The 126,320-nt window shown below is 39.1% G+C and overlaps 2 protein-coding genes and 1 long non-coding RNA gene across 3 annotated transcripts; 2 read left to right on the top strand and 1 right to left on the bottom strand.

The window, feature by feature from the left end:
- Nucleotides 1-5,229: 5,229 nt before the first annotated feature.
- LOC137647160 (uncharacterized) lies at nucleotides 5,230-13,935 on the top strand. Its single transcript, XM_068380438.1, has 4 exons — nucleotides 5,230-5,573; nucleotides 10,697-10,813; nucleotides 11,675-11,749; nucleotides 12,969-13,935. Exons 1-4 carry the CDS (start codon nucleotides 5,508-5,510, stop codon nucleotides 13,491-13,493), a joined length of 783 nt encoding a protein of 260 aa, XP_068236539.1. The 5' UTR covers nucleotides 5,230-5,507; the 3' UTR covers nucleotides 13,494-13,935.
- Nucleotides 13,936-22,357: 8,422 nt separating this feature from the next.
- On the top strand, nucleotides 22,358-81,744 carry LOC137647158 (zinc finger protein 665-like). Its single transcript, XM_068380437.1, has 9 exons — nucleotides 22,358-22,507; nucleotides 34,830-35,042; nucleotides 35,647-35,768; nucleotides 53,775-53,910; nucleotides 66,680-66,846; nucleotides 68,674-68,791; nucleotides 69,723-69,814; nucleotides 72,839-73,009; nucleotides 80,502-81,744. Exons 2-9 carry the CDS (start codon nucleotides 34,843-34,845, stop codon nucleotides 81,722-81,724), a joined length of 2,229 nt encoding a protein of 742 aa, XP_068236538.1. The 5' UTR covers nucleotides 22,358-22,507; nucleotides 34,830-34,842; the 3' UTR covers nucleotides 81,725-81,744.
- On the bottom strand, nucleotides 78,961-91,476 carry LOC137647159 (uncharacterized). The gene is made up of 4 exons (XR_011045540.1): nucleotides 91,152-91,476; nucleotides 81,510-81,678; nucleotides 80,561-80,630; nucleotides 78,961-80,305 (listed from the first exon to the last, which is right to left on the bottom strand). It is a non-coding gene; the product is annotated as an uncharacterized lncRNA (long non-coding RNA).
- Between the last annotated feature and the right edge of the window lie 34,844 nt (nucleotides 91,477-126,320).

The following is a 126,320-nucleotide window of genomic DNA, read 5'->3' as shown; positions in this document are numbered from 1 at the left end:
CAATCTCTCTCTCTCTCTCTCTCTCTCTCTCTCTCTCTCTCTCTCTCTCTCTCTCTTACTGTATCAATCAATGCCGAAGAAAAATAGATTTGGTGAAATAGGAGAAGCATGTATCTATAGACATTTCCTTATGCAACTGTATCATTTTCATACTATCTGTATAATAACATTAAATAATAGGAAACAGAAATAAAAAAAAAACAGTTTAAAAGCAACTATGGAAATGTACAATTTGCTCTCTATCGGGCACTCGGGCACACCTTTCTGTCTTGTTTCTCTTCTTCTTTAGGTAAAGTTTTTATAGTTTATATATGAAATATATACTTTAATGTTACTGTTATTCTTATTTAATTGTTAATTACTTCTCTTATTTCCTTGTTTCCTTTCCACACAGGGTTATATTCCTTGTTGGAGCCCCTGGGTTTAATGATAATAATAATAATAATAATAATAATAATAATAATAATAATCATAATAATAATAGTAATAATAATGAGTTGGAAAGTATCAAAACTAACGTGGTCTACCATGGTTAAAAAAAGTAACGTTTTCTGTAAGTAATGAATTTTCTTTGCTTACAGCAAACGTTATTTATTATATGGGTAACTATAATAAAGTTTGTTTGTTATACCACATTGAGATCTCAATATTTAAATTCTTTGTATATTTACTTATGAAACTGTTATTTCCAAAATCTTTATATACCCTAAAATATATTACTCGAAAATAAAGAGTCAGTGTTATAATGCATGAAAGTGAAGTTTTTAAAAGTTATCTTTGTATTTAAAATTAAGGCAATTATAGAAAATTCGTAGTGCAAATAGCTATTCGATTGTGCTTAATGGGAAAGACGCCCTTCATATCTAGTCAAATACCGCTGTGATGTCACTGTGATGTCACTCCCACCAGATATCCAAGTAAAAGATATTCTAATTACAGAAAAGTACCCACTTAATAGAACGATGTGAATTGATAGTATTATGATAATAATGATAATTTATAATTATTATTATTATTATTATTATTATTATTACTTGCTAAGCTACAACCCTAGTTGGAAAAGCCGGATGCTATAAGCCCAACGACTCCAATAGGGAAAATAGCCCAGTGCGGAAAGAAAATAAGAAAAAAACTGCAAGAGAAGTTTAAAAATAATAGCATTAAAATAAATCTTTCAAAAATAAATTATAAAAACTTGAATATATCAAGAAGAGAAAAAGATAGAATATTGTGCCCGAGTGTACCATCAAGCAAGAGAACTCTACCCCAAGACAGTGGAAAACCATGGTACAGAGGATATGGCACAACCCAAGACTGGAAAACAATGATTTGATTTGGAAGTGTCCTTCTCCTAGAAGAGCTGCTTACAATAGCTAAAGAGTCTCTTCTACCCGTGCCAAGAAGATTGATAGAACGTTTTAAGAACAGTAACGATATAAAAAATAGATCTTCCATATATAATCTATAAAAAGAGACTTTTGTCAGCCTGTTCAACATAAAAAACATTTGCCAAAAGTTTGAACTTTCGAAGTTCCACCGATTCAACTACCCGATTAGGAAGATCATTCCACAACCTGGTCACAGTTGGAATAAAACTTCTCGATTACAATAGATTGAAAAGATGTTTGAACATAAAGATTCCATTTTTTTTTTTAAATTTATTCTTGTTTAGATAATGCTAGATATTAGCCTTACTCTAGCAAGGGATATTGCTCCTTAACTATTTATAAGAATTATTTTTTTATTACATGTTACAAGTAGAACTTTAAAAGTTCAAATTTGCAATAAATGTTTTTATGTTGAACAGGCTGACATAAGTCTCTTTGTATAGTTTATATATGGAGGATCTATTTTAATGTTGTTAATGTTCGTTAAATATTTTATTTTGATTGTTCTTTACTTCTCAAATAGTTTATTTATTTCCTTTTTTCGTTTCCTTACTGGGCTATTTTTCCTTGGAGTCCTTGGGCCTAGAGCATCTTGCTTTTCCAACTAGGGTTGTAGCTTAGCTAATAATAATAATAATAATAATAATAATAATAATAATAATAATGATACTAATAATAGTAACAAAAAGGATATTAATAATAATAACAATAATAATAATAATAATAATAATACTATTGATAATGAAAATGATAATAATAATGATAATGATAGTAATAATATTAATAATAATAATAATAATAATAATAATAATAAAAGTGATAATAATAATAATAATAATAATAGTAATAATAATAATAATGACAGTGATAATAATAACAATAATAATAATAATAATAATAATAATAATAATAATAATGATAATAAGTAATAATAATAATAATAATAATAATAATAATAATAATGCTATATAGAATCTATTATTATCAATCGATTAATTTCTAGACTTAATGAAATAATAGAATTCAACTTAGCAAAAGTATGACGAACGAATAAGCCATTTCTCTCACGTCCAAACTCCGGAAGGAAGGGCTACATCCGGTTGTGATATACCGTGATATAAATGTGTACCTTTGTGTATACTGGTGACAGAGGGGTGTATGTACACCCTTGAATGTGTACGTATGTTGCCCACATGCGCAATCTAATGTACTGAACGTTTGCATGCATATGAATGTATACAACAAAAACAATAATAACAACAACAACAATAACAACGACATCAAATGCAGCTGTTTGTAGTCAACTGCAAAACAAAGGCCTCACCTCAAACATGTCAATTTATGTCTGGTCTTTGGCCCGTTTTCATCACCACGCTAGTCAGTGAGGATTGGTGATGGTGGGGGATTTTTGTCTGATCACTCACAGCAAACCAACCTAGTGTGGGTGGCCCTGTCTAGTACAGCTTTGCTGATCGTGGTGATACACAAACCCTTTTACTAATTTAAGGTGTCCCCACTCAGAAAGATATATATATATATATATATATATATATATATATATATATATATATATATATATATATAACAAATGCAGTCGTTTCTAGTCCACTGCAGGACAAAGGCCTCAGACACGACTTTAGTCATGTCTGGGGTTTGGCCACAATAATAATAATAATATTGATGATAATAACTGTGAGGATTGATGATGGTGGAAGATTTTTGTGTGGTATCGCTCACAGCAAACCAACCTAGTATGGGTGGCCCTGTCTAGTACAGTTTTGCAGTTTAGTGTTAAGGTACCTCCAATCAGAGTGGATGATACTGTATACACACACACACACACATATATATATATATATATATATATATATATATATATATATATATATATATGTGTGTGTGTGTGTGTGTGTTTGTTTGTTTGTTTGTTTGTTTGTTTGTTTGTGTGTGCACCTGTAAATAGAGATATGGGCTTTTCCGCTAACAGTCAAATCTAGGGTCAAGTTTTAATTAACTCTGTAGATGACTGCCTCCCATACTTCCAGTTGTAGACCCTGGATCTTCCAGAACCTTGCTAGAATCCTTTCCATAAATAAGGACAATAAACAACAGTTATTTAATGTGATATGCAAAATACGATAAACCGATTTTGTAGGTCACGTAGAGAATAGGATTCCTCCTGCGTGGTAGGACCAGGAAAGGAGCCCTTAAAGTTTAGTAGGTAATGTGATCTTAGACTTGGCCTCTTTAAAGAAGGTTTGGCTCAAGATGAATAGAATAAAGACAGAGGCTCAATACTACACATTACTCTAGAAGTTTTATTCCAGCTTTGACCAAGTTGTGGAATGATCCTCCTAATCGAGTAGTTGAATCAGTAGAACTTCAAAAGTTCAAACTTGCAGCAAATGTTTTTTTTCATATTGAACAGGCTGAAATAAGTCCTTTTATAGTTTATATATGAAATATCTGTTTTAATGTTGTTAATGTTTTTAAAATATTTTATTTTAATTATTCATTTCTTCTTATATCGTTAATTCATTTCGTGTCCTTACTGGCTATTTTTCCCTGTTGAAGCCCTTGGGCTTATAACATCTTGCTTTTCCAACTAGGGTTGTAGCTTAGCTAGTAATTATAATGATAATGATAGTAATAACAGAATATGCAATGGAAGATGAAATATCATTGGAAGGAGAAAGGATTAATGAGGTGGAATAATTTAAATAGGAAATATGATCTCTAATACATGGTCTTTAAAATTGGAATTTATTGAAAGGTTGAAAAAAGCAAATCAGACAATGTCAAGGTTAAGTAAAATTTGGAGATAAAATTTCCTGAAATTACATATAAAAATCAGGCTATTTATCAGTTTAGTGAGATCGGTGTTACTGTATGGACATGAGTCGTGGTATGACAATGATACACTCGCCAATAGATTTTGTAGATTTGAGAACAAGGGCCTCAGAGGAATATTAGGAGTTAAATGGCAAGACAGGATTAGGAATGAAACTGTAAGAGAGATTACTCAAGTGTCATATGTGGATGAAATCATGGTGAGGGGTAGATGGAGATGGCTTGGTCATGCTCTTCGCCTTCCCCAAGAGAGATTAGTTCACCAAACATTTAATTGGGTCTAACAAGGCACTAGAAGTGTTGGAAGATCCAGCCCTACTTGGCTGAGGACTATGAAGATCGAAGTAGGATATAATGAATGGAGAAGTATTGATTTAAAAGCTCAAGATAGAGACGGCTGGCGAAATCTAACCGAGGCCCTTTGCGTCAATAGGCGTAGGAGGAGATGATGATGATGTAAGTGGAATAACTAGTAATTTATTTATTCTATTTGATATCGTTACCATATCAAGAATGTGGTGAGTTTTTTACAGCCTATGTAATCACGAGATACGTATGGAGATTAAGTTTATCTCATAGTTCAAGACTTAATAGGATTTCGTCTACGAATATATACTAATTTTTTGTTTTATATTATATTGCACCATATTGTAATATTATTACTTATTGTGCTTGCTATTAACTTAAATCTTTATTTGTATTGTACGTATCTGTTTAAAGACTCTCAATGAATGTTAACATATACCCTTTGATGCGTGAATGTAGATTTTACACATTAAGCCTATATGAAACTTTTTCCACTTTTTTTATTGACTTCAATTTATTTCCTCATTGATTATAAAAAGGCAAATTTTCTTGTTTCTTATTAAAGAAATATATCTATAATCTACATGCCCATAACATGAGCAAGAACAATGAAACCTAGTTGATAACGTATTCAGAGATAAGTACTGATAACAAGGAACTGTTCTGCCAGACGTAATCTCTTAAAGCTGTTCAGTTATCCGCTGAAGCCGTTGAGCGGAATATATTACGAAAAGGGAGAACGGTGTAAAAAGATTCACACCACATCCCATTGGTTAGTTACTTGTAATCCCCTATTGATAACCTGTGACCGGAGAGGAAATCCACGAAGAGGCGCATTGCCTCGTCGTTATGCGCAGAGCGTAGTGTGGTGGAATAGTGGTCCCGAACCCTCGGTGCAAACCTTGTCGCGGATCTGAGTTCGTGTTTCGGAGGTGCTTCGGAAACCGTCGTGTCAAAAGCACCATGATGACGTATAAGAAACCCGTTGGAGCTGCTGATTCTTTCCTGCGACCGTCCAGGACTTACCATGTAAGTCATGAGACCAGATTCCTTTTCTTGTCTTGGAGTCCTTTTCATGTTTCAATGTCTCCTTTGCGGTGTGTAAGTGCGAAGTAGCCTGGCTTGGTCAGGGCTAAAGTCCACTTAAAACAAAGGTATTGTAAGAGAGAGTCGAGACAAAAAGGTGTGTCACCAGCATGTAGGTCATGAGACGTTTCCCTTTCTTGTCTTGGAGTCGTTTTCGTGATCGTTTCAATGCCCCCTTTTGCGGTGTGTAAATGCGAAATAGCCTGTCTCGGTGAGGGCTGAGTCCACATAACATAAAGGTATTATAAGAGAGAGTCGAGACAAAAAGGTGTGAGTCTCGAACATGTAAGTCATGAGACGAGTTTTCTTTCTTCCTTTTCTTGTCTTGGAGTCATTTTCATGTTTCAATGTCCCCTTGCGGAGTGTAAGTGCGAAGTAGCCTGGCTTGGTCAGGGTTGAGTCCACATAAAACAAAAGTAATGAAAGAGAGAGTCGAGACAAAAAGGTGTGAGTCTCGACCATGTAAGTCATGGGACGACTTTCCTTTTCTTGTCTTCGAGTCGTTTTCATGTTCGTTTCAATGTCCCCTTTTGCGGTGTGTAAATGCGAAATAGCCTGTCTTGATGAGGGCTGAGTCCACATAAAACAATGGTATTATAAGAGAGAGTCGAGACGAAAAGGTGTGAATCTCGTGCATGTAAGTCATGGGACGAGTTTCCTTATCTTGTCTTCGATTCATTTTCATGTTCGTTTCAATGCCCCTTTTTGCGGTGTGTAAATGCGAAGTAGAATGGCGTGGTCAGAGCTGAGTCCATATAACACAAAGGTATTGTAAAAGAGAGTAGAGACGAAAAGGTGTGAGTCTCGAGCCAATAATGAGAGGAGTATTAACAGGATTATTATCTAGCTGGTTTCCCCTGTTGCTATTGATGAATTATTATTATTATTATTATTATTATTATTATTATTATTATTATTACTACTACTACTTCAAGCTAAGGTACAATCCTAGTTGGAAAAACAGGATACTATAAGCCCAAGGGCTCCAGAAGGAAAAAAATAGCCCAGTGAGGAAAGTAAATAAGGAAATAAATAAACTATATGAGAAGAAAATAATAATTTGAATAAGATATATTAAGAACAGTAACAACATTAAAAATGATCTTTCATACATAAACTATAAAAGAGACTTATGTCAGCCTGTTCAATATAAAAACATTTGCTGCGAGTTTGAACTTTTGAATTTCTACCGATTCAAGTACCCAATTAGGAAAATCATTCCACAACTTGGTCACAGCTGAAATAAAACTTCTAGAGTACTGTGTAGTATTGAGCCTCATGATGGAGAAGGCCTGACTATTAGAATTAACTGCAAGCTTAGTATTACGAATAGGATGGAACTGTCCTGGAAGATCTGAATGTAAAGGATGATCAGAATTATGAAAAATCTTATGCAACATGCATAACGAACTACTTATAATTAACGATGAACGTGAAATACGCTGTATGGTATTCTAAATACCTAAGAATGTATACGACAAACAGGTCTTTTAATGCCTGTAGGGCAAAGGGTTTCCATGTACAAAGGACCAGGAAAACAGCCCTTGAAGTAAATGTAAAGAAAGAACAAATTGCAGCAGATAAAACATACTTATGTTTACTTTAAGGGCTGTTTTCCTGGTTCTATCATACATGGAAACCCTGTGCCTTACAGGACCCAAAAGATATGTTTGTCGTATATATTTTAGGTATTAGAGAGCGTGCTAGAAATAGGAATGAATGGCGAAGGATTGTGACGCAGTTCTGGTAGGCCTTGCTGCTTCCTCCGATGCCTTGGATGACCGCGGAGGTATCAGCAGTAGGGGATTCAGCGTTATGAAGCTTCATCTGTGGTGGATAACGGGGGAGGGTGGCTGTGGCACCCTAGCAGTAACAGCCGAACTCGGTTGAGTACCTTGTCAGGCTGGGAGGAACGTAGACAGGAGAGGTCCCCTTTTTTATTTCATTTGTTTGATGTCGGCTACCCCCCAAAATTGGGGGAAGTGCCTTGGTATATTAGAGTATCACACATCGTATTCTGCGTTAATTGTCAAATCCACATTATCGAAGCACTTTGAAATCAAGAAAGTGTTCAGCTTCTTGAAGCTTCGATTGTTGTTCAAAGTTAAGTAAATGGACTTGCTTTTATTATTATTATTATTATTATTATTATTATTATTATTACAAGCTAACACGGCCCTAGTTAGAAGAGCAGGATGCTATAAGACCAAGGGCTCCAACAGTAAAAAATAGCCCAGTGAGGGAATGACGCAAGGATATATATTAACCACAAAAAAAGTAGTGAACAATCAAAATAAGATATTTTAAGAACAGTAACAACTTTAAATTGAATCTTTCATATATAAACTATAGACACTTGAAAAAAAAATATCTAAAGAAATATATAAATTATTAAAGAAATAATGAACAATCAAAATAAGATATTTCAAGAACAGTAACAACTTTAAATTAGTTCTTTCATATATAAACTATAAACGCAATATATATATATATATATATATATATATATATATATATATATATATATATATATACATATATATATATATATATATATATATATATATATATATATATATATATATATATGCGTAAAAATCACAGGAAAATGTGATGCTGAGGTGCAGAAGAACCACAGGGAAAATGAAAATACGAAATATAAGATTAAGTCCTGACTAGTTTCGTGATACTTCTTCAGAGGACTGATTTATTGAGAGAGGTTTCTTAACATTTTACAGGGAAAGTAAACGTACGAACATACATATAGAGGCTTATAGAACAATGGCACTCCCATACCAGCTACCTGGACAGTTATCAGGTGTTTACTGGGCGGAGATAATGCTTAATATTGCCTAGTTAATCTAACAATCCCAGTATATTTCCATGAGGAAATAAACACAGTCCACAAGACATTGAGTAGCAGTCTATATCATGGCGTCGTCAAATAATCTTTGTGAGTCATAAGCCAGATAAGCATACCATTACTCCGATGAGACGGTTGCATTTTACTTCTAATGTCAGAGATAAGAGAATTCCGATAAGCTCTTATCTGGAAATCATAAATGACTGTTTCAAATGATTTCCTTTCCGTAAAATTAGCCAGATAAGGAAATACTAAAGGGGAGGGTTGATATGGTTTCTCATAATTGGTAATGATATTGTTATTACTTGATAATCTACAACCTTAGTTGGAAAAGCAGGATGCTATAAGCCCAGGGGCCCCAACGGGGAAAATAGCCCAGTGAGGAAAGGAAACAAGGAAAAATTAAATATTTTAAAAACAGTAACAATGTTAAAATAAATATTTCCTATATAAACCATAACAACTTTAACAAAAAAGGAAGAGAAATTAGATAGAATAGTGTGCTCGAGTGTACCTCAAAGCTTATAACGTTCTGCATTTAAAACTAGGGTTGTAGCTTGACTAATAATAATAATAATAATAATAATAATAATAATAATAATTATAATAATAATAATAATAATTATAATAATAATAGTAATAATAATAATAAAGTGATGGTGAATGTTGAAATATACAGACATCACAAACAACAGTTATATTAAGTCAATTAATAGCTCATATCAAGATCAAACATTTGGAAATAGAAAAATACTTTACTAGCAATTCCATTTAATAGCAAAACTATTTTTTTCTTTTGAAAATCTAGGTATTTCTCTAAAATATATCCATTTATGCCACAATTATCAAACGTTACCTACATGATATTTTAGTCAATCAAAACGATTATTAGAGAAAACAGAATTTTAGACTGCTCTAATCATTTTTGTGGCCACTGAAGAATTCTTTATATAAATGTTTGTAAATACGAACTTGTATGTTAGTTTTTTAAATCTCCTACATTCTTATCAATTGTTAATGGTTAATCTCAGGGGTGTGGGAAAGTCGCCATGGGTATGGGAATGTCCCCTGGACGTGGAAATGTCTTTGTAGGTGTGGGAATGTCCTCATGATCGTGGGAATGTCCTCATAGTTGTGAGAATGTCCCCATGGACGTGGGAATGTCCTCGTAGGTGTGGGAATGTCTTCTTGGACGTAAGGGTGTTTCCATGGACGTAAGAATGTCCTCTTAGACGTGGGAATGTCCTTGTAGGTGTGGAAATGTCTTCTTGGACGTAAGGATGTCTCCATGGACGTAAGAATGTCCTCGTGGACGTGGGAATGTCCTCGTAGGTGTGGAAATGTCCTCATTGGTCCGGAGAAGTCTCCATGGGCGTGGCAAAGTTCCCATGAATGTGCAAAAGTCCCCATGGACGTGGGGAAGTCTACATGGACGTAGGCAAGTTCTCGTGGACGTAAGGAAGTCCCCCTGGGAGTGGAAATATCTTCGTGGGCGTGGGGAAGGTCTCTAGAAACATGATGAAGTCCTTGTAACGTGAGGAAGTTCCTAAGAAAGTAATGAAGTCCCTAGTAACGTGAGGAAGTTCCTAGAAACGTAATGCAGTCCCTAGTAACGTTAAGAATTCCCCAGTAACGTGAAGAAGTTTTTGAGAACTTTATGAAGTCCCTAGTAACGTTAAGAAGTCCCTGGTAACGTTAAGAATTCCCCAGTAACGTGAGGAAGTTTTTAAGAACTTTATGAAGTCCCTAGTAACGTTAACAAGTACCTATTAACGTGAGGAAGTTCTTAGAAAAGTAATGAAGTCCCTAGTAACGTGAGAAAGTTCCTAGAAACGTGATGAAGTCCCTAGTAACGTAAGAAAGTTCCTAGGAAGGTGATGAAGTCCTTAGTAACTTGGGGAAGTTTCTAGTAATGTGAGGAAGTTTCTAGTAACGTGAGGAAGTTTCTAGTAACGTGAGGAAGTTTTTAGTAACGTGAGGAAGTCCCCAGTAACATGAGGAAGTCCCTAGGAACGCGAGGAAGTCCCTAGTAAGGTGAGGAAGTCTAATAATGTAAGGAAGTTCCTATTGACGTGATGAAGTTCCTAGTAACTTGAGGAAGTCCCCTCGGCCGTGGGAATTTCCTCATGGGCATGGGAATATCCCCAGAGGTGTAGTGACCCCCAGGAGTTTAGAAAAGTCCTCAAATCATTTTGTGTTCCAGGACTTCGAACTGGAGAGCGGGATCAACAAAAAGGTCAACTGCCTCATCGCATTCGCGGCTGTTGCTTTGATCGTCGCATTGGCCGCCCTAAGTCTGGCCATAATGCTGCTACTCCAGGTAAGTGAAAACGTTTTGCACTGTCAGCAAGTATTTGAATTCAAGGTTAGGTAGAAACAGCATAGGTGTGCTTGTCATTTAGAGGGATGGTAATGTCAGTGTCGTCGTAAAGTAGCACTTAAATGTTTTAACAGGTATTTTTTTTTTGCCTTTGAGCGCGCGCGCACACACACACCCATATATATATATATATATATATATATATATATATATATATATATATATATATATATATATATATAATGTGTGTAAGTGTGTATGTATGTATGTATGTATGTACATGTACACACATATATATGTATATATATGTATATACATATAAGTGTGTATACGTATATGTATGCATGTTATTAGTTTTGCTATCATTGTTCAGTCAGTCTCAATCAAAAAAAAAAAACATTGAAACAACATTGTGTACGATGCATTTTAGAAGAGAGAATAAACATATGGCCCATAATATTACTAATACATGTTATTTCAGAGCAAATCCAAATCACTGCACACTTATTTTGTAGTTACTATATAATGGTCTGTCACTTCGTCAAAAATCAATTTTATGCTACCCAAACTTGTACATATACTGTATTTTGGTAAAGGGAAAAATCCAGCCCAGATTACATGGTAACAGTTTCTGAAAAGTTAAAAGTTAAGCACATTAACTTACAAAACGAATGGAAGTTGGTTGACTTAAACTTATTTATTTTTTATATATCCAAATATCCCAAAATCTTTATGTGATCTTGGTAATTATAGATATCTTCCATATCCGGAAATCTAATTCAATTTAAATTCCATTACAATGTTCCTGCTTATTCTAACTTTCTCACAAGGCTTTCATACATTCTGTATTCGTCACCACAGGCCTTCCAGACCGCGGAAGTAGAGACGAATAAACTCGCACTCCTGCAGCAGAGAATCAAACATCTAGAAGAGCAGGTGGGTTTAGATCGGTTTAGCTTCTTGGACCATGTTGTTCCTGGCTAAAGGCTTCAGATGGCCACATTTGTAGTGCTACTGGTATACTAAAGACATCTAGCTCTAGTACGCTGGAGATCTTTGGCTCTGGTACGTTAAAGATCTCTGGCTCTGCTACGCTAAAGATCTCTGGCTCTGGTACGCTGGAAATCTTTGGCTCTGGAAGCTAGGGCTCTGGTATGCAGGAAATCTTTGGCTCTGGTACGCTAAAGATCTCTGGGTCTGGTAAACTGGAGGTCTTTGGTTCTGGTAGGCTAAAGATCCCTGGCTTTGGTACACTGGAGATCTTTGGTTCTGGTACGCTAAAGATAGCGTAGCAAATTTGGCGTTGTTTCTTATATATCTGGCGTAGTTTTAATGTATGTTCACAGAAGATTCGGATGAAAAAAAAAAAATGAGATGTAGTAAGTGTTTTACATTATATAAAGAGAAAAAAATGGCTTTATACGATTTTTGACATTTTACGAAAACAGCGTGAGTAAAATAATTTAGTGAATGAGCTCATATCATCATACCTTTTCAACTGGTTAGTTGAATGATGAAAAAAAATATAAGTTTGTTAGGACTGAAAGCCTTTGAAAATATAGGAAACTTGCTGGTGTATTCATAAGATATTAATTTACCTTCATTTGTACATATTTATGGGAATACTTTGATTTTTACCTGTTTAATTTTTCCTGACATAATGATAAATTATTTTGAATATTGTTTATCTTAAATAAATAATTGATTAGCTGAGCTAAATTATGGTTTGAATCAAATTTCACCGATATTAGTCTTTTGTCAAACTGAAATTTTATTTAACATAACTTTCGTACCGATGCAGTACGAAGTAATTTAGTAAATTATTTTTTTTAACTTTTTCGTACGTTAATGCTCATCGTTATTAATCTGTTTTAGTAAATACATGGATAAGTTTACGATAAGATTTTAAAGTTCTGTCCTTGAACGCAACGCCAAAAGTTACATAACTACATAATTAAGTTCTCTGTAGGAGGCATGATTCATTTTGATAAGCTATCAGATATAAGTAAAAATTATTACAATAACAAAGCAAGTAAACAAACTTTGTACATGTTCATTTTATTCAGACAATGCAGTTAGAAATTAAAATATTTTTAATTGTAGTATCAATAGTGTTCAGGTCCTGAAACTATGATAATTCTTCCATCATTTACAGATAGAACAAAACGGTTCCAACGTAAAGATCCTTCTACCCACTAACCTCAATCCCCCGATAGTAATAGATGGAAAATCTGGAAGTAATGACACACCAGAACACAGAGCCACGAAAGATGCAGCCTCTTCTGAGACGCACATAGAGGGACCTGAAGATCCCGAACAGGAGTCGAATGATGGCAACCAAGGTCTCAAGGAAGAGTCGAATGAACGCACCCAAGGTCCTCCAATGAAATCCATAACACCAGAAGATGCTTCAGCGGATGACGAGAAGGATGGAACTGATGGCTGCATAAGTTTCCCTCCGCCCAGCTGCCCTGTTGGGTATACCTTGCGGAACACCGAGGGACCATGTCCTCGACTAGTCTGCCATCCGGGAGATGATGACGAGGACTATGATGGGTCTGGAGAGGAATGTCCAAATTACCCTCAGCCAGTTTGCCCAATGGGATATGTGGCAATGCCCAGTGATGACCCGTGCCCGAGGCCTGTATGTCGTAAGCCACTTCCAGAGGGACTGAAGTAGTAATGTAAGATGTTGTAGTAGAGAAAGTGTCGTGCATTAAAAAATATCTGTAGACTTTAACAGGATTATTGGGTATCGCTAGATGTGTACCAGCTCCTGTCACTAGTAAAATGCGTTAAAAGTAAATTACGTTACTCTCTCTCTCTCTCTCTCTCTCTCTCTCTCTCTCTCTCTCTCTCTCTCTCTCTCTCTCTCGTTTCGGTTGTAGACAGACCGTGTGTGTTTGTAAAATGCAAAACACAATACTCGGAAAGTAAATTTCCATTCTGTGTAGCATGCGTTACCTTATTTCAGTATTAGATATTTAATTCAAACAGATATAAGAAAAATATAATTAACGTAATCAATACTAAGATAATTCCTGAATCCCATAAGTCACTAGGTTAATATATAGTTATTAATTGCTTGTGTGATTGTTTTATACAAATATAATTACTCCTAAGGGACGAGTGTTTTTATTCCTTTTTTTCATTTAAATTGTAAATTTCTTTGTTAATTTTGATTTTTAGGTATGTATGAAGTCTTATAAGGTCATAGACAAGCAAAAAATATTTCTGTAAAAATACTTGAACTTACAATATATATATATATATATATATATATATATATATATATATATATATATATGTGTGTGTGTGTGTATGTATGTGTATATATATATATATATATATATATATATATATATATATATATATATATATATATATAATTTTCATTGAATCATGTACTATTTTCAAGGATAATGATAATAGATATTAGTTATCAATAACACGAATACAGAAATAAATAAGACCCACAATTATGAACTTTAAATGTAACAGAAAATATCTGAATTTACGATAATGCAGATGAAAACTCAAGATAATAATTATAATAAAAAATTTCATAATTCTAAGCATCCTTTACTGTATATTCAGATCTTCCCAGACAGTACCATCCTGTTCGTAATACTATGTATGCAGTTAATTCTAATAGCCATGCCTTCTCCATCATGAGACTCAATACTACACATTATTCTAGAAGTTTTATTCCAATTGTGACCAGATTGTGGAATGATCTTCCTAATCTAGTAGTTGAATCGGTAGAACTTCATAAGTTCAAACTTGCAGCAAATGTTTTTTCATGTTGAACAGGGTAACATAAGCCTCTTTTTTATAGTTTATATGTGAGAGAACTATTTTAATGTTGTTACTGTTGCCAAAATATTTTATTTTAATTGTTCATTACTTCTCATATAGTTTATTTAGTTCCTTATTTCCTTTCCTCCCTGGGCTATTTTTCTCTGTTGGAGCCCTTGGGCTTATAGCATCCTTTTTTCCAACTAGGGTTATAGCTTAGCTTTTAATAATAATAATAATAATAATAATAATAATAATAATAATAATAATAATAATAATAAAGTTCAAGAATAATGCAGAGAAAGACAGTGATTACTATTGTCTATTTAAACTTCTCCTAAAAGTTTAGAATACATTAATTTACAAATTTTCAACAAACAAAGGAAACAAGGCGCTTGTAATTAACAAATTGTTGTATAAATCATTTGCCAAAGTAAGTTTGCTTCAACTCCATATACATCAAAGTAATTTCCAAGATAAGTGTTCAAACCAACTGATCCTAAATATAGCTTGCTTTCAATGTATGAATTACCTTTCCAAGTTTTATAATTGGTGTAAGTATAATCATGTATACTGTGGATTTAACGACACATTTTCATGTGTATTACCTTGAAACAACTTTACTATTATTGGATAAATGTTTAGTTAACCCGTTTTTTCTTAAATATTTATGGATAATATGTTTACTTGTAAAGAATTATTCAAAGTTATTATCTCATTGGCTACATCCATTTTACGGTAATAATCATTAACGTACAACAAAAGTTAATAAAGGAAACAAAATTGTAAATATTCCATTAGTGCTATATCTGTTTCTACTGAAAACCAAAATTAAATATTAACTTGTATCTAGGTATAAATGCAAAAAAAAAAAAAAAAAAAAAAAAAAAAAAAAAAAAAAAAACACCTAAACTTGATTTTAGGAAATATTCGAACCACATTAGGTCTCATTACAAAGTTAGGAGATTATTGACACAGTCCACTTGATAATCATCGTGGCTGTAGACAACTGAAAAGGTCCAAACCACGGCAGGTTTCCTTGGTCAGATCTGGAACCGGATAAATTTGAAGCCCAACTGCCTCGACTCGCCAGTCTTTAAAAAAGCTAGGAGGTGAAGGCAAGGAAATTATAGGCTACACAAACAACGTATCAACAAAATTTCGAGAGAAACCCCATTTTAGAAGTATTTAACACCTATGGTAAGTAGCTCTTCTTGGAGAAGGATACTCCAAAATCAAACCATTATTCTCTAGTCTTGGGTAGAGCATAGCCTCTGTACAATGGTCTTCTACTGTCTTGGGTTAGAGATCTTTTGCTGGAGGGTACACTCGAGCACAAAATATTATCATGATTCTTTTCTTTTAACTTTGAAGTTTTTTATCCTCTAGCTATTTTCAAGTTTTTATAGTTTATATATGAAAGATTTATTTTAATGTTATTATTGCTCTTAAATTTCTCTTGTAGTTTTTCCTTATTTCCTTTCCTCACTGGGCTACTTTCTCTGTTGGAGCCCTTGTGCTTATAGCATCCCGCTTTTCCAACTAGGGGTAGTAGCTTAGCAAGTAATATAATATAATATAATATAAGGAAAATTTGGATTAATGAAATTAATCACGCAGTTGCCTGGTTTTCGTTGTTAAGTGAAGCAAAGACATAGCAATTATTCTTTCGTAGGTTAGTAATGTCCACAACTGCATCTAATTTGTAATCTCTCTCTCTCACAGAATAACCATTTTATAATGGAATAAAGGTTTTTTACTTTGACTTTGACTTGACTCTCTCTGCTTACCTGAACATCATATATTTGAAAGCAAGTGTTACATTGGTGAAAATGTTTTGATATAGTTTGGCATCACTCTAGAAGAGTGTTTGTTTTCATTTCCTTGTAGACTGATTTTGTTTACACGTCGTCAGCTCTCTCTCTCTCTCTCTCTCTCTCTCTCTCTCTCTCTCTCTCTCTCTCTCTCTCTCTCTCTCTCTCTCTCTCTCTCTCTCTCTCTCTCCTGGTTTATTCAAATAAATCTATCAGGACGTTGGTTGATTAGCCTGATAAGTTACCAGAATGAAGTAAGTGTAAGTAGGTCCACCCGCCTTGTAAGTAACTTCCTTTTTTCGATCCTCGTCCGCTGATCCTTGGCTTACCTCTGGGAGGCTACTCTTGCACAGCTCATTCACTTACGTGTCTTGCTATAGGCAAGGCGATCTAAAACGAACGAAGTAGGTCCTGGGCAAACTGAACACAGCTGAGGACTTCGCGCTGTATCACTTCACGTAAGTTGTATTTCTACAGTAAACTACCCGATGAATGGCAAAGGTAAAGGACAGTGACATTGCCCAATCAAGCAGGACAATGTCCTAGAGACTGACTTTATATACACATGATCAGCTCCCAAGCCCCTCTCCACCCAGGCTGATGACTCAGCAGACGGACCTTTAGGCTTCCCCAAAAGCCCCCATTCTTAGCTCACAAGGATGGTGAGGTTACAGTGACCAAAGGAACTAACAAGCTTGAGCGGGACTCTAACCCCAGTTATGCGTTTAACAGTCTGGGACATTACTACATCGACCGCCACAACCTTGAAAGGTGTCCCTTATTTGAATTTTAAAAATCTGGTCACCCTGTGTATGAGACATCCAAGACATTGTAGATATAATCAAATTATATCTGGGAGTTACAAACATACAGATACAAATGTATTAATTATAGGGTTGTCTTGGCCTGATTGGTAACGTCTCTGCCTGGGGTTTGCCAGTCTGGGATTCGAGTCCCGCTCAGAATTGTTAGTGCCATTAGTGTCTGCAACCTTACCATCCTTGTGAGCTAAGGTTAGGGGCTTTTGGGGAACCTATAGGTCTATCTGCTGAGTCATCAGCAGTCATTGCCTGGCCCTCCCTGGTCCTAGTTTGGGTGCTGATCATGCGTATATATGGTCAGTCTAGGGCATTGTCCTGCTTGCTAGGCCAATGTCACTGTCCCTTGTCTCTGTCATTCATGAGCGGCCTTTAAACCTTTAAATATGTAGGTATCTTGGCTTTATATGGGCTCTTTGTAAGTTCTCTAAATTCTGAATGTGTTTTTTTTTCGCTGATAAGACCACTTATTCGGTATTTAAGCCATTGTTTTAATAATTAAAGCAAAACAGAAATATTAAAAGAAAATTCAGGTCTATACATAGACTATACATTGCTATTTACCATGTATTCTTTTTGGACTAATCACTTGAGGTAGTTTTTTTATTTGTTGACATAAAATCAATCAATATGAACGGAAAATTCTCAACATTATCACAAAATAATCCATGATAAAGATAATGATAATGAAAAAAATGTATGAAAATCATACATGCGTTACGAACTCCTAAAAAAATAGGTTAATTACTAAAGGGAAAAGCCTATATGTATTTGATAAAGATTGAATGATATCTAAAAGATATAAGAAATAAGAATATATTCTTCTCATGCTACTTAAATATCGTTATAATGAATTAGAATAAAAAAAAAACTCTTAGCTAGAGCGCTTAAATTGAATAACGCTCGTGAATTTAACTCTTCCGTAAATAGCATATAATAAAAGTCAGAGGAACGGACTACTTAGCTAGAGCGTTTGAACAAAATGCCTCGCGAAAATTTAACTCGTTCGTCAACAGCACCCCATAACTCAGAGGAACCCTCTCACCTTATGCATTTTTAGCGGGAAATATCTGACGTCTCATTGGCCGATTCTTTCTCAGCCGTGATTGGTGGCTGGGTATGACGTCATGAAGTCGTATTTTTAATGAGTGGAAAACTTATACTTATTACAGTTAAAATTTGACTGAAAATTACAATTTATCTAGAAATTGAATGAAAATTATTATCAATTACATAATTAATAGATAATGGATCGTGTTGAAGTGTATAAATTGAATAAATATGTCACATTCGAAGGAATACTTGACTTTGATTTTGGCTACGATGTTAGAGGCGTGTTTGTGTTAAGCTCTTATAACTGAAGTGAACCGCCAATCACAGCTGAGGGAGATTTGGCCAATCAGAGAACAGTAATTTTCCGCGTCTTATGATATGACGTAAGAGCAAAGAGCAACCTGCCCGAATTTTAGCAATGGAGAGAACTGAATATTTTATTGTTCAAGGGAATTAAATATAAATTTTATTCAGAATATAAAGGGTCGGTCTCTTATAAGATGATTTAATAACATAGTCTCTGAGAGGAATAGATCTGATTACGAAAATCTTTAAAATACGTCATTGTGACGTCATTAAGAGTACGATGAGTTTTAGTAGCTTTTAAGTGAAGAAATTGCGCAACTTAAATTCGTATTTTGTTACATTTCTTGTATAATGTAATTGAACAAATGATTACCAAATCATATTTATGTTTATTAGGAATTAGGCAATTAAGCCAGCAGTATACATATTCCAGATGAAAACGAAATTTTATGGAAACAAACTCAAAGCAAAAATTTACTAATAAAATGGATCTTAAATATTATTGCTGTATTTATAAAAAAAAATCATTATAAATAAATTGTAAAAAGATCCAGTAACTGGGGCGTGTAGAACGAAATATCGCTGGTGAATTTAACTTTTTCGTCAACAGCAGCCCAGCCACCTCCTTCCCCCCTTGTGAACAAGACTAATAACCTGCCCTGTTATTGGTGTACTTTCCAGGGGGTCCGCCCCTGCAACGCATGCAATATGAACGCTGGTAAATTTGAGTCTAGAAAAATAATCTGGGAATATTGGGGTACTTTCCAGAGGGTCCGCCCCTGCAACGCATGCAATATGAACGCTGATAACCTGAGTCTAGAAAAATAATCTGGGAATATTGGGGTACTCTCACTTTGTTTCCTTAGCGGAAAATGTCTGGCGTCTCATTGGCTGATTCATCCTCTGCTGTGATTGGTTGTATGTGACGTCATATAATCTCATTTCATGAATGGATTTAACTGGTGAGAAGTAGAATACCTATACTTATTTTAGATAAATTACAGCTAAGAAATTACAGTTCATATAAAAACAAACTGGAAATATAATCAATTTGTTAATAAAATAGATAAAAGATATTTTTCGAATGAGTAAGTTAAATAAATATGTAATTTTCGAAGGATTAATGAACTGGGTTCTGGCTACGATGATGTTCCCGAGCTGTGTATATGTAATTTGTAACCAAAGGAAACAACCAATCACAGATGAGAAGATACAGCCAATCAGAGGACTGGAATATCCCGCCAAGAGCTAGTATCGGAGCCTTATGATATGACGTAAGAGAAACTTTCCCGAATTTTAGCAATGGAGACGGAGATGAATATTTTTGTTTTAAGGGAATTAAAGATATATTTTATTCAGAATATATAGGGGTCAGTCTCTTATAAGATGTTTTAATAATATATTTGATGAGAGGAATAGGTTCTGATTACTAAAATCTTTGAAATACGTCATTGTGACGTCATCAAGATTACGATGAGTTTTAGCTTTCAGTGAAGAAATTGCGCAACTTTAATTCGTATTTTGTTACATTTCTAGTATAATGTAATTGAACAAATGATTACCAAAACATATTCTTTATTAGAAAATATTGTTGTCATAAATTGAGCCAGCAGTATACACATTTTAGTGAATGACTTGAAAACGAAATTTCATGGAAATAAACTCAAAACAATCATTTATTTACTAATAAAATAGATCTTAAGTATCATTAATGATGTTATGTATAAAAGGAAAGAAAAAAGCCCCATTAACTAGAGCGTGTGAAAGATATCTCCGGTGAATTTGACTTTTTTGTCAACAGCAGCCCATAAGTTAGAGGAACCCTCTCACTTTATGTTTCCTTAGCGGGAAATGTCTGGCGTCTCATTGGCTGATTCATCCTCTGCTGTGATTGGTTGTTGTAGGTGACGTCATAGGAACTCGTATTTTATGAATGAATATAACTGGGTAGAGGTTAAATATCTATACTTATTGTAGATAAATTCAAGCTAAAAAAATTACAATTTATATAAAAACATACTTAAAATATAATAGATTTACTAATTAAATAGATAATGAATCTTTTTAAAATGCGTAAGTCAAATAAATACACCATTTTCAAAGGAATAATTAATTGAGTTCTGGCTACGATGTTAGGTGTGTATGTATGTAATTTGTAAACAAAGGAAACAACCAATCACAAATGAGAAGATACAGCCAATCAGAGGACTGGACTATCCCGACAAGAGAGAGTTCCGGGGACTTATGAGTTGCTGTTTGAAAAATCTGTCCGAATTTCCGTAAAACTGCCCCGAGACGCTGTAGCTTACGGGACGAAGCTGAAAAAATTTTTGCTTTTAATGGAATTATTGATATATTTTCATCAAAATATATAGAGGCAGTCCATTATAAGATGTTTTGATATATTTTATCGCAGGAATAAATTCTAAATACCAAATAATTATTCTTAATGAAAAAAAAAATTACGTCTCTGTGACGTCATAAGGAGTAGGGTGAACTTTAAAGTTTGTCTAAATTATTGAATAATTTATGCTTGCTGGTTTGAGAGAGGTATTGAGTAACTTGTGGCTAATATTTTATATTCAAATGAATTCTATTATTTTATCAAGCTTATATAGAGAAGAAACTAAATCCTTCGAAGGAATAAATTGACCGTTCTGGTTACGATGTTAGTGTGTGTGTGTGTGTGTGTGTGTGTGTGTGTGTGTGTGTGCGTTTGAGGCTATAGTAAACAAAGGCAACAACCAATCACAGCTGAGGAAGTTATAGTAAAAAAGAGGACTGGATTGTGTCATCATGAGAAAGTTTTGATAATTTATGCGTTGGGGTGGGTGGGTTTAAGGGAATTAGAGTTATGTTTTTCCCTTCAAAATATATAAACAGTCCCCTACAAGCCAGTTACATGGGGCTAATATTCGATATTCAAATAGATACGATATCGAGCTAAGATAATGAAAGAAATGCATGGCTGTAATTCGTATTTTGTCGATTTTCCTTGATTAGAGAGGTATTTTAACAACGTAGATACACAATTTACGTGATATTATGCACAGTGGTGCAGCCCAAAGTCGTCAGCTGAGTCCAGGTTATCCAGAACCTACTTCATTAACTCTTCATTGTAGATTTTGTTACAATCAGCTGTTCATTACATGTATCAAAGCATTATAATATTGCAATCGAGCATGTTTTGCAACTTTAAAGGATATAATTGAAGTGGCTTGCCATGATGTATTGAATAGATATCGGACAATAAAATACACTGAAAGCCTTTCCACAATCCTTGTTAAAATGATTTTCCTCGTTGATAGTATGTAATTTTTCTTTTCTCACGTTTTGCACTGGATTCAACTTCTCTAAAGAGATGGTGTTTGGTTTGAGCATATGTGATGAATTCAGAATAGGACATTTATTATATATATAATATATATATATATATATATATATATATATATATATATATATATATATATATATATATATATATATATATGGAAAATACTGGACAAAAGTGGATGGTTTACACAGGACAAATGTCATAAATATGGGACATTCCAGTCGCATACGTTCCCTGCTCATATACTGTACTAACTATGAATTACCGACCAGTGGATATAAATTGTTATTTTTATATTTATCAGCCACATTTTCTAACTGTTTCTATGAATTTCACGGCATCTACAGTACTATTTCCTCTCCGAGTGACTAAATATCTGTCTATTGATTCCAAATTATGTAGATAACTTTAACAGAAGAAGAATCTTTTGTTTACGTCGGCCGAAAGAAAATGGGTTCGTCCATTGTTGTGATGGACTCGTATAAAGAAGACTTGTTTTTCAGCTGGATTTCTCTGTGAAATATTTTGACAGGATTTATTCAACACTCAACTGGTATTTTGAGACGTAAATGTAAGTATAGCATCAGTATAATATTAAAAACTATGTATAATTGTGTCGAATCTAGAATAAATACCGAAGGTTTTCATACTATCATTGGTGAATATTTCAATATTTCTTCGTCTTTTTTTTCGGGTATATTGTGATTTATTTAGATAGCCACTTTATGTAGAATATATTAATATCCAAATTTCGAGTAGAGGGTAATGAACCCCTAGTTTTAACAATGGAATGGAAATAAAATTGGATTTATAATGGTGGAAAAAAATTAAGAATCCTTGTTGACATTAAGTGATTAGTGTTTTGTTACTTACCCTCCTTATTTTAATGTCTGAATCCAACCCTCTGATATATAAAGTTACTATATATTCACTTTCATGCCATCAAGAGTGCTTGATTATCTTCCCCACGTAATTCAATTGTGTTTTACTTTCATTCAGTCGTTGGTGCATAGGACATTAAACGTGTATGTAGACTGACAGACCAGCATAATTCCTTACTTCCAGCCCTATCACAACCATGTATAGAGTGAAAATTGGGAGCATTTCTAGATTGCTTGGGCAGACCGTGTGTAGAATTCCCAAAGTTATGACTGAAAAACACACTTTAAATGGGAAACAAGGTGTGTATGTATGATAGCGGCCACCTGTGTTTAATTACAGCTAACATAGAATACGATGGCAGGGTCGTAGGAGGCGTTAGCCCCCCCCCCCCCCCCCATTAGGTAAGTAGGTAAGGACATGGCTTGTAGGTTAGGTTAGGGGAGAAAGTTTAGTCTCTGGGAAATAAACACTAGAAGACCACCTAACCTAAGGTTCCTCACATAACCTAACCTAGGAGCCATATACTTATCTACCAGGGGCTGCTACCCCCTCGAGAGTGCCATAACCTTAGTTTACACTAAGACTTATCTCAATCCTTTATTCGTTTCCCAGTTGGCTTAATTCATGGCAAGGTAGCACCACATCATATTTCGTAAATTGTAAAACTAGTTTCATGTTATCATATTTCAGACGATGATAAATAAAAACTTAAATAACAACTTCCCCCATAAATAGAATCAATTTTAAAAGTTATAAGGAAGTTTAAGCTTGTCCCAAAAACCTACTTTTACCCAAATTAACCTAACGTTTTGTAAGTCGGCCGAGTTCAATCCCTTGACACGATTTTTTTCGATCCCGCAGTTCCTAGATTTCGTTTTAGCGGCAAACTTCTGAATTAATTGGTGGATGTGGGTGATTTGAAACGATCCAGTGGGATCCCCACTAGACTTGGACTATTGCCCGATAGCATTTTTTATGCAATTGATACCAAAAGATTCAAGCTGGGGGATGGGAGCATAAATTATGGTGCAAAGAAGGCAATATATACCTCTGAGAGCAACCTAGTTTGTCCTTTTTACCAGTGATTCATTTGATAACTTGAATCCTTCAGTTTATTTGATTGATAGAATAAAAAACTACAGTATTTAATAACGTTGAAATGCGGCATGCTCTTGATGGGAAATCATATCATAACTGTACTCGTAAACAATTTTACACAGCTGCTTCTCAATGTTCTGTGTTCGGTATTGATATCTAAAGTGTACAAAGGGTAGCTCAGAGGCCTTAATTTAGTTAATCAATTGTGTTTATCTGCTCGAAACCTGTCCAACCTAGGGTTGCCAGATTACAAGATTAGAAATCTGCGATATTTGTAAATTCTCACCTTATGCAGTATGTAAATTTATACCAACAAATACAGCCAGGTCATCGTGTTATAAAACATAAGAGATAATTATCACGTAAGTGAAAAACATAAAGCAAGAATTTTAATGTGGTATTTAGAAAACAAAAGGAGAATAATTTTGAAAATTCTTAATGCAAACAATAAAAAAAGGAATATTTTTGGAGATTATTAATCAATACAGACAACAAGGAAACTAAACCAACTTTCTTTTCATTTGGAGCATATGAGTACAGTATACAGTAGATGAAAATCAGAAATTGACATGAACGAAAATTGAATTTTAACTTTATTCTTAGATTATATTTCAATAATGATTTTGCATTTTTTCAATAGGTTCTTTTATAGCACCCGCTTATAAAACTCTTTTCATTGAAAATTAGGGCTCCAGATGCATTGTAAGATAGCTTCAACAGAAGCCGCACCCAATTTATTCCACTCATCAGTTCACCAGATATTCATGAGTGAAAATACATGCTCAACATTAGCATTATGAGCTGGAATGCTGAATAAGTACTGGTAAAAAATTAACTTATTTGAATATTGTTCATGCAATTCCATCATACAAAGTTTCAAGGAGAAAATATTTATTAAGAGTAAAAATATAATATGAAGGTGTAATAGAATGGTTGATACAAAATGGGACAAAATAATCAAATCTGGGACATGTCCCAGTTAAATGGGATGCTGGAAACCCTAGTCCAGCCCCGACAACAGCTGTCCTTATACCCTATGATTCCCCATTTATTCAACCATAGGCTCCCTCACCAAGACCTGGTCTGTTCAAAATCTCGCGCGTTATCGTAGATATGCCAGGTGTACACCAGCGCCTTCGCGGTACCACAGGTAGAACTATACCCACAAGCCTCAGATCTTTTCTGCCGTCATAGCCGGCTGTCATATTGGAAATTCGCTCTCGCTTTATTACTCTGTTTGGACGTTATTTGGTGATGTACAAAATTTTTTGAGTTTGGGCTATCTCCTAATTGTTTTCTGTTTCATTTATTCTTGAAAATTTTTGGTTTGGGGTTATAATTATTAATTTAACCTTTGTTTTTATGTTGTTGGTCTTTCTCTTAACTTTTCAATATGGCCGACTCCTCCCCTGTAATTCGTAAGTGTGTTAGTGAAGAGCATCGTACTCGACTCCCTAAAGGTTTTATAGACCCACACAATGTTTGCATTAAATGTAGGGGAAAACCATGTTCTTTTGGGGATCGGTGTACTGTAATGAATGTTTTTCATGAACAGAAAATGAATGAGTAACATATGAATGTTATGTTAAGAGATTAGAGAGGGACAGGGTTAGGCGTAGTTCATCACGCTCTGTTGATAGAACCTTGCCTAATGTTAGTGATCCAATTCCTTCTTCCATAGTGGTAGATCAGCAACTGAAGGAACCTTCTTTGAAGGACATGTTTACCGCTATTCAGGCTCTTGGTGAAAAAGTGGAGTCTTTAGCGGTGGATAGGAATCAGATTTTTTCCGAAATCAGGGTACGGAAAAATCGTGATTCTAGCGGAAATGTGGAAAATGTTTCGAATGTGTTCAGCGTTGTGGAGGGTGCGTCTGTATGATCTTGTCGTTCGCCCAGCCTACGACCTCTTTCGAGCTCCCGAACCCGTGGGAGAAGTAATGTCGGACGGCAAAAGGGAACGAGAAGCGTCATCAATTGTACAGACGTCCACTCGAACATTCCTGCTGCCGTAGCACAGGTCATTCACCCTCATCGTAGGAATGATGAGGTTGGTAGGTTATCACTGTCCTCCGATGAAGATTCGGATAGTGAATACTGGCGTCACGCGTCCAGACCGCTCAAAATATCGCACGCGGTTAGCCAGCGTCACGAATCGCTTCCACGACCAGGCTGTAGTACTTGGGATACGCCTGAGCGTTTCCATTCTCTCGACACTTGCACGCCTGCGAAACGCTCCGACCATGGCGTATGTGTCGATGACTTACAGTCCGATTCAGAGTTCTTGCCTGTTGCTGATGTTACTATTCATGCTCCGCCACTGCCTTCAGACTGGCTGTCGTCACCCGAAAAGCGTGGTGATAGTGATATTGATATCCCTTTAGAAAAGGAGTCGAATGTGTTAAAGTCTAACGATCCTAGGTGGTCTATGCTTTTGGACATGAAACAACAACTCTCGTCGTTCATGCAGTCTTTTTAACCTGCAGTTGGCAGTGCGGTTGGGCGTCAGACCAGTTGTCGCACAGGCGGCCTGTGGTCTCTAGTGCTGACGTGTTATCGCACAGGCGGTCTCCCATTCGCAGTGTTCAATAGCAGGTTAATTTAGATGAGTCACGTCAGAGAGTTGTTGCCAAGCAAAAATCTGCTTCCGAACGTGACGAGGAGCGCCGGCGTCGGCAAGTGGACGCAATGTGTCACTGTGACGATTCTCAGCAGTCGACTTTTGACGCTATGAAGCATCAGCGTCAACAGCAAGTGGACACTAGGCATCCACGGGACGGCCATCATCAGTCTATTCATGATGGCATAGAGCGTCGGCATTAACAGCAAGCGGACGCTAGGCGTCCACGCGGCGACATTCGGCAGTTGACTCCTGACACCAAGTGTCGTTCCATTCAACAGCAAGCGGACGCTAGGCGTCCACGTGATGACACACAGCAGTTAATCATTGACGTCGAGCGTCAACCCATCCATGGCGTCACACACCAGTCAACTTCAACCCCTCCGCTTCAGTTGGAAAAAATTATTGATCATGGCAAGCGGTCTCATTCAGACTTTGATCCTTCGGTTCAGGCTGCAGTAGTTGCTGCACTGCCAGAAGATGAACTTGAAGAGAATTCTGACGTGGACGAACCATTAGAAGCCGTTTCTGAGAATGAAGAAGATAAACATTATCAACATGCTGTTGATCTTAGGAAATTGATGTTAATTCTCACAGACCTTTTTCCTGAACATTTTACCCCTGTGGCCCCTCGTTCTCCTCCATCGGAATTTATCTTAGGGAAAGCATCTAAAGTGCCTGTTTATACTAAGATGGTACTTTCACGCTCTTCTAAACAAGCCTTGAAGTTAATGGGTTCTTGGATGGATTCAAAGAGATCTATTGGCAAAACGGCCTTTGCTTTTCCACCCGCAAGATTGGCCTCTAAATCCAGTGTTTGGTACGAGACTGGTGAAGTGCTGGGCTTGGGATTTCCTTCTTCTACCCAGGGAGATTTCTCGAGTTTGGTGGATTCTTCTCGTCGTCTGGCCTTAAGAAAAACAAAGGTATGGTGGTCATTGCCAGAGTTTGACCATTTACTTAAGGTTTTGTTCAGGGCCTTTGAGGTCCTAAATTATCTAGACTGGTCTTTGGGAGCCTTAAGCAAGAGGGTCTCCAAAATGAAAGGCACAGATACTAGTAGCCTTATTCATTTGATGTCCTGCATGGACAAAGGTGTAAGGGATGGCTCTAACGAGTTAGCTGCTCTGTTCACAGCTGGGATCATTAAGAAGAGGGCTACTATGTGTTCCTTTCTCTCGTCGGGAGTTTCGTCTTACCAGAAATCGGAGCTACTATTCGCTTCTTTATCAGCTACTCTATTTCCACAAGAGTTGGTAGGGGAAGTTACCACTGCTCTCACCCAGAGGGCCACTCATGACTTGGTGGCCAATACGGCCAGGAAAGTTTTACCTTCTGCCTTTTCATCTCGTAAACCTAAGGAAAGTTCTTCTGGGGTACGACCTTCTCAGTCCTTTCGTGGTAAACCTACCGAAAGGGGTTCTTTCAAACCAGACGGTAGGAAACCTAGGAGCAGAGGAACCAAGACCGGCCGAGGTAGAGTCTGACTGCCCGATCCTTCAGACAGCAGTAGGCCTGGGAGAGGAATGGAGCGGACCCCTGGTCCATCCAATTGTTAAAGGAGGGTTACAAGATCCCATTCCTATCAATTCGTCCATTAGTCACAGATCCGGTGGATCTTTCGTCCAAATACAGGGAGGGACCGAAGAAGCAAGCCATGCGACTTCAGATGTCTCATTACTAGAGAAACGAGCAATAGAGGAAGTGCAAGATTTAACATCTCCGGGGTTTTACAACTGACTTTTCTTAGTTCCCAAGAGTTCGGGGGAATGGAGACTGGTTCTGGACGTAAGTGTTCTAAATGGTTACGTCCAGAACATGATGTTTACGATGGAGACTCAGAAGACAGTTCTTGCGGCGGTAAGGAAGGGCGATTGGATGGTCTCATTAGACCTCCATATTCCAATGCATCCTAGCTGCAGACGTTATCCGAGATTCATGGACGGAAACAAGGTCTTTCAATTCAGAGCCCTATGTTTCGGTCTCAGCACGGCTCCTCTATTATTCACCAAGATCATGCTGAATGTAGCAAGCATGTTGCATTCGAGGAGAATCAGGGCCTCCATGTACCTAGACGAGTGGCTGATAAGAGCCTCCTAAGCCTGATAAGGCAACTTAACGGGCTTATGGATCCAGTCATCGCCCCCCGTGAAGGCAAAGACACGATTTTGGATGAAGTGTTTGACGTTCGGAAGGCCCCTAAGACCAGTGCGGCTCTGCCCTGGTCTCGGGGGCTAAAGAGTGCCAGGGATAGGGCCAACGCTGAGCTCGCACTTCTTGCCTCCTCCAGTCGTTCCACTGCCGGGAACAAGCTCATCCCTCCTCCTCGTCTTCGGCAGAGGAGGTATTTCGAGATCCTGGGTGAGCACAACCTCGCTCTTCCTCTCCATCACTCTGTGGAAGAGCTGGCGAAGGGAGTTCCCCTTGAGAAACTCTCTGCCCGGCAGGTGTCGTTCTCGGCGGCAGAGATCCTTAGCCACGAGAAGGTCGCTAAGTGTGCCATGCAGGCCACTTCGTGGCTGGACTTTTGGCTAGGATCTCTGGGCATCCTATTGCGATCGGAGGACTTGTCCAAGGAGACCAATAGGAAGGCCCTAGAGACCTTCTTGCTCTCGGGCACCCGCTCCATCGAGTTTTTGGCGCACCAGGTTACCACCCTGTGGGCCAACTCGGTGTTGAAGCATCGCGATGCTGTGTCCGAGAGATTCCATCCGAAGGTCCCCGCCGTAGATGTGTGTAGGCTCCGACATGCTTCCCTTCTGGGGGAGAGCCTGTTTGAGCCTCAAGACATGGAGCGAACGGCTGAGAGGTGGAGGAAATCCAGCACGGACTCCATCCTCCATAGGGCCCTTACAACTTGGCCCTATAAGCCTCCAGCCCCGCCACAACAGCAGCAACAGCCTCGCAAGGCTCCCAAACAGGCACCAGCAGCTAAGAAGGTGGTGTCTAAGCCCCAGCCCTTTCCAGCCAAGGTCAAGAGGGGCGGTAAGTCCTCCAGGGGAGGCAAGACTCCTAGGGGTGGCAGTCCCCCTGCATGTCCACCTGTGGGGGGATGCCTTCAGCGTTGCGTCCGCAGGTGGCAGCAACACGGGGCCGATGCTTGGACGGTCTCAGTGATCGGCCAAGGCTATCGCGTCCCGTTCACAACATCTCAGCCTCCCCTGACAGCGAATCCAGTGTCGTTGAGCTCCTATGCCACGGGATCGGCAAAGGGGCTGGCCCTTCAGGCCAAAGTCGAGACCATGCTCGAGAAGGGTTTTCTCCAGGAGGTCGTGGACGGCTCCTCAGGCTTCTTCAGTCGACTCTTTCTTGTAAAGAAGGCTACTGGAGGCTGGAGACCCGTCATCGATCTCTCAGCTCTGAACAGGTTTGTCAAACAAACCCGGTTCAGCATGGAGACAGCAGACACGGTCAGACTTGCGGTGAGACCACAAGACTTCATGTGCACACTGGATCTAAAGGACGCGTACTTCCAGATCCCAATCAATCCGTCTTCCAGGAAGTACCTGAGATTCTGCCTAGACAACAAGATCTACCAGTTCAAGATGCTGTGTTTCGGTCTCTCCACAGCTCCTCAGGTGTTCACCAGAGTGTTCACCATGATTTCATCTTGGGCGCACAGGAACGGCATTCGTCTCCTTCGTTACCTGGACGATTGGCTGATCCTAGCAGACTCTGAGTCGACCCTTCTTCGGCACCGAGACAGGCTTCTGGATCTTTGCCAGGATCTGGGGATCGTGGTAAACCTCGAGAAGGCCTCTCTGCAGCCGTCCCAACGACTGGTTTATCTAGGCATGCTAATAGACACCAATCTCCACAAAGCCTTTCCATCAGACGACCGGATAGCAAGGCTGAGGAGGGTGGCGGAACCCTTCCTCAGGCGAAAAGAACTCCCCGCCCAATCGTGGTTGCGTCTCTTAGGCCACCTATCCTCCCTGGCCCGTCTGGTTCCAAACAGCCGCCTCAGGATGAGATCCCTTCAATGGCGGCTCAAGTCCCGGTGGAATCAAGGATCCGATTCCCCGGACATTCTGATCCCAATGGGGTCTCTGGAACAGACGGACTTGTGGTGGTGGCTGGCCGACGAGAACCTGCGGAAGGGAGTAAGTCTTCTCGTCCTCCCCCCGGAATTGACTCTGTTTTCGGACGCGTCAAAAGAAGGGTGGGGGGCGCACGTTCTGAACCAGAGGGCCTCAGGCCTTTGGTCAGAATCAGAAAAGTGCCTACACATCAACCTGCTAGAATTGAAGGCCGTCTTTCTGGCTCTTTAGCAGTTCCAACGGTCCCTGGCGGGTCACTCCGTGGTGGTGATGAGCGACAACACCACGGTAGTGGCTTATATCAACAAGCAGGGAGGCACTTTTTCCCAACAGCTATCCCATCTTGCAGTAGAGACTCTGAGGTGGACCGAAACACACTCAATAACACTATCAGCTCGCTTCATTCCTGGCAAGAGGAATGTGCTCGCCGACAGTCTGAGCAGGGCTTCGCAGATAGTGAGTACCGAGTGGTCTTTGGATCCTTAGATAGCCAACAAAGTCCTAACTTTGTGGGGTTCCCCGACTGTGGACTTGTTCGCGACAGCCTAGAACTTCAAGCTGCCCCTGTACTGCTCACCAGTCCCGGACCCCAAGGCACTCTGGCAAGATGCTTTCCAGCAATGGTGGGACAACATCGTCGTGTACGCCTTCCCACCGTTCTGTCTGATGAGAAGGGTGCTCAACAGGACCAGACTATCGGTCAACTGTTCGATGACTCTGGTAGCTCCGCTATGGCATCACGCGGAATGGTTTCCGGACCTTCTGCAACTCCTGACGGAACTCCCAAGGGAGCTTCCTCCACGACACGAGCTTCTCAGACAACCCCACTCCGGCGTCCCTCACAGGGCCGTAGCCTCGCTTCGGCTTCACGCCTGGAGACTATCCAGCGTCTCCACGCGGAGAGAGGCTTTTCGCAACAGGTTGCGGAGAGAATGTCTCGGCACCTGCGAAGGTCCTCTGAGGGAGTCAACCAAGCAAAGTGGAGAGTCTTTTGTGGTTGGTGTCGTGGAAGGGGTATCTCTCCACTCGATGCCACTATTCCAGCAATAGCGAACTTCCTCGTGTATCTGCGAGAAGAAATGCGCCTTTCTGTCTCGGCAGTGAAAGGCTATCGCTTGGCCTTCAGATTGAAGGGCGTGGATATTTCTTCATCGCTAGAACTCTCTTTACTCATACGTAGCTATGAGCTTACCTGCCCCCAGTCGGAAGTGAGACCCCCTCCTTGGAACGTGGTTCGAGTCCTCAGGTCTCTTAAGAGACCTCCCTTCGAGCCATTACGCCAGGTCTCCGATCGCCACCTGTCTTGGAAGACGGCTTTCCTACTCGCCTTGGCTTCGGCCAAGCGGGTTAGTGAACTTCATGGTCTCTCGTACGACATCGCCCATTCAAGGGGATGGGGGGAGGTAACGTTCAGGTTCGTCCCTGAGTTTGTTGCCAAGACTCAGAATCCTGGAGTGCCGGATCCTCGGTTCGACTCTTTCAGGATCGCGAGTCTCCATTCTGTAACAAGCGACCCAGACCAGCTGCTACTATGTCCAGTGGGGTGTCTGAGGCACTACTTGAAGAGAACGGCTGCAGTCCGTCCTCATGTGCGAGCTTTGTTTGTGAGCACAGGCAGGACTAAGAGGAGGGTCACCAGGAACACCATCTCAGCTTGGATTCGAAGGGTTATCCACCATGCCCTGAATCCTGACCCTCCTCCGTCACGTCGCCCTCGGGCCCATGATGTCAGGGGTATTGCTACATCCCTGGCCTTCAAGAGAAACTTCTCTGTGACGCAGGTACTTCAAGCTGGGGTCTGGAAGCGTCAAACGACCTTCACAGCCCACTACCTGCTAGACATGACCCACAGGAGCCTCGATACGTTTTCTATCGGCCCTGTGGTGGCTGCACAACAGCTAGTCTAACCTCAGGCTCCTTTATGGACAAGTAGCAGTAGGTTGAGGGCGTTGTTACCCGGTCATAGTCTGCGTGAATGAAAGAGTATGTCTGACCCTTACTTCTTTCTTCATTCTCCCCTCTCTTGGGGAAGCAGCATCCTGGTCCTCGCATAGCTGACCTCGACCTCTGCAGGTAACCCATGCTTCTTTGTGCTCCTAGTATTAAGCTTAATACTGTTGCGTCTCCCATACCCTGACGAGGTGGTATGGGGAACGTCCTATCCTAGAATTCCTATCTGAAGGTCTCAAGGTCAACTTCATAGGACGAGTCACACTCTCCTCCTCACACTGCTTATGTAGGCCACTCGTTCCTAGCGATGCTAGGAACTTGTGAGGTACAGGGGCTCCCTCTCTCTAGTGCTGCTCACTGAGGGATCGAACCCCCGGGCAAGCCGAAGTCAGTAAGGCTGGGGACTTTCCACCCTTCCTAAGGGGTAAGTCACCCTCTGTAAATAGCGTGGTTTGTATTTCGGTTACGGAACAAATGACAAATTCGAAGATAATTTGTATTTTTCCTAACCATACAAACCTTAGCTATTTACACATATGTGCCCGCCATCCCTGACCCCCAAGTCAAGTCCTACCTCTAAGTGAAGTGAAGCAAGTCACCGGTGTGTGGAGGGGGGAGGGGTAGCAAGCTACCCTTCCTCACCCCCCGCTAACTAGCGTGGGAGTAATTAACCCTCGTTAAAACTATTGGCTCGTCATTTCAGCTGCGCTAAAAGGTAAACCCTCTGTAAATAGCTAAGGTTTGTATGGTTAGGAAAAATACAAATTATCTTTGAATTTGTCATTTTTCAACAGTTGTCATAATCAAAATCATTCAAAACATGAGGAACATATGATTTTCTCTTAAGGGATTGTTTATTACTTATGTTAGTTCATATCCACATGTTTTGCTTTCCTTGAGAACTATGTTTTTTATCAGGCTTAGCTTGTGGTTAGGGATACATGTTTCCAACAGTTATTGTTCAAAACCCCTCAGAAATACTCTAGGGACACCTTACTTTCTCTAAAGGGATTACACTATTGGTTACTTCTGTAATTTTTCCTTTTAATTTTCATCTAGTCCCAGATTAAATATTGATGTGTTCTACACAGATTGGTGGAAGGTTTGTAGATTGGCGACCACAGGTCAGTTCGGTCTTGATTAATGAGAAGTTCAACTCCCTTCTTATCAAATCAGAGAGTTATACACTATAGTCCATTTCTTTTGGCGATGCATATTTGCACAGACTCGCAGCGGTGCCCTTTTAGCTCGGAAAGGTTTCCGGATCGCTGATTGGTTGTACGAGATAATTCCAACCAATCAGCGATCACAAAACTTTTCCGAGCTAAAAGGGCACCGCTGCGAGTCGGTGCAAATATGCATCGCTAAAAGAAATGGACTATAGTCTAATGTACACCCTTGCATACATTGACGTGTACTTTTTGTGGTGGACACCACTCGCTGTGTTGCATCAGTCACAACTACTAGTAATAGTAAGTGCGTCTGCCGTTCTGCAAACTACCGTAAGATATTGCGTGTTTCTGACATATGTGACTTATTTAGCAAAATATTTTTAGAAGCACAGAACCTCCTTGGAAAACAAAAAGAATGGGGGACCACGGTGTGAAGTCAAATTTTTGGTTGGGGGAAAAGTCAGTAAAAGTGAAACACAGGGTTGCAGCCTAACTTAAACACACCCACTTGCCTAACCCAAGGTGCCAGGTCATCCTTTCTTACTTATAAGGGGCTTCACCTCCATGCAACTCATCTCATTCCATAACCTGACTTATGGGACTTCAAAAACCTTCGATAAGGCACTGGCACTGGCTAGGCTCATCTGTGGTATGAATTCAACTTCAGGTAATTTGCATCAGGCCATAAAATTTACGGATAGTGTACGCACGACAGGACTAGAAGTCAATACTTGAAACTGGTTGCATTAATGAAACTGATAATCTGTCCTGAAATTTACCAAAACAGGTAGGGTCATTAGAGCATACATTGAATGTCACACTGAACAGGTTATCCTTGTTGCCGCCATCCCCCTTGCCCTAAGAATGGCATCCCATATGATACTATAAATATATTTAGGTCTAAACCTTTTACGCTGTGGCATATTGGCATTTAATTTTTACGAGGGCAAAATTATTTCATTACAGAAGTTGTATTTCATGAAATTAATTATAGTACTGTATATGATACTTATGTAGTCTTAGATTTTGTGAACAAAGTCCTCGGTTGAAAATAATCTTGTGGAAAATCTGGCAATTTATTACCAACAAATTTTATTTTAATTTCATTATTATTTGATATTTGGTGTTTCAGAAACATCTCAGACATGGAAGACTTGAGCCCTCATATAAATGGGTTAGAAGAGGATGATCTCGTATATTTGGACTACTACCTGGATAGTGTGTACAATGTCAGCCCTGATTTCAAAGACTTGCCAAGTATTTGGTCACCATTATCACAGGAATTAAACGAATGTCCCTCTGAAACTTGCATGGATATAGTTCCTTCTTTGCAGTCTTTACAAAGGTAGGTAGAATAAAATTTCTATTAATGTGATGGCTTTTATTAGGTTAAGTAGAGTAATCATTGTTACTTGGCATGTTTAATCCTAATGCATTTCAAATTAAAGACATTACCTTGCTGGATTGCTTGATAAAATTTAAGGGGGTGTTGATACTTATTAGTATTGATTTAAAAGCTCAAGATAGAGACCACTAGCAAAATCTAACCGAGGCCCCTTGCGTCAATAGGCGTAGGGGGAGATGATGATGATGGTACTTTCTGGTGTGTGGCAGGGAACTCCCGCCCCTTCGTCAAGACTCCGAGTAGCCACTTGCAGCAAATGTTTTAATGTTGATCAGACTGACATAAGTCTCTTTTTATAGTTTATTTATATGAGATCTATTTAATGTTATCACTGTTCTTAAAAAAATTTATTTAAATTGGCCATTGCTATTTGTGTAGTTTGTATCCTTGTTTCCTTTTTTTCACTGGGCTATTTTTCCTTGTTGGATGCCTTGGGCTTTATTATACTGTTTTTCTAACAAGGGTTGTAGCTTACCTAGTAATAATAGTACTAAATTAGGTCTTTGCGTGTGTACTAGGCTTATTTGTACTGTTTTTCTTTCAGCGATGTTGATGATGATGAAAATTACGAAGAGGATTCACTACAGAGTATACACCCAGTGAGAAAGAACAGAGGCATTCCTAGTGAACGATTTGTGTCTTACAAGTCTTTCCCCGCTGTTCGTGGTAAGGCCTATGAAATTTTAATGTAAGATTCTATATATTTTTTTATTACTAATATATAGTACTGTACTGTATAGCATTACTGTAGGTATTAACGGTTAGGTTATGTATTGAATGATCCAAATGGTTGTATTTCATCGTGTTTAGAACATTTTTGTCATTATAAAATTTCATGTGTTTTTGTTGGGCTTGGAACGGATTAGGTGATTTACGTGTCAAACGTGCCCCATGATACAAAATTTTCATGAACCGAAAGTCACTCCAGAACCAATTGATTTTGTATCTTGATGCATTGCTGTACTTGATTTTAAGCTACTGCCACTTTTAAGAATTGATCATCATTATTATTCTCCTTTTGCAACAAGATTTTGCATGAAAGAGATATTTGCTGTTTTCTTTCCTCATTTGGTCATTCTTCATACATTCTTATCAGATTTATATCTTCATTCATGCTCTTTCTCCTTTATTTTTGCAGTTTGACAGCTACTTTTATAGCAACTTCTTTTCTGAATAACTACTCCTTAAACCTTTTCATGTAGTATCCAGACCATTTTGGTCCTTTTTTCCAGGTTACTATCATTTTTTATAGCTTCCATGATTTTTAGCGTAGTCATCTCCCTGTATTTTGTACATAAATCTTAACAGTATCTTGTATTCACATCAGTTCGATATTTCTCGTATTTCTTTTGTAGCTGTGAAGACTTTTGTTACTTAAAGAATTGCATGATTTGTACACGAGTTATTAATTTTTGCTCTCTGCTAAACAGTATGTGATTATAATTTATATGTTTGTTCTGACAAGAATCCAAACATGTGTATTTCACAGAAAAGTTTCATTGTCACCAAACTAGTTTGATCATTGAAACTGATGGAGAAAAATGGGTGAATTGAGAGAATGACCCCACTCACTCACCTGATTACTGAAGGGTTAGGTTATATTTAGTGTACTGTACTGTACAGTTAGAATCAAAAGAACGCCGACACTTAAGGGAAATCTTTCGTCAGATGTCACTAGTGTTCCCATGACAAAACAGACAAGGAGTTGCTTTTCTTACAACTTCTACGAAATGGGCGGAGCCTTCTCCAACCTTAGCGAATCAAAGACAGTAAGGCGCTGTCTTTGTGAGCGAAAGCATACAAAAGTCATAAATCGAGTTGCCATACTTTTTTTTGTTGTCATTTGACTTTTCGAATATCCACTACAAATACTGAACACACGAATACGCACACACACACACACACATATATATATATATATATATATATATATATATATTCTCATTAACACATAAAATCATGTAAGAAACCTTTGAGTGTCGTAGTCAAACAATTCCTTCCGTTAACAGCTACATTAGATTATTTCGACATCAGTCTTCTTCAAGCTACTGATGAAAGAAAAATTAGTTTCAATTATGATTCAATTTTCAATATTAAACTTACCCGATAATCATGTAGCTGTCAACTCCGTTGCCCGACAGAATTCTATGGAGGGATACGCCAGCTATCACAATACTAGAAGGGGGTGTACTTACCAGCGCCACCTGTGGCCAGGTACTCAAGTACTTCTTGTTGACACCTCCTCAATTATTCCTCTGTCGTGCTTCCGGCAAGACGTTCTGGGATACGCTATGTTCTTGGAGTATTTTCACGACTTTGGTGAAGTATTTCTCTTTGATTTCGGCTGTCGCTTTACTGGAAACTTCTATATTAGCTTAGTTAGCTTTTGGAATTTATTTGATTAATTATGGTGACGAAGAGAGTATGAACTCTCTTTCACCTTTAAATGGCCGACCCTTCCCTTAGACGGAAGTGTTGGTGTCTAAGAGAGTATAGACTCTCTTTCTTAATTTTGCTTAACAAAAGTTATAGATTTATTTTATATCTCTCCGCCTCTTATAGGCCTCTTCGATTAACTTCCTTTTTTTATATTTGTTTATATTCGACCTTCCTAATAGTAGGCGGTCTTTTCTTGGTACCGAAGTTAATTAACATTGAGCCCGTCATTTCGGTTTTACCTGTTAACATATTATGCTATTTTAATGTCTTTGAAAGAATTTCTTTGATAGTCTAGTACTGTTTTCAAAGTTGAACTAACGTTTTGTTTTGTCTCTGCAGTTGTTGACGTTCAGAACGTTCAACTTGCGCTCTATCGTTACGATAGAGAAAGAATTTTCACGGTTTCACGTTGCAGTAAGAGTAACCATGTCTAGCGTTTTGTTCATTCTTTCTTAACTTAATGGTTTTAATCCTAATAAAGGAACTTTTCATTTTGGGAAATATTTCAGTTTTTTCCTTTAACAATAATATGTTTTAACGATATATATGATTGGGCTCTTCTCTCAGGTTCTAAGTCAAGAGAGAGAGAGAGAGAGAGAGATAGAGACGGAGGGAGAAAGAGGAGGATAAACGTTTCATTCAAGCGAGTAACGTTGTTATCGTTTTTGCTCTTCTCCCTAGTCTCTTTAGGGGAAGAAGGTAAACGTTTCTAGAGTGATCTAGTGTTTAGTCTCTTTCCAGCCACTGAATTATTTATCTTTCATTAGATTTTTTCTGTTACATTGTAATTCTGTTTTCGCAATTACTAACTTTTGAGAAAGGATAGAATTGCGTGTTTCAGGTACAAACCACTTAAAGTTTCGAGTTCAGTGAAATAAGTGCAAACAGAAAATCAAAGTGATAAGTGATTAGCGCAAAGTGTGTCAGAGTTGTGCGTGAGGGTACTTCTGTGCGCGCCAGTCGTCCTCCCAGTCCGGGACCTCTTGCAAGCTCCCAAGCCCAGGGGAGAAGCAATGTCGAAGGACAAAAGGGTTCAGCAGGCCTTGATCGGCGCACAGAAGTATCCTCGGTGGTTGTGGGCGTGTCTTACCGAGACCGTCACTCCCACCCGCAGACGATTGAGCCCTTATTTTGCTCGTCTGCAGAAGAAATATAGGGGAGAAAACGCTGGTCTCAGGTCTCAAGACCTCTTAAACGTAAATTCCAGACCTATGCCAGACGTACGAAGTTAGAGTTCAACAACCCGGATGCAGTCATTGGGTTAGCTCTGACTCTCCTCAGTCATCAGTTGAATGCACTCCGCCTAAGAGGAGTAAGGTTCTGCCGCAACAGATCTCTGCTGTTAAGGCTTTACCTCAGCAGACCTTAGTGTCTGCCGACCCCAAGTGGACTCTACTACAGTCCATGCAAGCACAGCTTTCGGACTTGATGCGTGAGTGTCGGGCTGAGAGTGTTGCGCCTCCGCCTCCGCCTCCGCCTACACTCCCTCCGCCTGCGCTCGCTCCGCCTGATCGCAGTACCACCTGCCAGGCGTACGATGTTGAGCCACGTTCTGAGTTTGCTGTTCCCAGTGGTGTTCAGCCTCCGCCTTCCTTAAGGCAACCTTTACAATGGGATCAGGAGGATTAGACCTCTCTTCCTCCGCCTCCACTTGCTGCTCCACCAGTGATGCAACACTCGGTTGAGGTACATCAACCTCTCCCGTCCATGAGTCAGTCTCCTCAGCTCTCGCTGCAGCGAGCTCAACCCTCCACAAGGCAAGCACCACAACACCTTAGCCTTGCGCCTCAGGAGCCTCAGCTTGCGAGACATTTACCTTGTTCTGCGCAGCCTCTACCTCATCGCGCTCCGCTCACACCACAGGAACTGGAACTTGCTACTCCGCTTCCGCCAACCGCTCAGCAAGCGCAACCCTTGGGTTCAACCACTCATGCTAGGAGTCAGCCTCCTCCACCCATGCGCCTTCCTTCTGCTTGTCTTTTATTCAGCCTTTGCAGACTGAGCCTCAGGTGTTCCCTCAACAGAGTCTTGAAGAGGAAACCACAACTATTGTTGTTCCAGCTCGTTCTGACTCTGCTGTTCAGCATACCTTACCTCCATTTTCAAACCTTATGATAATGGAGGTTATTTGTATTACTTATAAAAATATATTTGTATTCCTTGCAATATATTTTTAACAATATCGCAAAATATGGCAAAAATATGAATCATGAGTTATGAATGTAAGGTAAATATTATGTTGATATTAAAACCCCATGCAAGCATGCATAAAGCACTCTAGCACTGGTCATGGAATTTCTGAGAAATGTTAAACGCCATGCACACGCTCTGCTTACCTTACAGCATGCTCTACATACAGCATGCTCTGCTTACAGCATGCTCTGCTTACTACATGCTCTGCATACAGCATGCTCTGCATTCAGCATGCTCTGCATACAACATGCTCTACATTCAGCATGCTCTGCATACAGCATGCTCTGCATACAACATGCTCTGCATACAGCATGCTCTGCATTCAGCATGCTCTGCATACAACATGCTCTGCATACAGCATGCTCTGCATTCAGCATGCTCTGCATACAACATGCTCTACATACAGCATGCTCTGCATACAGCATACTCTGCATACAACATGCTCTGCATACCTTACCGCATGCTTCTCAGTCACACATCTTTGGTTGTTGCCAACTCACTAGACTGTCAAGCAGTTTCATAACGTTGCCTTCTAGTCTGCTGCTTTTGCACCAGTGAACCCTCACTGAGAGAACTTAGCTTTTCTAGGATATGGTCCCTGTAGATGAGAAAGTTCTTTTCTCCCTCCTTCTGATATTCCCTTGAGGACTCTGTCATTTGGAGGGAGCCTTTAGCTGCATAGCCTCTTATGGACTTTTATTTAAGCATAACATGCTTCCAGGGAAGGTAATGGTTCCACTTCAGTCGCTAATCCCGTCTGTTACCACACCTGCTCCCATAGACCTTGAGCTGTGTTGCAAGACATGCAGTCCAAGCTTAGTCCTTGTTAGAGGATTTTTTGTTTACGGAGTCAATGTGTCACGGGGAAGACGTTCAACAACCAACAGAAGTGACTTGTTGTGACGCAGTGCGGCAACCTCAGCAACCCGATAAGGAGTTGTCTGTACGACCCAGACAGTCTAGACAGATTCGGGTTGTCACTGTACTTCCTCGCTTGCCCATGATTGACAGTTCACAGACTGTGCAGCAGTACCATGATCTTGTGTCCGGCTCCGTCAGACGACTGGCTTTTAAGAGCTCCCACAAGTCGTCGCTGTCTGGAGATTTTCAAATGGACTATGGATCTGACCAAGGAACTGGGCCTCCTGGTCAATTTTGAGGAGTCTCAGCTCGTCCCATCCCAGACCATTGTCTCCTTGGGTATGGATCTTCAGAGTCGAGCTTTTCGGACTTTTCCGTCGGCCCCAAGGATCTTCCAAGCCCTAGAATGCATCCAGAGCATGCTGAGAAGGAACCGATGCTCAGTCAGGTAGTGGATGAGTCTAACAGGGACACTTTCATCGCTGGCCCTGTTCATCGTGTTAGGGAGACTCCACCTCCCCCCCCCCCTTCAGTATCATCTAGTTGCTCACTGGATAAAGGACATGACGCTAGAGACGGTCTCAGTTCCTGTTTCCGAAGAGAGGAGGTCTTCTCTCGCGTGGTGTAAGAACAGCTTTCTTCTCAAGGAAGTCTATTTGGCTGTTCAGAAACACGACCTCCGTCTCCTCTCGGACGCATCAGACACGGGCTGGGGTGCGACTTTGGACGGACAAGAATGCTCGGGAACATGGAATCAGGAGCAAAGGACACTTCACATCAATTGCAAGGAGTTGTTGGCGGTTATTCTGGCCTTGATAAACTTCAAGTCCCTCCAGCTTAACAAAGTGGTGGAGGTGGACTCTGACAACACCACAGCCCTGGCTTACATCTTCAAGCAGGGAGGGACTCTTTCGTGGAAGTTGTTCTAGATCGCAAGGGACCTACTCATCTGGTCTAAAGATCGAAAGCTAACTGGTAACGAGGTTCATTCAGGGCGGTATGAATGTCATGGCAGATCACCTCAGACGGAAGGGTCAGGTCATCCCCACAGAGTGGACCCTTCTCAAGAATGTTTGCAGCGGACTTTGGGCCCTGTGGGGTCAGCCAACCATAGATCTGTTCACTACCTCGATAACCTAGAGACTCCTGTTGTATTGTTCTCCGATTCCAGACCCAGCAGCAGTTCACGTGGATGCTTTTCTGCTGGATTGGTTCCATCTCGACCTGTATGCATTCCCGCCGTTCAAGATTGTCAACAGGGTACTTCAGAAGTTCTCCTCTCACAAAGGGACACGGCTGACGTTGGTTGGCTCCGCTCTGGCCCGCGAGAGAATGGTTCTTAGAGGTACTGCAATGGCTGGTCGACATTCCCAGGACTCTTCCTCTAGGAGTGAACCTTCTTAGTCTACCTCACGTAAAGAAGGTACACCCAATCCTCCACGCTCTTCGTCTGACTGCCTTCAGACTTTCGAAAGACTCTCAAGAGCTAGGGGCTTTTCGAAGGAGGCAGCCAGAGCGATTGCCAAAGCAAGGAGAACATCCACTCTCAGTATCTATCAGTCTCAAGGGGAAGTCTTCCGTAGCTGGTACAAGACCAATGCAGTTTCCTCAACCAGTACCACTGTAACCCAGATTGCTGACTTCCTGTTATATCTAAGGAAAGTAAGATCCCTTTCAGCTCCTACGATCAAGGGTTACAGAAGTATGTTGGCAGCGGTTTTCCGCCACAGAGGCTTGGATCTTTCCACCAACAAAGATCTACAGGACCTCCCTAGGTCTTTTGAGACCTCAAAGGAACGTCGGTTGTCCACTCCAGGCTGGAATCTAGACGTGGTCCTAAGGTTCCTTATGTCATCAAGATTTGAACCTCTCCAATCAGCCTCTTTTTAGGACCTCACATTAAAAACTCTTTTCCTCGTGTGCTTGACAACAGCTAAAAGAGTAAGTGAGATCCACGCCTTCAGCAGGATCATTGTTTTCACATCTGAAACGGCTACATGTTCCTTGCAGCTCGGTTTTTGCTAAACGAGCTTCCTTCACGTCCTTGGCCTAAGTCGTTCGAGATCCCAAGCCTGTCCAACTTGGTGGGGAATGATCTGAAGAGAGTACTTTGCCCAGTTAGAGCTCTTAGGTACTATCTAAAAAGGTCTTAACCTTTACAAGGACAATCAGAAGCCTTATAGTGTGCTTTCAAGAAACCTTCTTTTCCAAGTTCTAAGAACTCAGTTTCTTACTATTCAGGCTTCTGATTAGAGAAACACATTCTCATCTGAAGGAAGAAGACCTTGCTTTGCTGAAGGTAAGGACACATGAAGTGGGAGCTGTGGCTACTTCAGTGGCCTTCAAACAGAGCCATTCTCTGCAGAGTGTTATGGATGCAACCTATTGGAGAAGCAAGTCAGTGTTCGCATCATTCTATCTCAAAGATGTCCAGTCTCTTTAAGAGTACTGCTACACCCTGGGACCATTCGTAGCAACGAATGCAGTAGTAGGCGAGGGCTCAGCCACTACATTCCCATAATCCCATAACCTTTTAACCTTTCTCTTGAATACTTTTTATGGGTTGTACGGTCGGCTAAGAAGCCTTCCACATCCTTGTTGATTTGGCGGGTGGTCAATTCTTTCTTGAGAAGCGCCGAGGTTAAAGGTTGTGATGAGGTCCTTTAGTATGGGTTGCAGCCCTGTATACTTTAGCACCTTTGAGTTGATTCAGCCTCCCAAGAGGAACGCTGCGCTAAGTAAGGAAGACGAACTTAAAAAAGAGGCAGAGTAACGGTTCAATTCGACTTCCTTACCAGGTACTTATTATTTCATTGTTATTTGAGATAACTGTTATATGAAATATGGGATACTTAGCTATCCTTTAATCTTGTACACTGGTTTTCACCCACCCCCCTGGGTGTGAATCAGCTACATGATTATCGGGTAAGTTTAATATTGAAAAATGTTATTTTTATTAGTAAAATAAATTTTTGAATATACTTACCCGATAATCATGATTTAATCGACCCTCCCTTCCTCCCCATAGAGAACCAGTGGACCGAGGAATAATTGAGGAGGTGTCAACAAGAAGTACTTGAGTACCTGGCCACAGGTGGCGCTGGTAAGTACACCCCCTTCTAGTATTGTGATAGCTGGCGTATCCCTCCATAGAATTCTGTCGGGCAACGGAGTTGACAGCTACATGATTATCGGGTAAGTATATTCAAAAATTTATTTTACTAATAAAAATAACATTTTTATAAAATATTGATAGAAATACCATACATGAGTTATTCACACCTAAAGGACATAGAGAGAGAAAGAGAGAGAGAGAGAGTTGAAATTGCTTGAGCTTACTCTGGTTAATAAAGTAATCTACCAGCGCATTCTCTCCTTTTTAGACAATTATGCATATAAAAATTTGGATTATCATTATTATGCAATGTTTCCAATAGAAATGATTGCATTAAGCTTCCAAAAGCTCGTCGTTATTTTTCATATGCTAGATTGACTGCTAAAAACTTTTTTAGCACTTAGATTTTCATAGATTGAGATCTTGGCCTAGAATAGTTAGCATTTACATTTCAATTGAAATTTTTAACATATACAGTAAATTTTTTGCTGTGTTGCTAATTCAATCTTCATCGCAAGAGCTTTATTCGCTTGATAATTATCGAGGCCGTATGGCAAAATTGGAGATAGTTATTACAGGGTATAGATAACGGGATTATTTTGAGAGATTCAAATGCCTATCCAAATAATGGGTGATTTTGGGTAAAAAAAAATAGCTGTAATTGGTGAGTCGTCCTTTGAGTTTTTGAGGATTTGCTTCCTTAAGGATGCGTATACCAACATTTGTCTGGGTTGATATAGTTACATCATTATATTTTGTCGTCCTCTATATACCTTAATTGCTCTGTAGGAAAATTTACCCTTTTGCTTCAAAATCAACCAAGATATTTTATTTAACTGGAATAATGATAAAGGAAGAGGATATATACAGTTTACAAAAACTTGGGTGACAACACTTATTCATGGAAGCATGCTTCACAATGCAATGTTTTTTTAGTTTGATGGAGATTGTAAAAACGAAAATAGAGGAAAATGAAATACAGTGCACCAAATGCCTTATTTCGGAATCCAGCTAATGAATATCTTGTCTTGGCTTCACACAAATATCGAATAGTTCCAGGTTAGAATGGTCAAGTGAATGTGTTTCATGCTGCCGCTTTGGAGATATTTCTTTTCAGGAGGGACAATGAGAAGCTAAGAACCAAAATTGACGGCCCAATTTGAGCACCGAAGCGAATGATAAAAAGGAACACAAATGTTGAATAATGAAACAGAGGAACACAAATGCTAAAGAATAAAAACCTAAAGAATGAAGGAAAGGAGCACAAGTGTTAAGGGATAAAGACCTGACACGACATGTCAGGGGATAGAGGAAGAAGCTCAGAAAATAAAATATTAAGAGTGAGAAAAAATATTTAGGAATCCCAGGGTATCGCTCCTCAGCTGTATGATTTAGTGATTAAAAGGACAATCAAACATTTATTTCCGAGATATTTTAATATTTGGTTTTTCTCTTTCCCCGCTTACTGCATCAGCTATAGAAATTGTGGTTTAACTACTACTACCTTGATAGGCTGAGGAGCTGTTATGGATAGCCATTGCTCGAACAATCCGAACTAGAGCTTCAAGAATAGTAATATACATTCGCTTGTTAAGCGCCCATCTACCTCGAGTAATTCACCCGGTCAAAAGACCCACATCCAGCACCACATAGCTGTGCTAATTCGGGCACTTGATCACTGTAAATAAGGACTTTACCGTGAAGAGTTAATCCTCTTTGAATCAAGATTAGCCTATAAGACCTTTGTGCAGGAAATTGATAAGAAGTCAGTTTGATCGCCAAGCTGAGTAATTTCTCAAGATAAAGCTACTAGCAATTACTGTATATAATCATTGATAACCTACAATCAGGGTATTAGCATGGGGAATCATTTTGTGTTTATGCCATCTCCACGTGATTTTTTTTTTCAGGCAAATTAGAGGAGAATACATTTTTGTAAAAATAAGCATATCATATTTTATTACAAAATTTCGAAAACTTTCGTCGTTCTGCAACTAAATAGCCTTATTTTATGATTTGTCAATTAAACAAATTTCTGAAAGCTTTTGTCAGAATGAAAAAACATGATCATTCACCACAATATAATTTACGTTCGTAACGAAAGATTAAATTCTGATTGTATTCAAGGTGCTATCCAGTCATCAGTAGCTATTGCATCCATCATCGACAATCTTTTATGTAAAGTTAATACTTAAATTTCGCTACTTATCAACCTTCCAACACCAGCAATTACTTTATTCTACTGCTGCTAACTTTTACAAATCAACTAATAATGAATTAGGTTAGCCAAATTTTCTAAAACATTAACGCTTGTCAAATAACATTTCGTCAATGATTCAGTATCTTACAGGCTGTATCAAGAATCTACAATTAACCTGTCTTCACAACCCCCAAAACAGAAATGACTTTGACTTTTCCTATTTCCATAGTGTCGGACTGGCCAGGGCAAGGGGGTGAAGGGGAAACTTCCCCCTCCCCCACCCCGACCCTTCCCTGGAAAGTTTCTACTTGGTCTTTCATACAAAAAGGTAGTAAACGAAAAATAATGCTATATATACTGTATATATATATATATATATATATATATATATATATATATATATATATATATATATATATATAAGTGTGTGTGTGTGTGGGTGTGTTGTATTTGCAGTGAATAGTTGAGAAGTTAAATGGGAAAACAATGAAATATGAAATATGGCAACTCGATTTGAAACATTTGTATGCTTTTGCATACAGCCCTTTACTGTCTTTGATTCGCTAAGGTTGGTGAAGGCTCCGCCCATTTCTTGGAAGTTGTAAGAAGAGCAACTCTTTGTCTGTTTTGTCATGGGAACACTAACGACATCTGACGAGAGATTTTCCCTGAGTGTCGGCTTTCTTTGATTCTAACTGTACTTTCAAATTCTGAAAATTTATGTAATGCTGGCTTTTAAAGGTATGGTGCCTAAATAGATATAACCTAGAGTACAGTATTTTATGATTAAGATTGAGAGTAAGCTCTGGTTTAGTGCTCATGAGCGCAGGGTTGTGCCTTAGCCGCCTGCTGAGCGCAAATGCACAACGTTCTTAATTTGGGATCCTAAAGTATCCTGAACAGAGTATGAAGCAACACTTTTCCTTCCATCTGTCTACGTAGAAAAGGTGAAGGAGGGTGCCGAAACTCATTAATTGCCAATCCAACAGAAATAGTGCGAGGCCATGCCTCTCCAGTCTGTCTTTCTACTAGGTTAGCCGGGTCAGCCACCCATTCTTCGACTAAGCTGGGTTGTGGCATGGGGCCATGCAACTCTGGCTACCGGGGTATTCAAGCCAGTGGGTAGCCATCCACTTCACCCCAAAAGATAGGTGGTGTCATGACTGCTACTACTACTTCTTCTAAGAAGAATTGATGGAATCAGAAATGGAAGAGGAGGAGTTTCATAGCTTCACAGGCTAGCGTATCCTTACCCTTAAAAACTTACGAGTTGGTTTTCTGTCCAGAAGGACCAATCACCTACAGTATAACCAGTGCACTGGTTTCATCTTGCTCACCGACCCAAAAGGTAGTGGAGAAAATTATGTAGAGGTCCATAGGGGAACAGCGGTGGTTGTTACCCCAAGCTTACGATTGTTACCCAACTACACAGGTAATGGTCAGTGTGTAAGCTCTCGTCTACTCTCCATAATAGCATGAGGAATACTGTAAACGATACCGTACCTTCATTGTGGATGATAGCCTTATCGGTCTACTTTATGGTGATGGAGATTGGTCCTGTTAGGACCATTCACAATCAGCTGATGAACTGGCGGTGGATGTCACACCAGGCTCCCTGTCACTAATCCCAAAGCTACTGCCTGATGCATGAGGTCCGTATTGGTATAAAACTGTATAATCAACAACACTCCTATAAACTTACTGTATGGTGGTGGAGATAGTTCCGTGTAAGACCGTTCACCTGCAACTGATAGAACAGCAGGTGTTGTATCAACAGGCTCACGATTGTTAACTGACCCTAAAGATGCAAGTAGGTGACCCAAGTTCTGTATGGTACAAAACGAGAATCAGGTTAATGAACGATCCTCCATATTGCGATAGGAACGAGAAAGGCGAGCTCATACATTTGCAGCCTTCCCTGCCAACAGTGATGTTTGGTCTGAGCTGGACTACTTGTATGCTTTCAGTGTATCAGTGGTAATTGTAATACTGGCTTACGCTCACTCGACTTGCCCTGAAGATAGCGGTTAGTGGAGAAGTACAGTCCCTCCCTTCCGACACTTGCCCCAAAGGTACAGTATCAGGTAGTGGGCGAGTACAGTCGCTCCTTCCCTAAAGAGGAGAGCAATCGCTAAAAATCCCATGGAAATTTAGTGAAAGCCCTTCACACATTACTATCTTCATTGTGTTTTACTGTACTCTAGGAAGAAATGTCTGACAAATGGGGAAGAGTTTGGTAGATAAGGAAAAGTGTTTAAACTCCACTTTCTCTCACCAACTAGTCTTCCTATACAGAGGAGTCATAGTTTGGGTGACCGATAATGAATGCAGTCTCAGAAAAGCTAGAAGAGTTTCGTCTTTTGCAATACAAACCTCTACACTGAGGTTTTGTACCATAGGGAGAGCTTGCTGACACTGCAACACAGAGATCACTATCTGGGAAACAGGTACAGTATAGGTGAAACTAAGTCTAAATCGGGTAACACTTCTGAGGAAAGAACTACTGTGCTGCAAAGTGAGATGAGTTATTCTCTGAGTTCATCATCTTGCTGATAAGAAAAGCATGTACATCACTCCAAAGGGGATTGGTTATGAACAGTTACCCCTACATAAAGTAAGCATTACATGTGGTTTTCAAGGTTGTATCCCCATAGGAACAAGATTCACTTTACCTCATGCTGTTTACAAATGAGTGCTCACAAAAAATGAAAAAATAAACTTTATCACAATCAAATTTAAGAAAAGAGAAACGGTTGAAAGAGGAACGTCACAAAGACAAAAGTGGTTATGTATTCTGTGACGTGTGTAGCCCACCTGTCAACCAATTACCACATTAACGAGTCAATGGCGTTCCATTGCCGCTGAAGACATCCTTATTTTAAAGGAAAAAATTTTTGTGTTTGCATAGGTGCAAATGCCTTTTCCATATCATTTATGAACACCATTGTCGGGAAAAAATGTAGAAGTTAACATGTACAGTGAACCCTCGTTTATCGCGGTAGATAGGTTCCAGACGCGGGCGCGATAGGTGAAAATCCGCGAAGTAGTGACATCATATTTACCTATTTATTTAACATGTATATTCGGACTTTTAAAACCTTCCCTTGTACGTAGTACTGTTAACAAACCACCCTTTAATGTACAGAACACTTAATGCATGTACTACAGCACCCTAAACTAAAACAGGCACAAATATTAAAGGCGATTTTATATCATGCGTTTCCTAAACACCTAAAAAGCACGATAAAAAATGGCAACCAATGTTTTGTTTACGTTCATCTCTGATCATAATGAAGAAACAAACTCATTTAGTGTACAGTACACATATATGTATAGGTTAGTTTTTGCATCGATTATATTGATTATACAGTACTGTACTGTATGTTGATTTGTTTATTACCAATGTTTTAGTTTACGTATTTTTCTTAGGACTTCCAAATGAAATGTTTTTCTTTATGACGCCGCCTGAAACGACGGCGTGTACGCTCAGTAAACAACCACGCTCAGAATAAACAAGGCATTTAACGCGCATGATGATAGTGATAAATAATGATACAGTACATACAGTATTTACAGTAAAAGCATTTACAAAATATGTTACCTTACAAATATAAATTATACAGTATTGTACGTAGCAAAGCAGGAAAACAATTTACGAGAGAGAGAGAGAGAGAGAGAGAGAGAGAGAGAGAGAGAGAGAGAGAGAGAGAGAGAGAGAGATTGTTTTACGTACGTAAATGTAAATTTTAAACAAAAAAAATATGATAGGTTACAACATGTAGACTTTTAAAACCTTCCCTTTAACTTAATGCATACAGTACGTACATTACTAAACTATAAAACAGGCAGTAAGAATATTAAAGTAAAAAATAAAGATTGTTACTGTACTCACCACGAAAGAAGTTGAAGAAAAACTTGAATGGTGATGGCGATGAATTTGCTGCACAGTAGAAATGATGATGATGAAGCTGATGATGTGTTATACTGTGCAGCCAATGATAGTATTTTACGTCTCTTCAGACGGAGGTGTCTTTTCCTGGGACACCTCTTCAACTTCTTCCTGGGAAACTTCAATTTCTTCCGAAGGCGTACTAGCAGGAGGAACTGGCTCTTTTTTGCGAGGCTGGAAGAACATTGTGATCGGAAGTTGTTGCCGCTGCTTCTTTTTTCGATCCAAGAGCATTTTGTAGGGAGTCATTATGTCATCAACCTTGTTGCAGAATTGCATCGAGCGAACCATATCCTCGTCCCACTCTTGCAACATTTCTTTCAACTCCTTCGCGTGGTTGCAGGCCTTGGCAAGCCGTTCTAATGTTAAGCCCGTTTCTTCGACATTTTCTTGGGTCTCTTCCTGGGTATCACTCTCTTCCTCACTTGCCGATTTCGTCAGGTCTTCGAGGTCTGCGTCAGTTAGGGGCTGGGAATGGCAGTCCAACAACTCGTCGACGTCTTCAGTCGTCATGTCGCCAAACCCGTCACCTCCAATTATGGCAGCCAACTGCACAGATTTGCGTATTGCAGAGTGTTGGATTTCCGACGGAGTAAATCCCTTGTCGTCGTAAACAATATCGGGCCACAACTTCTTCCAGCTCGCATTCACGGTTGCAGGTTTCATCTCTTGAAGTGCCTTCTGAATATTCTGCAGGCACGTGGCTATGGTGTACTGCCGCCAGTACGCCTTCAAGTTAAAATCTTCATCCTCGTCATCTTGGGCAGCATCCACACACGCAACGAGGTCCGCCAAGGTATTCTTCATGTAGAGGGCCTTGAACGCCCTGATAACCCCCTGGTCCATCGGTTGAATTAATGACGTGGTGTTGGGTGGCAGGAACTCAACCTGAATGCCCTCATGCGACAGGTCAGTTGCGTGTCCACCAGCGTTATCCATAAGGAGAAGGATCTTGAATGGCAAGCCCTTCTCTAAGAGATATTTACTGACTTGCGGGATAAAACACTGGTGGAACCAGTTGGAGGTCAGCATCTTCGTAATCCATGCTTTTTGATTATGCATCCAGTACACGGGAAGGAGATTCTTATTTTTATTTTTCAAAGCGCGAGGATTTTTCGACTTATAAATAAGCCCCGGCTTTAACAAAAATCCAGCAGCATTGCCACACATCACGAGGGTAACGCGATCCTTGAATGCCTTAAAGCCAGAGGCTTTGGCTTCCTCTTTGAACAGGAAAGTTCGCGACGGCATTCTCTTCCAAAACAAGCCAGTCTCATCCATATTAAAGACTTGTTCCGGCTTGTATCCACCTTCGGCGATAATATTCTTGAACGTCTGGTTCACGTAAGTTTCAGCAGCGGCAGTGTCAGCGGAAGCAGACTCCCCATGCAGGGAAACGCTTTTCAGGGCGAAGCGTTTCTGAAACTTCGCGAACCATCCTTTGCTTGCGGAAAAACTTTTCTGAGGCTGGGAATCAGTGGATGTCCCTGGTTGAGGATCATCTGCATCATCATCATCTTCAGCATGGTTGCCGTCGTCGTCTTTAGGTTCCTTTGCAGCAAAATTCTCATATAAACTCAAAGCCTTTGTTTGGATGGTGTTCGTATCCAACGCTATGTTCTTCTTCCGGCAGTCGGCAATCCACACAGCTAAAGCACCTTCCATGCGTACGATCGTTTTATTACGCGTTGTAACGACTCGCTTCGCTGATCTGCTAAAGGTGATTGCAGCCGTCTTTCTAATGTTCGCCTCGTCCTTTTTGATATAGCGAACGGTGGATTCGTTGATGCCAAAATGGCGGCCGGCTCCCGCGTAACTTCTACCATCTTTTAACATGTCGAGAAGCGTAACCTTCTCAGCTATCGTCATCATCCTTCGGTGGCGTTTAGGCTCACTACCAGCCTTAAGAGAAGCAGAACGCTTGGGAGCCATTACAGTAGGATTTACGTACAGTACTGTAACAAAAAGTTCAACTTAAAAAGGTCGCACACAGCACAGATTAAACTTCACAAACTTAAGAACGTCTACTCAGCGATACGCGGTAACAGAGAGTGAACGATCCAGCCCCGCGAGAACTTTGATGCTGCGGGTAGAAGATGCGGGCAAAACACCAATCACAGGCTAGATAACAAAACTTGAGTTCTGATTCGTCATCTATCGGCGCTTGAACCAATCACAACCCGTCTTACAGTACTATGATGCGTTGGTTACCTACTCATAGAAGATGCCCCGCGCATACTGAACGTACGTAGATTAAGTACAATACCGTAATAATAATAAATAATGATAATAATACTGTACAGTAATAATAATAATAATAATGATAATAATAATAACAATAATAATTTTATTAACAACAACAACAATAATAATAATAATAACAATAATAATAATACACACTTTACGTACGCTATTTTACGCCTCTCTCTCTCTCTCTCTCTCTCTCTCTCTCTCTCTCTCTCTCTCTCTCTCTCTCTCTCTCTCTCTCTCTCTCTCGTACGCTTATTCGAAATGTGATTTTTGCAACAAAGAATATTATTGGATGCAGTACTGTACTACGTACGTATACATACAAAAGATTCATGGAAAAGAAGCACATCCATTACAGTACACACCATTCTAATATGGTATGACTGCATCTGATTTGCGTTTCATGTTCGATTTAATTTTACTACGTACTGAATTATCGTATGATCACATTCTCTTTTCGTGTTTTATTTCTTTCTGTGCTGAATTATATATCATATGTAATGCAATGAATAATCAGTAAGAGCAGATATTACTAATTACAGTATTAATGGAATTACAGGTAACAAAATATCGTATTTGGGGGTCTTCAGATTTCGCGGTATTTTCGAATTTTCGGGAAAATCCGCGATATGTATATATATATATGGGTTATGGAAAAACCCCGCGAAGTGGTGAATCCGCGATTGTCGAACCGCGAAGTAGCGAGGGTTCACTGTATGTTCAAATTGGTTGCGATACAGTTTTTAATACAAATATGGAAGAGGGATATTTATTTTATCATATTTCCCTTTATGTTATGATACCTTTAAAGAGCTTACTTTTAAGTCCCTCCAAGGATCAAGCATCCATACCATAGAATTAGAATTGACTTGTACGTCCACCTGCCCAGTCGCTTCTTTGAAAGGCACTAATGTGGTCCCAAGTCAAGTGATAGGTCTCGAAAATCACTCTCTATGATGGCGGTCATAGAGAATGTTTCTCTCCTGACAGAGCACTTCGGCAAATAATAGACTTCTGTTGAAGAAGCTCCTCAGTAGAGTTTTGATCCCTCCTCGGTAAAACAGTCCATGTTCCAAAGGAATTCAAGCGGTCTTTGTTTCCAGGGTGGTATGGTTGTTGTCTTCGGCAGGGGCGAACACATTTCTTGCTAAGCTGGGGAGGGTCATCATAGCAATTTTCCCTCAAGAATATGTCTGTTTTCTGCTTCGGCAAGAGATTTATAGAGAAGATGCTCCTCGGTATTGTGTAGATCCCTCCTTCTTTGGGGATACCGTACAGTAATTTCAAATGCTAAAACTAATAAATAGAACTGGAAACTTTTGGTGTGAATGAAAAGGGTAGATACATGAATGGTGACTGGTTACTCAAGACTGGAGAATTCAATCTAGTAGTGTTTGCAGGTCAATTGAAAGTGACTTTTCTGTTGATCAAACACTTTTGACGTTTTTATATTGGGATATTTTATCCTTCATTACAATTGTTTGCAGTATTTTCTTATTTTAATTTCTTAGTTAATATTTAGAATTTATTTAGCTCTTGTTAAAAGTCCCTTGAATATGCAATTTTCCCTAGAAAAATAAGTACAAAAAAGGATCAACTGTAGTCTTATTTCTTTGTAAGTGATGTTAGAAGTCATAGAATTAATTACTTTTGCTCATATTTCAGGTAAACCATATCCTTGTAAAATTTGTGGCATCAACCTGAGGACAAAGGAAAGTAGTAAACGACACATACTCTCAAAGCACATCAAGGAACGACGTCATTTGTGCAATGTTTGTGGCAAGACTTTTGTATTCAAGTTGTAAGTATTTTAGTTTGTAGAAAGTTTTAATATTTTGATTATTCATCATGATTCATACTAATGCCCTTTTAATGAGAGAATGCCGTGATGTAGGCACTCGGCTTCAACGTGGAATCTCATTTCCTTGTTGAAGCCTTGCGATGGCCAAGAGTTCTCTCAAACTTGGGAATAATCTTTCCTCAGTTTGACTCTAAATTTCTCTTTATTATATTTCTACCTCTCAACATTACTCCTACCTCTTAATTTAAACAAATTTCTTTCAGCTTGCTGTCCTAACTCTATGAGTAATATTTCCCTTATATTTTTTTCATTTCTCTATTTATTTATACTGTATACGTGTTTTTTTTTCCCTAATGGTGTGGATATTTCCGCATTCATTATTACTGCCTGCATAGATAAATGAGAGAAGGTATCATGGTTGCGAGGTGTTTCATTCAAAGGTATATGTGAGAGTGTTGGATGATCTCAGCCATCCCGAGGATGGTGGATGATCTCTTTTGGCGGAACTATTCTCAAGGGTTGGGTCATCGGAATCCGGGGGGATCCAATACTTGAGGTAAAGCTCTCAGTTTTTGGCTGAAAGCCCATCATTACAGATAATGAGAGGATGATTCCATATTTTCTTGATGTCGGTTCTATCAGTCAGGGTTGGCCTACACCTGTGTCCCTATATCTTTTGTGGCACTATCTCACAGGTAGGGTATGGAGTGGACCATCTGGGAAGTACAGTATACTCTCACTGCGCCGATAATGGAGAATGCAAATTTTCTTTCCAATATGATCCTCTCCTTATATACAAGCAAATCAACTAACCAAACATGACCCCTGCTCATGAATTTATTAAATAACGAACCCCATCCCCTAGATACGCCAACTCCCCCTGGCCCTGTAGATGACCTCTAGCAATTCTATTAGGAAAAATTCTGTTGCTGACTTAGGAACAAAAAAGGACCATTCCTCCAGTGTTCAGAAGTGTGATGGTAATGTGATGAAATTAAGTGATTCGTACTCTATATGCTATTTGCTAATAAGCTGTCATTATGAAGCATTATGGATGACTTTTAAACTTATGGTAAAGTTATTGAAATAAGGATGAATTTCATGGAAAAAAGAGGGAAAATGGAAGCATGGCTCTTCTTTAGTAATCATGAGGAGGCCTTTAAAGCAATTCGGAAAATTTCAGAAATAGAAATTGATAATAGTGAGATTACTGGAGCACTATGCAGTGCTGCTCCAGGAAACCTTAACCTATATTGCCCTAGTGACTGGTATCAGAAAGCCTAACCCACCAATGTGGATTACATTATTGCAGTCTCAAAGGAAGATTGCTATAGTTATTTTAAATTTAGCAAACCAATGCAAAAGAAAGTGGGTACTATAGAACATGGAGAGATTTCTAGATTTGGCAAGAAATCCATCTTGATTCATGCCAAATCTAAAACATAGTCTTTCGTGATAAATAATATGATAATGAAAGAAAATCTAATGATGGGTATCAAGCCGCATTTGAATTTTAGTTATGGAAGCGGGATTATTTTTAACAAAGACCTTTATTAGTTTAGCAAGGACAAAATCTTGGATATATTTCCTAAAGAAATATGGAAGGTCCACAAGGGTCCCAGAACCATTATGATTATTTTAACGTTTGAAGATCAAAGTTTACCCTCTCATGTATGCATAAAAAATTAGCAAATATCAGTTTGCCTTTATCAACAGAAACCTTTGCAGTGCTAGATTGCTTCAAAATTGGACTTTGATGTAAATACCTTACATAAAGATCTGTAACAATTATTCTCATCCTGAGCATGGACCCTGTAGCTATTGCATGTTGTAATAATTGTTGCCAGGATCATAAGCCAACCTGTAAGAAATGTCCTAAATGTTGTTATTACTATTAATATTACAAGTCAAGCTACAATGCTAGTTGGAAAAGCAAGATGCTGTAAGCCTATGGGCTCCAACAGGGAAACATAGCCCAGTTAGTAAAGGAAACAGAGAAATAAATAAACTACAAGAGAAGTAATGAACAATCAAAATGAAATATTTTAAGAACAGTAACAACATTAAATCATCTTTCATATATAAACTATAAAAACTTAAAAAAAAACAAGAGGAAGAGAAATATGATATAATAGTGAGCCTGAGCGTACCCTCAAGCAAATAGAAGAAGCAGCTGTTCAGAAGTCAGATGCAGAACAAATCAGTGTGGGATATGCTAGGCGACTTCTAAGCAAGTCAAAAAGCTGTGCCAAGGCCTTAAAATGTAAGGATGCAGGACATCAGAGGGAACTGTAATAACACCTAGGCCAGGTAATAGAAAGTAAGGCTAATACTATGCCTCGTGATTTAGATTCGATGCATCTTGTTAAAAAAGTACCATCTCTTTCCCTCTGAATGTACCACACTTCGGATGAACAGCCTAAGGCTTTCATTTCGGGTAGCATCATTGTCAGATTTAGGGGAAGAATCTTATGCTATTGAGCTATTGGATGCACCTGTCTTTATGGAGGTGCATAATCTACTTAGTTCTCCAGCTTTTAATTGATAAATAGGGAGACCATCATTTTTCTCCCTTCCAACGAGAAATGCAAAAATACCTATTGCAAATAGGTGCGAAATTCTATTTGAAAATGATAAAATTTAAAAAATTTAGATATATCAAAGATTAATTTCGAGGTTCACCATCCCCCTTGACAAATAAATGAAAAGGCTGCTAAGAAAAATACCAAACCAAGCTTAGCAAGACTTACTTTTACAAAGAGAGTTTTAGCGATTCCTATCAATTCCAAAAACTCTGTTAGGAAGACTTCTAAGGAATCATCCAAAAAGTAAACTTGTTATTTTTTCTTCAATATTACAGAGGAAATGCCAAGGCCTGAGGGGTAAATATGAAGAGCTGAAGCCCTTATTTTATGACTAATTGCCTGTAGTTGCATGTCTAGAAGAAACAATGCTAGATGTCTTTACTCCATGCCTTAGAGCATACATTAATTACAGAATACCATTTAATCCTAATCCTAAAGGTAGAAGTCATGGCAGAAGCCACAAACATATAAAACTTATACAAATATATTTACACACAATTGCATATTTATTTTCAAATATCTATACATATACATATGCCTTTCTTAATGGGGATACCTTGATGTGCAGCTATGTATATATGTATATAAATCCAACGTATTCCATGTGTTGAAAAACTGCAATTTGTAGTTCTAACCTTTGACAGAAAGGTGACTTGGGTCTCACATCTCTAAAAGCTGAAATTAAAAAGTTTAGAGATTTTGAATATTTTTGAAGTATCAGCCCATACATCTGGGGGAGTAGATCGTCAAACACCACAAGCGTATGAAGTCTTTATTTTATCAAAACATTTATGTGGATGTGAAATATATTCTTCAGTTTCTGCTGCCAAGTTGAAGATTTTAGATTTCATTCACTATGCTGGCACCAGATTAGCTACTAGTGCTTTTAGTTCATCCTCCATCCCTGGTCTTTAAGTTGATGCAGGTTAGTGCCCTCTGGATTTATATCGCCAGTCCTTTATGATAAGATATTGGTATAGGTTACAGAGACTTTCTAATTCATTGTCCTTTGAAACTGCCAAAATAGAAAATTTCTTTCCATATAATGAGACTCTCTCTACATCCCGTAAGCCTTATGGATTTAGAGTGAAAAATTGCTAAATATCCTGAATCTTTCTAGGAGTGTGGTACTCCCTTTTGGGATCAGTCACCCCTCCCTGAATACTTCCAGAGATTTCTCTCTGTAATAATTTTACTGGCTCTAAAGAAAATGTAGGCTGCCGTTTTTGGAACACGTAGAACAACACTCGAAACTCACAGTTAATGTATAGTCACTCAAATGACCGTGAATTAAGAAAAAACACAAGTCAAGAGAGCTAAACACTAAAAGGGTAAACGAGATGAATGCAAAAGGGTTGATCGTAGAGAGGAAGTAAGAGTACAACCTCTTCACTTCACGACCAGCAGTGTTGTGAAGAGACAATGTGGGAAAGTTCCTGCTTGCTCCTTGCGCTGTGTTTACCCAGCACGAAGCATGAGGCAGTCAACCAAAATTTTTATGCGTCGTTCATCAGAAAACATGATTTCTGGGTCGAACCTGTGGCGCCCGGCGAAAAGTCCTTCTTGTATACCTTTTCTGATAAAAACCTTCCAATTATACCAGAGAAAGATAAAAGCATGGAATGCTGAGGTTACAACCCTCGCGCGAGCACCTTTTGGGTGTCGTGTATAAAGCAAAGGCGCGTGAAATCCACTATTCACAGGTTGTCTTCCATTTAGTTAATTCCTTCGCCAAAGGGATGGGCCGATACAGAGGCCCTAGACACATCCCCATCGCCGCACCACCCACGCCACGACGCGAGCGCCATCTGAACAACATCCTTCTTTTTGGAATTCAAAGTGTTGAATGGTTTTGTTGTGCTCTCGGTCTTTTTTATCTATCGTGGATTTATTTTGTCATGTCCGAAGCTCCATCTTCACACATTCCAATGTTAAGTACCATAGTTTGTTTTGACAGTATTTTATTGTACCGGGCTTGTGTTTTATATCCAGTATAGTCTGTTTTATTATTCCCGTCTGGCCTTTCATGGCGGCCATTGTTTGTTCACTTGTTTGGGAATTCATCTTTATCTGCCCGTTTAGTACTCTGTCACTTAGGTTCTTGGTTAAGTCCCTGGCCTTATGCCTTTAGAACCGTTATTATTTTTATTTTTTTTTTTTTTTGTGTATTTATGCTCATGGTACTTTTTGCTAGTAAGTCCAGCCTACGAACGAGATAGCGATTTAGCTTTGTTTTTGTTTAGTAACCGCCCGAGGCGTTCGTCTCGACTGTGCTATTTATTTTAAGTTTTAACGGATGCTATTCTTCGATCGTAGTGTTATATGGATGTACATTTTTATTTTATACGTTTGTAATAGTGTTTTGTGATTTATATTATACGTTTGTAATAGTGTTTTGTGATTTATAGTCCTGTTTTTGTGTCCAAGAGAGCGAGAGATTGGGGTCCCCGTTTTCTGTTCGCAGTCACGAGTTACCCCTTTCTCTCGTTTTCTTTCTTAGCTCCGGTGGGGGAGCGGATTTCCCGTTTTCCGTTTTGTGCGTTCAGCGGGTTCTCCCTCCCTCACCTCTCCCCCTCTGGGTGGATGATAACTTACGAGTTATTTATTTTTCGTGACTTTTCAATTGTTAGCGTTATTTTGGTCCGTGTTTCGTCCTCTCCCCGTTACGGCTCGGGAGTAGTTATGAACGTTTTCCACTCCGCCTTGAGTTATACTCCGCCACGAGGGATTCTCAATTACTTTCGTTCTATTGTTATATTTATATTGTTTACTACATGGGACGGGCTTCATATTGTTTAGATACGACCCTCCGGTGGCCCTTACTTCGGTCTCAGGCCACGGCCATATCCACAATAGCCTTTGTTATTACAACTGTGTTGTTATTCACAATAATTATTCAGGACCTTTCTTCTCCCTCCGGCCTCACCGGAGATCGTAAATACGCTTTACTATAATCTAAGCTTTAGTCTTTAGCTACGACTTAGCTTTTTATCTTTCACAATTGAATTATTAGCCACAATTGAATTATTCAGGGCATCTCATTATCCTCCGGCGTCACCGGAGGTCGCCCAAACACTTCACACTTAAAGTTGCCTTAGCTAATTAGCTAAGGCTCCTTTATTCAGGACATTTCATTACGATCCGGCCTCACCGGAGGTCGCCCATACACTTCACACTTATATTTGCCTTGCCTTTAGCTAAGGCTGGTGTTTGTATTTATTTTAAGGGCATGTCACTGCTTCCCCGACCCTTGGAGGTCGGCGGATTACTTTAAGCTTATTATCCTTATGTCATTAACAGACATTGGGTGCATTACAAATATACAGACAATTGAATTTTAAAGTGCCAACAATGGTATGGGGCAGTATCAACTTAAAGTTAATAGTTAGTTGTTTGGTCAATGCAATATGGGTGCTTAGATAATTCAGTGAGTGCCAGAACTCTAAAATAATAGGTTTTTATCCCTTATCAGAGTTTCAAGCATCACCAGACTCATGTCTCCTTTCTTTTACAGAAGGCCCGTTGTACTGCTGAAGGATGCTCTGCCTCGTTCAGCGACCCCGTTGGGCATGACCTCTGCCGGTCTCATGCTCACTGCTCCATTCCCTTTATCCAGGAACCGGGACAGGCCCAATACCCAGTGTGGTTCCCGGATTTGTGCTCGTTCTGTTACGAGTTGTCGTCAGTTCTGCTGAATGATGATGTAAGTGGGTTTTCCCTTTGTTCCTTATTTCTCGTTGGCAGACACTAATATAGACATGAATATGATATACACAGTATATTTAGGAGGGCAAACCCCCTCCTCCATCACTAATCACTGAAAATCTTACAGGCCGATGATGTCTCTCTTCGGTCAGCAAGGGCTACTCTTCGGCCGTGGGTGTCGGGCTTTGGCAGGAATGCCCCGTCTGGCGCACCCTATCTCCTCGATGGGGATATGGCCTCCCGTCTCTTCCCAGGCTCGACTACTGCTGCAGTCTCTCCTGACCTTGCTGCCCCTTTAATTGAAGAAGTCAGGGCTACCATTTCCGTGGAGGACGAAACCCTCGTACCGATGGACATGGCTGGTCTGGATATAGACGTAGAACCCAGGGACGAGCAGGTAAGTGGTGCCGAGTTGGTGGAAACCCTTTTCTCTCCTACTCCCTCTTCTACCTCTTCCTTTCTAGGTTTTGATAACTCTAAGGCTTCTCCTCGGGATCCCTCTGCCTCCGTACGACCCAAGGTGAAGCCACTTCGAACTTATAAGACTTCAGCTTTGCCAGTATCAACGTCACCGGTCCCCGGACCCTCGACAGCTCCTGATATTCATATTGCTCCTCGTAAAACCACTACTCCTAAGAAGTCTAAGTCTACCAAATCCAAGAAAAAACCAACGGGTGACTTTCAGGTACCCTGGGCTGATCTCCTCCCCATCCAACTGATCAAAGGATTGGTCAGGGATCAAGTTCAACATCACTCTGGTGCAATAACAGAGATTAAGGATATGATGGCTACTCTGATCCGCGCCGGAACTCAGTTCCCTCCCCCTTCTGCCCCAGACGCATCGAAGCTGCCGCCCTTCGATAAAAACAATCCTTGGCGGTTTGCTTTGCATGCTCCATTCGTAGATGGCTCCCTAACTCTGGAGGGCATGGGCACCCGCCCTCTAGAGGACCTGGAGTTCTATCCCCCGGGCCTAGCATTCCCGTTCAATGGTTTTGTACGGTTAAAGGAACATGCATTGGTCCGTATGGACAAGGTACCGAAGGAAACGGTCATATTTCCAAAAGAGCAGGCCCAGGCTATCTGGGCCAGAACACTATCAGAGTGGGGGTGTATTAACTCCAAGCTCACCCCTCACAAGGGTTCCTACACTATTTTTACGACAGCGGCCTCCATCTCTTTGCCGCTCATAGACAAAGTCACAGAGCTGACTATACAGGCCATCAAAGAAGGCTCTTCCATGCCGGCTCTCAAGGAGACGGACCCCACCTCTTTGCTTATTCCGGGTTCCTCGGCAGCCTGGGATGCTGCGGCCTCTACCTTCACGGTGGGGAAACTAGACCCGGACTGTGCCTCTACTCTTTTCTCTGAGAAGCTTCCCAGATTAATAGAGAGTCTTCTCAAAACTGAGTTCGAGACCCGTACTAGACTTGCTAGGTCCCTCCAATCCATCACCTCCATGGAGTCCCTTGCATCTCTTTACCCAGAGGAAACGCTGTTCAGAATCGCCACAAAGAACCAGCTGCTATCCTACCAAATAGATCTCCATGACTTCTGGTCAGCACGGGTTAGTTGCAGGAAGTTCGTTCTGTCGGAGGCCACCATCAGGCATGAGCCGAACAGACTGATAGCTTTCTCCTGCTGGGGTAAGACCCTCTTCCCTCAGACCGAGGTGGATAAGGTTCTTCAGGACGCAGCGAGGGCAAACCAGAATTTGCAGGTAAGGTGGGGTCTCTCAGCCAAAAAGAGGTTCGAACCCCAGAGACACACATTCTTCAAGAAGAAGCTGAGGTTTAGTCCTTACAAAGCGGCCCGGGGTACCTCGTCCCCACAGCCTTCCGCGGCCTCGACTTCTCGACAACAGGCGCCTCCTCAGCAGGTAGTCTACCTCGCTGCTCCCCCTGGTACACAGCCCAACCCCTCTTGGATGCCCTCACCTGCATACAACCCTGCCTACGAACCCTCCGGTTCCTTTCGTGGATACCAAAGAGGGAGTTCCAGAGGTAGAGGACAGTTCCGCCAACGCGGCGGGCCCAGAGCAAGGGGTTCCCGTGGAGGGAGGGGCCCTAAGTTCACTCCCTCCCAATGATGTGATGCCGGTAGGAGGGAGACTTTATCACTTCCGGGATCATTGGACCTTCAGTCCATGGGCTCACAGCATAATATCAAGGGGCTTGGGTTGGAAATGGTCACAGGGATCCCCTCCTCCACCGGTGACCTTCTTCCAGAGACCCACTCCCATCCTGGAAGAGTACACTGCGGAGTTACTCAAGAAGAGAGCAATCAAGCGGGTTCGATCCCTGAAGTTCCAAGGCCGCCTGTTTACAGTCCCGAAGAAAGACTCGTCGGAGTTGAGGGTAGTTCTGGACTTGTCGAAGCTCAACTCTTACATCCTTTGCGACAAGTTCCGTATGCTGACTATCTCTCAGGTACGGACCTTACTTCCCCGTGGGGCCGTCACCACCTCTATCGATCTTACCGACGCCTATTATCATGTCCCAGTAGCTCAAAACTTCTCTCCTTATCTAGGCTTCCGTCTCGGCAAGAGAGCCTTCGCATTCAAAGTCATGCCCTTCGGTCTCAGCATTGCCCCCAGGGTATTCACGAAACTGGGGGAGACGGTGCTCGAGCAACTCAGACACCAAGGGATACAAATCGTCGCCTATCTGGACGATTGGCTCATTTGGGCCCAGTCGCACCAGGAATGCAAAAGAGCTACGTCGAAGGTACTCCATTTTCTCGCCAAACTGGGCTTCCAAGTCAACCTCCAGAAGTCCCGCCTACAACCATCAAGCCTCTTCGAATGGTTAGGCATCCGTTGGGACCTCTCAAAGCACAAGCTCTCCCTTCCTCCCAAGAAGGTGAGGGAGATAGCTTCCAAGGTCAGGAACTTTCTCAAACACGAACAGGTGTCCAGAAGAGCTTTAGAACGAGTCCTCGGCCTACTCCAGTTTGCCTCACTGACCGATCTCCTATTAAAAGCCAAACTCAAAGACATCAATCGAGTTTGGAGAAAGAGGGCGACAATACCTTTAAGAGACAAGACCTCGAAGATCCCCTCTGTCTTGAAAATGAGACTACAACCATGGTCCGATCGGAGGAACCTCTCCAAGTCGGTTCCTCTACAGTTCCCCTCTCCACAAGTGACAATTCATACCGACGCGTCTCTGAGTGGTTGGGGGGGTTACTCCCAACATCAGATGTGTCAGGGCTCTTGGTCACCCGCCATGAGACAGTTCCATATCAATGTTCTCGAAGCCATGGCGGTGTTCTTGACCCTGAAGAGAATCTCCCCTCCGAGGTCGACCCACATCAGAGTAGTCTCAGACAGCACGGCCGTAGTCCACTGCCTCAACAGAGGGGGGTCCAAATCACCCAACCTGAATCAGATCCTGGTCACTATCTTCACCTTGGCAGCCGACAAAGACTGGTTCCTGTCAGCAACTCACCTAGCAGGAGTCCAGAATGTGATAGCAGACGCATTATCCAGGACGAGCCCACTGGAATCGGAGTGGTCCCTGGACATGCACTCCTTCCGGTGGATACTCAGGCTGGTTCCAGGTCTCCAGGTAGATCTATTCGCGACCCGACTCAATCACAAACTCCCGTGTTATGTGACACCGAACCTGGACCCTCAGGCTTATGCCATGGACGCATTAACCCTGGATTGGAACCATTGGCAGAAGATCTTCTTATTCCCTCCAGTGAATCTTCTACTGAAAGTCTTGCACAAACTCCGCTCCTTCAACGGGGCAGTAGCTTTAGTGGCACCTCACTGGCCAAAGAGCAGTTGGTTTCCTCTCCTCCTCGAGTTGAAACTCCGTCCCTTCCGGATCCCATTCCCCAAACTGACCCAGGTGGTCCAAACACGGACTGTGTCAGATTCCTCAAGGATAGCCAAAACCCTAACTTTGTGGATTTCATGAAGTTTGCGGCACGTAGGGACGCAAACATCGACCCAGATAATGTCCTCTTTATAGAATCAGACAAAAGGGACTCAACGATTCGCCAATATGATTCGGCGGTTAAGAAACTAGCGGATTTCTTAAGGACTTCAGACCATTCGGTTATGACTCCTAATTTAGCCATCTCCTTCTTTAGGTCCATTTTTGACAAAGGCCTAGCAGCTAGCACTATAACCACCATTAAGTCAGCTCTGAGGAAAGTCTTCCTGGTTGGGTTTAACATTAACCTGGCGGAGTCTTATTTCTCATCTATTCCAAAAGCATGTGCTAGGCTTCGACCTTCGGTCCGTCCTCAAAAGGTCTCTTGGTCTCTAAATGATGTCCTCAAACTGGCCTCCGACACGGACAACGAATCCTGCTCTTATATCACTCTTCTTAGGAAGACTTTATTTCTAACAGCTTTGGCCTCGGGTTCCAGAATCTCAGAACTAGCAGCTCTCTCACGAAACTCAGAGAACATGGATTTCCTCCCTTCAGGTGAGGTACTTCTTTCACCAGACAGGGCGTTCCTAGCTAAGAACGAGGACCCCCAAAATAGGTGGTCCCCTTGGAAGATTATTCCTCTTCTCCAAGATACTTCTCTATGTCCGGTCACCACTCTCAGGGCCTTTTTAGCCAGGACTGCTACCCGATCGTCTGGCCCCTTGTTTATCAGAGAACAAGGAGGTACCATTTCCATACGTGGCATTAGGCAACAGATCCTATACTTCATTAAACAAGCCAATCCGGGATCATTTCCCCATGCTCATGATATCCGATCGATAGCTACCTCCATCAACTATTTCCAGAATATGGACTTTGATAACCTTAAGAAGTACACGGGTTGGAAATCTCCTATGGTCTTCAAACGCCACTATCTAAAGAACTTACAGGCTCTTAAATATCCAACGGTTGCAGCTGGGAGCCTTATCTCTCCCCATTGATCTTTTGTTCTTCCTTTCATCCATCTCTTCTCTTCTCCCTCCTACCCGCCACTCGCACCACGACGCCGCTTCCTTGGTGGTTCGTTAGCCCTAAGTGTATTACATATTAGGTTAATATGATTGTAACTATTATTGTTTTCCCTTGTTATTAAGTTGGGATATTCTTAGCCATGTCAGTTTTGTTGCATGTTTTCCTCTGATACTCAGAGGTTTCCTTGTTATCATGTTTGTTTATCCTTACTCTCACTATGCCCTGTGGCTAGTTTATATTTTATGCCTACTTACCTGAATTATATATGATTTTCTTTACATGGTGTTGTTTCTCTCCCCTTATTAAATTAGTAGTTATTGTTGGGCTTGGAAGGCATTCTCTGGTACATTTTCGCCGGGCGCCACAGGTTCGACCCAGAAAAGGGATTTTGACGAAGGAAAAATCTATTTCTGGGGAGAGACCTGTGGCGCCCGGCGAAACCCTTCCCCTTATTTTACACGATCCCACCCTTTCCTTTCCAAGCCATCATGGCCAATACAGAAGGATGTTGTTCAGATGGCGCTCGCGTCGTGGCGTGGGTGGTGCGGCGATGGGGATGTGTCTAGGGCCTCTGTATCGGCCCATCCCTTTGGCGAAGGAATTAACTAAATGGAAGACAACCTGTGAATAGTGGATTTCACGCGCCTTTGCTTTATACACGACACCCAAAAGGTGCTCGCGCGAGGGTTGTAACCTCAGCATTCCATGCTTTTATCTTTCTCTGGTATAATTGGAAGGTTTTTATCAGAAAAGGTATACAAGAAGGACTTTTCGCCGGGCGCCACAGGTCTCTCCCCAGAAATAGATTTTTCCTTCGTCAAAATCCCTTTAGTAGTTACCCATATAAATGACTCGGGTTTATGCAGCTAGGAGTAATGCAAATTATGTAAAATTTTGTAGTTTTCTTGTAAGTTCTGCTTTATCATGATATGGTTTCTTTCTTCCCTCTCTTCTCTGTTTGTTCTTACACTTTTCATGCATTAAAGATACCCTTTTTCAATATTATGGAACACAGAGCAAATGTGATATCATTTGTTACTGTAAACAGTATATCATAGACATATGATTAATGAGTGGGTTAAACAGACTCCCCAAGAGATTAGTTCACCAAACGTTCAGCTGGGCTCCACAAAGGACTAGAAGAGTTGGAAGACCCAGGCTTACATGGCTGAGGACTATGAAGCATGAAGTAGGAGATAATTAATGGTGAATTATTGATTTAAAAGCTCAAGATAGAGATGATTGGCGAGATTTAACTGAGGCCCTTTGCGACAATAGGCATAGGAGGAGATGATGATGATGATGAATACAGACTCTGAGTTTATGAGTGGCATTTCATATATTATTATGCTATAATGTACTTATATGTTTTAAGGTACTTCTTCCTCCAGTTCTTTACAGTATATATATTATTTTTAATTTACTATAAGCATAGAGAGGAGAAAAATTTTCCTTATATAGGATTACTGATGGTGTACTAATATACTATATTAGCTAAATATTAGATATGTTCGTGCCATTTAAGTAACTGTATTAATTCTTCTAAATCTTGGTTTTCAGTTCACTAAATGCTCACAGTGCAATTCATGAAAAAACACCAAGGCATGTTTGTGTATGTGGTGTCAGTTTTAAGTTAAGAGCATCGTACATGAGTCATGTTAGAAGAATTCACCAAGCAGCGTCTGAAATAAAGTTTCAGTGTGAACTTTGTTTCAAATCATTCAGAGGTAAGGCATGTAATTTTAGAAAGCTTTTTGTGATAAAGTGATTTCAGTATATAATGTACCCATACTCTGTTGTGTAGAAAGGAGCGTATGGAGGTTTGATTGTAAGTTAGGGGGAATGATCCAAAGCTTTGAAGTTATAAACCCTTTTCTGCTTAAGTAATTGATTAGAAATACTTTGTGCAAATAAGGAAGGCTATGATTTGTTATACCTCTTGTTCCAGTACCAAATACAAACCTTTTAGCTGTTTAATTTGGGAGATGCATTTCAGCGACAACTGAAACTAGCTGTAGAACTTATAGCTAGGTGTTGCTCCCCTCCGCTGGTGGATGCATAAATCTTATCAATAACACCTCAGCTCCCTATAGTCCATTTCTTTTAGCGATGCATATTTGCATCGACTCGCGGCAGTGCCCTTTTAGCTCTGAAAAGTTCCCTGATCGCTGATTGGTTAGAATTATCTTGACCAACCAATCAGCGATCCGGAAACTTTTCCGAGCTAAAAGGGCACCACCACGAGTCAGTGCAAATATGCATCGCTAAATGAAATGGACTATAGTAGGACAATTAGCAGTTGCTGGAGGGCAGATGTTTCCCAGCTGTAAGTCTAGTGTGATAGGCGAAGGACTGACCTTCCACCCTTCATTCTCCCCTCTCTGGGGGCTTGAGCAAACAGAGGAACTCTGCAAGCTGACCTCCTATGACTCTAGTGCCATCGTCCCTTGTGTATCCTAATTTATTCATGTACAGTATATTGTTACGTCCCATTCTCCCAGCGAGGTGGATGTTGGGTAACGTCTAGGCAAGGAAAGCCTAGCTTCAAATTAAGTCTTACCTTGACGAGTCACGTTGCTTAGTTGTCACACCTTTGCACAATTGCTCTGTCCGTTATCTCTCATGGGGAGTTAGCTAAGTGATAGGGTGTGCTCTTTCACAGCTCGTACGAAGCATAAGAGTCACACCCAAGGTCAGGGACTAGCCAGTTGGTCTTGGACTTCCAACCACCTAAGAGCAAGTCTCCATAGAAAAGAGCTGAAAGGTTTGTATTTGTTGCCAGAAAAAAATGACAAATTTGGAAATAATTTGTAATTTGTCTAACCATACAAACCTGAAACTCTAAACATACTGGCCCACCATCACCTACTCCCAGGAAGTCCTACCTGCAATTGCAGAGTTGTTTGTGTTGGCTACTGCATGTGTGAGGAGGCTTTGAGTCTACTTCCCGGGACATTGGGTGTTGAAAAAAATTGGCTATTATGAAAGAAATTTTTTTGATTTGAGTACAGTATATTGAATTGAAAGATTATTAGATCTTTTGTTTATTTATAATTGATCATGTGTTTGGAGTTATTTTCATTTCAGACGTTGAAGAGTTATGATGTTTCTTTGCAATGTTTTGAGAAAAGTCTACCTTGTTATAATTCTCATCCATTATTATTGAAAAAAAACGTGAGCAAACCTTCAGTTTGTCTAGGAATATGACCCATTGGTCTTATTTAATTACTTTGGAAATTAAAATTAATCAAAACCATAGGGTAAGACCCGTGTAAAGAAATTAATTCATCTTATTATAGGTTGCCTTAAACTTATTTTTATCGATTTTCCTACACTTTGTTAGATTGCTTAATGTACTTTATCCATTTTCAATCTTTGAGACTGTTTCAATTATTTGAAAATATGATTTTAAGTATTCATTTCACGAGATACTTTCAACTTATTTGCTTGTATATTATGATCTGTTTTCCTTTTTTATTATGTTCCGAGTGTCGGAAACTTCTGGATTTGGAATAATGCAATTTTCATAATTTTTTTTATGTTATCCCCGATAGATCGACACACACTCCGTCTACACATGACCTCTGTACATAAGCCCAAGACGATTCCCTGCAAGGCAAAGGGATGTGACAAAGTGTTTTCCTCACTCAGTCTCATGCGATGTCATTACAGGTTCGTTATCTCCAACAAAGGGGCTGTTTGTTTGGTTAATTTGTTCTTTTGTATTTGGAGTTGATTTTTATAAAAGTTATACTAAGAAGTAGGCACTGTCTCTAGCTTAGCTGGGAAACTGTGTTAGCTTAGCTGGATTACAGTGTTGGGAGAGATAGAAGTAGGCACTGTCTCTAGCTTAGCTGGGAAACTGTGTTAGCTTAGCTGGATTACAGTGTTGGGAGAGATAGGAATGTACAGTAAATATCTTTTAGGGAGAAAGCTACTTTTTAAGGCATTTACTGCTCAACCTCGGCTGTTTTTTTTAGTCTCCAACTTCTTTTGAGCACAGTTATTAGTCAGCAAATTTAACAAGTTGTAAATAATACCACATATTATTTTTGTCTATTTATGTTTGCCCTAAATAATCTTGTAGCTAAGAAACTATCTTTGCCTTTTTATTGCTGTTTTTGCATATCTCTACATGTTAATTAAATTATTCAGGTGAAGAAATCCTCTGCCTGACTTTAGTATTGATTAGTACAATTGAGAAACCATTACTGCTATTATTTTACCTTATTAATATGTAATCTGAGCTACTGGATATGAAATTCATGGTGAGATTTGTGTGTATTTTAACCATATAAACTTGTATATTTTATATATGATTTTTCTCGAGAGTTGCATCATTTGTTTCTCATAGAAAATAGTGCTCTTGGTAATTTTTTAAAACAGACTTATAGTATTTAGAAAAATAATTAGTTTTGAAATCCCCAGGATTCAGTTATTAATTAATTGGTGTTTTATTACGTTTCATAGTTTATTTCAAACATTGAATTATTGTATTTGAAAAATGTTTTGAAATTCCCAGGATTCAATTATTAAGTAATTGGTGTTTTATTAATTGTTTTATAGCTTAATTTGTTTTTTAATTTGACAAATATTTCCTCAGGTATCATCTGAACCAGAAATTTACCTGTGATAAGTGTGGACAGAGTTTCTCTACAGAATCTTACCTGCAAAAACATATTCTATCTCACTCAGGTAATATTTTTTCTTGAAAATATAAACAATTAGATTTAATTTCATATAATTGTTTTAGTACTTGTGCTTTTTGTTTGGTTAGAAATGTCTTATACAAATTATGGAGGTTGTGTTATTGTAATTAGTCTTTGTTAGTTTATAGTACAGTTATTATTTTCACTACTTTAAAATGAAATAAGGCAGCATACTATAAGTTGTACTAGATGTACAATAAAGCCTCCTTTTAATTTCCAGCTGTACAAGTTAGTCATTCATTCACTGTGGTCTCTTTCCCCATAGTGAATTGAGCTGCGTAATTTTTGCTGTAATGTTAATTTTTTTTTCAATAACAAATCCTTCGGACTTCTTGCAAAGGTATCATCCTTCTTTATGTTATTAATACTAATAATTATACCTCAGACTGAGGTTGATATCATACAAAAATCTTCAGTTAATATAATTTGCAAAGGTTACTTGTTGAATAGTGTTTTAAGAAAAAAATGTGCCCCAATTGTATTTCAGGCTTCTAGGCTACAGCAGGGATTTCTTAGCATATGATGAAAAAATGAGACAAAAATTAACTTAAGTACTGTATAGAAAGAGAGGGGACAAAATGTCTGCTGGGTATATAAATTACTTGTAATTTAAGCAACACTTGAAGGAAAAGGACACTTCAACATCAAACCATTGTTCTTTAGTCTTGGGCAGTGCAATAGCTTCTGTTGCATGGTCATGTATTGTCTTAGAGTTAGAGTTCTCTTGCTTAAGGCTACACTGTAGCACACCTGTTTACTTATTTCCTTTCCTCACTAGGCTATTTTCCCTGCTGGAGCACTTGGGCTTATAGCATCCTGCTTTTCCAAATAGGTTGTAGCTTGGCTTGTAATTATAATATAACTACACTAGGGTTTCAAATAAATAAGGGCTTCTGGAAAAATACGCCATAGCGTCAATGTTTTTATGCCTAGATGAAATTTGACTCAGGATTATACACTTCTTGCCTGAATTTTTATTTGGTTCAGGTTCTCAGCCATGGTCCTATACTAGTATTTGCAGTTATACTTTTTTGACCAAGTTTTTTGCTTAATCTCGTAAGTCTGTGTTTATTTTCAAGCCTTCAGATATTGGATATTTTGACATGTTTTCAATTTGAATTGGGATTTTGCTGAACACTGATAATTTTGCAGTCCTGTAGCTTCAAAATTACTTTTTCCATCTTGATAAGTTCTTGTCTCTTTTACATCAAGAAGTACATGTTTTTTAAGTGTTTCAAGTATTTACTTTGCCTACCAGCAGAATACCCTTTTTTGTTAGTAGTCCAGTAATATTCCTTCTTCCTCCTCACTTTTCTCTTAATAAACTTCACAGTCTGATCTGGTATCGCTGTACGACCCCTGAAGTCCTTCCTTCTAGTTTATCTATAGTCTTCAGAATTAATATAGACATTCTGGACCCTTTCTTCACTGTTCTGTTTTCGTAAATTTCAGGCTTTGAAAGCCATTACTGCATTCATATTTTGCAGTTCTTAGCATGTCTGTGATAGCATCTATTATATTTTACTTCTAACTGCATTCATCCTCACACTTCTTCCTCAGGGTCCTCTTGCTCTCTTTCGTTGTACTTGTCATCATTTACTTGCTTTTCTTTACATTCATTTTTCATCCTTCCCATCTCATTCTACTTTTTCATCTTATCAACCCTCTTGGATTCAGTTGATAAAACTATTTCTTCTATGATTAGTAGTTTTCAGATAAACTTTAAAAGATTTAGTGCTTTTCCTTGATGATGACCAACATTTATCTCAGGTTTTTTTTAATATTCACGCTACTGTCTTTGTTGCCCATACTTTAATCATAAGATCCAAAAAAATAAATTTGTTCTTACATGGGTACAGACTCTGTCTTTAGTAGGGTTATAATTTCAGCAAAGCTATAAAATCAGCTGTTAAACCTTATAATGAGATCCTGGTACCTACTGGCAGTTGTGGGACTCCCCCCTTGCCAGTACACCAGGAAGCCACTTTACCTTGCACTGCCGAGTAGTACGGACGTGCTTTTGGTGTTCCTAACTTTCCCGGTTTCACCTTATTCTTTTTCCGCTTTGTAGCGTGTGCGATTGCTCTTTACATAATGGAGTAAAAAGGTGAGGGCACGAGGTCCTGTTCTGGATATGCTGCCCGAAAAAAGCCATGTTGACCGCCATTCTTTGTGCCCATCTGAAAGGGGCATGACTTTGAACTGTCTTCCTCTGGTTTTTTTTCCATTAAAATATATATTAAACTTCTTGTTATCACAAGAGCACCAGATTCATGAAAACCAACATTAATGTAAATACTTTTTGCAGGATAACTCCAAGCATTCTGTAGTAAGAGTGCCATTATGGGGACTAGCGTAATAGGAAAACTTTCATGGTGGATAAATGAAAAGGCCAATTAAAAGGCGAAACAAATATATTTTACAGTTATACTGTTGCAAAGGAAATTTTTATCACAAAGATAATAACAATGTCTAAAGTTTAAGATGAATTCTATTGTGATGTAAATACTTAATTGAAACTAATATTCTAAATAGGAAAGAAAAAACATTGATATAAAAATGAAGAAATGCTTAGTTTTGTCAATGATTCATCCATATTGTATGACTCGAGTTATTAAGTAATTAAGGTAAATATTGGAGCATGATATAGATAGATTTGTTGGACAGCTAAGTGGACAGAAATAAAATGAAAAAAGTTAAATTAAGGGGGCAATGTAATTTAGGCTGAAATAATAGGCTTACTGAAAAAAAATCATTAGTACTGTACCATCAATAGCATTCTAATATTGTAAATATATTCTGCACGTTCATTAATATACCCTATAGGGGTATAGCATTTAAAGAATAGACAGCTTATTTGTAAACTTTATATTAATCGTTTTTGGCATAGCATAGTTTTCAATGTTTCCATTAATTTTGAAAATTATTCTATTTGAAGAAAATTATGGATAAATTTTATGTACTTTAGTGGATACAATAAATTTCTTCATTAATGTTGATGTGCTTTCAGGTGTCCGTCCATATACGTGCGTAGATTGTGGAAAAACTTTCTTGAGTGCCTCTCATAGGAATCAACATCGTCGAATGCGTCACTCTCCAGTGAAGCTGTACCAGTGCTCTTTCTGTGGAAAACGTTTCAAGACTAAAGATTTGATGACCTATCACGAAAACAATCATAGAGGTTTGTACTTTTTATTTCTTAAGAGTACATCTAGTTAGAGTACTAAATATTTTTTTGTATTTTTAATTTCTTGAGAGTATGTTTGAGTCTCAAATACTGTAGTTATTTTTGTAAAACTGTCCAGTTTTTACTTATGATTTTTGTTGCCTAAAATTGGAAAAGATTTTTGAAGTTTAGTTTTGTTAAATATGGCTTTTCCAAACAAATATACAAACCTCTTAATTTTTAATGGCCTACTGATAAGGTATTACTTTTCTTAACGGGCTCTTGGCTTTTTCCATCTGCCCATCAGATATATATATTCATTATGAATTCTTTTACCCTAGTGTTAAGAGGCCTGTTACAGTGTATTGTTATAACTTTAGAAGTTTATCTTTCCTGTTCAGGAAATGAGGGATAAGTTCAGTATACTCTTCCTCAGGGTTTGCATACCTTTTCATACCTGACAGATGTTGGCCAATTTCCTCAAAGGAAGATTCTGGGATCATTATGAGGATGAGTAATGTAGGAATGTTTGGAATTATAAATTTCTATTTATATCTGGTCATTTTCACTTTTACAATTCTAATGGATCTGGTTCCATGGAGGTATTTCTGTTATGCATTTTGCATTTCAGTAGCAAGTCTTCCAAAGACAATTTCTTGTGCTTTCCACATAGATATTGAATCTTGGATGATAATGTAGCAGGTCTGAAGGGAAGTATGCTGGAGAACATCTTATTCTCTGACAATCATGGATAGTCCTCTTCCACTTGGTGGACAATGAGATCCTGAGTAAGCACTGTAGTAGCGCTCATGAGGATCTGTTAGCATAAATGAAGATAGGCACTGCAGCGAGGTTTTCGTCCTGTAATCCACTTTAGAAGTCACGGAAGAGCATTTTCATAAATGAATCTCTCTATATACTTGTAAGGAAGTCTACTGTGTGACGAGATTCATATTTCTTGGATGTGCGCATCACTGTTGGTCAGGAAGTCTCTATTCCGGTGGAACTGAAGAATGGAGGAGACTGTTTGCAACCTAAATGGAGTAACGGAAAAACTGCATTAGATACAGATACGGGAGGAAGACCTTACGTGAATAACCTGCATATGGATCATTATGTGATTCACCTAAAGAGGTTCTGCTTAACTTTCATCCATAGAGGTCGAGCTACAAGCAAATATTGGAGGATGGAGAGGTCGAGCTACAAGCAAATATTGGAGGATGGAGAGGTCGAGCTACAAGCAAATATTGGAGGATGGAGAGGTCGAGCTACAAGCAAATATTGGAGGATGGAGAGGTCGAGCTACAAGCAAATATTGGAGGATGGAGAGGTCGAGCTACAAGCAAATATTGGAGGATGGAGAGGTCGAGCTACAAGCAAATATTGGAGGATGGAGAGGTCGAGCTACAAGCAAATATTGGAGGATGGAGAGGTCGAGCTACAAGCAAATATTGGAGGATGGAGAGGTCGAGCTACAAGCAAATATTGGAGGATGGAGAGGTCGAGCTACAAGCAAATATTGGAGGATGGAGAGGTCGAGCTACAAGCAAATATTGGAGGATGGAGAGGTCGAGCTACAAGCAAATATTGGAGGATGGAGAGGTCGAGCTACAAGCAAATATTGGAGGATGGAGAGGTCGAGCTACAAGCAAATATTGGAGGATGGAGAGGTCGAGCTACAAGCAAATATTGGAGGATGGAGAGGTCGAGCTACAAGCAAATATTGGAGGATGGAGAGGTCGAGCTACAAGTAAATATTGGAGGATGACAAGATATAGAGGATGAGGACGTCAACCTACAAGATGTGGAGAATGAAGAGGATAATCTACAAGATGTGGCAGATAAGGAGGACAATCTACCAGAGGTGGCGGTTGGGTAGGACGATCTACAAGAGGTGGAAGACAATCTAGATGATGTGGAGGACAATCCAGAAGAGGTGGAGGATGTGGAGGACAATCCAGAAGAGGTGGAGGATGTGGAGGACAATCCAGAAGAGGTGGAGGATGTGGAGGACAATCCAGAAGAGGTGGAGGATGTGGAGGACAATCCAGAAGAGGTGGCGGTTGGGGAGGACAATCTACAAGAGGTGGAGGATGAGGACAATCTACAAGAGGTGGAGGACAATCCAGTAGAGGCGGAGGATGAGGAGGACAATCCAGAAGAGGCGGAGGATGAGGACGACAATCCAGAAGAGGCGGAGGATGAGGAGGACAATCCAGAAGAGGTGGAGGATGAGAACAACCCAGAAGAGGCGGAGGATGGGGAGGACAACCCAGAAGAGGCGGAGGATGGGGAGGACAATCCAGAAGAGGCGGAGGATGAGGAGAACAATCCAGAAGAGGCGGAGGATGAGGAGAACAATCCAGAAGAGGCGGAGGATGAGGAGAACAATCCAGAAGAGGCGGAGGATGAGGAGGACAATCCAGAAGAGATGGAGGATGAGGAGGACAATCCAGAAGAGGTGGAGGACGAGGAGGACAATCCAGAAGAGGTGGAGGACGAGGAGGACAATCCAGAAGAGGTGGAGGATAAGGAGGACAATCTACAAGAAGTGGTTGAGGAAAAGGACATTCTACAAGATTGTAGATTGTCCTCCTCATCCTCCGCCTCTTGTGGATTGTCCTCCTCATCCTCCGCCTCTTGTGGATTGTCCTCCTCCGCCTCCGCCTCTTGTGGATTGTCCTCCTCATCCTCCGCCTCTTGTGGATTGTCCTCCTCATCCTCCCCCTCTTGTGGATTGTCCTCCTCCGCCTCCGCCTCTTGTGGATTGTCCTCCTCATCCTCCGCCTCTTGTGGATTGTCCTCCTCATCCTCCGCCTCTTGTGGATTGTCCTCCTCATCCTCCGCCTCTTGTGGATTGTCCTCCTCATCCTCCGCCTCTTGTGGATTGTCCTCCTCCGCCTCCGCCTCTTGTGGATTGTCCTCCTCCGCCTCCGCCTCTTGTGGATTGTCCTCCTCATCCTCCGCCTCTTGTGGATTGTCCTCCTCATCCTCCGCCTCTTGTGGATTGTCCTCCGCCTCTTGTAGATTGTCCTCCGCCTCTTGTGGATTGTCCTCCTCCGCCTCTTGTGGATTGTCCTCCTCCGCCTCTTGTGGATTGTCCTCCTCATCCTCCGCCTCTTGTGGATTGTCCTCCGCCTCTTGTAGATTGTCCTCCGCCTCTTGTAGATTGTCCTCCGCCTCTTGTAGATTGTCCTCCTCCGCCTCTTGTAGATTGTCCTCCTCTGCCTCTTGTGGATTTTCCTCCTCATCCTCCGCCTCTTGTGGATTGTCCTCCGCCTCTTGTGGATTGTCCTCCTCATCCTCCGCCTCTTGTGGATTGTCCTCCTCATCCTCCGCCTCTTGTGGATTGTCCTCCTCATCCTCCGCCTCTTGTGGATTGTCCTCCTCATCCTCCGCCTCTTGTGGATTGTCCTCCGCCTCTTGTGGATTGTCCTCTTCAGCCTCTGCCTATTCTGGATTGTCCTCCTCATCCTGTAGATTGTCCTCCTCATCATCATCCACTTCTTGTAGATTGTCCTCCACCTCTTAGATTATCCTCATCATCCGACACATCTTCAAGTTTGTCCTCCTCAGTAGATTCTCTTCCACATCTTGTAGATTTTCCTCATCCTTCAAGTCTTTTAGATTGTCCTCCTCATCCTCCACATCTTGTAGATTGTCCTCCACAGCCTCCACATTTTCTAAATTGTCCTCATCCTCCAAATCTCGTTGATTATCCTCTTCATCCTTCACATTTTGTATATTGTCCTCCACATCCACATCTTTAAGATTGTCCTCCATATTGTGTAGATTGTCCTCCTCATCCTTCACCTCTTTTAGGTTGTCCTCCTCATCCTTCACCGCTTCTAGATTGTCCTCCTCATCCTTCACCGCTTCTAGATTGTCCTCCACATTTTGTAAATTGTCCTCCTCTTCTTGATTATCCTCCTCATCCTACACATCTTCTAGTTTGTCCCCCTCCTTCCACGTCTTGTAGATTGTCCTCCTCATCCTTCACCGCTTCTAGATTGTCCTCCACATTTTGTAAATTGTCCTCCTCTTCTTGATTATCCTCCTCATCCTACACATCTTCTAGTTTGTCCCCCTCCTTCCACGTCTTGTAGATTGTCCTCCTCATCCTTCACCGCTTCTAGATTGTCCTCCACATTTTGTAAATTGTCCTCCTCTTCTTGATTATCCTCCTCATCCTACACATCTTCTAGTTTGTCCCCCTCCTTCCACGTCTTGTAGATTGTCCTCCTCATCCTTCACCGCTTCTAGATTGTCCTCCACATTTTGTAAATTGTCCTCCTCTTCTTGATTATCCTCCTCATCCTACACATCTTCTAGTTTGTCCCCCTCCTTCCACGTCTTGTAGATTGTCCTCCTCATCCTTCACCGCTTCTAGATTGTCCTCCACATTTTGTAAATTGTCCTCCTCTTCTTGATTATCCTCCTCATCCTACACATCTTCTAGTTTGTCCCCCTCCTTCCACGTCTTGTAGATTGTCCTCCTCATCCTTCACCGCTTCTAGATTGTCCTCCACATTTTGTAAATTGTCCTCCTCTTCTTGATTATCCTCCTCATCCTACACATCTTCTAGTTTGTCCCCCTCCTTCCACGTCTTGTAGATTGTCCTCCTCATCCTTCACCGCTTCTAGATTGTCCTCCACATTTTGTAAATTGTCCTCCTCTTCTTGATTATCCTCCTCATCCTACACATCTTCTAGTTTGTCCCCCTCCTTCCACGTCTTGTAGATTGTCCTCCTCATCCTTCACCGCTTCTAGATTGTCCTCCACATTTTGTAAATTGTCCTCCTCTTCTTGATTATCCTCCTCATCCTACACATCTTCTAGTTTGTCCCCCTCCTTCCACGTCTTGTAGATTGTCCTCCTCATCCTTCACCGCTTCTAGATTGTCCTCCACATTTTGTAAATTGTCCTCCTCTTCTTGATTATCCTCCTCATCCTACACATCTTCTAGTTTGTCCCCCTCCTTCCACGTCTTGTAGATTATCCTCCTCATCCTTCACCGCTTCTAGATTGTCCTCCACATTTTGTAAATTGTCCTCCTCTTCTTGATTATCCTCCTCATCCTACACATCTTCTAGTTCGTCCCCCTCCTTCCACATCTTGTAGATTGTCCTCCTCATCCTTCACCGCTTCTAGATTGTCCTCCACATTTTGTAAATTGTCCTCCTCTTTTTTTATTATCCTCCTCTTCTTGATTATCCTACATATCTTCTAGTTTGTCGTCCACATCTTGTAGATTTTCCTCATCCTTCAAGTCATTTAGATTGTCCTCCTCATCCTCCACATTTTGTAGATTGTCCTCCACATCTTGTAGATTTATTCTCTTCATCCTTCACATTTTGTAGATTGTCCTCCACATCTAGATTGTCCTCCTCATCATCCACATCTTGAAGATTGTCCTCCATATTTTGTAGATTGTCCTCATACTCCACTTCTTCTAGATTGTCCTCCTCATCCTTCACTGCTTCTAGAATGTCCTCAACATGCTCCACATTTTCTGGAATGTCCTCGACATGCTCCACGTTTTTTGAATTCCTCAACATCCTCCACTTTTTCCAGATTGTCCTCATCATCCACATCTTGTAGATGTCCTCATCATCTACATCTTGTAGATGTCCTCATCATCCTCATCTTGTAGATGTCCTCATCATCCTCCACCTCTTGTAGATTGACCTCCACATTTTCTAGATTGTCCTCTTCATCCTCCATTTATTGTAGATTGTCCTCATCTTCTAGATTGTCCTTCTCATCCTCCACATCTTGCAGTTGTAAATTGTCCTCCACATTTTCTGGATTTTCCTCATCCTCCACATCTTCTAGCTTGTCATCCTCCCTATTCTCCATATTTTCTAGATTATCCTCCACATCTTGTAGGTTGTCATCCTCATCCTCCACATCTTCTAGCTTGTCATCCTCCCTATTCTCCATATTTTCTAGATTATCCTCCACATCTTGTAGGTTGTCATCCTCATCCTCCACATCTTGTTGAATGTCTTTCTCATCCTCCATATGTTGCTGAATGTCTTTCTCATCCTCCATATGTTCTTGAATGACCACCTCTTCTAGATTTTCCTCCACTGCTTCTAGATTGTCCTCCTCATCCTCCCCCTCTTGCAGATTGTCCTCTTCATCTTCCACATTTTATAAATCACCTCCACATCTTGTAGATTGTGCTTATCCTCCAAATCTTGTAGATTGTACTCCTCATCTTTCACTTTGTGTAGATTGTCCTCCATATCTTATAGATTGTTCTTCTCATCATCCACATCTTACATTGTTCGACATTTTTTATATTGTCCTCCTCATCCTCCACTTCTTGCAATTGTAGATTGTCCTCCTCATCCTCCACATCTTGTAGATTGTCCTCCACCTCTTATAGATTGTCCTCCGCATCGTTTCGATTGTCCTCCACATCTTGCTCCACATCTTTTACATTTTCCTTATGTGCTCCTCCTACATAGCCAGTTCCAGTTTGTCCTCAACCTTCAGTTTGTCCTCCTACCTCGGCCAAAGAAACTCCTTAATAAAGTTCAGATCCATTCTCCTTTGACAAATGATTCATATATTTAAAGTTTCAAGCTTCCTTAATTACATAAGAACTTGGTCTTTGGATCCGTTGATTTTCTTACTTGGGGCTAGAGGGCAAGAGTCTCTTTCTACCCTAAGAATACATCATAGGATCTATTCCTCAAGACTATCTCTTCTCTGTTGTAAAGGGGTAGTTGTTGTGCAAGCTCTCTCATTTTGTCATTTATGAAGGGATGGAAATATGCTACTTCTTAGCAAGTAGAAGCTACAAAAACACTGTTCTGGCTTGAACTTCTCCTTCCTATAGATTTGACAGATGTCCCAAGGTCCTGGAGGTTCCAGCTACGCTATGTTCTAAGATTCTACATTCCTCAAAGAGTTTTGCAAACCTCCATAGCACTAGCAGGACAGGAAAGCTCTCATTCAATGTTCCCTCTTACTAAGAAGTCTTATAAAGACGGAGACATCCACGCTCAATGTGTGCTTCCGTCATCTCAATAAAGTCCTGCGATGGCTGCTTGGTAGTTTTGTGACTCGCCTAGACTTCCACACAGGACAACTATGCATCTCATCCAGGGTAACAAGTTTGGCATAAGTCTTAAGGAAAATTGGGAGTGACTGGCCCTTTACCTTAATTCTTGTCTCCTCAAGTACCATGCTGGTCAGTTCTGCAATGTAGATCCTTTTCATCAAGCTATGCTGTGCTCACAAGCAACTACTCCATACTGTACTTTTCTTTTGAGTCAGCCATGTCGGGTTTAGATGGTCTGTATGTATGAAAAAATCGATATTAGGATTTATATACAGAATTGAAAACATTTTGTTTAAAAAATTTCAATGTCTGATAGTTTTATAGTAATATAGAAATATGGTTTCAAGAGATTTAATAGACATTTCAGATTCTTTAGTTGTGAAAGTATATACTGTAATATAATTATTTTAAATTTCCTTCTACATATGCAGGTGAGAAGCCATTTAAATGTGAGATTTGTGGCTATGCAACGGCTTACAAAAACACTTACTATGCTCATAGAAAAAAGCATCTTACTGCCAAGAACTCCAATACTCCTGAGACTGAATCTGCAGCACCCTCTGCAAAGCGTACAAGAGGATCGAGAAAGAATGAAGTTTCAGAGTCCAAGGATAAATGCAAGAAAAATATCCTCATTAAACCCAAATTAACAAGTACAAAAAATCAACAGATATCTTCAAGTTCCTCAAAGCATGAGTATTTACCAAATGTTTGTGGCAGTAAAGTTCAAGTTATTTCCCCAATGCCATTTTCATCATCCTCGTCATCATCACCCTCTTCACGTACTACGTGCATTGCAAAACAAGTCAACGTGAACTTTAACATATTCCCACACAGTATTATAAGTGATCCTGATTTTTGTGACACTGCACAATCTATGAAATCTACAGATTCCGATGCAAAAATATATATGGTCAAAGATAGTCTAGGTGGGGATGGACGGCATGTGAAAGGATCCAATAATATAAGTTTGAAGGAATGTACAAATAAACAAACTATTTCCGTCTCAGAGAAAAATGATTGTTCCATTATTCTGTCCAACAATGGTAGATGCTCTATTTCAGAGTGCAAGAGTGTAGACGATACGTTATTACTTATCAAAATAGGAGACAACTCATTTGCTGGAGTTTGTTCAAATCATTCTTTGTCAGAGGACACAGAAATATCAGAAATTAACCTGAACTCTCTTGAAAATTTGACATTAACGGCAGTCGACTCCAAGTGTTTAGGTAGTGATTTGACATCTGAGAATGTTCTTAATGTATGTTCACCTACTCCTAGTAGTAACCCTGTACAAAATTTCATTGCATCATTGAATGATCAAAAATTATTCATGGCATCAAGCAAAAGTGATATTAGTCTAATAGATATTAATAGTATTGATCAGTCTAAGACTTTATTAATGACAGAATGTAGCGAAGCAGACGATATATTGTTACCTTTAGATCAGCTAGAAAACATAAAATCTTCAAGTGGGGTCCACTGTGATGTAAATGTAGAACCAGCCGAAATTGATGTTGGAATGCCAAGTTTATCTAGTCACATTGATGATTCTTTTCATTTGGCCCATATGGAAGTTGTTTGCAGGTTATGTGATGAGCAGTTTTTCTGTATGGATACTTACATTACTCATTTGGAGTCCATTCACAAATAAAAAATATAAAAAATGGTATTGTATCCTTAACCCTTTTTCCCACTGAAAAGAGGTACTGTAATTTAATTTATTTGTCAGTCATTTGAGAAGCAGCAAATGTAGATTTTAAAACAAAGTTCATTAAAATAAAAATTGACAAGGTAAAAAACGGCTTTTGAGAAAAGTGATAAATCTATTTTTGGGTGAGATATCCATGTCGTCCTGATGTACGGTTCCTTTAGGCAGCTTTCTAAGGGATATTTAGTTACAGTGATACTCCCAGAGAATTAACCATAGGTCTCCAGAATTCTAACTCCTGGCGCGAGTATCCTTGATATATCTTTAAGGATATCGCCTAATATCAGGGGACATATTTTTTTATACGACACATAGCAATCTTCACCCCGAATAGATTTTACTCTGAGGGGGAAGAGTGGCGAATAAAGGGGAGCCGTTATCAATGTACCCGGTGGACCCCATCCCTGTACTACTATGGCGCATTATTCCTTGTTGCATTTAAGCAGGAATAACCGCAGATAAGAGTAGTTTCGGGTGGGGTCATTTTAAGAAAGAGGGGTGGGTTCATCAGGACGACATGGCTATCCCACCCAAAAATAGATTTTTCGCTTTGCTCTAAATCCGTTTTTAGGGCTCGTCCATGTCGTCCTGATGGCAGCTTACCAGAGAATTAACTTGAAAGTACTATATCTGTGGGTTTGTATAAGTGCCTTTACTTTGAATGAGTTCCTTATATGGTCTCCTAGACCTTTATATATGACATTACCGTTATTTGTCATACTGTATTCACTAAGCTTGGAACTACTGTACAGTAGCTTAGGGCTTTCTGCCCCCTGCAGATTAAGTGTCGACTTCGACTATAAGGATTCAAAGTCTGTATCTCCATAGGGATGGACGGTAAATATTCGTCTGTAACCGAGATAGCAGCAATAAGACGCAAATATGTTTAGTATTTTACGTTGTAACTAGATTATCAAATGCAGTTACAATCTGGTATGAATCTGATCCGGCATTGAAAACACATCAGGGTCCATATTTTCTCTTGTCGAAAAAATATGTAATTTCATCGAAATTATGCCACTCAATGGAGATGTGAAACCAAATCCGACTGATTCGTACAGATTTTGGAAATGCATGAACACCGTGATGCAACGTTAACTCCACACTGGTGTTATCTGTCAGATATACACCCATATGGAACAGTGTGTTAATCATCGTTGTGATTTGCACTCAAAGGTAAATGTACCCATGAACCCGATGCACTGGAAAGTCCCAAAGCAGTTCACCGTTCGTAGCAGCGCTTAGACAACGGGTATTTTAACACTACCCGCCGCCACCACAACATGTTTTATTTCATGCAATTGCTTCGTATAGTGTAGGAAGAAGTTCCGTGAAGAAGCAATTTTCTTAGGATCGTGACCTGCGGGGAGAGCTGTCAGGATCCGCTCTGCGAATAAGTAGGTGAGCATTGCTCTCAGTTATTATTATAATTATTATTACTAGCGAAGCTACAACCCTAGTTGGAAAAGCAAGATACTATAAGCCCAAGGGCTCCAATAGGGAAAATAGCCCAGTGAGGAAAGTAAATAAGGAAATAAATAAATGATGGGAACAAATTAACAATAAATCATTCTAATAAGAGTAACAACGTCAAAATAGATACAGTATGTCATATATATAAACTATAAAAAGACTCATGTCAGCCTGGTCAACATAAAAACATTTGCTCCAACTTTGAACTTTTGAAGTTCTACTGATTCAACTACCCGATTTGGAAGATCATTCCACAACTTGGTAACAGCTGGAATAAAACTTCTAGAATACTGTGTAGTATTGAGCCTCATGATGGAGAAGGCCTGGCTATTAGAATTAACTGCCTGCCTAGTTTTACGAAGAGGATAGTATTGTCCAGGGAGATCTGAATGTAAAGGATGGTCAGAGTTATGAAAAATCTTATGAAACAATGAAAAATCTTATGAAACATGCATAATGAACCGATTGAACGACGGTGCCAAAGATTAATATCTAGATCAGAAATAAGAAATTTAATAGACCGTAAGTTTCTGTCCAACAAATTAAGATGAGAATCAGCAGCTGAAGACCAGACAGGAGATCAACACTCAAAACAAGGTAGAATGAAAGAAAACACTTCTTCAGAATAGATTGATCACCGAAAATCTTAAAAGATTTCTCAATAAGCCAATTTTTTCTGCAATTGAAGAAAACACAGACCTAATGTGTTTCTTAAAAGTAAATTTGCTGTTGAGAATCACACCTAAAATTTTAAAAGTCATACAAATTTAAAGAAACTTTATCAATACCGAGATCCGGATGTTGAGGAGCCACCGTCCTTGACCAACTTACAATCGTACTTTGAGTTTTGTTAGGGTTCAACTTTATACCCCATAATTTGCACCATGCACTAATTTTAGCTAAATCTATATTAAGGGATTCACCAACCCCAGATCTCATTCAGGGGATGGATTTAGGGATAGATTTTGATCCTGAGGTTTCGCGTCGGAAGAACTGTCCTTCCTTGAAGACTGAAGTTCTACGAAGATAGACCTTAAGACACTCTACTGGGCATAGAGTGACATCTTCCTTCAGTGGGCAGATTCTCCAAGGACCCCTCTCTTGGTGGGCAGCTCGTTCTCGGCCAGAAGGTCAGGATCAGGAAATGGATTCAGTTCTCCTGTTAGGAACTGAATATGGCCTACATCCCTGATAGGGCCAATATTTCACGAACTCTATCCCTTAAGGCTATTGCGAACAGAAAATAGACTTTGCGTGTTAGTTCCTTTAGAGTACAGTACAATCCGTATTGTTTAGGTTCGAAGCATAGTGCAAGACTTTGACCAACGACCATGTAATGGGCTTTGGAGGGGTTGCCGGCTTGGGTCTAGTGCATGCTTTGGCACCTTAAAGAAGGTTTCGCTTATGAGGTACGTCTCAAAGGCGTATAGAAGAGGTCTAGTCAGAGCCGACTTACACGTGGTTATCGTAGTGGAAGTCAGGCCTTGTTCAAGTAGCTAAAAGAAGAAAGCGATAGAAACCTGTTGAAATTTCTGTTGGTCCCCTTGTTTTCACAAGAGTTACCCCTTTCTTCCAAAACAATTCACATTGTCTCTGGTTGGACTTGACTTGTACTCTACAATGAAGTTGGCCTCATTCTTCGAGATCCCAAACTTTTTGTTCGCTGCTAGGGCGAAAAAATCATGAGATGCAAGTTGTTGGTTCTCGAGGGTGAAATGCAACAGTCAACTTCTGCACCAGTTTGAATAAAACTGGGTACAGCAGAGGAAACAGCTACAGTTTCAATTCTAGAACTAGAGGAAACCAATTGTTTTTGGGCCATTTGAGGGCCACTACAGGAGCTGTTCCTCTTTAGGATCTTAGCTTGTCGAGGACTTTTAGCAGGAGATTGGTTGGTGGAAACAAATTTAATTCCATCCGTTCCAGTCAAGAGACATGACGTCTATCGCTTCTGCTTAAGGTTCTCGTAAGGGGCTACATACCGAGGTAGTTTCTTGTAGTCACTCGCTGCGAAGAGGTCGATCGGCAGTTCCAGGACTTTTATCGAAAATAAAGGAGAATGAGTCTGCGTCTAGGGACCATTCTGTCTCTTATCGGCTTTTGCCTGGATAGAGCATCCGCCGTCATATAGTGGAACCCTTGAAGGTGAACTGCTTGATAAAGGCCATCTTCTCTTCCTTGACAGGCGGAAGATGGCTAACATCACGTGATTAATGCGAGGTGAACTCGAGCCTTGTCGATTTAGACATATTACTATCACCTCGTTGTTGAGGGCCAGTCTGAGGTGGACTGTTCTGCGAGGGGATAGTCTCCTCAACGTCAGGAGGACTGTCATAGCCTCCAAGATGTTGATGTGAAAGTTTTTTAAACTGGAATGATCAATTTCTTGCCCTTTCATTTTATGCGAATATTCTTCCAGGGAGGCGTCAGTGTGTATCACCACTGATATTTGTTGTGGTTGCAAGAGAATTGACTGTGCTAGGCTCTTATTCGTTGACCATGGCCTTAATAGCGTGTGCAATAGGGACGGTGTCAACCTTGTTGATCTCTTCGAACGTTTGATGCGTATCTTCTCCAGACTCCTGACGCATCCTTTAGCTGTGCTTCTAGCACCGGGTCTGTCACTACTGCGAATTGGAGAGAGCCCAGTACTCTTTCCTGTTGGCGTCTTGAAATACTCTTGCGTTGGATTAGTCTCTTCACAGATGCCACTATTTCACTCATCTTCTTTAATAGAATGGAGAGGTGGTGTGACTCCAAGTTCCCATGGATTCCTAACCATTGAAACTTGTGAGCTGGAAAAAGGAGAGACTTCTAGCGATTGATCTTGAAGCCCAGTTGTTCCAGGAACTGGATCACCTTTCCGGCCGCTTGCAGACAAGTAGTCTTAGATGCTGCCCGCACCAACCAATCGTCCAGGTATGCTACTGCTTGTACTTTTTCGGAGCGTGGTTGCTGGATGATCGTGTCCGCTAGCTTTGTGAATACCTTTGGGGCTATGTTTAGTCCAAAGGGCATGGCTGTGAAGACGTCTTTTGTCTTCTGTAGCCTGAATCCTAGGTAGGAGGAGAAGGGGGCGACCGACTGGTAGGTGCCAGTAAGCACGTGCCAGGTCTATTGAGACTGTACGCCCCTTTTTGGTAGAAGGGTCCTTATGTGTTGCTATGTAAGCATCCGGAACTTGTTCTCAATGAACTTGTTGAGTGGAGACAAGTCTAGAATGACTGGGTTTGTCCGAGTCTTTCTTGGGAACACAAAACAGCCTTCCCTGGAATTTTGATGGACTTTGCTTTTCTCATTACCTTCTTGTTCAAGAGTTTCAAGGTATATTCTTCAAATAAGGGGGTGGAGTGTTGGAAGAATTTTAGAAAAGTGGGGTGGATTTTTGTTCCATGTCCAACCATGTCCATTCGTAATTTGGCTGTGGACCCATGGATCAAAGGTCCAATGATCCCGCAAGTGGAAAAGTCTGCCTCCTACCTGGAACCTCTCATTGTTTAGAGGTACCCGAGGACTTTTTTCCGTGACCACGTCCTCCTCTACCCTTGGGGGGTTTCCGGAGGATCCTCTTTTTGGGCCCTTACCTTTGTAGGGCCGAAAGGTGGTCGAGTGCCTTTCAAAGCCTGGATTAAACACAGGTGAGTGGCTACCAGCTGTTGAGAGACCACCTGGAAGGTGGTTTGCAGCTGGGCTACCATTTGAGGCACCATGGTCATGGTCACGGTCGGAAATTGTGCAGTTCTAATGAAGATTTCCTCTTTGAAGACATGCCCCACTTTTGGAAAAGGTTCCTATTCTCCGTGGTGGCTTTGGCAATGACTTCTTGGACCACTTCCTGTGGGAAAGGGTCTTCGCCCCAGATACATGATGAAATCATGTTTTCTGGGTTCGTGTTTCACCGTTGTTGTGGCAAACACATACTCTCCTCAGGTCCTCTTTTGACCTGGGAAAAGCATACAAATCCATCACAATGGTGGGGTGTTATTTAATGCCTGCACACATTTCCAAGCAGTTCTGATGAGACAGGGAGGCAAGACTATCCTTCGTCTCCTGTTCCCTTCTCAAAAGATGGTTTGGCAACTTTGGAAGGTTCTCATTAAACTGCTGGCCTGCTATCTCCGGATCCAACTTCGAGACAGAGAAGGTTAGATGTACCTCTTTCCACTTCTCTTCGCAGGTGGGCATAGCTAGAGATATGGTTTGCATTTCTCTAGGATTGGGCAGGGTTTGCCCTCTTCGACTGCTCTCATGACAGTCTAGGGCTTTCCCCGAAAGGGGGAAGGCTCTGGAGGAAGGAGCAATGAAGGTTGGGTGCTTCTTGCTCAATGCTGAGACTTTGGAGTTAGTATATACGGCTCCTTTCTGGGTCTCGGTAAGGATGGCTTGTGCCTTGTCATGTTCGAGGACAATGACTTCCTTCGGTACAGTCTCCTCATGGAATGTAGGTTCATCTCGCAGTCTCACATATCAATCTGGGTACACTGAAAGCTGGGCCACAATTGAAGCTCTTCAAGGGGATTGGACCCCAACTTCTCGGAGATATAAAGCTTCCCATTCAACATGGGCATGTGTTCCGTCTACCTCCAGGGGTTGGTTCGGAGCAGTGAAGGAGGTCAGATATTCTAAGGGGCTTAGCGGAGCCCCTGGAAGCGCCAGGGCGTTTCCTTCCCTGTACCTCTCTCTTCATCTCTGAGATCTTGCTTATTCTCCTCTTGTTCCTTCCGGAACAGTGTCAACATCTGCTGGATCGACTCTAGGAGCGTTTCGCTCCTGCCGACCTGTCTAGCCAGTTGGGGAGTTGGGGCTAAAGAGGTCGACGGCATAGGTTGATATGCCAGCACAGCGAGCTGAGGGACCCCAGTCACCGTTGAAACGGATCCTTCTTCCTCCGTGGGTGGTTGAACCACTCCTTATCCAGGGCCTAATTGCAGTAGGTCCTGTCCGGTGTCAATGGACACCTCTGACATCCGATCTTGGTGGATGCCCAAGCCTTGCAGTGCCTTGTTGATATCCGCGTCCACTGTACGTTGGATAGAGGGAGGCTGGACCTGTACCCGAGGCACAAACGTATTTGATTGAGCCTTAGGGAACAGTAGGCACTTCAAAAATTGTTAGGTAGGTAAGGTCCCGGAGAGTTCTTCTGGAAGCCTCATACTCGGCTTTGATGGGTTTCCCTTGCTGTATCCCTTGACTCCATAGTGTCAGGGATATCTTTTACAAAGCCATCGGTCAGCAAGGTCAAGCGATTGGAGTGACCCTTCGGGGCCCAGAACCTCAGGGATCCAGATACGAGGCAGCAGGGGGCATGAGACCTGTACATCATAGGCCCACAAAGTTCTTTCTCTTGTGGTTGCAGAATACAACTTTACCCTTCACCAATGGCTCCTCCTGTAGGGGAGAAAAAGGGTGAAAAGAGTACTCAGTTGTTTATACACATGATTTAGTATTACTTGCTATTATTTTTAATAGCTTAGGATAGTAAGATAGAAAAGAAGAAGGAAAGACACTTATCCGTTTCCTCTCCAGGCAATTGCTGTGACCTCCGTCATTATTAATATTTTTAATTTCCTTTTAGGGAAAATACAGAGTGGAATAACTCGTATGTAGAGCCGAGTCAGTGAATATTTACACTAACTCCACCACTTTTAGAATATTAATACTGCACGCTAATAATTAAGTATCCCAATGATCTAGGATTCATCAGGATGTCGAAGGAATACTTCACCTCAACATTTTATTCGGTCTCAGCAATAGACTGTGAAAGGATACACAGAGTATGTTGGAAAGATTTATACTACTGTATCATTGTACACTGTAGTTTTCTAACTGCTGTATTGTTATACTGCAGGAATACTAGCTACTGTATTGACATATAATGTAGTTTTACCGGTATACTACCGGGGTTAGGCTAGTGCCTGGCAGCACTAATTGATAGGGAGAGAGAGAGGATGGGAAGGACGACTCCATATTATTATAGTTTAGTACAATAATTAGGAGTGTAGGGGGCTACTGCTTTCTACAGACTTCCTGGAATGGGAATTCTAATGGAAGGGGAGGAATACATTGATTCTAGCTTCCGTTCAGTCACAAAATCTGTTGCCGGCTGTACTGCCGGTTACAAGGTTTGTGGATGGCAGTCCAAGAGAGGACTGAAGAATTCTCAACAGTATGATGGGTTTCCCACCGGCAGCCGGCAGGGCCGGCTCAACCTTTCCCGAAGCTTTGCTTCCGTTAGGTAGTTGGTCGAGGCGGTAACCTAACCGCCGTTTGTAGGAACCCGGCCGGTAACCCAGTCAACCCGGCAAGCGGGGATGATTGTAGAATACTGGCCAAAGGAAATTTGTGACGGCTAGGCCGGCACTAAAGGACAGAAGGGGGAGGGAAAGGGTCTTATATTTTACAGAGGAGAAAGGTGGCGGCGAGTATGCCGTCTACTTCTCTGCTGTAAATCAAGGAAGCCTAGCTTCCTATACCGGCGCCGTCATGGGCAGCAGGGGAATAACTATTCCCCGCCGGTGACATTGCCGGATATAAGACGTCTTCTAGTTCACAAGGGAGAAAGGAGGCGGCAATTATGCCGTCCACCTTCGGTTGTAGACTAGGGAAGCCTAGCTTCCTTTGCCGACAATGTCATAGCCGGCAGATGAATAAAGATTCCACTGTCGATGACAGTCGGCTACAAGACAATACATCCCGAGTTACTGTCATACTTCAAAGCCGGGATACTCACCGGCAAAGAAGATCGACAGTAAAACACTATCCATGTCAAGCCGGAGTTAAGTACTCGTTGGCGATGAAGGAAGATAAGGTTGCCACCTGGGATGGTGGCACTCAGGGGGGAAGAAGGGTTTATCCTCTTTTCTCTAAAAGAGAAGCGTATCGAATTATATCAATAATTCTAGAGGATATATATGTCCCCGACCGAATCAACAGAAACAATATTAGAGGTTAAACAATGGGATTAACGTTACTAACGTATACTGTACTAAACGGGTTAGGCTAGCCTAACTCGAGTGGGGACCACGGCTACGAGTGATACCACCAAGACCCTATCGTATACGAAAGAAAAGTTATAATTGGAAGAGGAAATATTACATGTGTATATGCAATCTTCACTGGTATAATTTTGCCTAACTAGCTAGAAATTTCTTTATAGCTAAATACCGGGAGCGTCGCACTACTAACTAAATAATTTCATTTATGGCGTGCGACAGCAGTCTCAAGATGGCCACCTCCGGAGATGGCAGTGCTCCACTCAACACACCTAAATTATGTTAATTTAACTGTGAGAAGGGAAATATAAAATTATACACAGGAAAGATTAAATACTCAACTTTCCAGAGGATGAAGATGCTGGAGATTGCACGATTATATTCCTTGAAAACAGTAACAACACCGAGAGAACAAGGGAGAGCACCATGCTTAAAAGCTACGTTCAAAGGAATAATCCGCCGTAGTAGTACAGGGAGGAGGTCCACCGAGTACCTTGATAATGGCTCTCCTTCGTTCACCACTCTTCCCCCTCAGAGTAAAATCTACTCGGGGTGAAGATTGCTATGTGTCGTACCAAAAATACGTACCCTGATATCATGCGATATCCTTAACGATATATTAAGGATACTCGCGCCAGAAGTTAGAATTCTGGAGACCTATGGTTAATTCTCTGGGAGTATTACTGTAGCTAAATATCCCTTAGAAAGCTGCCTAAAGGAACCTTTCATCAGGACGACATGGCTGAGCCCAAAAATACAGAAAGCTATTTCTTTACTATAGATTACCAATATTTCTTTACAATAGATTACTGAAAACTTATTCAGTTATGAGAAATCTTACTGCATGGGGCCCTATAGGAGGAATAGTGCCATCAGTACTGTAGTGCGCAGTAGTTATTACTTACAGATCTTTGCAGTATTCCTTTAGCCCGTAAATGCACTCGCTACATCGATTTCTACTTTACATCTGTTCCACAGGTTTTCTGCCGTCAGTACTGTAGTGCACAGTAGGTATTACTTACAGATCTTGTGCAGTATTCCTTTAGCCCTTAAATGCACTCACTACATCTCTCTACTTTCAATCTGTTCCTCAGGGTTTCTTCCCTCTAGCTATTCCATCTCTAGTCTTTTACTTCATATCGAAATGGTTGGGGTTTCTGGAAGTTGCACTTGAACGATGCCTCACCGGCCCAAGCGCTGGGCTACATGGCTCAAATTAAATTGAATCCAACATCTGTATTGCATGGAGAAATGGTAACAAGAGTTAGTTTGGAAACATAACATTGTTTAAATATATTTAAAAAATAATTTACTTTTCCTATGTACAGTATACAAACTAGAGTCCTTTATAATAGGGAAGGTCTTCAGCAGAGCTAAAATCACTCAAACTTCCTGGAATACTCGCAAAGCTAAATAATGTTGCGTATATTTCCAAGATGTTGGAAGTATAGACATTCCTTCACTGACCACAATACTCTGTCGCCCAAGTGCTTGCTCCACACCTTTGACGCATGCGAGAAAAGTTGCATGTTCGGTTGTGGGTGGTCAAGTGGGATTCTCTTGGCAAGGTTTTCCTCATCCAGCCACCAGGAATATCTATTTGCCTCCTGTCTCACTTGTTTAAGATTTTATTCAGGATCTGTGGCAGCTGACACAGTTATCCTTCAAACACCATTGGAGGTATCTCTGGTCAAGATTCTCCTGTAAAACAAGTTTCTTCAGCTAGGAAAGTGACTGCGAAGCTTTGCCAGAGCTGACCCGGGAATACTGGATTTGACAGCAATGGTTGCACTACCTCTGAGCTTGCCAATGCAAGTTATGTAAAGCCACTTGCTGCTGCCATGACTTGTCAACATGCCCATATACTAAAAGTTCTGCTTGGGTATGTAATTCAATTTCTCCAAATTCATCACAATCCCCAGATCATGACAAAATTGAAAAGCTAATCTCGATGTTGTGGAAAATGCCTCTTGGAGGCCAGATTCAGCCAATCATCAAGATACACCAACAAACACATGTTGTGTGACTGGGCCCAAGCTGCTATCCAAATGAACTATAGAGTTACCATTTAGGATGGAGGAGGAGATATACCGAGGCGACTAATGAAGTTACAGTACTGTACTTTAAAGTATGCAACCATCCGATTCACTGAAAGCTTAAAGTTTCCTTTGATGGAACTCTGTAAAGACTATACAGTTTCCCTCCCGAGCTTCGTTTGTCGAACCAACTAGTTCAGGAGAGGTTAATATCTGGCTTCCAGCCCCCACTAACTTATCTACAAGTAAATGTCTACTGTAAAAGTTCCAAAACTTGACTCAAACTATTTTAAGCACATACTTTTCCAACATGCCTTTCATGTCTGCCAGTAAAGTCAGGGCTATTGGTGATGTGGGTGGATCATTAAAGGGCTGACAGATGTAGTGACAGCCATCTCAAAAAGGGGTAGCAAGTGCCCATCCTGCAGGATGCTAAATATCCAAGACTTTGCTCCATTCCTCTGCCAGGTTGCTCAATGGTGTGATAGCCATCTCCTTAGTCATGGCAGCAAGAAAGGGGAAACGTTGACATCATGGTCTCCATCTTCCTACTTATCTGACCTAAGCAGGTTGTGGCCCTTGGAAAGTGTGCTAGCACACAATCCCTTTGAGTGGACGATGAAGCAAGCACTCCCAATTGTCGTCTAAAGAAAGTCAAAGCAGCTTCCTTTAGCAGATTCCACAGGCATGGCCACACCAAAAGGTTTGAACACCAATTGTTCTACCGGTAAGTGATTAACTAGATTACAGTGTGCCAAAAACCATGCCCTTGCAGCTAATGTGTGTAGGAGTAAATGTACCGCTTACCAAACCAAGGGTTGATGACAAAGTAAAATTGCAAGCAGGGGGTTAGCCACGGAGAAGCAGGGACCAATAAGTGAATAATTAAGGGGTAAATTTGTGGACCAACTAATTCATAAATACAGTAAATTAAGAGTGTCTGTCGTCACAATTGACATTGCTTGAAAGGATACCCTAGAAAATAGGAGGGAAAATTCCTAGCTTCTAATTTGAGTGGCAGGAATGGTGTGTCGTTCTACAAAGGCTACCTCCATTGATCGTGTTCATTGATCATGTTCATCTGAAAAGACAAAGTTACAGAATCCGCATGTTTATTATAAGTTTCTCAGTTCACTCCAAGATTTGTTCAAAAATTGAATTTGGCAACTGCTTATGAATTTCAATCTTAAAGTCATGAGAAGCACGAACAAAATATTCATCATATTTTCACAAGATATAAACTGCAATATCAGGGTCATCAGATAATTAATTATTTCCAAAAGGAAATCCATCATAAATTTTAATACCACCAGATCCAATATTCTGAAACAGAGGTGCATAAATAAAAGTTTTGGGCCGAACCTTTACTCAAGACTGCACCAAGTATCTATTCCAGGATCTCCAGCTTGCCAGGCAGTTTTAATATTAGTAAAAAGAAAGAGTGGATATTTCTCCTAAAATAAGACTACAAGCAGTGTCTGATTAACAGTCTATTTCCACAACGACTGTTGCTCCTGGGCAGCTCAGCAGGTTGTGGGACAGATGATATCAACGACAGATTGGCGACCTTTAATAGTATTGTGCCTAAAGTAGACTAAAGATGAAATCTAATATGACAGGCTCCTTATTTCAAGGTTTGAACCTCTCACGAAGAAAGAAAGTGTGAAATTAGTTCTGCGGGTTAAACTTTGCAAGCAAAATATCCAGAAGACCAAGTTGTAATCAAGGGCTAGAAGGAAAACACGAGCAGCTCCACAGGGAATGCCGGAATTGCAAACCAAGTTCATTCAAAGAAGCAGTTGTTAGAGTACTGTATTTATATTAGTAGTTGCTGAACTGGACAGAGTTACGATAAATTGACAGAAAAACCAGAATAAAAGGATATTAACCCCTGCAAACCAAGTTCATTCAAAGAAGCAGTTGTTAGAGTACTGTAGTTATATTAGTAGTTGCTGAACTGTACAGAGTTACGATAAACTGGCAGCAAAACCATAATGAAAAGGATATTAACCCTTCTAAAACTGTTGATAGAACCAAAAGGACAGTAAGAAATATAGGTGGAAGTTACTATAGGACAGTAAGAAATCCAGGTGCGAGTAACTATAGACCAAGATGTAGCTGTTTAATGGCTCACCGATTCATGCTAAACCCAGATGCACAAGTGTCTGACAACTGAAGTGGAAGACTATGAACGACTGATACCCGAGAAGCAAGTTTGATTGCTCAGCCATGTTCTGTATGGAAAATGAACAGAGTGGCAGGACACAGGAGTCAAGGAGTGGTTGCAAGATCACTTGAAGGCATAAATATGGCAACATAAGCTTGACAGGTTGTCAAAAAACCTGAATGGACAATTGAATAAGACTCAGAATCTATCAATTATAGATAATGTAGCGGACATTTAGCTGAAATCTAGTTTTGTGGTCATGTACTCTTATATATGGGCTTTTAGCGGTAAAATTTTACCTCGAACTAGGGATAAGACATAATTACCATAATTAATTGTTATTTATTAGCCAGTGGCTAGCCCCATCCATCAAATATACCTCTATGTTCTGTGAACATTTTATACTTTTGACATATTAAGTTATCGTATCTGACATTTTACAAGTACCATCTTCAAGATAAAGAAAACGGATAATCTGACACTCAGAGTATCAGAGAAAATGGTAAAATTATATGGGATACTAAAATAAACATTTCATGGATATTTTGAAGAAAATTTCAAAATAAACAAGTCAGAAAATGTTTGCCTACAGGCCCAAAAGCACTGGCGTAAATTTATATAACTTTATTTTCACCAATAAACCTATTTCATGAAAAAAACTTTGAATTATGAAATATAAAATTTCTCCTAGCCAAAATTGTAAAAATTTGAATTTCAAAAATTTGAATTTCCAAAATTCAAGTCAGAGCCCATATTGTCGTCATGTTCCTTAGTGTGTTAAATTTGATGTAATTTTATAGATGAATATGTAGAGTATAAATATCAAGTCAATAAAACTATCCAAATTACATACAAATATGAAAAAGTAATCAAACGTTGCGATACGGGGAAATGTAGAAAATGTTACTAAAGTGTTTAGAATAAGTTATTTCAATTGCAATAAAATACGACCATATGCCTGAATAAGTAATCTTCCGAGAAATATATAGGTATATAATGTCAATATTTATATATATACGCATCAGACGTTAACAAATTGTAGTTTTTCAAGTTTACAGTTAGATTATGCATACGAATAAGTTCACTTCAACTTCTTCGGTGACCTATTTAAGTTACCGTGTCTGTGCTGGTGTAATTTTATAGCTAAATAAATGCATATTAAATCGTACGTCTGTAAAAAAAATATCAAAAAATATCAAAATAATGCTATATGGGAAAAGACAGTGTTGAAGCGTCAGACCTATTTGGAGGAATAACTATTCTAAATACAATATATATTTTTACCATATAGCTTATTAAATAAGCTTTCTACTAATATGTAAATTTACATAAGGAGTGAATGTTTTGTGAGCGTAAATGATATCAGAAATTGAACACCAAAATTCTCGTTAGCTATCAAAATTTACCTCGGGATTACGAAAGCAAATAAGGGAAGATCATTGAAACTTAAGTGGCGACTGTTATATACATTAGCGTGTTCATATTGACCTCATTTTACAACTAAATACATACATGATAAATCTTACAATAATACAGATTTCTCCAAAACATATACAAACATGAAAAAAATGGATTAAAATGTAGCAATCATAGAATAAGGAAAGTAGGAAAACTCAAACAAATTAACAATAATAAAAAAAACTAACGTCACTAACCTTTTATCATGATCATTCTCTATTTTTATTTTTGCTTCTCTTTAAGAGTAATTTTGGATGATCTTGTATTCTTATACAGGGAGGAAAATGGGTACCTTTTGGGTTATTTCCTCATCCTCAGTCCCACATAGACGGATTTCGGCGTAGAGGACCAGAACTTATGATTTGTGTGGTATTCCAGAAGCAGAGAGATTAACCTTGCATTTTGATCACTGGAACGCAGTGTCACGCTTTATGCCATTTATAAATCACACAAGACACCGCTTCTGCTGAAAGGCAACCTCCATTATCTTGCTTATAGTTCATAGGCTTAACCATACCCTGATCGTGAATGGTCCTCTGAGAGTCAAGAGCAGGTTGACAACCTCTTCAGGAGGTGCTGGTTGAATTAGATAAGGAGGAATCGAATCCCCCACTGTACATTTTGGAAGAGCAGCACACTATGGAGAATGGTGACAACCGGGAGGATCATCAGCCCATTCGTCAGGAAGCAAAGAATGGGTCGAGTCCATCATGGAAGTCAGAGCGTACAGAAAGGGTCACCCCTGAAAAAATCAGCCCCCAAAAAATTCAAGGACATAAAATTCTACAATAGTAACATAGCTACCTGTGCTTAGTCATAGCCTAGCAGACATAAGCTAATAGTAATATAGATTGTTTAACATATAGGATTGGACAAAAGTGGTCATTGGGTAAAGACAAGAGTAATCTATATCATTTCTATATCAACTTATATCTTTCCTTTATATTCAAAGAATTTCTGAATTACTGCGAGCAATTTCTTTGTATTATTGGTTCAGTTTCTGAAGATCGAAAATTGTGTTCTTCGTGTTGGCAATTCAATGATTTTGGTATAAACAGTCATGAAAATGAGATTATATTCAGCGCATGTTTTGGGATGATGAAACTAGATTCATGTCATTCTCCTCCGTGGTCGGGATCAATCACAGTTTATTGACCAACTTATAAAGAAGCACATGACCCGGTCAATAAAAGGCAAAATGCAATTTTAACAGTATGGTTAAATAGTTTCTTCTATATGGAAATTGAATTTGGGTAATTTCCCTTTTGATAGTATGGCAAGTTGCATCATTATCGTTATCATTATCATCATTATCTTTATCATTATCAATATTATTATTACTTGTTAAGCTACAACCCAAGTTTGAAAAGCAGGACGCTATAAGCCCAAGGTCCCCAACAGGGAAAATAGCCCAGTGAGGAAAGGAAACGAGGAAAAAATAAAATATTTTAAGAACAGTAACATTAAAATATTATTATTATTTGCTAAGCTACAACCCTAGTTGAAACAGGACGCTATTAGCCGAGGGGCACCAACAGGGAAAATAGCCCAGTGAGGAAAGGAAACAAGGAAAAATTAAAATATTTTAAGAACAGTAACAACATTATTATTATTTGCTAAGCTACAACCCAAGTTGGAAAAGCAGGACGCTATTAGCCGAGGGGCACCAACAGGGAAAATAGCCCAGTGAGGAAAGGAAACAAGGAAAAATTAAGATATTTTAAGAACAGTAACAACATTAAAATAAACATTTCATATATAAACTATTAAAACTTAAACGAAACAAGAGGAAGAGAAATAAGATAGAATAGTGTGCCCGAGAGTTGAAAAGAAAATTAAGTAATTACTTTCTTTTACAAAACCATTCGGTACTTCTACAGCAAAATGGAAAATCTTTATGAACAAAAGGTTTAAGCCTAAACCACGAAGACAACTCATATGAACTAGTGCTTTCCAACGATGTAGATTTTAAATTATATTAAAGATAATTTAGCAATGAAATTTTTTCTTTACTCTACGTAGTAAACCTCACTAATTCAATTCATATATTCCAATAATAATTACTTAAGTCTTTAACTACCTAATTGAGGCTCTACGCTAACCAAACAGAATGTCTTTGCAAATGGTGTTTTAACCTTTCTAACCCCCATCCCAACACATCTCTGAGATTCTCTGTGCGTATTATATATATTTTTACGCATGTGTCGTTGGCTACTTCATTTCTCAGTACTCCTAAATAGATTATAGAAGCCAGGAACACGCAAGTCGTAAATTCAATACATTCTAGGCGATGATCAAACTGACATTTAGTTTCACCTTCAATTACCGGAAGAAATGGAACTCACTTCTCACTCTCTCTCTCTCTCTCTCTCTCTCTCTCTCTCTCTCTCTCTCTCTCTCTCTCTCTCTCTCTCTCTCTCTCTCTCTCTCTCTCTGACACACACATGGATATTGATTAATCCTATTTACTAAAGAGTTATTTGACACTGAATAAAGATAACGAGAAAAGATCGAATTTAAAAAAAAAATATGTCTGAAGTTACCCTTGTTAACCTGAGATTAACTTTACATCTTTAGCAGAAGGAAGTAGTTGAGCTAACTTTAACAGCATATCTTCCAAACTCGAGAACAATGAATGCAGCAGGGTTACAGTTTAAAACATCAATGTCTATACAACTACGGTGACATTAATTACCACAAGGTCAGTGGCAAGGCTTTCAAAATCCTATTAAACTCAGAAGTCCTCAAAAAACAATACTCTTATAACAGGATTGTCTCAAATAAAAAAAGAAAAAAAACTATTAGAATATATAAAACTTTAAAAATGTGTACGCTTAAGAACGTAACAGAATTTTTTTTTCAAGTCAACACACTTTCAACATTGCGCGTGTGTGTGTGCATAAATCAGACACTTACATACATACATACATACATAGTATGAGTGTATTTATAAACACATGCATGTATAAATACATATATACAGTACATGCATACTTACATACATCCATACATATAATATGAGTGTGTATTTGTAAATACACGTATGAATGTATAAATATAAGTATATATGAATACATAAATATAAGTATATATAAATACATATAGAAGAACTAATATATCTATACAAATTTAAATAATTCAAATACGTATATATACACAGTACATAGATGCTAGTACGAATACATTTAAAACAAACTAGCATAATTTTCTCTTGTCCAGATACTAAATGCTATAAAACAAATCGTTATAATTATCCCCATTAATAACACCAACATGCAAAGGTGACATTAACGATAAGGTTTGGTGCATAAAGAAAAGACCAAGAAATCATTTATTACTGTCAACAGGAAATTATCATCATCATTAAGCTACAAGCCCAGGGGCTCCAACAGGGAAGATAGAATCATCATCATTAAGCTACAAGCCCAGGGGCTCCAACAGGGAAGATAGAATCATCATCAAGCTACAAGACCAGGGGCTCCAACAGGGGAGATAGAATCATCATCATTAAGCTACAAGCCCAGGGGCTCCAACAGGGAAGATAGAATCATCATCATTAAGCTACAAGCCCAGGGGCTCCAACAGGGAAGATAGAATCATCATCATTAAGCTACAAGCCCAGGGGCTCCAACAAGGAAAATAGAATCCATTATCATTATGCTACAAGCCCAGGGGCTCCAACAGGGAAGATAGAATCCATTATCATTATGCTACAAGCCCAGGGGCTCCAACAGGGAAGATAGAATCATCATCATTAAGCTACAAGCCCAGGGGCTCCAACAGGGAAAATAGAATCATCATCATTAAGCTACAAGCCCAGGGGCTCCAACAAGGAAAATAGAATCCATTATCATTATGCTACAAGCCCAGGGGCTCCAACAGGGAAGATAGAATCATCATCATTAAGCTACAAGCCCAGGGGCTCCAACAGGGAAGATAGAATCATCATCATTAAGCTACAAGCCCAGGGGCTCCAACAGGGAAGATATAATCATCATCATTAAGCTACAAGCCCAGGGGCTCCAACAGGGAAAATAGAATCATCATCATTAAGCTACAAGCCCAGGGGCTCCAACAAGGAAAATAGAATCCATTATCATTATGCTACAAGCACAGGGGCTCCAACAGGAAAGATAGAATCATCATCATTAAGCTACAAGCCCAGGGGCTCCAACAGGGAAGATAGACTCATCATCATTAAGCTACAAGCCCAGGGGCTCCAACAGGGAAGATAGAATCATCATCATTAAGCTACAAGCCCAGGGGCTCCAACAGGGAAGATAGACTCATCATCATTAAGCTACAAGCCCAGGGGCTCCAACAGGGAAGATAGAATCATCATCATTAAGCTACAAGCCCAGGGGCTCCAACAGGGAAAATAGAATCATCATCATTAAGCTACAAGCCCAGGGGCTCCAACAAGGAAAATAGAATCCATTATCATTATGCTACAAGCCCAGGGGCTCCAACAGGGAAGATAGAATCATCATCATTAAGCTACAAGCCCAGGGGCTCCAACAGGGAAGATAGAATCCATTATCATTATGCTACAAGCCCAGGGGCTCCAACAGGGAAGATAGAATCATCATCATTAAGCTACAAGCCCAGGGGCTCCAACAGGGAAGATAGAATCATCATCATTAAGCTACAAGCCCAGGGGCTCCAACAGGGAAGATAGAATCATCATCATTAAGCTACAAGCCCAGGGGCTCCAACAGGGAAAATAGAATCATCATCATTAAGCTACAAGCCCAGGGGCTCCAACAAGGAAAATAGAATCCATTATCATTAAGCTACAAGCCCAGGGGCTCCAACAGGGAAGATAGAATCATCATCATTAAGCTACAAGCCCAGGGGCTCCAACAGGGAAGATAGAATCATCATCATTAAGCTACAAGCCCAGGGGCTCCAACAGGGAAGATAGAATCATCATCATTAAGCTACAAGCCCAGGGGCTCCAACAGGGAAAATAGAATCATCATCATTAAGCTACAAGCCCAGGGGCTCCAACAAGGAAAATAGAATCCATTATCATTATGCTACAAGCCCAGGGGCTCCAACAGGGAAGATAGAATCATCATCATTAAGCTACAAGCCCAGGGGCTCCAACAGGGAAGATAGAATCATCATCATTAAGCTACAAGCACAGGGGCTCCAACAGGAAAGATAGAATCATCATCATTAAGCTACAAGCACAGGGGCTCCAACAGGGAAGATAGAATCATCATCATTAAGCTACAAGCCCAGGGGCTCCAACAGGGAAGATAGACTCATCATCATTAAGCTACAAGCCCAGGGGCTCCAACAGGGAAGATAGAATCATCATCATTAAGCTACAAGCCCAGGGGCTCCAACAGGGAAAATAGAATCATCATCATTAAGCTACAAGCCCAGGGGCTCCAACAAGGAAAATAGAATCCATTATCATTATGCTACAAGCCCAGGGGCTCCAACAGGGAAGATAGAATCATCATCATTAAGCTACAAGCCCAGGGGCTCCAACAAGGAAAATAGAATCCATTATCATTATGCTACAAGCCCAGGGGCTCCAACAGGGAAGATAGAATCATCATCATTAAGCTACAAGCCCAGGGGCCCCAACAAGGAAAATAGAATCCATTATCATTATGCTACAAGCCCAGGGGCTCCAACAGGGAAGATAGAATCATCATCATTAAGCTACAAGCCCCGGGGCTCCAACAGGGAAGATAGAATCATCATCATTAAGCTACAAGCCCAGGGGTTCCAACAGGGAAAATAGAATCATCATCATTAAGCTACAAGCCCAGGGGCTCCAACAAGGAAAATAGAATCCATTATCATTATGCTACAAGCCCAGGGGCTCCAACAGGGAAGATAGAATCATCATCATTAAGCTACAAGCCCAGGGGCTCCAACAGGGAAGATAGAATCATCATCATTAAGCTACAAGCACAGGGGCTCCAACAGGAAAGATAGAATCATCATCATTAAGCTACAAGCACAGGGGCTCCAACAGGGAAGATAGAATCATCATCATTAAGCTACAAGCCCAGGGGCTCCAACAGGGAAGATAGAATCATCATCATTAAGCTACAAGCCCAGGGGCTCCAACAGGGAAGATAGAATCATCATCATTAAGCTACAAGCCCAGGGGCTCCAACAGGGAAAATAGAATCATCATCATTAAGCTACAAGCCCAGGGGCTCCAACAAGGAAAATAGAATCCATTATCATTATGCTACAAGCCCAGGGGCTCCAACAAGGAAGATAGAATCATCATCATTAAGCTACAAGCCCAGGGGCTCCAACAGGGAAAATAGAATCATCATCATTAAGCTACAAGCCCAGGGGCTCCAACAAGGAAAATAGAATCCATTATCATTATGCTACAAGCCCAGGGGCTCCAACAGGGAAGATAGAATCATCATCATTAAGCTACAAGCCCAGGGGCTCCAACAGGGAAGATAGAATCATCATCATTAAGCTACAAGCCCAGGGGCTCCAACAAGGAAAATAGAATCCATTATCATTATGCTACAAGCCCAGGGGCTCCAACAGGGAAGATAGAATCATCATCATTAAGCTACAAGCCCAGGGGCTCCAACAGGGAAAATAGAATCATCATCATTAAGCTACAAGCCCAGGGGCTCCAACAAGGAAAATAGAATCCATTATCATTATGCTACAAGCCCAGGGGCTCCAACAGGGAAGATAGAATCATCATCATTAAGCTACAAGCCCAGGGGCTCCAACAGGGAAGATAGAATCCATTATCATTATGCTACAAGCCCAGGGGCTCCAACAGGGAAGATAGAATCATCATCATTAAGCTACAAGCCCAGGGGCTCCAACAGGGAAGATAGAATCATCATCATTAAGCTACAAGCCCAGGGGCTCCAACAGGGAAGATAGAATCATCATCATTAAGCTACAAGCCCAGGGGCTCCAACAGGGAAAATAGAATCATCATCATTAAGCTACAAGCCCAGGGGCTCCAACAAGGAAAATAGAATCCATTATCATTAAGCTACAAGCCCAGGGGCTCCAACAGGGAAGATAGAATCATCATCATTAAGCTACAAGCCCAGGGGCTCCAACAGGGAAGATAGAATCATCATCATTAAGCTACAAGCCCAGGGGCTCCAACAGGGAAGATAGAATCATCATCATTAAGCTACAAGCCCAGGGGCTCCAACAGGGAAAATAGAATCATCATCATTAAGCTACAAGCCCAGGGGCTCCAACAAGGAAAATAGAATCCATTATCATTATGCTACAAGCCCAGGGGCTCCAACAGGGAAGATAGAATCATCATCATTAAGCTACAAGCCCAGGGGCTCCAACAGGGAAGATAGAATCATCATCATTAAGCTACAAGCACAGGGGCTCCAACAGGAAAGATAGAATCATCATCATTAAGCTACAAGCACAGGGGCTCCAACAGGGAAGATAGAATCATCATCATTAAGCTACAAGCCCAGGGGCTCCAACAGGGAAGATAGACTCATCATCATTAAGCTACAAGCCCAGGGGCTCCAACAGGGAAGATAGAATCATCATCATTAAGCTACAAGCCCAGGGGCTCCAACAGGGAAAATAGAATCATCATCATTAAGCTACAAGCCCAGGGGCTCCAACAAGGAAAATAGAATCCATTATCATTATGCTACAAGCCCAGGGGCTCCAACAGGGAAGATAGAATCATCATCATTAAGCTACAAGCCCAGGGGCTCCAACAGGGAAAATAGAATCATCATCATTAAGCTACAAGCCCAGGGGCTCCAACAGGGAAGATAGAATCATCATCATTAAGCTACAAGCCCAGGGGCTCCAACAGGGAAAATAGAATCATCATCATTAAGCTACAAGCCCAGGGGCTCCAACAGGGAAAATAGAATCATCATCATTAAGCTACAAGCCCAGGGGCTCCAACAAGGAAAATAGAAGCATTATCATTATCATTATGCTATAAGCCCAGGGGCTCCAACAGGGAAAATAGCTCAGTGAGGAAAGGAAATAAGGAAAAAGAAAATTTTAAGAACAATAACATTAAAATAAATTTCCTAAATAAGATAGAAAAACTTTAAGCCCAGGGGCTCCAACAGGGAAGATAGAATCATCATCATTAAGCTACAAGCACAGGGGCTCCAACAGGAAAGATAGAATCATCATCATTAAGCTACAAGCACAGGGGCTCCAACAGGGAAGATAGAATCATCATCATTAAGCTACAAGCCCAGGGGCTCCAACAGGGAAGATAGACTCATCATCATTAAGCTACAAGCCCAGGGGCTCCAACAGGGAAGATAGAATCATCATCATTAAGCTACAAGCCCAGGGGCTCCAACAGGGAAAATAGAATCATCATCATTAAGCTACAAGCCCAGGGGCTCCAACAAGGAAAATAGAATCCATTATCATTATGCTACAAGCCCAGGGGCTCCAACAGGGAAGATAGAATCATCATCATTAAGCTACAAGCCCAGGGGCTCCAACAGGGAAAATAGAATCATCATCATTAAGCTACAAGCCCAGGGGCTCCAACAAGGAAAATAGAATCCATTATCATTAAGCTACAAGCCCAGGGGCTCCAACAGGGAAGATAGAATCATCATCATTAAGCTACAAGCACAGGGGCTCCAACAGGAAAGATAGAATCATCATCATTAAGCTAAAAGCACAGGGGCTCCAACAGGGAAGATAGAATCATCATCATTAAGCTACAAGCCCAGGGGCTCCAACAGGGAAGATAGACTCATCATCATTAAGCTACAAGCCCAGGGGCTCCAACAGGGAAGATAGAATCATCATCATTAAGCTACAAGCCCAGGAGCTCCAACAGGGAAAATAGAATCATCATCATTAAGCTACAAGCCCAGGGGCTCCAACAAGGAAAATAGAATCCATTATCATTATGCTACAAGCCCAGGGGCTCCAACAGGGAAGATAGAATCATCATCATTAAGCTACAAGCCCAGGGGCTCCAACAAGGAAAATAGAATCCATTATCATTATGCTACAAGCCCAGGGGCTCCAACAGGGAAGATAGAATCATCATCATTAAGCTACAAGCCCAGGGGCCCCAACAAGGAAAATAGAATCCATTATCATTATGCTACAAGCCCAGGGGCTCCAACAGGGAAGATAGAATCATCATCATTAAGCTACAAGCCCCGGGGCTCCAACAGGGAAGATAGAATCATCATCATTAAGCTACAAGCCCAGGGGCTCCAACAGGGAAAATAGAATCATCATCATTAAGCTACAAGCCCAGGGGCTCCAACAAGGAAAATAGAATCCATTATCATTATGCTACAAGCCCAGGGGCTCCAACAGGGAAGATAGAATCATCATCATTAAGCTACAAGCCCAGGGGCTCCAACAGGGAAGATAGAATCATCATCATTAAGCTACAAGCACAGGGGCTCCAACAGGAAAGATAGAATCATCATCATTAAGCTACAAGCACAGGGGCTCCAACAGGGAAGATAGAATCATCATCATTAAGCTACAAGCCCAGGGGCTCCAACAGGGAAGATAGAATCATCATCATTAAGCTACAAGCCCAGGGGCTCCAACAGGGAAGATAGAATCATCATCATTAAGCTACAAGCCCAGGGGCTCCAACAGGGAAAATAGAATCATCATCATTAAGCTACAAGCCCAGGGGCTCCAACAAGGAAAATAGAATCCATTATCATTATGCTACAAGCCCAGGGGCTCCAACAGGGAAGATAGAATCATCATCATTAAGCTACAAGCCCAGGGGCTCCAACAGGGAAAATAGAATCATCATCATTAAGCTACAAGCCCAGGGGCTCCAACAAGGAAAATAGAATCCATTATCATTATGCTACAAGCCCAGGGGCTCCAACAGGGAAGATAGAATCATCATCATTAAGCTACAAGCCCAGGGGCTCCAACAGGGAAGATAGAATCATCATCATTAAGCTACAAGCCCAGGGGCTCCAACAAGGAAAATAGAATCCATTATCATTATGCTACAAGCCCAGGGGCTCCAACAGGGAAGATAGAATCATCATCATTAAGCTACAAGCCCAGGGGCTCCAACAGGGAAAATAGAATCATCATCATTAAGCTACAAGCCCAGGGGCTCCAACAAGGAAAATAGAATCCATTATCATTATGCTACAAGCCCAGGGGCTCCAACAGGGAAGATAGAATCATCATCATTAAGCTACAAGCCCAGGGGCTCCAACAAGGAAAATAGAATCCATTATCATTATGCTACAAGCCCAGGGGCTCCAACAGGGAAGATAGAATCATCATCATTAAGCTACAAGCCCAGGGGCCCCAACAAGGAAAATAGAATCCATTATCATTATGCTACAAGCCCAGGGGCTCCAACAGGGAAGATAGAATCATCATCATTAAGCTACAAGCCCAGGGGCCCCAACAAGGAAAATAGAATCCATTATCATTATGCTACAAGCCCAGGGGCTCCAACAGGGAAGATAGAATCATCATCATTAAGCTACAAGCCCAGGGGCTCCAACAGGGAAAATAGAATCATCATCATTAAGCTACAAGCCCAGGGGCTCCAACAAGGAAAATAGAATCCATTATCATTATGCTACAAGCCCAGGGGCTCCAACAGGGAAGATAGAATCATCATCATTAAGCTACAAGCCCAGGGGCTCCAACAGGGAAAATAGAATCATCATCATTAAGCTACAAGCCCAGGGGCTCCAACAGGGAAGATAGAATCATCATCATTAAGCTACAAGCCCAGGGGCTCCAACAGGGAAAATAGAATCATCATCATTAAGCTACAAGCCCAGGGGCTCCAACAGGGAAAATAGAATCATCATCATTAAGCTACAAGCCCAGGGGCTCCAACAAGGAAAATAGAAGCATTATCATTATCATTATGCTATAAGCCCAGGGGCTCCAACAGGGAAAATAGCTCAGTGAGGAAAGGAAATAAGGAAAAAGAAAATTTTAAGAACAATAACATTAAAATAAATTTCCTAAATAAGATAGAAAAACTTTAACAAAACAGGAGGAAAAGAAATTAGATAGAATAGTGAGCCCGAGTGTACCCTCAAGCAAGAGAACTAACCCAAGACAATGGAAGGCCATGGTACAGAGGCTATGGCACTACCCAAGACTAGAGCACAATGGTTTGATTTTGGAGTGTCCTCCTCCTAGAAGAGCTGCTTGTTGGAGGTCTAAGAAATTCCTGTTAATATTCCTCTTGGCAGATAGAAATCGGAGATAATTTATTCTTGCCATGAATAGAGGATGAATAGAGGAGGTGAAGGAATACTAGGTGATTAAATATTAAGATTGATGTGCGTGAGGAAGGAAATATATAATAGGAAGAATTGCATGCAAGATGATATTCAATGACACTGGAACCGACATGTTTTAGGTAGATTGGAAAAATAATTTCTTTATTGTTTAGTCTGTTGCATTGCAGTCTTGTAATATACAAAACTTTTCATGGCATATTTTTTCTATCTTTTTTTTTATTTTATGTTTTCGGTAATACTCTGTTATTTGTGGAAAAGGCAGGACTTGATTTAAAAGAAAATTATGCACTGTTAAAAAATTGCATTAAGTAAACGGATAATGTCCGACAACATTTATTCCAGGATTTTTACCATTTCAAAAACGTATATATTCACGTAAAGGAGTGATATTACGGTCACCAACCCGTAAAAAATAATAGCAAAGTAGGGTGCAAATTACGGTCGCCTGCATTTTCCTGAAATACAGCCGAGAACAGTATATTTTACGATTTTGTGATTAGAATTACGGTTTTTTAAACATTGATAGTCAAACAATAGAAATGAAAAATATTTTTTTTGTTTAGTCTAAAAAATAAAGTAGGGTACAAATTACGGTCGCCTGTATTTCACTGAAATACGGCTGAGAACAGTATATTTTACGATTTTGTGATTAAAATTACGGTTTTTTTAACAGTGATAGTCAAACAATAGATTGGAAAAATAATTTTTGTTGTTTAGTCTGTTGCATTTCAGTCTTGTAAACACAAGACTTAACGTGGCATATTTTTTCGATTTTATGCTTTTGGTAATATTCTGTTATTTGTGGAAAAAGCAAGACTTATAAACTAAAAGAAAATTACGGTCAAACGATAGAATGAAAAAAAAAATAATTTTCATTGTTTAGTCCGTAGAATTGCAGTCTTGTAATACACAAGACTTAAAGTGGCATTTTTTTTCCATTTTATGCTTTTGGTAATATTCTGTTATTTGTTGAAAAGGCAGGACTTATAAACTAAAAGAAAATTATGGTAAAACAATAGATTGGAAAAATTATTTTTTTTTTTTTTTTTTTTTGGTCCTGCATTGCAGTCTTGTAATACACAAGACTTTTCATGGCATAGTTTTTTTTATCTTATTTTATGCTCTTGTTAATATTCTGTTATTTGTGGAAAAAGCAGGACTTATAAACTGGAGAAAATTACGGCCAAACCAATCTTTCATGACGTGGTTCGCTGGCCGGAAAGAGAATTGCCTGCGTTTTCTTCGGTCATAGCAGAAACAAAGTTATGATAATTGCCAGAAGACTCTTACAAGTGTATCTTATGAACAGGTAATTTTGGCAAGGCGTGTTTTGGGATTATTCGGTGAACGATGCACTGCTATTAACCAATGGGCCACCGAGAATTTTGCTTAGCTCTGCATGCACTTCTAACTGATGTATACTTAGAAAATTTTTTATCGTATAAGACTAGTGTGTTTCATGAACATTGAGGTTATCATCATCATCATCATCATCATTATTACTATTACTATTACTATTACTATTACTATTACTATTACTATTACTATTATCACTTGCTAAGCTACAACCCTAGTTGGAAAAGCACGATGCTATAAGCCCAGTGGCCCCAACAGGGAAAATAGCCCAGTGAGGAAAGGGAACAAGGAAAAATAAAATATCTTACGATAACAATATTAAAATGAATATTTCCTATATAAACTATAAAAATTGTAACAAAACAAGAGGAAGAGAAATTAGATAGAATAGAGTGCCCGAGTGTACCCTCAAGCAAGAGAACTCTAACCCAAGACAGTGGAAGACCATGGTACAGAGGCTATGACACTACCCAAGACTAGAAAACAATGGTTTGATTTTGGAGTATCTTCCTAGAAGAACTGCTTGCCATAGCTAAAGAGTCTCTTCTACCCTTACCAAGAGGAAAGAAGCCACTGAACAATTACAGTGCAGTTGTGTTAACACTTCTAAATTATGTATATCTATATTTGTTTCCCATGCAAGACTCAACTTTAGTGAGATCGGTGTTACTATATGGACACCTCATGATATTTCATAGATTCTATCTCCAATAGATTTAGTAGATTTGAGAAGAAAGCCCTCGGAAGAATATTAAAGAGTTAAATGGCAGCAGAGGATTAGAAATTGAACTATAAAAGATTACTCGAGTGCTATATGTGCTATTTGGAATTATATAAATAGTTGCAATCAACAATAATTATTTTTTTCAATTATAATTATATAAAACACTTGCAATCAACAATAAGCATCCTTTCTATTTAAACTTATATAAACACTTGCAATCAACAATGATTATCCTTTCCATTTAGAATTATATAAAACACTTGCAATCAACAATAAGCATCCTTTCTATTTAAACTTATATAAACACTTGCAATCAACAATGATTATCCTTTCCATTTAGAATTATATAAAACACTTGCAATCAACAATAAGCATCCTTTCTATTTAAACTTATATAAACACTTGCAATCAACAATGATTATCCTTTCCATTTAGAATTATATAAAACACTTGCAATCAACAATAAGCATCCTTTCTATTCAAAGTTATATAAACAGTTCCAATTAACAACAATTATCCTTTCTATTTCAAATTATATAAACGCTTGCAATCAACAATAAGCATCCTTTCTATCTAAAGTTAAATAAACAGTTTTAATCAATAATTATCCTTTCTATTTAAAACTATATAAACAGCCCATCTAAAATCCTCCGTACAAATTTATATTTTAAAAATCATAAATTCCATTTATTCAAAGTTAAAATCTCCTCCGTATAAGCGAAATTAAACGAATTGAAACAACAACAAAACAATTTCAGCACAAAATTTCGTAGCAATCAGATCGTTCAACATCCTCTGTGCAAGGGCTTATAGCTCTCGGGACGAGCAGACGAAAACTCTCGGGTCTGTCTAAAGGCGAGTTTACACGGTCGAACACAGTTCGACAGACGTGTTTGAAGTGATGTTCGAACGTGTGAACGGGCTATTCGGTTGTCGAACACGTTCGACAAAGGGCTCGAAGAAAGTCTGTTCTCGCCTGAGTTTTGTGGGCGGGGCTTTATTGTCCACAAACCTTACGCTTTTATGCCTGACTCCACCTCTTCGAACTGCTTGACAAGCAGGTTCGTCAACCGGGTTCGAAGAGCTGTTCGAACGTGTAAACCCCGTTTAAGAGAAGCAATTACCTCAGAAAGCATAATGAAGGTAATTTCCTCAAATTGAACGAGGCATCTGTCCAGAGTCAAGAATGGTTTAAAGCACTTGTAATCGCGTGTACGTGCTGTTGCCACAGTGAAGACATTTGCAAGATATCGTTGTAGTATAGTATGTTTAGCGTTTTTCCTTTACTCTTTTAGTGTTAATATAACAAAAGGGAACTAGAGGGGCACTCAGTAGAGAGCAGACCTCCGCCGCGGTAGCTTATTTCTTGATCTTTGACCTTAACATTTATTAATTTGCGTAAGGTATCGTTGTAGTATAGTCGATTTTGCGTTTTTCCTTTTCTCTTGCAGTATTGATATAACAAAAATGGAACTAGAAGGGTACTCAGTGGAGTGCAGACCTCCGCCACGGCAGCTTATTTCTTGACCTTGACCTTTGATCTTTGACCTTAACATTTATTAATTTGCGTAAGGTATCGTGGTATTAAAGTATGTTTGGGGTTCCTCATTTTCTCTTACAGTTTCAACATAACAAAAGGGAACTAGAAGGGCACTCAGTAGAGAGCAGACCTCCGCCACGGCAGCTTATTTCTCGACCTTAACCTTTGACCTTAGTACGCATTAATTTGCGTGGATTTTCATACACTCAAATATGTACCAAGTTAGAAGTCTCTGTGACAACGATGTCCAAACCTATGGCTGATCACGTGAATTTTTTCGGTAGTAGGTTGGCCAAGGCACCAGCCGCCCGTTGAAATACTACCGCCAGAGAGTTATGAGGTCCTTTGACTGGCCAGACAGTACTACGTTGGATCCTTCTCTTTGGTTACGGTTCTTTCTCTTTGCCTACACATACGCCGAATAGTCTGGCCTATTCTTAACAGATTCTCCTCTGTCCTCACACACCTGACAACACTGAGGTTACTAAACAATTCTTCTTCGCTCAAGGGGTTAACTACTGCACTGTATTTGTTCTGTGGCTACTTTCCTCTTAGTAAGGGTAGAAGAGACTCTTTAGCTATGGTAAGCAGCTCTTCCAGGAGAAGGACACTCCAAAATCAAACCATTGTTCTCTAGTCTTGGGTAGTGCCATAGCCTCTGTACCATGGTCTTCCACTGTCTTGGGTTAGAGTTCTCTTGCTTGAGGGTACAATCAGGCACACTATTCTATTTAATTTCTCTTCCTCTTGTTTTGTTAAAGTTTTCATAGTTTATATAGGAAATATTTATTTTAATGTTACTCTTCTTAAGATATTTTATTTTTCCTTCTTTCCTTTCCTTACTGGGCTATTTTCCCTGTTGGGGCCCCTGGGCTTATAGCATTTTGCTTTTCCAGCTAGGGTTGTAGCTTAGCAAATAATAATAATAATAATAATTGGATATTTTGCTTGAGCGTGACCTTAACCTTTGACCTTTACCTTCAAAAAGTTAATAATTTCCAGCTTTTTACATAGAAGTTAATCTTTGCAAGATTCATTACTCTACAGTTAAAAAATGTGGTCAGGAAGCTGTTCACAAATAAAAAAAATAAAAAAAAATAAAATTACAAACGCACAAACAGGGGCAAAAACAAACTCCTTCCGCACAAACAAACAAACAAATTGCAAACACACAAACAGGGGCAAAAACAAACTCCTTCCACACAAACAAACAAATTGCAAACACACAAACAGGGGCAAAAACAAACTCCTTCCAACTTCGTTGGCGGAGATAATTACTGTAGTCAGAATTACTATTATTCCTAAAATACTTTACAAGCTGTTAGGTATTTATACCAAATTAAGTTACAAGCTGGAATGCAAATCAAGGAATATTTCAGAATTTTAATTTCTGTTCTATCAAATTGTAAAACCCTGTGGAGAATTAATATTTCATTCTTCACTTTAACGAAGTTAAAATTAAACTAACTGATTTTTCAGCGACTAAACGATCAATTTACCTGACGACTTTTCAAAATGTAACATTAGATTCAGCTTTCTCACTTTTAGCGTTCGGAATAATTGAGGGATTTAAAATTGTTACGAAATACTAAATTAAACGAACTTTTTACGATACCTTATACGTTGATTACCAGTGTCTAGAATACTAAAAAAGACGATGATTTTACGATACCTTTCACGTTGATTTAAAGTTTCGAGAATACTAAAATAAAAAGACGATCCTTTTACGATACCTTTCATGTTGAATTCCAGTTTCGAGAATACTAAAAATGACTTTCTTTTACGATACATTTCACGTTGATTACCAGTTTCCAGAATACTAAAAAAGACGATCCTTTTACGATACCTTTCACGTCAATTTCTAGTTTCGAGAATGCTAAAAAAGACAATAATTTTACGATACCTTTCACGTTGATTTAAAGTTTCGAGAATACTAAAAAAGACGATAATTTTAGAATACATTTCACGTTGATTTCCAGTTTCCAGAATACTAAAAAAGGCGATCCTTTTACGATACCTTTCATTGGTTTCCAGAAGCCAATCTCCCTCTGTTATAGACGAAAGATATTTAGTCTCAAATTGACTGGAATGTGGAAAATATTTTTGGAGTGATGAACGAAATACTTTTGGAATGCGAGCGAAATATTCTTATTAAAAAAAAAAAAAATAGGTGTAGAGCGCAAAATGTCTATTTCATTTGAAATTCCTTGTTCCTTCATATTTCATTAGAGCCAATTACTGATTTATGTCTCGTGTTACAGATAACGTCTAACTCGAAGCTTGCCGATATGAAACTTGTGAGAACGAGAAATGTAAAATGGGAACCCCTATCTCTCTCTCTTTCTCTCTCTCTCTCTCTCTCTCTCTCTCTCTCTCTCTCTCTCTCTCTCTCTCTCTCTCTCTCTCTGTATGTATGTATACGCGAAGTAGATGATGAATGGAGAACTATTGAATTAAATCTCAAGCTAGAGAAGACTGGCGAAATCTAACAGAGGCCCTTGGCGTCAATAGGCGTATATACGCATATATATCTAGTTCCATATTCAACACTATTCTTGCTTAAGGGTACACTTGGGCACACTATTCTATCATATTTTTCTTCCTCTTATTGTTTCGAAGTTTTTATAATTTATATATGAAAAGGTTATTTCAATTATGTTACTATTCTTAAGATATCTCTAATTGCTTATTACTTCTCTTGCAGATTATTAATTTCCTCGTTTCAGTTCCTCTCTAGGCTATTTTTCCTGTTGGAGTCCTTGGGCTTATACCACCCGGGTTTTGCAAGTAGGATTGTAGTTTTTCAACAACAACAGCAACCAAAACTACAATATAAACCAAACGAACAACAACAACAACAACAACAACAACAACCAAAATAACCTAAAGAACCAAAACAACAACAACAACAACAACTACAACTACAACAACAACCAAAATAACCTAAAGAACCAAACCAACAACAACAACAACTATTACAACAACTACAACAACAACCAAAATAACAATCAAAATAACAAAGAACCAAAACAACAACAACTACTACAACAACCAATATAACAACCAAAATAACCTAAAGAACCAAAATAACCTAAAGAACCAAAACAACAACAACAACAACCAAAATAATAACCAAAATAACCTAAAGAACCAAACCAACAACAACAACAACTATTACAACAACTACAACAACAACCAAAATAACAATCAAAATAACAAAGAACCAAAACAACAACAACTACTACAACAACCAATATAACAACCAAAATAACCTAAAGAACCAAAATAACCTAAAGAACCAAAACAACAACAACAACAACCAAAATAATAACCAAAATAACCTAAAGAACCAAACCAACAACAACAACAACTATTACAACAACTACTACAACAACCAATATAACAACCAAAATAACCTAAAGAACCAAAACAATAACAACAACAACAACTACAACAACAACTAAAATAACCAAAATAACCTAAAGAACCAAACCAACAACAACAACAACTATTACAACAACTACAACAACAACCAAAACAACAATCAAAATAACCTGAAGAACCAAACCAACAACAACAACAACTATTACAACAACTACAACAACAACCAAAACAACAATCAAAATAACCTGAAGAACCAAAACAACAACAACAACAACTACTACAACAACCAAAATAACAACCAAAATAACCTAAAGAACCAAACCAACAACAACAACAACTACAACAACAACCAAAATAACCAAAATAACCTAAAGAACCAAACCAACAACAACAACAACTATTACCACAACTACAACAACAACCAAAATAACAATCAAAATAACCTAAACAACAACAACAACCTAAACAACCACAACAACCTAAACAACAACAACAACAACAACAAACTATTGCAAATATCATAAATAATAATTGCAAATGGATCAAGTAAACAACTCAACAAAGACAAAGGATTAAAGTAATAATCTCTGAAGGGTCTTCACGAAACCTCTCTATTCTGCTCAGAGGAAGATTTGGAAATTGATTATTCAACAACTTTCATTATGGCAGTATCTAATCATGTATCAGTCGTGTATCAATCATGAGTTTTCATTATTAGCGCTCGTGCTCATGTTTATGATTTAATTCAATCATTAATTAGCCTTGATTCGGGAATTATATGCAACTTCCTTCCGGAGCTGTTTTGATTATTATAGTCTTATGAAGAGAAAGGATCGGAGAATATAAGTGATATTTATTTGTATATCGCGGAAGTAAGATGAGGCTGGATTTATTATTCAATTAAAGGGGAGAGAGACCAAAGAACTTGTTAAATGTCTTCAAATAAGACAGAGAAATTACAGTAATACGAGGGATTATTATTATTATTATTATTATTATTAAATGCTAAGCTACAACCCTAGTTGGAAAAGCAGGATGCTATAAGCCCAGGGGCCCCAACGGGGAAAATAGCCCAGTGAGGAACGGAAACAAAAAAAAAAATATTTTTTAACAGTATCATTAAAATAAAGATTTCCTATATAAACCATAAAATAACAAAACAAGAGGAAGAGAAATTACATAGAATAGTGTGCCCGAGTGTATCCTCAATCAAGAGAACTCTAACCCAAGACAGTGAAAGACCGTCGTACAGAGGCTGTGGCACTACCCATGACTAAGAAAAAATGGTTTGATTTTGGAGTGTCTTCTCCTAGAAGAGCTGCTTACCATTGCTAAAGTCTCTCCTCTACCCTTACAAAGAGGAAAGTAGCCACTGAACAATTATAGTGCAGTAATTAACTCCTTGGGTGAAGAATCCCTAGATATATATTTTAAAAATTCTAAATTTCTTAGTTATGGATTTTTGTTTTATTTGGAAAAATTACTTTATGAAATCATTCATTAAAAATCTTTGGTTTCTGCAAATCTCATCTGATTTCATATATTCATTAATAGGGGATAGTTTTTTTTTAAATTTAAATATAGGTAAAATTTTCTAAGAAAAACTAAAACTTGAAAAAATCATACGGATAAAGGATATTAAATTTCCTTCGTTTCTGCAAATTTCATCTGATTTCATCAATTCATTAATAGGGGATAGTTTTTTAGATTTAAATAGAAGTAAAATTTTCTAAGAAAACAAACTAAAACTTGAAAAAAATCATACGGAGAGTTTAAAGGATATTAAATTTCAAAAAGATAATAAAATCTTATTATGATATGTCTTCAAATAAAACAAAGGAATTTAAATATGGTATGAGGTACAGGAGTTTGAATTCCTAGATATATATTAAAAAATTCTAAATTTCGAAGTTGTGGATTTTTTCTTTAGATTGGAAAAATACCTTCATGAAATTGTTTATTAGAAATTTTGTTTTTATTCTGCAGAACTCATATGATTTTATCAATCCATTAGAAGGTGATAGTTTTTTTTATTTAAATAGAAAAATATTTTCTAAAAAAACTAAAACTTACTAAAAAAAAATACACGTATAATTCGAAAGATATTAAATTCCAAAACTTGTTTATATATCGGGTGGGGGGGTACCCAATTTACCTTAAAACCAATGAAGTTACAGAGGTCTAACAAATGCACATTAGACTTTATATTACACTTGAATTAAAATACATAAACGTAATTACCCAATTTTATTATACCTTAATAGTGTACGCAACCCGTCAGAAATGACTGAAATATTTATATTTTTTACCAAACCTAAATTAAAATACATAAACGTAACTTAATTATACCTTACTAGTGTACGCAACCCGTCAGAAATGACTGAAATATTAAGTTTCTACTACACTTTAATTAAAATACATAAACGTAATTTCTCAACTTAATTATACCTTACTGGTGTACGCAACCCGTCAGAAATGACTGAAATATTTAGATAGCTATACACACACATTCAACCCTTCCTACCTACTCCCCTTTTCCCAAATACAACACGGCAGTTTCGGGAATTTGTGATCATGGTTTCCGAGTGTACAATTGGCTTCATTAATTCCGGTACGCTTCACGTGAAGCAAAGGAGACATCAGTGTACCATAATAATAATAATAATAATAATAATAATAATAATAACAACAACAATAATAAAAATAATAAAAACAACAACAACAACAACAACAACAATAATAATAATAATAATGATGCCAACTGTACCTCTTGTGGGGGAGGCGACAGAAAATACCAGGAGACTTATCATAAATAGTTCATAAAGTTTCACTAGATAAAGAAAACTAACTTAACGTCTATATCATAGCTTGAAGTTTCAGCAAATGTTATTATGTTGAACAGGCTGACGTAAGTCTTTTTTATAGTTTATATAAGACATATCTGTTTTGACGTTGTTACAGTTTTTAGAATGATTTATTGTTAATTTGTTCTCATTAATTTATTTGTTCTCTTTAATTTATTTCCTCACTGAGCTATTTTTCCCTGTTGGAGCCCTTGGGCTTATAGCATCTTGCTTTTCCAACTAGGGTTGTGGCTTGGCTAATAATAATAATAATAATAATAATAATAATAGCAATAATAATAAATACTAACACTAACAGTAACAAATATATAATTATATAATTATAGAATTATAGAATTATATAATTACGATAATAATAATACTAATTATAATAATAATAATTATAATTATAATAATTATAAATTATAATATTTATAAATTATGATTATAATAATAATAATTATAATAATAAATCAATAATTAATTATAATAATAATAATAATAATAATAATAGCTCGTATAGCGCATGCGCTACAGGGGGCTAACATTTCCCAAATACAATAATGTCAAAGTACTCGGTTAAGTGGCGGTAATTGCTCAACGATCTAAATGTCAATAGTTACAGAATACTTTAAATACAGCAACAGACTAAGAATAATAATCATATTTATATTTATGATATTTATATTTATAATATTTATATTTATAATATTTATATTTATAATAATCATATTTATAATAATCATATTTATAATAATCATATTTATAATATTTATATTTAAAATATTTATATTTATAACATTTATATTTAAAATATTTATATTTATAACATTTATATTTATAATATTTATATTTATAATAATCATATTTATAATATTTATATTTATAATATTTATATTTATAATAATCATATTTATAATATTTATATTTAAAATATTTATATTTATAACATTTATATTTAAAATATTTATATTTATAACATTTATATTTAAAATATTTATATTTATAACATTTATATTTATAATATTTATATTTATAATATTTATATTTACAATATCTATAATATTTATGTCGGGACAGACTATTGTTTAGGGGGACAATACGATGAAAAATTAAAAATACGCGAATTTATGACCACGCGAATATGGAATTAACAACGTTTAGTGCCAGGGAATATAAATGATACTTTATGTAAATGATATAAACTTGTGCTGCTAATTTCCTTTAAACAGAAAAGGAAAACCTTCAAAGATTATATCTTTCTAGGATTGAATTTCGCGTTGGCGAGAAATTAACGCATCATAGAATTTCTAAGACGATCTGCTAATTTATTTTAAACAGAAAAAAAAAAAAAAAAACTAAGAATCTTTCTGGCATTGAATTTCGCGTTGGCGAGAAATAAAAAAAAAAAATCAAAAGTTACTCAAAGTCTATAGGAAATCTGTAGATATTCGAGTTACCCAGACTATCTGTATTCATTCGGTAATTTGATATACTTATGCTAATAACTTCCTTTGAACATTAGAGAAAAATCTAGAAAAATATAAAAAAAAAAACTTTCACCGTTAGTAAAAAACCGAAATTTTTATGGGAAATTCTCCGTAAAAATATAAAATTCTCAACCGTATTTCAGCAATATACAGGCGACCGTAATTTTATCCTTCTTTGTTATTATCTTTTACGGGTTGGTGACCGTAATATCACTCTTTTACGTCAATATAACTTTTTTTTTAAATGTATAAATCCTGAAATATATATTGCCAGACTTTTGCCGTTTTTTAATACAAAATTTTAACAGTGCGGAAGATAATCTTTCTAGCATTGAATTTCGCGTTGGCGAGAAATTAAAACGTCGTAGAGTTACCAAGATTATCCGAATTGACTCTGGAATTACCTAGCAAACATATAATGTCTCGAGTTAATAATTAATCTCAGAATATCATAGTAAAACACGTGGAATGTTATATAAGAATCATATCTGTTTATCTACCCAACTCCAGCTGGCTGAACTAGATTTTTGTCTGTAAAGATTTCTATATATTTCATAATATTCTAATTTCAACCAACTCCTTAAATAAACATTATTTAATACGAAAGCTTACGAGGATTTAACTACCAGAATGGAAACTGTAATTGCAATAAAGACGATAATAACATGAGCTCATCCCCGTGAACAGTTCAAACTTAAAGCAAATGTTATTTTGAACAGGCGGACATAAGCGTTTTCGTAATTTATCTATGAAATATCTGTTTTAATGTTAATGCAGTTTTTAAATTTTATTTTAATTGCCCATTCCTTCTCACGTCTTTTACCTATTTCCCTATTTCCTTTCCTCACCGAGCTATTTTTCCCCGTTGGAGCCCTTGGGCTTATAGCATCTTGCTTTCTTAACTAGGGTTGTAGATTAGCTAATAATAACAACAATGATTATAACAATACCAACAATAACAATAATGACAACAATAATAACAATAATAACAATAATGAAAATAATATTAAAAAATTAAGCGTATATATACAACACCTTCTTCAACAACATACATGCTGTACATCATAATTGTTTTGGTACATGCAAATTCCATGTACAATCAAGTTCCATAACAAGGAGACGCGCATAACTCGTTTACTTTTGTACCGCTGTCAAATACCTTTTGGTACAAAGTACTAATATATCAATATAAGTTTCTTTATCTCCAAAATCGTATTGCGAGAGAGGGAAAGCCAGCAGTGAAGAACAGGCAATAGAACGTGTGCTAGTAGTAGTAGTAGTAGGAGGCTATTAGCAGTAGCAGCAATAGTAGTAGGAGGAGGAGGCTATTAGCAGTAGCAGCAATAGTAGTAGGAGGAGGAGGCTATTAGCAGTAGCAGCAATAGTAGTAGGAGGAGGAGGCTATTAGTAGTAGCAGCAATAGTAGGAGGAGGAGGCTATTAGTAGTAGCAGCAATAGTAGTAGTAGGAGGAGGCTATTAGTAGTATCAGAAGTAGTAGTAGGAGGAGGAGGCTATTAGTAGTATCAGAAGTAGTAGTAGGAGGAGGAGGCTATTAGTAGTATCAGAAGTAGTAGTAGGAGGAGGAGGCTAGTAGTAGGAGGAGGAGGCTATTAGTAAGAGGAGGAGGCTATTAGTAATAGTAGTAGGCTATTAGTAGTAGCAGGAGGAGGAGGCTATAAGTAATAGTAGTAGGCTATTAGTAGCAGTAGTAGTAGTAGGCTAATAGTAGTAGCAGCGGCCATAGTAGCAGACTAATAGTAGTAGCAACAGCAACCATATTAGCAGGCTAATAGTAGTAGCAACAGCCATAGTAGCAGGCTAATAGTAGCAACAACAGCAGCCAAAGTAGCAGGCTAATAGTAGTAACAACAGTAGTCATAGTAGCAGGCTAATAGTAGTAGCAACAGCAGCCATAGTAGCAGGCTAATAGTATTAACAGGCTAATAGTAGTAGCAGCAGCCATAGTAGTAGGCTAATAGTAGTAGCAGCTACAGTAGTCGAACAAAAAACGTATAAAATACCCTCTTTAACAACAGATAATCTTAAATGGTACAATAAAGTATCTATACACATAAACGAACATACACACATACACATGGAACATCTGAATGCAAAATGCAACCAATTAGCAAACAAGGAAATCCATAATAGTCGTTAACCTTTGTTAAATACCTTTTGGGACGATGACCTCACGAACATACAAACACGAGGTCTGCTTCCCCTGAGTAAAGGTATGACGTAACGAGTATGACGTGGCAAGGAGTATGAAGCACTGGGAGGGTAACTCGAGTTGGCTATACTCTCGGAAGAATTGCAATTTGTAATTATTGGTAAAGACTAATTTTTCTTAAGTGGTTATATAATTAGGATTTGATCATTAACGCCGAATACGCTGTGGGTTAATCTAAATGCCTAAGAATGTATACGACAAACAGCATTTCTAGGAATTATATTAATTAAATATCATAAGATATAAAACTGAAATGATAATCTAGATAATTAAGAATGTATACAATAAACCAGTATTTCTAGGAATTAAAATAATTAAATATCATAAAATGTAAATATGAAATGTACTCATGACGAAGTACTACCTTTATTGTAACGTCAAAATAGATTAAATATCATAAGATATAAATATGAAATGTACTCATGACGAAGTACTACTAACATTATTGTAACGTCAAAATAGATTAATTAAATATCATAAGATATAAAACTGAAATGTACACATGACGAAGTACTGCCAACATTACTGTAACGTCAAAATAGATTAATTAAATATCATAAGATATAAAACTGAAATGTACACATGACGAAGTACTGCCAACATTACTGTAACGTCAAAATAGATTAATTAAATATCATAAGATATAAAACTGAAATGTACTCATGACGAAGTACTACTAACATTATTGTTACGTCAAAATAGATTAACTATCATAAGATATAAAACTGAAATGTACTCATGAAGAAGTACTACTAACATTACTGTAACGTCAAAATAGATTAATTAAATATCATAAGATATAAAACTGAAATGTACTCATGACGAAGTACTGCTAACATTATTGCAACGTCAAAATAGATTAATTAAATATCATAAGATATAAAACTGAAATGTACTCATGACGAAGTACTACTAACATTATTGTTACGTCAAAATAGATTAACTATCATAAGATATAAATATGAAATGTACTCATGAAGAAGTACTACTAACATTACTGTAACGTCAAAATAGATTAATTAAATATCATAAGATATAAATATGAAATGTACTCATGACGAAGTACTACTAACATTACTGTAATGTTAAAATAGATTAATTAAATATCATAAGATATAAAACTGAAATGTACTCATGAAGAAGTACTGCTAACATTATTGTAACGTCAAAATAGATTAATTAAATATCATAAGATATAAATATGAAATGTACTCATGACGAAGTACTAACATTACTGTAAGGTCAAAATAGATTAATTAAATATCATAAGATATAAATATGAAATGTACTCATGAGAATGTACTACTCACATTATTGTAACATCAAAATGAATTCTTCTTCTCGCATGAGAATCGCAGACCCCAATGTCAACTTTCAGATTGGATCGTTGATATATCACCGACATTGTTTCTTCTTTTCCTTTCTTAATGGACAATAATTTATCTCTTGCGAATAACACAAAGAATCGCGTGTTGTAGACGCATAATTTTCCTCTTGAATCAACTTTTTTTTCTGTCCCTCAGTGAGGGAAGGAAATAAGGAAATAAATAAACTATGCTAAAAGTAATGAGGGACGTACAAAAAATATCTTAAGATGAGTAACAACGTTTAACTAGATATGTCATTTATAGAATATTTACACACTTAAGTCAGCTTGTTCAATACAAAAATTTATTTTGATATTGTTACTGTCCTTGAAATATTTCATTTTTACTTTTTTCCTTTCCTCACTGGACTATTTTCCCTGTTGGAGCCACTGGGATTATAGCATCCAGGTTTTCCAAGTAGGGTTGTAGCCTAGCAAGTAATAATAATAATAATAATAATAATAATAATAATAATAATAATAATAATAATAATAATAATAATGCCAAAGATCTTTGTTTTGAATCATGATAAAGTATTTTATAACACATCTCACTGACGTGTTTATTGAAGGATTTACCTTACCAAAATACTGTTTCTGTTTCGGCCTGAGCTGGAAAGTGTGTATGATACCTGCTTCTGTATTCCCAAGAGATGTGAACACCAAATTCCATTTTGAAATGCATTCGTTGGCTGCTATTTCTTATCACAGTTCTCGTCTCTCTTGGGCTAAAACCAACATACAAACTTTCTGTAAATATATTTAGCCTATAACACAATGAATAAATAAATATATATATATATATATATATATATATATATATATATATATATATATATATACATATATATATATATATACACATATATATATATATACACATATATATATATATACATATATATATACATACATATATATACATATATATACACACATATATATATATACACACATATATATATACATATATATATATATATATATATATATATATATATATATATATATATATATATATATGTATATATATACATATATATATATATATATATATATATATGTATATATATATATATATATATATATATATATATATATATACATACATATATATATATATATACATATATATATATATATATATATATATATATATATATATAACAACAACAACATACATAGCTATTTCTAGTCCACTGCAGGACTATAAGTCTGGAGTTTAGGCAGTTTTCATCACCACGACCGCGACCGCTTACAGCAAACCAACCTAGTATGGGTGGCCCTAACTAGTACAGCCAAGTGAAAAGCGGTCACTGAACATTTACAGAGCAGTAGTTAACCCATTGGGTGAAGAAGAACAGTTTGGTAATCTCAGTGACAGAACTTGGAAATAGCCCTTAGTTAATACAACGCATCCAAATGTCTGTATAAATCAGCCGAAGTTGCGTTACGTCTTGTCTGGAGTTGATTATCCAGGCCCTGTTCGGTTTAATTGCCTGGAAAGGGATGTTATCCTAATGACAGCCATGTGTTAGCTTGGATAGATAACAAGAGGTAAGTGATACCTTAGATGATATGCTGTTGGGGGAACTCGTGTTTGCCTTAATTACACCATTCCTCATTTTAGGATACCTGCTCTTTATTCGATTCTCGACGCCTCGTTGTCAAGTTTTCAATTTATCACCTCCGCCAACGAAGTTGGAAGGAGGTTATGTTTTAACCCCTATTTGTGTGTTTGAGTAGGTGTTTGTTTATGAACAGCTTCCTAGCCCCAATTTTAATCCTAGAGTAATGAAACTTGCAGGGATTAATTGTTATGTAAAAAACTGGAAATTATTAATCAAATTATTACCTACGCCAATAAAGTTGGAAGGAGGTTATGTTTTAACCCCTGTTTGTGCGTTTGAGTGTGTGTTTGTTTGTGAACAGCTCCCTGGTCACAATTTTAATCCTAGAGTAATGAAACTTGCAGGGATTAATTGTTATGTTAAAAACTGGAAATGATTACATTATGGAAGGTCAAGGTCAATGGAACTAACGAGTTCGAGCGGGACTCGTACCCCCCAATCTGGCGATCACCAGTCAGGGACTTTACCACATAGGTCACCACAAGGATCGATCCGAAGACCTCTCTCGTGAGGAATATTATTATTATTATTATTATTATTATTATTATTATTATTATTATTACTAGCCAAGCTACAACCCTACTTGGAAAAGAAAGATGCTATAAGCCCAAGGGTTCCAACAGGGAAAAATAGCCCAGTTTTAACAAGGTCACTAGTTGCTGGGAAAACTCTAAATTTCGATCGTATGAAAGGTATGCGGTGGCCTATGTGGTAACGTCCCTGACTGGTGATCGCCAGACTGGTGTTCAGTCTCTTGCTCAGACTCTTTAGTTCCTCTGGTCGCTGCAACCACACCATCCTTGTGAGCTAAGGATGGGGGTTTTGGGGAACCTATAGTTCCATCTGCTGGGTCATCAGCAGCCATTGCCTGGCTTTCCTTGGTCCTAGCTTGGGTGAAAAGGGGATTGGGCGCTGATCATATGTATATATGGTCAGTCTCTAGGGCATTGTCCTGCTTGATATGGTAATGTCACTGTCCCTTGTCTCTGCCATTCATGAGTGGCCTTTAAACCTTTAAAGGTGTGAAGTTGTAACGTCTCGGGTATTGTGTGGACTTAGGTTCTTTCACATCTATATTCAATGTGACTTAGAGGTATGAATGAATACTACCAAAGAGGTTAAATGTCCATTTAACCTTCTTGAACATTACCCGATGTCCTTAGTTATTTATATACCTTCCCTGTCATGTTACCATATTTCAATCACATTGTTTTCTAGTCTTGAGTAGTGCCATAGCCTCTGTGCCACGGTCTTCCTCTGTCTTGGGTTAGAATTCTCATGCTTATGGGTACACTAGGGCTCACTATTCTATTCTATTTCTCTTCCTCTTGCTTTGTTAAGTTTCTATAGTTTATATAGGAAATATTTTCATATTGTTACCGTTCTGAAAATATTTTATTTTTCCTTGTTTCCTTTCCTTTCATATTTTCCCTGTTGGGGCCACTGGGCTTTTTCCAACTAGGGTTGTAGCTTAGCAAGTAATAATAATAATAATAAGAGGAAGTCAAGTCTTTACACAGATCTACAATAGAACAGATCAGCAACTAGTTCAACCAGGAGAGTTCGAAACTGAACTCAGGCAAATATAAGAAATGTTAGCGCCATGCCGTTCTTCAGCCACATGATTCACTTTGACTATGAATTAGATGATTCTTAATATAGTATTTAAAAATATTTGGTGTTGACTTCTACAGCACATTTTCTGATTCACTGCATTTATGAAATATGTCTTCTAATATTGCTGAAGGAATATGTCTTTTTTTTTTCTTTTATTTACCATTACTGCAATTACTTTGATGGCTGCTTTCCCAGTCCCATACAGCAGGAGAACCCCACTCTCTACAGGACCTCCACTGTCATTTTACCTTATTCGTTCAGAGTATTTAACGTTTCATGTCTCATATTCTTCATTCAGTGTTAAATCGTCACTGTCAAAAGACTCATGAAATAAGAAAGCCTTCAGTTTCCTACAGAAACCGAAAAATGACTTCTAGATAAAGCACCGAATGCGAATGGTTTCATCATCTTGAAGATAAGGGAAATTCTCTCACTTCTACAATAATCCTATTATTCAAACAGATCTCTTAATCTGGTAAGTGATCCTTCTCCTATCTGAAGCTGAGCGACTGACGCTCAGGCAGTGTAACCAGATGGGTTCGTCTAAAAATCCCCAAAACTCAAGATAAAAAATCCCCAAAACTCATGATAAAAAATCCCCAAAACTCATGATGAAAAATCCCCAAAACTCATGATGAAAAATCCCCAAAACTCATGATGAAAAATCCCCAAAACTCATGATAAAAAATCCCCAAAACTCATGATGAAAAATCCCCAAAACTCATGATGAAAAATCCCCAAAACTCATGATAAAAAATCCCCAATACTCATGATAAAAAAATCCCCCAAAATCATGATAAAAAATCCCCAAAAATCATGATAAAAAAATCCCCAAAACTCTGGATAAAAACTCTCCAAAAATCATGATAAAAAATTCCCAAAACTCTGGATAAAAAATCCCCAAAACTCTGGATAAAAAATCCCCAAAACTCAAGATAAAAAATTCCCAAAACTCTGGATAAAAAATCCCCAA

The sequence above is a fragment of the Palaemon carinicauda genome, chromosome 9, assembly GCF_036898095.1.
Source record: "Palaemon carinicauda isolate YSFRI2023 chromosome 9, ASM3689809v2, whole genome shotgun sequence".
NCBI classification, from domain to species: Eukaryota; Metazoa; Arthropoda; class Malacostraca; order Decapoda; family Palaemonidae; genus Palaemon; species Palaemon carinicauda.
This window is presented reverse-complemented; position numbering and strand designations above follow the sequence as displayed.

Excerpts from the sequence above, each read along its gene's own strand:
- LOC137647158 (XM_068380437.1), top strand. The coding sequence starts at position 34,843 with ATGGAAGACTTGAGCCCTCATATAAATGGGTTAGAAGAGGATGATCTC. Across the intron at positions 35,043-35,646 it reads TCTTTGCAGTCTTTACAAAG|CGATGTTGATGATGATGAAA; the intron begins GTAGGTAGAATA and ends TTTTTCTTTCAG. Across the intron at positions 66,847-68,673 it reads TTGTTTCAAATCATTCAGAG|ATCGACACACACTCCGTCTA; the intron begins GTAAGGCATGTA and ends TATCCCCGATAG.
- LOC137647160 (XM_068380438.1), top strand. The coding sequence starts at position 5,508 with ATGATGACGTATAAGAAACCCGTTGGAGCTGCTGATTCTTTCCTGCGA. Across the intron at positions 5,574-10,696 it reads GACCGTCCAGGACTTACCAT|GACTTCGAACTGGAGAGCGG; the intron begins GTAAGTCATGAG and ends TTTGTGTTCCAG. Across the intron at positions 10,814-11,674 it reads CCATAATGCTGCTACTCCAG|GCCTTCCAGACCGCGGAAGT; the intron begins GTAAGTGAAAAC and ends TCGTCACCACAG.